General features: G+C 41.2%; 5 protein-coding genes across 30 annotated transcripts in view; 3 read left to right on the top strand and 2 right to left on the bottom strand.

Annotated features, from left to right (window-relative positions):
* The window catches only part of LOC123505560 (cytosolic endo-beta-N-acetylglucosaminidase-like), a 49,447-nt gene extending 42,232 nt beyond the window's left edge, over positions 1–7,215 (bottom strand). For 8 of the 9 annotated variants that reach the window (XR_006675203.1, XR_006675201.1, XR_006675204.1 and 5 more), the window contains exons 1-2: positions 7,063–7,215; positions 6,000–6,284 (exon numbers count right to left, since the gene is read on the bottom strand). Coding sequence is in view for 4 of the 9 variants with exons in the window: in XM_045257023.1 (XP_045112958.1) it covers positions 6,000–6,163 (164 nt within the window). In the remaining 5 variants the exon portion in view is untranslated. Of the gene's footprint in view, positions 1–5,999; positions 6,285–6,902 lie in introns of all 9 variants that reach the window. The other variant, XM_045257024.1, reaches the window with a different exon arrangement.
* A 14,578-nt stretch (positions 7,216–21,793) lies between these two features.
* On the top strand, positions 21,794–62,963 carry LOC123505426 (acyl-coenzyme A thioesterase 1-like). Of its 11 annotated transcripts, none has more exons than XM_045256685.1 (10): positions 21,930–21,945; positions 22,277–22,428; positions 43,808–43,924; positions 44,328–44,482; positions 44,944–45,103; positions 45,425–45,593; positions 49,055–49,257; positions 60,370–60,558; positions 60,687–60,881; positions 62,561–62,963. In XM_045256685.1, exons 2-10 carry the CDS (start codon positions 22,381–22,383, stop codon positions 62,768–62,770), a joined length of 1,446 nt encoding a protein of 481 aa, XP_045112620.1. In that variant the 5' UTR covers positions 21,930–21,945; positions 22,277–22,380; the 3' UTR covers positions 62,771–62,963. The 11 variants fall into 11 exon arrangements, with proteins under 11 accessions (XP_045112617.1, XP_045112616.1, XP_045112621.1 ...); XM_045256684.1 differs by lacking the exon at positions 21,930–21,945 and adding an exon at positions 21,952–22,119; XM_045256682.1 differs by lacking the exons at positions 21,930–21,945; positions 22,277–22,428 and adding an exon at positions 21,794–21,877 and having other exon boundaries at positions 43,808–43,918.
* A 3,044-nt stretch (positions 62,964–66,007) lies between these two features.
* Positions 66,008–79,532, top strand: LOC123505425 (acyl-coenzyme A thioesterase 1-like). 4 transcript variants are annotated; one of them, XM_045256678.1, is made up of 7 exons: positions 66,008–66,338; positions 74,002–74,112; positions 74,527–74,681; positions 75,143–75,302; positions 75,641–75,809; positions 77,171–77,373; positions 78,869–79,532. In XM_045256678.1, the coding sequence occupies exons 1-7, from the start codon at positions 66,285–66,287 to the stop codon at positions 79,505–79,507; spliced, it is 1,491 nt and encodes a 496-aa protein (XP_045112613.1). In that variant the 5' UTR covers positions 66,008–66,284; the 3' UTR covers positions 79,508–79,532. The 4 variants fall into 4 exon arrangements, with proteins under 4 accessions (XP_045112613.1, XP_045112612.1, XP_045112615.1 ...); XM_045256677.1 differs by having other exon boundaries at positions 74,002–74,118; XM_045256680.1 differs by lacking the exon at positions 66,008–66,338 and adding an exon at positions 72,524–72,587 and having other exon boundaries at positions 74,002–74,118.
* A 13,325-nt stretch (positions 79,533–92,857) lies between these two features.
* Positions 92,858–107,968, top strand: LOC123505408 (male-specific lethal 1 homolog). 3 transcript variants are annotated; one of them, XM_045256646.1, is made up of 7 exons: positions 92,858–93,340; positions 94,862–96,053; positions 98,814–98,852; positions 99,520–99,656; positions 100,009–100,133; positions 100,602–100,805; positions 106,460–107,968. In XM_045256646.1, exons 1-7 carry the CDS (start codon positions 92,999–93,001, stop codon positions 106,461–106,463), a joined length of 2,043 nt encoding a protein of 680 aa, XP_045112581.1. In that variant the 5' UTR covers positions 92,858–92,998; the 3' UTR covers positions 106,464–107,968. The 3 variants fall into 3 exon arrangements, with proteins under 3 accessions (XP_045112581.1, XP_045112579.1, XP_045112580.1); XM_045256644.1 differs by lacking the exon at positions 106,460–107,968 and adding an exon at positions 101,035–101,783; XM_045256645.1 differs by lacking the exons at positions 98,814–98,852; positions 106,460–107,968 and adding an exon at positions 101,035–101,783.
* Positions 107,969–114,123, bottom strand: LOC123505410 (cyclin-dependent kinase 1-like). 3 transcript variants are annotated; one of them, XM_045256647.1, is made up of 7 exons: positions 113,992–114,123; positions 111,502–111,702; positions 110,919–111,057; positions 110,563–110,718; positions 110,150–110,313; positions 109,741–109,882; positions 107,969–109,492 (listed from the first exon to the last, which is right to left on the bottom strand). In XM_045256647.1, exons 2-7 carry the CDS (start codon positions 111,693–111,695, stop codon positions 109,388–109,390), a joined length of 900 nt encoding a protein of 299 aa, XP_045112582.1. In that variant the 5' UTR covers positions 111,696–111,702; positions 113,992–114,123; the 3' UTR covers positions 107,969–109,387. The 3 variants fall into 3 exon arrangements, with proteins under 3 accessions (XP_045112582.1, XP_045112583.1, XP_045112584.1); XM_045256648.1 differs by having other exon boundaries at positions 111,502–111,699; XM_045256649.1 differs by having other exon boundaries at positions 114,003–114,024.
* Positions 114,124–114,978: the final 855 nt, after the last annotated feature.

Genomic DNA, 114,978 nt, shown 5'->3' with positions numbered 1-114,978 from the left:
GGGAGGAAGGGAGGGTAATTGTTTTTGTATGAAAAACAGGTAAGTGAAGAAATTCATTTTATTTCTAAAAATTACATTTCTATCAGAGATCTGTTTTTCAAACATAAAAACAGCAGACTGCAACACTGAGGGAGTCAAAATGATATGCCAGGCGTAGAGGGTGAGATGACTGTCCATTGTGGAGACACTAACCTTTGACTGAGGTGAAGTAGAGTGCATACACAGGAGTTCTCCGTGACCCTCGTGTCTCAAAAACCAAAGACCCCTTGCTGACCAATGTTGAGTGCCTTAAGGGTGCTCTCACACCCCAGTCTGACAGGGTGAGCCTGAGAAAGGTCCTCAGACTCGGCTACTGACCCCTTATCCTAGCCCAAAAGTGGCAAGCTGATCCTAGAGTGTCCTCATGAAAGGCAGCCTGGGTAGTTTTCCTGTGGGGTGTGGACCACGGGTAGTCGTCATACTATGTGGCCAGCCATGACAACTGGGGACAAGGTGAAGATATCTCCCTCCTTTCTCACTATGTCACGAAGGTAATGATCAGCAAAGACTGAATGTGTCCTCCAGTGGGCTGCTCTCAGGATGGAGGAGAGAGTTCTTTCACATAAGCATGGAGGTAGCAATACCAAACATGTTGTGCACCTGAACCCTAAACTTGAGACAGGTAGAGTCAGGGATGGAAGCATGAGCTTCTTTGATAATATCCCGGAGGAAGAAGGAGATCGCTGCTTTTGGCATGGGTCTGGACAAACACACACTTACCAGTAAAGAACAGGTTCCTAGGTCTCACAACTTACGCTGTCTGGTGTAGGTAGTGACTTAGCGCCCGAACAAGGTATAAGAATCGCTCCTCGTCCTCTGGACCCACTACAGACAAAAAGGCTCTTAATACAAAATTCCCATGGAGTAGTGTGGACTTCTGTATCCGTCTTGGCAATAAATTCCTGGAGATAAAAGGCTAAAGATCTTGCCCTCGCCAGCTTGTCCTGTGTGAGATAGCTTGGATCTCTACCACCCTCTGTGTTGTTTCAAGAGCAAGAAGGAAGAGGGTCTTTCTTGTAAGGTCTCTGATGGACGAGAGTCTAAAAGGCTCAAAAGGAGCCCTGGGCAAGTGGCGAAGGACCAAATCTAAATTCTAGGAGTGGGCAGGGTCCCTAGCAGGCCTGTGTGGCCGGGAGGAGCAAACCCTGATAATGTGCCTCAAAACCAGGTCATTTGGCTTAAAAAACGCTGTACCCCTTGATAGAAGAGGCGGAAAGACAACAGACATGTCAGAAATAAACAAGAAAATCGGCAACTTTCTAGACCATGGGGTTGGAAATGGTGTGCCCATTGTCTTGGCACCATCTCCTGTACTTCTTCCACTTGGGTTGATAGTTTAACTTCTTCACTCCGGGCAATAAAAAATGGCTCCTGGTGCTGTATCTGGGCTGGGTGGTGTGGGGAGGTACCTGACTCAGGACAGCTCTCTCTCTCTCTCTCTCTCTCTCTCTCTCTCTCTCTCTCTCTTCTATGGAAGTTACGATGATAGTAAGTGATTTTTCATAATAGGTACTTACATTAAGGAATTAACTCATGCAAATTTTAGAGAAAAAATTATAGTTTGCCTTCTCTTGACCATTTTTCTTAAGATGGCAAACGAGAAAACACATTAATTTTTTTAGTACACTAATCTATTTGTACTACAAAAAACAAAATAAAATGATTTCCATCTGAGTGTTCTGTCCTGGTATAAGTAAATCATACACCTTTGCAATAATGATAGAAGTTCAGTGAGCCATTGTATCATATATGACCTACATTTTGAAAGATCGCATACAATATATGAGACAGAAAACACACCATCTTAGCAGAAAGCAGCCATGATGCAATATGGGTGTCAATGGATATGTCACAAGCGCTCTGATGACGCAAAATACACGTCATCATGTTGAAGGAGTTAAAGCAGAGGGTCTTTTAGCATGAGCCAAGAAACTTGCAACCTTAGCCCCTGTGTCTCAAAAATCACTTGACAGTCTTGTCAATTGAAGTGCGTGGAGACCAAGGTGGAACCAGTGAGAGTGAGGTTGTCTCAGATCCCGTCTGAGGGGAAGGCGTCTGGGTGGCTCGATCGACGCCCCCAACAGGTCTGGAAACCATTCCTTCTGGGGCCAGTACGATGCTACCAGGATAAGTCTTGTGTTCCTGAATGCCTGAAGCCTGATGAGTACTTTCCTGATGAGAGGAAGAGGAGGGAAGGCATACAGAACCTGGTTCCCCCAGTTGTAGAAGAAGGCATCTGTGGCTATGGCTGCAGGATCCTGAAAAGGGGGATACAAAGTTCAGGATCCTGTAGTTGAGCTATGTGGCAAAGAGATCCACTGTTGGATAGCCCCACACCTGCCACAATTGGCAGCACACATCCATGTGTAGGGCCCATTCTGTAGACAAGACCTGGTGTTGCCTGCTTAGGCAGTCTGTCACCACATTGTTCAAACCTCTGACAAACTGAGTCAGTATCTGCACTGAGTAGGCATCTGCCCAGTCTAGGATCTCTCGTGCCTCGTTGTTGAGAATGCTGGAGTGAGTACCCCCTTCCCTATTCAAATAAGCCAGAGCTGTGCTTTTGTTTGAAAAGACAGCAACCACACCCTGCAGAGTGAAGGAACCCATGGTGTATCGTCTTAAGTTACAAAATGCTGATGTGAAGGAGCCTCTCTTGGCTGTCTCTGAGGCCACTCACTGAGTCCTGGAGGAGGGATGCGCCCCACCCATTGTTTCAGGCATCTGTGTAAAAAAGATCTGGAGGGATTGACCCTGCTCCAAGTTCCGAGCCTCTAGCCATCACTCCATGTCTCTCCAGCAGCTGGTGTTCCAGCTGACAAGATGGTTGTCAGCCACTGAATGTCTGTCCCACAGCTGGTTGAGTTGGATTTGTAGAATGCTCATTCTCCTTCTCAACCCCGGAACCAGATGAGTAAGCGAAGACAAGTGTCCAAGAAATCTCATCCAGTCCCTTGCAGGGAGGGTCTGGCAGCTGAGGAAGGAGATGATTGTGTCTTGCAGGTTCTGTATCCTCTCCTGTGTCAGGAAAACCTTCAAAAGGGAGAAGCAAATCACTATCCTAAGGAAGGTCTTCTCTTCTGATATCAGGGAGGACTTTTCCCAATTTATGCAAATCCCCAAGGAAGAGCACATGTTGGTGAGACAAACTGTGGCTCTATGAGCCTCATCTGCTGACAAAGACAGGACCAATCAATAGTCCAGATAAGGGAGGATGTGGAAGCCCTGGCAATGGAACTCTGCAGAGATGGGAGCCATGAAATGAATAGAAAGGCCAAAGCAAAGCACTCAAAGCTGAAAGTGGATGCCCTTCCAGGTAGAGTGCAGGAAGCGCTGGCTGTCCGGGTTGATAGGGACCTGCAGGTTGGCATCTTTCAGATCCAGAGACACCATCCAGCTATCCTGATGTATTGCAGACATGACTGTCCTGACTGTCTCCATACTGAACTTGGTGGTGATGATACAGGTGTTGAGGATGGAGAGGTACATGATGGACATGACCTCCCCCATTCCCTGTGGCCTTTTGGAACCATGAACATGTGCTTGTAGAAACCAAGGGGTAGGAGGTGCCTCCTCTATGGCACCTTTGTCCCTCGGTCATAGAGCTCCAAGTGAATGACTTGTCCTTTGAGAGATCCAAGGTATAGCCTCTGAAGTTCTGAAGTGGCTTGTAAGGGATGGAGGGGTACAGAAGGGGATTCTGTAGCCTTCCCTCAGGATAATGAGGACCTACTTCTCTGCCTCTATCTAGAGCCATGCCTCCCACCTCTGGGCCACACAGCCTGCAACTGTCCTCTGGTGGGAAAGGTTGTCACTTGTGAATGGGCTTACCTGTCAGCCCTCCTCATGCTCAACTGAGACGAAAGGAAAGGGACCGGACGACCCACCTCAGAAGTCCTTCAGGTGAGAAGACAGGATCGGTCTTTGGGTGATCAAGGCATTGGGCCTTGTGGAAGGAGTGGAAGAAGGCTGTGAACCACCAACGGTGTGCCAGTAGCAGGACGTTGCCATGCTAAGGCCCTGATTGTGGCCTCATGGAGAGCCATATCAGTGTTGTTCTTACAGGAATAAAGAGCCTCCTGAAGTTTGTCCTCATCAAAAAGGAGGGGAGAGAAAATAGGGGACCTCTGAAGGATGCCCTTCTTCATCTGTGAGAAGGTGGGTCTGAGGCAGCTCAGGTATCCCTCCCTCCTCCAAGCCTGCAGGTTGGCGACAGTGTAAGTAGAGTCTCTACAGGCATTGTTTAGGGCCATACAAATGGTTTTAAATAGCTGTACCTCCAGGTCTAAGAGGGGAGAAGGGAGGTTGTGTGCAGCAAGAAGGTGGAGAGGCCCCAAGCACCAAAAGACCTGGCAACCACTCCCTCCATCCTGGCCACTCCCAGGTGTTCACAAGTGATGCGTAGCTCTCGGGCACCAGGATATAAAGTGTTGTGGAGGTCAGGGTTAGCAAGGGCAGCTTTTCCAAACACCTCCTGACCTACCATGTTGTAGATCTTGGCATATCTGACTGAAGGATAGCCAACCGAACAGGAATTCTTCTCATTGGCCTTTAATTACAGTGTCAGCGATTGAAGTTGCGACTCACACTGATGTCAACAAATGAGGTGGAGCAGGACTTCTTGATCCTCCTAAGTGTCATCCTTTGGTGGGCAAGGACACTTAGGAGGCATCTCTAGTCCAAGGATAGTCCCCCCCCTGGTCCCCTGATTTGGTGTGACTGCACACACCTTTTTACGTCAGGACTCTGGAGGGTACAGGATACTGAACTGCATTAGGTCCGGATTTGAAAATAAGGGCAGGGCTGGAAAAGGGGGTCAGTAGCAGATGGCATAGAACTACATAAACCTCCTAACTAGGAAGCAATAAAATCATTAACAAAAGCAAGTACATCCTCATGTCAAGATTTTAAAAACAAAGAAAGATCAGGAGCAACTGGAGGCTTAGAGCCCTGCTGTGATGCTGAATCATCACCTGTGACTCCATCCTGGGACAGGACACTACCATCCATGGCCAAAACCTGAGTCCCCAGGGGTGTCAGGAAGAACAGAGGAGACTCAAGATCACGAATCCCCAGCCTCCAGAACAGGATGAGGTGCTGCGGTCAGCTGCTGTAACAGTAAGTCAGCACACTTGCGCCTCTACTTGGCCTTGGCAACTCTCTTGCGACCTAAACTGCACTGTTACTTATGTGCAGCAACCACTTTCTCACTACTCCAGTTAGCACATTCACCCACTTCTTACTCAGGCAACAGATATCCCTACATTTAACACAAACTGAATCAGGGTTATGGAGGAAACTACCCAAGATCTGTGTGCATGCTATTCTTGAACAAAATCTCATGGACCTCGTACTAGCCTGGGACCCAAAGGAGCCAGGAGCACCAGGTGAATCACCATGAAGCAGCAAAACATCCTCCTGAGCAGAGGAAGGAAGTTCAGCCTGATGGTCATGGGTGTCCTCTTCCATGACAAAGGAAGGAGGAAGGAGAAGCACCAGAAGCAGAAGGAAGTCAAAACTTGGACGAAAATGCTACGTGTGTAACCACAATGCAAGCCAACAATTAACTGAGGTGGCCCACAACTCCTCAATGAATAAATAAATAAATAACAAAAACATAGTATAGCTGGTGAGCCAATCTGTGGTAAATTTATACTTTAATACAATATCCCCTATCTCTAACCTAACCTAACCTAACCCAACCCACATACCAAGTGTATTGCTCATTTCCGAGTACAATGGAACTCCATAGCTCACCACAGCTCACTGGACTTAGAGAAAACTTGACAGACACAGCACATTCCTGGACCTATTGCAGCGTTATTATTCATTTGCAGCAGGTAGTGCACTTGTTGGAGATGTTGTAAATAGTAAGAACAACAACCTAAGGGTGGCCAAAACCATCTAGAGTTTATTGTACGAAACTGTAGTAGAACCCAATTTGCTACCAACCCCCTCACCTGTCATCCAGGTAGCCGCCCTTCATGTCATGGCACACCAGTGTCCTCAGGTGTGAGGAGGGTGGTCGGGCCCTCAGCCTCTCTCTATGAATATTACTTGTTAGACATGGCATCGACCACTCCATCAACTCCTTCAAGCTTGACAGTGGCTGCACCTCCTCCATTAGCTCAGTGTACGGTGCAGTAAGGAGAGGACACCTTTCTTGATTCCTTATCAACGGCTGGGTCACGTGTGGCTAATATGGAGATAACCTTAGCCTCTTCTCCTGAGGTTAATACTTGTGTCTGAAAGAATTAAGATTATAGAACATCACAAAGAAAAAAATAAATACATAAATAAAATAAAAATATATATATATATATATATATATATATATATATATATATATATATATATATATATATATATATATATATATATATATATATATATATATATATATATATATATATATCAATTTCCAGAAGCTTGTTAAAGTTAAAGCAATATAAAACAAGGTAAAAAGTTATGTTTTGTTAGCTTAGGATAGGGTATGTTATTTAGTTAAATTAGTGTGCTTGCAGCAAAATCAAAATTTATGATATAACCGCTATCTCCAGAAGGGGGGGCGCATTCTATCATAATATTTACAAAACTTTTATCTTCTTTAATTCAGCTTCAAGTTTTCAGAAGTTGACACATACTGCACGATAATCAGCAACCTTAATTGTCTGACATGCATTAGTCTCAGGAGACGTGGCTAAGCTTATCTCCGTAATCTCCCTTCGTCTTCTCATCTTTGCCTCCACTCTTAATAACCTAAAGTGATGCACTTCTTGTTTTCTCAATACATTAGTTTTCAAACAGGTACATGTGTCCTCTTCTCTCTCCAATTTTGGAGACGTTACTTCATCTGTCCTCACCTTACGTTCCTAGTCCTGTGTCTCTCAGCTTCTCTAGTATCTCTACTTTCTAGGTTCTTTACTTCACACTGTCGTCAGAGTTTCTTCTTTCTCTTCCACACGCTTCAAGGAAAGAAAGTGACATGGATACAGATAGCATAAACATCAGCATGTCACCTACCTCTCAGCTGGCGCGGTTTTCAGCTGCCAGCAGTCAGAGATGTACACTGAAAGAACTATCACCCCATCCCTTTGGATTGTAAAGAAAATATTGAGAGAGAGAGAGAGAGAGAGAGAGAGGGAGGGAGGGAGGGAGAGAGAGAAAGAGAGAGATTGTTTCATTAAAATGATTTGAATTGTAAAGAAAATATTAAGAACAGAGAGAAAGAGATTGGGAAGGTGGGTCTGACTGATGGCTGATTTTATTTATTTATTTATTTGCCATCATCCTGACATAGGTATTGGGTTATTTGATTTTTTAAAATTATTATTATTCTTTTTAGGCAATGTTTTGATATCTGGGTCCCTCACAGAGAGTACTGTTTCTCCTCTAAATATTACAAAAAGGAATACATTCTGTAATAATCTTGGTAGAGCAACATTTTTGCGGCCGAAGGCATATCAAACCGAAAAGACTAAAGCGGCCCATACACGATCAATTATATTACGCAAGTCTGGTTGCACAATATAATTGACAATTTAAAGTTGCCCACACACAGGTCAATATAATTGACACTTTAATTGCGCAAACCAGGCTCAGTTTGGTCTTGCAATCCGCTGAGAAAGGATGGAGGATTTTGACCCAGCAATCGCCGTGGCCGTTGCTCTTGCTGTAGAAGAGGAAACCGATGTTCCAAAAAGGAAACGTGCAAAATGGTCAAAAGAATGGTTTCTGCAGCGTTCAACGTTTGGACACACCAAATTACTACGTGAACTGAGCCATAATGAGCCAAGTGATCTTAAAAACTTTCTGCGCATGGATGCTGAGTCCTATAATGAGCTATTGCAAATGGTCGAGCCCCTGATTGAAAAACAAACTACAAATATGCGTCAGCCCATCTCTCCTACGGAGCGTTTATCAATTACACTGCGTTGGTTCTATACGAATTGATCTTTTTTTTTTTACATCTTCCCTTGTGTAGTTTGGGTACTTTTCCTGGAAATTTTCAACCAACACAGCGTAAGCTGCATCTTTCTTTTGTCTGTTGCTGTAATCATCACTTTTTACTTTCCATAGGGCTGGTAAACCTTTATAAACTTCGATGCACTCCAATTGGAATGTCCTGTCTTCTTCTTTGTCAGACATGTTGACGGTACGAAATCTGGAAGACAAATGATTTTGTTCCACAATTTAATTGACGGTCACCACAGACGGTCAATTAATTGTGCAATCAAATAGACTTGCGCAATAAAATATCAAGCACAAATTGATTCACTCAATACAATTGTGCAAGTCATCAATATCGCCCATACACGGTCATTGACAATGAAATTGCGCAATATAATTGATCGTGTATGGGCCGCTTAACTGAACTCGGGAACACCGAGTCCTCTCAAAACACCAAAACAACTCCGCGGCCCGCGGTGGCGCAGTTGTTTGGAAGCTCGTGTGGAGGGACAGAAAGACACCACGGCTCGGGAGTGTCTCTGCGGTCGGTGGAAACACGTGGACACGGAGAGGACGTGTGATCGCTGCTCGTACTCTCTTCACCTCTCCCACGGAACTCTACTTACCTGCTTGTGTGACACACATTCCAGACTATCCTGTATTCCATCAGCGCCTATTTTAGTGCCTTTACGCTTCGGGGCCATGCCACCCGGCCCTACCGGCCCCGTGGCCATGGACCATGACCCGGCCTCCCAGAAGCGGGGACTGTCCCCCTCCCCATCTATAGAAGATTCTGGCAAGACCCCTCGCACCCTTCCCGACCAGGACCCTCCTCACACTACGTCAACCACAGCCTCCTTCCTTCTGAGAGCGACCAATGGCACCCGGGTTTTCTCCAATCCCAGCAAGGTGTCCCAGGCCCTCCACTCTTCCACCTTGGGCAAGTACATCTTGGAGGGGGAAACTCGCTCACTGGGTAATGGCTCTGCTCTCATCGTCGCCATCGGGGAATCCAACATCTCTAAGGTTCCCGAACTCCAGCTATCCACCTTCCAACTAGGAGACTGGACAGTCACCAGCCGCCGGGCAGACAAAGGAGGTGACACCTTCAGGTACGCCAGGGTGGGACCGCTGGCAGATGATGTTGACCTGGAGGCCGTGAGGAGGGGCTTCAATACCTTTGATGGAGGTGAGGTGGTAGAGATCACCTGGCTCCCTCCCCACTGTCTGCCCCGGACCACCACAGGGAGGTGGCTGCGCCTTAAGGTAAGCGGAACCCTTCCCACTCGTGTAGCCATACATCAGGGCTGCGTTCCGTTGGAAGTTAGCACGCTGCCCCCCCCCCCCCAACCAACAAGTACTGATGACGAGGTCGCTGTGCGACAGATACAGGATAACCTAGATGGGCCCTGGTGGCCCTTTGTTATCCTATTATTTATGTTATGTTATGTTATATGTTAACAAAGGAACGCAAGGGAACGCGTAAGTCATACGGGTATGGTTGACAAAGATGGCCGTCCAAGCTGCTCTCCTCCTCCTCGCTCAAGAGCTCGCAGAAGACCCTCTGTTGGACGCTGCAGAGCTCCTCTTAGCACGAGAGGAGGAAATATTGCTGAGGCAAGAGGAAGAGGGAGAAGAGAGGCTGCCAAGGCAAGGAGAAGAGGGAGATGATAGGCCGCCAAGTCCTGTGAGGGTCAAGGACTATGCAGAGACGATAGTGCCTCTTTACTCCGGGAAAGACTTCAAGAAACACTTTCGAATGCAAAGGGAAACTGTCCCTGCAGCCACAGGTGCTGGAGGGGCCTCTGTAACAGCTACCATGGCGGTAGAGGCTGTCTCTTCTGCCTCAGAGGCTGTGGGAAGAAATGCGACACATATAACACCGTCTTTTATTGTTATAAATACTAATATTTTCGTCATATTGCCTTATTCCAGCATTCTACAAGGGATAACAGACTTACCTCATTGTTTTTGATGTTCTGTGACGTCGCATAAGCTGTCAAAATAGCATTTACATCCCCACACTGAAAATATAGTGGTGAAGCGGCGGACGTCTGCGGTTTGTTGATAAATAATAGTTGCCAGACACCGCCAAGCATTCACCTCCGAGGAGCGCAAGGTCCCGCAAGCTTCCGCAAGGCGAGCTGTATGCTGGTCCCCCCCGATTCGGGGGAAGTATGCCATACTGTACGCCTTACGGTCCCCAACGGAACGCAGCCCAGCTGGTATACAGGCCCATACCTTACCTCCTGCCTCCGCTTCGCTGTCCTGGGTACTTAAAGATTGGCCACTCCATCAACACCTGCAGGTCAAATGTCCGCTGCTCCAGGTGCAGTGGCCCTCATTCCTCCCGGACAGACGACGTCACATGCACCCGACCATTCCACTGTTTTCAGTGTGGTGGACCACACGGACCCAGGTCAGTCTACTGCCCCCTCAACCGCCAGGCCCAACAGACTTACATCAATCTGACTCAGGAAGGACACTCTCACTGACATCAACAGGCACCTGAGGTCCTTACAGCTCCCCAAGCAGCAGGCCACCCACAAGCCTGCCCTTCCTAATGCTACACTGCCACCATCACACCCTCAGCCTCCACCACAAGTTCAGTCAGGTGTACCCTACTCCACAGTAGTCACCACAGGAAACAGGTTCGCACTTCTGCAGGACCTCGAAGATGGAAATGCCCCAGACATTGCTCCGGGCCCTGCACCTAACAGTACAGCCACCCACTCCTCCAGCAGCCGCAGCTGCTCACGACGTCCTTCCCCCAGGTGGCAGTGACATCCACCAGCCCCGCCACCTCCCACTCCACAAATCCTGGACTGTGACCTCGTGCACTCTCTCACAGTGGCTAACGTCCATCTACCTCCTGCCAGCCCCACTCACCTAATTGAGGAGATTGCTCCCCCATCCCAACCACCCCACCTACCTACACCAACCGGTCCTGCACCTCTCCCAAGTCATACTGCTGCTCCTGTTCACCTACCTCAGTCACCTGAAGGTATGTCCTCTGCATCCCCCAAGGAAGACACCATCTCCCAACTGCTCACCCTCTTCTGGAAAGGGCTTCACCTTTACCAGAATGGCACTCCTATTCCCACCATACTCACCTCTCTGTGGCCCACTCTCTCCAGACTCCTGACCTCTCTCTTCCAATAATGGCCTTCACAGTTATGTTCTGGAATGCTAGATCTCTCCGCAAGTCCCATGAGCTCCAGACATACCTAAAGGACATCCTTCCATCCGTCATCGGAATATGTGAGACGTGGCTGCCCCCTCACATCTCTCTTACCATTCCCGGATACACCATCATCCGTAGGGACCGCCCTCAAGGACGCGGTGGAGGTGTCCTCGCTTTTCACAACAGCCTCATCCACACCCAGCTTACCCTTCCTCAGTGGCAGGGCGGCAGCATGGAGGTGGTTGCTGCCCAGGTTGGCCTCCACTCGGACTGGCTCACTGTGGTGGTGTGCTACAACTCTGCCAGTAATGCCACCCAACAGGAGTATGATCACTACTTTTCCACCCTTCCACAGCCAGTACTCATCATGGGGGATTTCAACGCACACCACCAACGCTGGAATCCTTCCTTACTGCCACGCAACCACAACCCCACAGGAACTGCTCTCTTCCAAACCCTTCTGGACTCTCCTCACCTCTCCCTCCTCAGTCCACCTGGCCTAGCTACATACCTCCACCCTCACACAGGAGCCCCTTCTGTCCTTGACCTATTCCTGGGTGACTCAACTTTCCAGTCCTCACAGTTTTCCACAGGACCCTACATGGGCTGCGACCATCTCCTGCTACTGGCCACTTTACCACACACCCGTCCCAGACCCCACCCTGGCCGTCTACCTCGTTGGACCCTGACACCATCAGCCTGGCCTCGGTTCCAAAAAACCTTATCTAATCCCGATGTCACCACACTCCAACTTGACCAAGCAGTTCTAGCCCTCAGCCAGTCATTAGAAGCAGCTGGACGAGCAGCCTTTTCCCTTTCCACCAGACAGTCTCCTCGTCGTCCTGGGAAACCGTGGTGGGACGAGGCATGTGCCAAGGCTGTCCAAGACCGCCAACATGCTTGGTCTCAATGGAGGCGAACCCCAACACCACAGGCAGGGAAAGAATATCGCCGCCTCGATGCCATCTGTGCCAAGACCATCCTCAAGGCCAAGAGATGTGCTTGGAGGGCACACTGCTCCTCTCTCTCCTTCTCCTCCTCCTCAAAACAAACCTGGGACTTCCTGCACATCATGGAAGGTAAACAGGTTTGCCAAGCCATCCCCCTAACTGGTCACTCCCAGACACCACTGGACAATCAGCAGAAGGCTGAGCTGCTGGCATGCCATTACCACCACAAAATTGGTATTCCTCCAACTCTCCAACCTCCACAAGACTTGGACTCCGTCATCACCACAGCTGTCACCACTCCTGGCATCCCAGACCTTATCCAGCCCTTCACCACACAAGAACTGGCAGCAGCCACCTCCACTCTCAAGACTGGCAAGGCTCCGGGCCCAGACCTGCTCCCATCAGAGTTCCTCACCCACCTCACTCCTCCCTTACAAGTTAGCCTCCTTCACATCTTCAACACCAGTTGGCTGTCAGGACAGGACACTTCCCTACAAGTTGGAAGTCCTTCATTCTCATCCCTATCCCCAAACCAGGGAAGGACCCAACACGACCATCTTCCTACAGACCCATCGCCCTCCTCTCCAACATAGGCAAGCTATTGGAGCGCCTGGCAACCACCCATCTCACCTGGTGGCTGGAGATGAAACACCTACTGAGTGATCAGCAGTGTGGTTTCCGATCCCACAGGGGTACCCTGGACATGCTGGGTCAGATGGAGTATCACATTTGTGACACTTACCGCAAGCGGCAGGTCATGACATCCCTCTTCGTCGACCTCGAGGGAGCATTTGACTCAGCACCACACACGGGAATCCTCTACAAGCTGGCCAACATGGGCATTACAGGCACCACTCTTTCCTGGGTGAAGGACTTCCTTTCTGGTCGCTCTTTCCAGGTAGCAGTGGGTGCCTCCAAGTCTGCCCTGCACTCCATACAGCGAGGTGTCCCCAGGGTCTGTACTCAGCCCACTCCTCTTCAACATCATTCTGGCAGACCTCCACCTCCCTCCCCATACTCACCTACTTATTTATGCAGATGACATCACCATCGTCAGCAGGGCAGCAACACTAGACCAGTCCTCCACCCATCTCCAGGAAGCTGCCACATCACTGGGAAGCTGGCTGACCACCTGGGGACTCACAGTCAGCGCCCAGAAGAGCACACTCATGTGCTTCACGCTCAAAAAACTCCGCACCCACCCCACAGTCACCATCCGGGGGGAGGCTGTCCCCTACTCCACCACCCACACCTTCCTCGGGCTTCGTCTGGAGGGTCCACGCCTGTCATGGCATGCCCATGTCGATTACCTCCGGTTTACCTGCTCCAAACGTGTAGATGTCATGAAGAGGCTCTCTGGTATAGGCTGGGGTGCCAACAGGGACCTCCTCATCAAATACTACCTGGCTGCCATCCGATCTAAGCTGATGTATGGGTGCTGTTTTTATGGGTCAGCTGCACCATCCACCCTTGCAAAGCTTGACCCCATTCAGAATGCTGCTCTGAGGATCTCTTTGGGTGCCATGAGCTCCTCACCAACAGTCTCCATCCATGCAGAGAGTGGCATTCTCCCCTAAGTGCCTACAGGAGACAAGCTCTTTGCCACCAATACCACCGCATCATGAGCCTACCTCCCTCACATCCTCTCATCACTCTATACACCACCTCTGGAGTGGATCAGCACTCACCTGTATGGTTTCCTGGTGCCAGGCAACCACTGCTTGTGAGAGCTCTCCTAGCTCATGCCATCCTAGGCTTGCCTCCACCACCTCCACAACCCATCAGCCCACACTCACCACTACCACCCTGGCTGGACATCTCAGACAAGATTAACCTGCACCTTCCTGGCCTCCCTCCCACTCATGGTTCTGCTGGTGTCCTAGCTCCCACCCTCTTTCTACAGCTGGACAGAACCTTATACCACCACCACCTCAGAATATATACTGATAGCTCCCATTCCCCTTAACCCCCCTCCACAGCTGCAGCCATCTATTTACCTGCATCCTCTACCTGCATGACATGGAGGTTCCCACCAGACACCGATGCTTCAGCAAGCCCTCAACCACCTCACCACACTCTCCTCTACAGGCTCAGCAGTTATTTACACTGACTCCCTCTCCTCCCTGCACCTCCTTCAATCCCGCCATCCAACCTCATCCACCTTCCTCATTCACTCCATCCAGCAGACGCTGCTACAGCTTCCCACTATGGGTTGGGGTAACCCTACAGTGAGTTCCATCCCACTCAGGCATCCGAGGAAACGAGGTCGCCAATGCTGTGGCCAAGATGGGCTTGTCGGAGGTAAACATCACTCTGCTCCGTCTCCCTCTCTCCACCGCCAAGCGCATTATCTCCAGAAAATGTCACTCCACCAGGGACACCTCCCTCAACACTGCTCTCCTCACCACTTCTCTGGGCCAGTACAGGTGTAATTCCTCCCCACAACCCTGGATGCGACAGCAGTCCCGTGTACTAGACGTCGCCCTCACCCGTCTCCGCCTGGGCCACACCAGACTCACTGCTCACCTGCATCGCCTGCATCTGTCCCCTGACCCATACTGCCCCTGGTGCAGGACTGTACCTGAAACCATCAAATACTTCCTTCTCCACTGCCCACGCTTTCACTCTCACTGTGTTGTGCTACGTTCCCAACTCCTTGCCCTGGACGTGGCAACATTCTACCTGCCCACCCTGCTGGCAGCAGCAGGCGTTCACCCGTCATGGCAAACCACTGTCATCCGCCTCACCTGTGCCTTTCTCAGGAAGACTGATCAGCTGTCACGCCTGTGATAACATCACGGGCCTCCTCCAGGGCTCATAGGATCCAGCGGATCTTCACGGCCCTCAACACGAAGAAAAAAAAGTTTCCGTGAAGACGGTGAAGTGTATAGTGGACACATTTTAACAGCTAATGGGTGTTCATGATCTCAGATATTTCATCAGGTAGAGATTTTTTTTTTCTCTGCAACTTGGGTAAATAAGCAAGAGAAACTTTTGATTGCTGGTTTAGAAATGGTACAGATAGTGTCCCCGTTTTAGTTTTTCCAGTGCAAAAACACTACATATTTTTACCTCCCTGAACTGAAAATGTCCCCGGAATTTGTCTCAGAAATCTGGTCACCCTAGTGTGGAGTGTTCTTAGAGCTGGAACAGAATGCCGGTTTATACAGTTGCTGTAATTGACTGCAATTCTATAAAAACAAAACAAAAAAAAACAAGACGTGAAAGGATGGACTGTGTTTCCCAGAAAGAAAGACGCGGCTCGAAGAAAATTATGGGAGACACGATGTAAACGAGGCCCAACGTGGAGAGCTACCAAGGACCATGCTATCTGCTCAAAGCACTTCATAGATTGGTGCAAAGGACCGTCAGCATCGCATCCAGACCCTGAACTGTTTGCCTATAACCGGTGCAGAGCAGGTAGAAACCTGCAATAGATTTACAAATTGACTAAATAAAGTTAAAGGCAACGTTAATGATGGAACTGTTATTAAGAGTTAGTTAAGTAGAATTGATATTAGCATGAATGATAATGATAAAAGGTTTATATTAGTATTATTGATTCTTTTAAAAGTTATCATCAGTATTGCTCACCTTGGTGTTGCTGCTGTTTACATACGGAACGGACAATCTTTCACTGAAATCATACAAGGATTTTGCATCAAAACATCGTGTTTATTTGATATTCATCACATTTTCTGGATTTAATTGCTAATTAATTAACTTGAACCAATGAAATGTGCTTGCTTACTGAAAATAATGTAATTCAGTCAAGGTGATGAAGTGTGCCAAAATTGAGACCATGAACCAAGTATTTTTGGCTGTTTTTGCCATAATACGTTCTCTGTGCTTGGTGAAGCTGATTAGAGATGTTCCTTATAATTTATTACTTAGTTTGATAGCACATATATGATGTAAATTTTTTTCTTCCAGCATACCGAGTTGAATGTGCTAAATTAAGTTATCTGCCGAATCTGGGAGCTTTTCAGCACTTTCCGACGTCGGGATAGAAAGAGAGTGGGTGACAGGACAGAACCCTGAGCAACACCACTATTAATATATTTAGGAGAAAAACAGTAGCTGTCTACCATGGCTACAATAGAACGATCGGAAAGGAAGCTTGCGATAAAGTTGCAGAGAGAAGGATAGAAACCGTAGAAGGGCAGTTTTTAAATCAAAGTTTTGTGCCAGACTCTATCAAAAGCTTTTCATATGTCTAACGCGACAGCAAAAGTTTCACCGAAATCTCTAAAAGAGGATGACCAAGATCAGTTCAGAGGAATGCTAGAAGATTACTATTTGAGCGACCTTGACGGAAGTCATACTGGTGATCAGATTAAAGATTTTGAAGTGACAGATGTTTAAGAATCTTCATATTGAGAATAAATTTTAAAAAAACTTTAGACAAGCAATAGATTTACAAATTGACTAAATAAAGTATTTATTATTATTATTATTATTATTATTATTATTATTATTATTATAATAAAGGCAACGTTAATGATGGAACTGTTATTAAGAGTTAGTTAAGTAGAATTGATATTAGCATGAATGATAATGATAAAAGGTTTATATTAGTATTATTGATTCTTTTAAAAGTTATCATCAGTATTGCTCACCTTGGTGTTGCTGCTGTTCTTTATTATCTGTCGTTACTACTACTACTACTACTACTACTACTACTACAGCTATTATTATCATTATTATTATTATTATTATTATTATTATTATTATTATTATTATCATTATTATCATTATTGTTATTATTATAATTATTATTATTGTTATCATCATTATTATTATTATTATTATTATTATTATTATTATTATTATTATTATTATTATCATCATATTATTGTTGTTGATGTTGGTGTTGGTGTTGGTAATGGTGATGGTGGTGTTGGTGTTTGTGTTTGTGTTTTTGGTGTTGGTGTTGGGCGCACCTAAAGCGTCCACGTCGCTCCGTGGAGCGAATGATTCGTGCGTCTGGCAGGGCAGGTCTTTACTTCCCATCTCGTCATGGTGGGACCAAAGACTATATAAATAAACAAGACTGGAAAGCATCAATTTACCGTGTAGCCTAGGCAAACTGGCAACTTCTTGTTTGCGGTTCACTCACGCGATGGCGCTGCTGTTGCAGCTTAAGATCAAGATCAGCACCGTTGATCCGTCTGCATGTTTACATGTGTCAACACTCAAACCAAAGACTATATAAATAAACAAGACTGGAAAGCATCACTTTACCATGTAGCCTAGGCAAACTGGTAATTCTTCTTGTTTGCGGTTCACTCACGCGATGGTGCTGCTGTTGCAGCTTAAGATCAAGATCAGCACCGTTGATTCGTCTGCATGTTTACATATGTCAACACTCAAACAAGTAAGCCCACAGCAGTGACAGGTTACACGCCGCATGTTCTCAAGAAATCCGCAAAAATGAACACTAGAGTGGGGCATCCATGTGTTAATTTTGTCGCAGGACAAAGGGCACCCACCACACGTCTTGGTCTTCTATCGCTTTCCTAAAGATCATGACAGGTAAGTACTGGTGTTTAACATGTGGATCGTAGTATACTTGATTTGGTTGAGACCTGTACAAATCAGTATAAACCTGCGTTATATTTGTTTGCTTATGCTTGCCTGCTTCTGCTATATTTGTAACATAGCTTCCATTCTAAAATCTAGGCCTGTTGTTTCGGTAATTGTTTGTTTATAATTTCCAATGAACTTATTAAACTTGCTTAGATATGTGTTTTTCCTTTCATGAGAATTCCAGATTTCTGGATAACACTTGAAAAAAAATAATAAAATAAAATCATTGCTCTCAAAATTGGCAAATAAATAAAAAATATGATTTACACAAACATTGTGTTTGTATTTACCATTAACATGCAGAAGTAATCCATGTGTAGAGCACCAAACAGGTACAGTACATACGCATATTACTTTCTTACTGTGCCGTACCCAACGCCAACAAAAAACACCAAACACAACAGTTACAAAACACAGGAATATTACATATTTTCAGCATACTGTTTTATTCAGTACATAAATTATGCATATCAAACACTGTTCTGTATTTCCATATAAATGAAAGAAAATAAAGAATTCAACTGCAAAAAACATATTCCGTGAAACTTTAATTATTTTTTTCCTGATTTTAATTTAATTTAATTTATTTATTTATTTATTTTTTTTTTTTGCCTTAAAAATATGGATTTCTGGCCTTTTGAGAGTATTAAGAGCTGAATTAATGGAGTTTGTATGTATGTATATATATATATATATATATATATATATATATATATATATATATATATATATATATATATATATATATATAATCTGTAATTTGGCTTATTTGAACCAATTTGAAAATATTTAACTAAGTAGGTGACATGTAATTTACCAAAGTACATTATAAATAGAAAAAGTACACACACACACACACACACACACACACACACAGATCGCTGCGATCTGTCAGACACTCCCTCCCCTTCACTCTACTACTCTCCCAGCCTACCTCCCTGCCTCCTCCCCTCCACCCCCTGTCCAGGAGGTTGATGTTTACAGGAAGCTTCTTAAATTTAAACCAAACAGATCCACCACTCCCACTGACCTCCCCATCAAAATTTACAGAGAATTTGCCCCAGAACTTGCCACACCCCTTTGCTCTATCATCAACGCCTCCCTTTCTCAACATTCCTGCCCCGATGACTGGAAGACATCTTACGTCACCCCCCTCCCCAAAATTTCTAATCCACAGTCACTGAATGATCTAAGACCAGTCGCCATCACCCCTATACTCAGCCTTATCTGTGAAGATTTTGTGTTCGACTGGGCCTATAACAAAATTTGTAACTCTATTGACACACAACAATTTGGCAATATTAAATCCACCTCCACATCTCACTACCTTGTCAGCTTCCTGGAATTCGTTCACAGCCACCTGGACAAACGAAACACTTCTCTAGCTATTGCTTTTGTGGACTTCAGAAAGGCCTTTGATCTTGTTGATCACACTGTTGTGATAAATAAAGCCATCACTCTGGGTCTCTCTCCCTACCTGATAGCGTGGCTGGCAGACTTCCTCACGGGAAGGCGTCAGGCCGTTCGTTATCAGGGCTCTGTCTCCTCTTTCCAACAGCTCACATGCGGGGTCCCTCAGGGGACCAAGATGGGTCCACTGTGCTTCCTCATCCTCATCAATGATGCTCTCGTCCACACCCCCCACCGCTGGAAGTATGTGGACGACTGCACCGTGGGCGTACCCGTAAACAACACCAACCCAGACTTCTCAGCACTGCAGTCCACTCTAAACCAACTACAGACGTGGACGGAGGACAACAAAATGACCATCAACCACACCAAGACCGTGGTGATGCACATTTGTACCTCCACAGCAGCAGTCCCCTCCCAGCTATCTGTGGGCCCTCACTCCCTCCAGGTGGTCCGCAGCACCAAGCTTCTAGGTGTCTTGGTGGATGATCAATTATCATGGAAGCAGCATGTTTCCAACATCATCAGGTCAGCCTCATACAAAATCTATTTACTGCGCCGACTCAGGTCCCTGGGAGCACTGGCAGATGAGCTGAGGGGAGTGTACCTCACCTTTATACTCCCTAAGCTCATGTACGCCGCCCCAGCGTGGTCCTCCTCCTGAACCTCACACAACGACAACAGCTGGAGAGGGTTCAGAGGAGGGCGTTCAGGGTCATCCTTGGGCCTGCCTACAGGTCCTACGAGGACGCCCTGACCTGCCTGAGTCTGCCGAGGCTGGCCACAAGACACCAGGAAGCATTGGAAAAATTTGGGGAAGGACTGCTGCGTCATCCACGTCTCCGCCACCTGCTACCCCCCGACGTGCCTCCCCCTGCTCGCGCCACCCGACCAGAATCGCGTGGCGCCCTTAAGAGCACCGCGCACTGATCGGTATCGACTGAGCGCGGTGCCCACTATTGTGCGAGCCTTAAATAAATAAGTAAATTAATAAGTGAATTCTAGGTTAAGTTATATCCATAGTTAGGTTAAAAATTTCAGTTCATTGTCTTAGTGTCCCCCCCCCCTGTACATTTTCAGTGTAATTTTTTACATTGCCAAAGTAATAAACCGTATATTATTATTATTATTATTATTACTAACAGTGGACATCTGGAATAGCTTAAGTGAAATAAGTGAAAGGGTGGTTACTGCAGCCACCATACACATATTTAAAGACAAGCTAGATGCATAGCTATAGATATGGAGACAGGATAATGTGCCATGCTCTACAGCACAACTATAGGTAAATAAACACACACACACACACACACACACACACTACCAATAATGTACTCTAGTACAGTACATATTTACTTCATCCACCTGTGACCCCGTTCAAGCTCCCTTGTATCCAACTTGAGTTGTAAGTATATCATAGAGATAGATGTATATTGTACATGTGCGATAACTATTTATAATTAGTGAGGCAACACACACACGTGTGTGTGTGTGTGTTCACTGTTTGATCTGCTGCAGTCTCTGACGAGACAGCCAGACGTTGCCCATTACGGTGCGATCTGAGAGCTCATTATGTGTAATTTTTTTCACATCGGTCGCCTGCTGGTCACCCAGCCAGTCTTCCCCATTACGGAGCGAGCTCAGAGCTCATAGACCGATCTTCGGGGTAGGACTGAGACCACAACACACTCCACACACCGGGAAAGCGAGGCCACAACCCCTCGAGTTACATCCCGTACCTATTTACTGCTAGGTGAACAGGGGCCACACATTAAGAGGCTTGCCCATTTGCCTCGCCGTGTTTCACTGTTTGATCTGCTGCAGTCTCTGACGAGACAGCCAGACGTTACCCTACGGAACGAGCTCAGAGCTCATTATTTCCGATCTTCGGATAGGCCTGAGACCAGGCACACACCACACACCGAGACAACAAGGTCACAACTCCTCGATTTACATCCCGTACCTACTCACTGCTAGGTGAACAGGGGCTACACGTGAAAAGAGACACACCCAAATATCTCCATCCGGCCGGGGAATCGAACCCCGGTCCTCTAGCTTGTGAAGCCAGTGCTCTAACCACTGAGCTACCGGGTGTGTGTGTGTGTGTGTGTGTGTGTGTGTGTGTGTGTGGCCTCCCTAATTATAAATAGTTATCGCACATGTACAATATACATATATCTCTATGATATAACTCAAGTTGGATACAAGGGAGCTAGAACGGGGTCACAGGTAGATGAAGTAAATATGTACTGTACTAGAGTACATTATTGATAGTGTGTGTGTGTGTGTGTAATTCACTGTTTGATCTGCTGCAGTCTCTGACGAGACAGCCAGACGTTACCCTACGGAACGAGCTCAGAGCTCATTATTTCCGATCTTGGGATAGGCCTGAGACCAGGCACACACCACACACCGGGACAACAAGGTCACAACTCCTCGATTTACATCCCGTACCTACTCACTGCTAGGTGAACAGGGGCTACACGTGAAAAGAGACACACCCAAATATCTCCACCCGGCCGGGGAATCGAACCCCGGTCATCTGGCTTGTGAAGCCAGCGCTCTAACCACTGTGTGTGTGTGTGTGTGTGTGAGTGTGTGTGTGTGTGTGGAGGAAGGAACTTAAAGCGATTATTCAAATCGTGGCGCTGTTTGTTTACCGAGGCGTTAGTTTGCGGTTCACTCAATGGATAGCGCTGTTATCCACTATTCTAGCGGTATCTGGCATTTTTACTGGCGACACGAATTTCTTATGGTGAATGGCAATCTTTCCAGTCTTGTTTTATCTATAGTCTTTGGTGGGACACTTCTTCATACCACACCGTACATGTTTGCCGCCTCCTATAGGACCTATACGTACATCGCTTGAAGCATAGACACTAGCGAAGTGTATTTGCCGGATGTTCCCAGTAATCTGGATTCTGAAAATTTAGCTTGCCGATTTTTTCAGTATTTAAAAAAAAAATCATTTATTTACTTATTTCTAATATCGTAAAGGTACGACGAACACCACACACAATTTTTTATTATGTAGCACGTTTTGCTGAAAAAATAGCACGTTTCTAGTAACTTTGCTGCGCGTTTTGAACATGGTAACTAATCACCTCCACCGCATATAATTTGAAAATACAATCACAGCATACTACACTTTTGGGGTACTAGAGGCTGTGACGCCCAGCCTGCACGGCCCCAACAAATCACCAAGAAGACAATCGTGGACTTTTTGTGAACCTACTCTGCACGGCACAATAGGCAGGGATGTGGCGCAACATTGCTCAGGGACGGCCTTGTCTCAGTCGCCTAGTAGTGAGTGTCCACCCATGAATGCACAAACCAAACACCCCACTCCTCTTGTACCCATCCTACATTTTTAAGTTTTTACTTTCATTAGTCTGATCCTGACAACTTTTTTCTGATTGTTTTTGGAATGCTACAATTTATTGGTATTGTTTATTTGGCACTGTCCCTGAGAAACCGTCCCGCGCGCTCGCCTCGATACCCGGCTCCCATTTCACAGCTCCTCCCAGCTGATTTGACGTCAAATATATATGGCCACGCTATTGGTCTGAGAGAGAGAGAGAGAGAGAGAGAGATGAAAACGAATAAGGAGAGAGAGAGAGAGAGAAATATGGTAACGAATAAGGCAGCGTTTCTCAATCTTTTTACCCTTGCATAACCTTAAAATACATGACGTCTCAAGGAACCCCTGCGTAAAAAAACAAAATGATATACCATATATTTCTCATTTTTTGCGACGTCAAATCAGCTGGGTGGAAGAACTACTTTAAGCAATATTGATCCTGATTTAAATTACCTACAATTATTAAGACAACAAAATTTTGTTAGTAATTATATTACAGAAACTCAACTCAACAATGTAGTCTTAAACAATAAAGTAAATCATAATGCATTTTCTATGTACCATATGAATATTCGAAGTGTTCCAAGACACATTCAAGAATTAAATTGCTATCTTAATAATATTGATCTCAGATTTTCTATTATAGGGTTGTCCGAAACCTGGATAAGTAACCATACCTCGGGTTTATATAATTTGGAAGGATATGATCTGGTAGAAAAATACAGAATTAATCGTAATGGTGGTGGAGTTTCTCTGTATATAAGAGATGATTTGAAATATATCGAGAGAAATGATCTTGATATAAATGATGAGCATTTTGAGTCTGTATTTATCGAACTAGATAAACAATGTGTAAACAACAAGAAAAATGTTATAGTGGGTGTAATTTATCGCCCACCCAGAACTGACTTGGAACATTTTTTCTCTCACTTGAACAGTTTGCTAGAGAAACTTGACGACCATGAAAATAAAACTGTGTATTTAATGGGTGACTTTAATCTAAATTTACTAAACGCTGATTGTCACAAACCAACAGCCGATTTTATAGAAACGCTCTTCTCTCATTATTATATGCCATTGATAAACAAAGCCACCAGAATTACCCAAAACTCCTCTACATTGATTGATAATATATTTTGTAATGATGTGTATAATGTGACTCTCCTTAATGGAATCTTATATAATGATATTTCTGACCATTTTCCAATTTTAGCCTTAACTTGACCGAGAGTGTTAATGTAGGTCAAGTTAGAGCTAAAAAAAGTAGGAATTTTTGTCAAGCCAATATTATAAAATTTAAAAATATGCTACAAGAAATTGATTGGCATGAAGTAACACTGGTAAATGACTGTCAAGAAGCCTTTTCTAAATTTTATCATATATATCTAGAATGCTTTAACAAATGTTTCCCAATTACATCATTTAAAAATAACTATAGAAATAGAAAGCCCTGGTTAACAACTGGTTTGAAAAATTCTATCAAGACTAAAAATAAATTATATGTTAATTCCTCAAGAGACCCTCAGTATATAACATTAATAAGTACAAGGATTATAAAAGAAACCTGCAAAGGTTACTTAGAGCTGCCGAAAGAAATCATTATGATAAATTATTCAAAGAAAGCACCAGCAACATTAGGAAATCATGGAAAATTCTTAAAGGCATAATAAATAGAAATAAGCCGCCAAACATCAAACCTAATAAATTTGTAGTAGATGGAGTGGAGTTAACTGGAAACGAAGCCATTGCAAACACTTTTAATAACTATTTTGCTAATATTGGATCTAAGTTGAATGAAATTATTCCTCCGAGTAATAACAGTTATGAATCATATATGCCAAATGATACCATGGCTTCTCTCTATTTATCTCCCTCTAATGCTGATGAAATTTCAAAAGTCATTATGAACCTTCAGAATAAAAGCCCAGGCTGGGATGGCATAACCACAAAGATTCTAAAGGAGACTCGCATATATATATGCCAACCCTTATTACATATTGTAAACCTATCATTCAGGCAAGGTGTTTTTCCTAAAGAATTGAAATTAGCTAAAGTCATACCAATATACAAAGGTAAAAACTGTGAACTCATGTCTAACTATAGACCAATCTCTGTCTTATCTGCATTCTCCAAGATCTTTGAGCGACTGTATCACTGTAGATTGTATTCTTTTATTAGTAAGCATAACATCTTGTATAAATATCAGTTTGGCTTTAGAAAGGGGTATGGCACTAACTTATCATTAATTACATTAGTTGATAAAATTGTTAATGCGTTAGAAAATGGTAAATACATGTTAGGGATCTTCTTAGACTTTAGCAAAGCCTTTGATACCATTAATCATGCAATTTTGTTAAAGAAAATGTATAAAATTGGAATCAGGGAGTTGCTCACGACTGGATTGCAAGCTACCTCACTAGTAGATCTCAATATGTTTCATATAATGATGTTAGCTCCTCTACCATTAGTGTTACCTGTGGTGTACCCCAGGGATCAATATTAGGCCCCCTATTGTTTCTACTGTATGTAAACGACATTGCCAATGTTTCAACCTCGCTCACCCCTATACTTTTTGCCGACGATACCAACATTTTCTTAGAGGGTAACCACATTAATGATATGATCATTAAAATAAATAGGGAAATGCTAAGAATAATGGATTGGATAAATGCAAATAAACTGTCACTAAACATAGATAAAACCAAATACATTATATTCCATACTAAGGGTAGAAAATTTTCATTAAATCATAATGTAAACCTAAACAATAAAGTAATTGAAAGGGTTAATTCCATAAAATTCTTAGGTGTTATAGTCGACTCCACATTGTCTTGGTCTGAACATACTAAATTAGTAAAAAACAAAATTGCTAAAGGTGTAGGAATACTTACAAAAGTAAAGAAACTTTTAGATAAATCAACACTTGTCACAATCTATAATAGTTTTATCTATCCCTATTTGTTATATGGAATTGAAGTATGGGGAACAGTTAGCAGATGTCACTTTGATACTGTCTTTAAGTTGCAAAAAAAAGCCATCAGAATTATTGCTTCTGCTAGTTACAGAGAGCACACCAAACCATTATTCTTATCTCACCAAATATTACCCCTTGAAAAGATTTATGTATTTGCTATAAGTAAATTAATGTATAAATTTAGTAACAACAGTTTACCCTTAATATTTAATGATATGATTATTAGAAACACACAGGTTCATTCTCATTCAACAAGGCATAACCAAGAAATACATGTACCACAATGTAGAACAACTTTATTTCAAAATACTTTCAGATATAAAGGAGCAATTATATGGAACCATGTGTCCAAATCTATCCCTTATGATTGTAAATTATCAACTTTCAAGCATAAACTTAAGACTTTTCTATTGGACAGATATAACAGTGATTCTTAGTCAAATACAATCTGGATTGTTGTTGTTATAGTTATTACTATATCTAGTATTTTTCCTTATTATCATCATTAGTATTATTCTGTATTATTGCAATTATTATTATTATTATTACTATTCTTATTACCTTTATCATTAACTTTATTATTATTATTATTATTATTATTATTATTATTATCACTTCTTTTGTTATTATTATTATATACTATTATTATTATTATTATTATTATCATTGTAATTGTTACTATTATTCACTATTATTATCATTATTATTAATTATTTATTCATTCATTAATACCAATATGTTTCTTTTCCGTTTCTTCCCCCCTGTCTGTTTTGAGTCTGTTCTGAGATTATTTACAATCTCAGTAAGAGTATATTAGGACACATATACCTTCGGGTATCTAGTCCTCTTTGTCATATTATCGACGTGTTTGGGCAGTTGCCTAATTGTAACTGTTTTGTATGTGTATGTGTAATATGACAATAAACAAACAAACAAACAAAAAGTTAAATTACAAACCTAACCAACCCGACTTAATTAATTCAGGCTTAATAAATTTTTAAAATGGCTGTCAGCATTATAAACAATTTGCGGTAAATTTGCAGTTTGAGCCAATACACCTTATGTTAAATTTCTTTTTCCCTAAGTCTAACAAGCTTGGGGACCTCCTGGGAAAGCGGGTTTTTTGGGTGGGGAAAGCAAAAATGTGGGAATTTTGGGGGTCCGAAAAAATTCTAAGGAAAAATACCCATTTTAAGAGAAAAAAGGGGAAAATCACAAAATTCATGAGTACTTTTCACTGAAATTATCCTAACCTAACATAGTAACCTCTCCCGTCCCCCTACTCCACCCCAACAAGCTTGGGGGACTGTAGGGAATCGGGGGTTTTGGGGGGGAGCCAAAAGAGGCGAGATATGGCGATCCAAAAAATCTAAGGACAAAACCCTAACGTAACGTAACCTAACCTAACCGGGGGTGCTGTGCCCCGCCGGACCTCCCCTACAACACTAACCTAACATAACCTAACCCAGCCTGGGGGCTGCACTCCCCCGGAGCCCCCCTACACCCCTACAACACTAACCTAACCCTAACATAAACCTAACCTAACTGAGGGGGCTGCACCCCCCGGATCCCCCTGCAACACTAACCTAACCCTAACATAAATCTAACCTACCATATCCTTGCTTTGGGGCAGCTTCCCTCCCCCCACACCAGTTCTCTTATACCTCTACCAATACCCCTCCTCACAATACCTTAACGAAAGGATGAAGGTCCTGGCTGGTCCTCTTCTCGATTGTACACTGACTTGCATCACAGGAGCGATGATTTCCCAATAATCAAATTCGCAACCTTTACAACTAGTGTCACTGGTGGCCATGGCTGAACTGCGCACACAGTTGTATCTGTGCACCTGTCTGCCCAGCTGTGCCCCGACTACAAATGAGGCCGCGCGTACTGTAGTATACCCATCCACCATTTTTAAAAAGTCTCAGAAATCGAGCTCAAAGTTTTTTTTCTTTAAAGATCGATATCATGAAGAGTATTACACCTAGGGTAATGGGGTTTGCATCATCTTAAAGCCTATCATCTCTACTTTGCTCCATCAACTTTTTGTTAAGATGCACTCCCCCTCCCCCCCATCATTAACCAAAAAAGACGAGGAATTGGCAAAAAAGTTTTCATTTTATGCAAGAACCATTACACCTGGCAGAGGTTAGCGTGTTCTTTTATGTTGTACAATGATGGTGAGTGTCAGTAGAGTGTTTGATAATGATTTTGTTAAGCTATTGCCATAAAATATTTTCCTCAATTATGATCACTAAAAACACTGATATGTTAAGAGCAACACATGCTGCATGGCAAGCTTGTAAGCAAAAACTCAAGCTCGGGACGAGAGCGGGAGTAATACTATAGCTTGCACTAGAGGCTGGGGACGAGACTATTCACGCCGCTTATGTCGCATGGGTACACTTTAGCATGCGCGAAAAGCAGGCTGCTTTGTCTATTGTCACGGGAATGGCGCTTGTGTATACTTTACTTTGCGCACTGCATAAAAATACGTGTGCCAAGTGCTAAGGACGTAAACCCAAGAAATTCCTATTGGGTTTTTTGCGTATATTATCTTGTATTTCTTCACATCCACCACGTCCACATGAAAGTATATGGTCTGATTGACCGTGTGATAGCATTATCTCAAATTTGAGCAGGATGGCGCTTGGGTATACTATAGCACGCAGGGCCTCAAATACATATAGCAAATTCCCATTGGCGCAGGTCGTGGTGTTAAGAGGTGGTGGCACGTCATTGGACAAAAGAACTATAGACACAATAAGAATCCTATTCAGCAGTTACCCACAAACCCCAGCTATAAACAAATGCAAGTCAGTGTGCTGCTCATATCCGAGTGTGATGGAGCTCCGTGGCTCGCTGCAGCTTGCTGGAATTAGAGAAAACTCGCCGAGCACCGCACATTTAAAGGCTTCTGCTGAAGTTATTACTAATTTCCGATAGGGTAAAATGGGGTTAGAAATGCTCGTACAAGTGTGATGTAGACCGTGAGAATGTGGTGTATTGGTTGAAACTGCAATAATACCCAATTTGCAATGGGTACATGTGCCTGTGATGCACCACCGCTCAACACAACCTAATGAAACTAACTGAACCTAGTGGCGGCACCATGGGGGAGTGGGGGAGTTTGAGCTCCTGTTAACTATGTACGTACTTATACGTGTTGGTAAATGTATAGAACAAGTCCTTCCTCTCTATCATCACCAATTCATTTTTTTTTTTTTTTTTTTTTTTTTTTTTTTTTACGGTAAGGCCTATAGCGCCTGTAGGCACGCTGTTCAGCTTCCGCCCATTAGTGGCGCAAGCAATTTTATTTATTGTGGTACTCGTTACTCTCAAGATGAGCTTGGGTGGTGATATGGGCCCTAATATGGGTGGGTACCACTATAAATAAAATTGCCTGTGCCACTAATGGGCGGAAGCTGAACAGCAATTCCCATACACTCTTCAAGTGTGCCTACAGGCGCTATAGGCCTTACCGTAAAAAAAAAAAAAAAAAAAAAAAATTCCCTTCCCAAAAGCAGCAAGCTTGGGGACCTTGAGGGGTGGGGAATGCTAAAATAACAATGTTTGCAATAAAAGAAATATAGAAAAAATGCCAGTATTTCACTAAAAAGCCAAAACTTATTTTTTTAAAAATGTTTGCCAATGATTCACTCTAGACTAGCTGAGCAGGCTTCTCCCTACTGGGACACCTCTCTCCCATGCCAGGGAGCTCTGCATCCGTATGGACACCCCTTTCTAGACTAGCCGAGGGGCTGTGCCCTCCCAGACCCCTCCCCCCTATTATTGACCACAACCTTAGCCCAAACCTAACCTAATTTTATCGTATAAACAAAATGTAGCAAAGCATTGGCAATACTGCTCACTAATATCAGCAATGCTCACTGCAGCCACTCCCCCATAATTAGTTAACATGGTGCTGCCACCCTATACCCCCTTCAGGGAATTCACAAAAATGTCTGGTATTTGATATTACTCACAATTTTGGATGCAAAATCAACTTGTGATACACACACAGTCAGACATGTCCCTTGTGTTTCCCATGTAACAGTAATAAAAAAAAAAAGATTCTTGTAAGACTCCTGACACAATAAGGAGTCTTACAAGAATCATTAAAGAAAGGAGAAAAGTGATATTGTTAGGAGATTTCAACTGTAAGGAGGTGGACTGGGAAAATTATGAAAGTGGTATGGGGGAAGATGCCTGGGGAGATAGATTCCTGAACCTAATGATAGATAATTTGATGGTCCAAAGAGTTCATCAATAGAAAATGTCAAAGTCTTTCCAATTCTAACTCCTCTCGAGATTTCTGGCATCTAGCCAATAATATCTCTAACAACTTTACTTCTTCGTCTTTCCCTCCTTTACTTCATCCAGATGGCTCTACAGCTGTCTCTTCTTTTTCTAAAGCTGAACTCTTCGCTCAAACCTTTGCTACCAACTCAACTTTGGATGATTCTGGGCATATTCCTCCTACTCCTCCACCCTCTGACTACTTCATCCCTAAAATTAAAATTCTTTATAAAGACGTTTTCCTGGCCCTCTCTGGCCTTGATTCTCGGAAGGCTTACGGTCCGGATGGAGTCCCTCCTGTTGTTCTCAAAACTGTGCTTCCGAACTCGCTCACTGCCTGGTCAAACTCTTTCATCTGTGTCTCTACTTCTATTTATCCTTCTTGCTGGAAGTTTGCTCACATTCAACCTGTCCCTAAAAAAGGTGACCACTCCAATCCTTCTAACTACCGCCCTATAGCTTTGATTTCCTGCCTTTCTAAAGCCTTTGAGTCTATCCTTAATAGGAAGATAATGAGGCATCTATCAGCTCACAACCTTCTCTCTGATTGCCAGTATGGTTTCCGTAAAGGCAGATCTACTGGTGATCTTCTTACTTTCCTAACTGAATCTTGGTCATCCTCTTTAGGGACTTCGGTGAAACCTTTGCTGTCGGCCTTGACATATCGAAAGCCTTCGATAGAGTCTGGCACAAATCTTTAATTTCTAAACTACCCTCCTACGGATTCTATCCTTCTCTCTGTACCTTCATCTCCAGTTTCCTTTCCGATCGTTCTATTGCTGCTGTAGTAGACGGTCACTGTTCTTCCCTAAAACTATCAACAGTGGTGTTCCACAGGGTTCTGTCCTATCACCCACTCTCTTTCTATTATTCATCAATGATCTCCTAAATCTGACTCAATGCCCTATCCACTCCTATGCTGATGATACCACCCTGCATTATTCAACAGCGTTCAACAGACGCCCAACCCAACAACAATTAAATGACTCAAGGCGAGATGCTATAGGACGCCTAACTTCTGATCTTTCACTTGTTTCTGATTGGGGCAGAGAAAACCTGGTTTTGTTCAATGCCTCAAAAACTCAATTTCTACAACTATCTACTCGACATAACCTTCCAGACAACTATCCTCTCTTCTTCAATAACACTCAACTTCCCTCTCCTCTACATTAAACACACTCGGTCTATCCTTCACTAAAAATCTAAACTGGAAATTTCACATCTCTACTCTTGCTAAATCAGCTTCCAAGAAGTTAGGTGTCCTATGGCGTCTTCGTCCATTTTTCTCTCCTCCCAGCTGCTTGCTCTGTACAAGGGCCTTATCCGCCCGTGTATGGAGTATGGCTCTCATGTCTGGGGGATCCACACACAGCTTTACTAAACAAGGTGGAATCTAAAGCTTTTCGTCTTATCAACTCTTCTCCTCTAACTGACTGTCTTGATTCTTTAAGTCACCGCCGCAATGTTGCATCTTTATCTGTCTTCTACCGCTGTTTTCATGCTGTCTGCTCTTCTGAACTTGCTAACTGCATGCCTTCCCCTCCTGCGGCCTCGCTGCACAAGACTCTCTACTTCTTCTCATCCCTATTCTGTCCATCTTCCTAATGCAAGAGTTAACCAGTATCTTCACTCCTTCATTCCCTACACTGGTAAACTCTGGAACTCTCTACCTGTGTCTGTATTTCCACCTGCCTATGACTTAAACTCTTTCAAAAAAAGGAAAACACAAGATTCAGAGGAAACGATGAGCCGGCGAGATTGGACCTAGTTTTTACAAGGGATATACAAATTAACAATGATATAAGATATAAGTGCCCATTGGGAAAGATTGACCATATAATATTAGAAATGGATATAGAAGAACGAAAGGAAGATAGAGATGAATCATACAAAGGAGACCGATTAAATTACAGAAAGGCTGATATTGAGAACCTCAAGAGCTATTTTAAAAACATGAACTGGGAGGAGATGGAAAACTCAGAAACGGTTCAAGAGAAATATAACTTATTTTTGGAAATATACAAAACAGGAGTCAGGGAATATGTCCCGAAATATAGACCTAAAGAAGAAGGAAAGAAAGATTGGTTTAATGCAAGATGTGCTAGGGCAAAGGAGAAAAGAGATGGAGCATGGAAAAGGTGGAGAAGAAACAGAAATCCAGAAAATAAGGAAAACTTCAAAACAGCAAGAAATGAATATGCTAAGGTGAGAAAGGAAGAAGAAAGGAACTATGAAAAGGACATTGTTGAAAAATGTAAGGAACAACCAAAATTGTTCTACAGATTCATAAATGGAAAAATAAGACAAAAAGAAACAATAGAAAGGTTAAAAGGAGAGAACGGAATGGTGGAAGACCCAAATAGTATTGCAGAACTGTTAAATAGTAAATTTCATGAGGTCTTTACTAAGGAATCCAAATTTGAAAGACCACAGGGTAATAGAGACTGTCCATATGAAAGAGATTAAAGTAACCAAGCTTGAAATAAAAAAGTTGATGACGGAACTAGATGAGGAAAAGGCAATGGGACCGGATGAAGTCTCAGGCAGAATACTGAAAGAATGTAGGGAAGAACTAGCAAGTCCAATATACATCATAAAATGCTCAATTGAAAATGGAACAGTGCCAGTGGAGTGGAAAAGAGCTGAGGTGGTTCCCATATATAAGAGCAGAAGGAAGGAAGAACCTTTAAATTACAGACCGGTATCACTAACTAGTGTAATATGCAAGATGTGTGAAAAGTAATAAAGAAACAATGGATTGAGTTTCTTGAAGACAACAAATTATTATCAAATAGCCAATTTGGTTTTAGAAAAGGTCGGTCATGTGTAACAAATTTATTGAGTTTCTACTCTAGAATAGTTGATAAAGTACAAGAGAGAGAGGGATGGATTGACTGTATTTATTTAGATTTAAAAAAGGCGTTTGATAAAGTGCCACATGAAATATTATTATGGAAATTAGAGGAGAAGGGTGGCTTAAAAGGAAGCACATTGAGATGGATGAAAAATTACTTGAGGGGGAGAGAAATAAGGACGATAGTTAAAGATATGAAGTCCAAGTGGAGAACAGTAGACAGCGGAGTGCCACAGGGGTCAGTATTGGCGCCAATACTTTTTCTTGTGTATATAAACGACATGCCAATGGGAGTGAACAGCTACATAAATCTGTTTGCGGACGATGCGAAACTGTGCAGAATCATTAAACAAAAAGAGGATTGTGAAATACTACAGGAAGACTTAAACAAGATCTGGAAATGGAGTAAAAAATGGGAGATGGAATTCAATGTGGACAAAAGCCATGTCATGGAAATGGGAAAAAGTGAAAGACGACCAGTGGGAATCTATAAGATGGGAGATGGAGTAGAACTAGAAAAAGTAAAAAAGGAAAAAGACTTGGGAGTGATAATGGAAGAAAACAATCAACCGGTAAGCCATATTGATAGAATTTTCAGAGACGTATAATTTGCTAAGAAATATTGGATTAACATTTCACTATATGGACAAAGAAATGATGAAGAAATTGATAAGTACTAAAATAAGACCTAGATTGGAATATGCAGGAGTTGTGTGGACCCCCCATAAAAAGAAACACATAAGGAAATTAGAGAGAGACTACAAAAAATGGTTACAAGAATGGTTCCAGAATTTAAAGGGATGACATATGAGGAAAGACTAAAAGCTATGGATCTACCAACCATGGAACAGAGAAGGGAGAGAGGGGATCTGATACAAGTTTATAAATTGATTAACAGAATGGATCAAGTGGATAATGAGAAACTAATCCTTAGAGAAGAATATGACATTAGAAGCACAAGATCGCATAGTAAGAAACTGAGGAAGGGAAGATGTCTGAGAGATGTTAAAAAATTTAGTTTCCCGTAAAGATGTGTTGAGACTTGGAACAGTTTGAGTGAGGAAGTGGTGTCAGCAAAGAGTGTACATAGTTTTAAAGAAAAATTGGATAAGTGTAGATATGGAGACGGGGCCACACGAGCATAAAGCCCAGGCCCTGTAAAACTACAACTAGGTAAATACACAGTCAGACATGTCCCTTGTGTTTCCCATGTAACAGTAATGAAAAAAAAAAAAAAAAGCTTGAAATCACAGTCTGATCACTGGGCATCCATTGCAGCTTAGCAATTGGTTGAAAGTGACATGGTTCATTCTCTCTCAAGAGAAATGGATGCAATACTATAAGTACCTCCTAGCCTGGCGAGTTCACAGTGGATGTCCTATAGTCAAAGGTCTGTGATTAGTTTTGTCCTGATATGTCATTTAACTAAGTACCAGCATGGCAGGCTCTCATTGGATATCTGTGACATGTGATATAGACTCCACAAATCCCACAGGACTCACAGAGCTCTAATAATGTAAACAACCACAAGAAGAGGAAGAGTGCAGAATACTATTTTCTGTGAAGCAATTCTGAGTTTTCCAAAGCATCACTACAAGCCAATAAAAGGCTTGTGCCAGAAAAAAGAACTCCATAAATGTGAAGTAAATTGAGTACTTTAACAAAATATGTTGTCATTTTATGTGTTACTGAGAAAGACCAATTCTAGACATTAACCCATATGTCTATATGTTTATTTTCTTTTGATGTAGTGGCTTTTACTTTTACCTTAATGGTAATAAATGTTGAATATATGTTATTCTGGATTTCCTTGATTTGATGTTTTACCTTGGGCAGAATTTTAGATAACAAAAAAAAAAAATAATAATAATAAATAAATAAATATAAATAGATAAATAAATTTAGAAAAACTGCATTTTCAAAGAGTTCAGGTGTCTGAAATGTACCTTAGTATTTATACATAATAATTTACCATCAATACTTCCCTTTGATAACATTTTCAATCAACAGCATTGCCACTAATTGAACCTAACCAAATAAACCTATTGTAATGTAAGCAAACTAACAACCTAATTAACCTAACCTAACCAAGCTAACTTAACCTAACTAGACAAAGAATTGCTATCAGCATTGCATGGGGTAAATATATTCCAAATGGTATATATGTGCACCCCAAGTTAATCATAATGGGAAGCTCCATCTGATGAGAAGGTAAGAAAAGTTTTATTGAAACTGATCAAAGATTAAAATAAATTAAAGTAAAAACACATAAGAATGATAATCTTTGAATGGCTCCCAGAGATGTGCTGCCCATACTATGAATAGATAGTGTAACACAGCAGATAAGAAAATGGAACAGTGTGTGCCAGACAGCCTGCAGTGAGCCTGTGGTCACTGTTGAAGTCTGAGAAGTTTTGTTGGTTAGATGAGATTAATCCCAAGGCATTCATCTCCTTTTACATTGCCTTTAGAACTGTTACCAGAAACTGCCAAGACTTTCATTAAGATGATGGACACTTTTAACATAATCTAATAGTGTTAATGGAAATGTCGACAAGTGGACATGTATTGGATCTCATGAACTTGTCTGTGATGCGAGTATTGATGTGTGTGGTATTTCTCCAGTCCATAAATTGGAAACTTGCTTTTCGATTTAAGGATGAGACTGAACAGAAGAAAATTAGTTTTAGACTTAAAAGAAACTAAATGTTTGAACACAATACTGTTATTCTGAGCATGTGTGGGTGACCTCCTCACAGAGTCTGTGTACTGCAGTATTCTCGCCAACAGACTGGTAACAATCTGTGGAGAAGGATACTCTGGGCAGAACTTTTGAAGTTTAATTCCTTGTGCAAGAGAACACTATCTATGCTTTTACCTCTCTTCTCACTAATAACTCACTGCTCTTACTGGCTAAAGCATCTTCTAGCTCACTGTTCCTTTACTTACTTCATACTCTTACTAGCTCACATTCTTTCTTAATACTGACTCATGTTGACTCAAAACCTCTTTTTATTAAATATCTTTTAACATCTAGATGATTCTAGTACATTACAGAACCTCCTGATCATTTTTGTTACTTAACATAAGAGCCACAACTTCAAAATAGGCAAACAAAAGATTAGCCATTCTGACATTGTAAGAGGCAATATGCTCATCATTGGATGTGTCATGTGTGCCCCGATGACGCAAAATATGCGTTATCGTGTTGGAGAGGTTAAAATAGGAAAATGGTGACTACAAATCTAGCCTTGGAGTCCCCTTGTAGGGAGGGAATCATAAATATCCCCAGGTTGGACTGCTCTCTTGGTAGTGACATGAATATATTTTCACACCTCCCTCAATTTTTTCTTCATTTAATTTCTGTAATATTTGCATCTGGGATCTAATTTTCAATCTGTAGAACACTGCCTCTCCTCCAGTAAACCTCATCTTTTTTCCCTCACCAAAACACAGCTGTCTGAGGCAACTGACAGTAATCCCTTCTCTGTTCCCTCCTACTTTCTCTATCATCATTTTCACTCCAAAGCTGGATGTTGCATCTATGTGTGCAACGATTTGACTTGCTCTCATGCCCATGCTCTTGAATCAATAGTCATTCTCTAACTAAATTTATCTGTGCTGTCAATCTCTCCCATAACTCCTCTGACTATAGTAAATTCTTTTGACTATTTAACTTCTAAAGTGGAGCACATTCTGTCTCTCTATCCTTTTGCGGAGATCTCCATTCTTGGAGATTTCAATGTTCACCACCAGCTTTGGCTTTCCTCTCCCTTCACTGACCATCTTAGCAAATTAGCCTTCAACTTTGCTATCCTCCATGACCTAGAGCAACTGGTGCAACACCTTTCTTGTGTTCCTGACTGTCTTGGAGATACGCCGAACATTCTTGACCTTTTCCTTACCTCTAATCCTGCTTATGCTGTTAACCTATTTTCTTTGGGCTCCTCTGATCACAATCTCATTTCTGTATCTTGTCCTATTTCTACAAATCTTTCTCAGTATTCCCAAAGTGGAGGTGCCTCTGGCATTTTGCCTCTCCCAGTTATGGGGACCTGAGGAGGTATTATGCTGATTTTTCCTGGAATGATTACTGATTCTGTGTCAGAGATCAATTTTTGTATGCTGAATATGTAACAGAGGTGATGATATCTGGCATGGAGGCATACATTCCTCACTCTTTTTCTCAATCTAAGCCTTCTAAACCTTGGTTTAACAGAGCCTGTTGATAGAGAGGTTGCATGCAAAAAATACTTGAGCCTTCCATCACCTAAATCTCATGCGCTTTATATTTCTGTCTGGAATCATGCCAAGTCTGTTCTTCAACTTGCCAAACACTCCTTCATAAGTAGAAAATGTCAAAATCTTTCAAACTCCAACTCCCCATGACTTCATGACTTATGGCATCTGGCCAAAAACATCTCCAATAACTTCACTTCTTCATCTTTCCCTCCTTTATTTGATTCTGATGGCATCACTGTCATCACATCTGTCTCTAAAGCTGAACCCTTCTCTCAAACCTTTGCTAACAACTCCACCTTGGATGATTCTGGGTTTGTCCCTCCCTCTCTTCCTCCCTCTGACTATTTCATGTCTATGATCAAAATTCTTCGTAATGATGTTTACCATGCCCTCTCTGGCCTAAACCCTTGTTAGGCTTATAGGCCTGATGGGGTCCCTCCTATTGCTCTGTGCTTCCGTGCTTGCACCTTGCATGGCCAAACTTTTAACTATGCATATCAACTTCTATCTTTCTTTCTTGTTGGAAGTTTGCCTACATTCAGCCTGTTCCTAAGAAGGATGACCATTCTAATCCCTCAAACTATCACCTTATGGCTTTGACATCATGCTTGTCTAAAGTTTTTGAATCTATTCTCAATAGGAAGGTTCTCAAATATATATCACTTCACAATCTTCTATTTGATTGCCAGTATGGCTTTTGTCAAGGTTGCTCTACTGGTGATCTTCTGAATTTCCTTACTGAGTCTTGGTCATCCTCTTTTAGAGATTTTGGTTAAACTCTTGCTGTTCTGTTAAACATATCAAAAGCTTTTTATAGAATCTGGCACAAAGCTTTGATCTCAAAACTATCCTCCTATGGTTTCTATCCATCTCTCTGCAACTTTATCTCAAGTTTCCTTTCCGACCGTTCTATTGCTGCCATGGTAGACTGGCTGACTGTCTTTAACCTCTTTCTCGCTGCTGTAGTGTTGCATCTCTTGCTATCTTCTGCTGCTATTTTCATGCTAACTGCTCTTCTGATCTTGCTAACTGCATGCCTTCCCTCCTCCTGTGGCCTTGCTGCATAAGGCTTTCTTCTTCCTCTCACCCCTATTCTGTCCAACTCCCTAATGCAAGAGTTAACCAGTGCTCTCAATCATTCATTCCTTTCTCTGGTAAACTCTGGAACTCCCTGCCTGTTTCTTTATTTCCAACTTCGTATGACTTGACTTCATTTAACCCTTAATGTACAGTGATCGTTTTGGGACGATTGTAACGTCTCATGCGGAGAGGCGGAGATCGTTCCGGGAATGATGATTTTTCCACGCTAAACGTTTCAATCTCTTCCACTCACTATTGGTCCTGGGGCAAGTGGATGTATCTGGCATCTTTTCTCGCTCGCCTCCTTGAGCCTTGAGACATATGTTCTCTCACGATAGGTCATCTTTTCCCATTTTGAGGCGACATCTGGCATCCCCCGTGACCTGGAGGGAGGAAATGGTACTCTGAGTGATGTTATGTCAGTGTTACTCGGTAATGACATTGAGGACAGTGATGAAAATGAAGACAGTGGTTTTTTTTATTGAGACAGAAGAAAGTGAAGGCTCCAGTAGTGATTCTGATAGTGATCTGGGAGACAGAGACCAACTCTCACAGCAACGTTCATAAACCTCCTCACGTACTCCCCACGAGCAATGTGCTAGTGTGTGTCACCCCTGGTTGCCTCTACAGGACTGTGCTTGTCGGCCAAGTCACGTGAATCCCATTGCTAATAAGAGTTGCCAGATTCCAATTATACAAATCCACAATACTTGTAATATGTGGTTTATTTTTCTTTTCCTGTTTTACACATTATTTCATATATCTGAGTTCGCATTTTCTTGACAAGAAAGTGCAAAAGTTTCTACTTTTACATCAAATTTAAATGCCCGAAAGAGAGAGAGAGAGAGAGAGAGAGAGAGAGAGAGAGAGCACTCGGGAGGTGTTATCAGAGCTTGGGGGGTATTTCTTAGCGGTGGGTTCTGCCATGAATTTTTTTATATGCAATAACTTTGTTCTCAGAGGTCATAACATGTTGAAAACTACATCGTTGTACTCAGAATAACACAAAGAAATATGCTTTTGTAAGGAAAAAATATTTTTAGCATTTTTGACAGGTGTGATTTTTCCTCAGCGTAACAGACAGAAAGTAAATCAATCCCTCGTACTTTAAGGGTTAAGAGGAAGGTTTCATGACATTTATCTGTGTCTTTTGGCTAACTCTTTTGGGACTGTGAGAGGACTGGCAACTATGTCTTATTTGCACAATCTTGTTGCGTTCATAATTTTCAAGACTGCTTTTGTGGGTTTAAGGGAACCCATCTGAGTTTTTTACAAACCTTACTTAATTATATTATTTACAGACATTTACACCTTACGACCCTACAACAACGAAAAACCACGAAAAGATTCTGCCACATTATATCTTGAACTCAAATTCATTACACACACAAATAACCTCATTGATAATAACAACTCTCTTTTCACTCAAACTTCTTCAAATATTCCAGATTCTTCACAGTATTCACGTTATTCAACTCAAATCACAATGATAAGATACATCCTAAACACACTCTACAATTAACCTTCCAATAAAAACACCACCCTTCACATCCTACACATAACCATTTTCCCTCTATCCAAACATGACACCAACATTTTCTCTAACTGTATTGCAACTGTCTGGCTACACTTATTTGTCTTGAGATAAGCAATGCACCCATTTTGACCCTTCTTTGGTCTGACAGCTCTGTCTTGCCGTTTTCTCTCGCCCTCTCGGCTCTCAGCTGCTCTCTCTTTTCTCTGCCTCTTACACCTCATAAAATACATGCGTTATCTGATTTCTGGTCCCCCAACAACTTTTGGTTCTACAATGTTTATTTCCAATATGATATCATCTTATATCAGGAACAAGGCCTTCCCCATAGCTCGTCGCTATCCACCTTGTTCATATCATTTGCTTCTGGTGACCTCTGACACCACCATATTATAAAAAAAAAAAAAAAAAAAAAAAGACCAAATCATTAAAGGAAAGAAGGGTGAGTCAGGGAAGAGTTAGTGAGAAAAGTAGTAAGAGCACAGAGACAGTGTTGGACTCACTGCTGTTGTATCCAGTTCTTTTGCACAAGGAATTAAACTTCACAAGTTCTGCCCAGCTTATCCTTCTCCACGGATTGTTATGTCTCTTGGTAATGACACTACAGTACATGAACCCTGTGAGGAGGACAGACGCTTCCGAAGTAACACTATTGTTCCCTATGAATGACATTTTCCACAGCAGTAACTTTGATGAGATGTTAAACCTGTGGATGGAGATTAATTACACTAGGGAGCCATTTCATCATGAGAAACTACATTTGGAGATAACTTATTGAACTTCTCTGAATTATATTACTAGAAGTGTGCAAGACATGAATGGTTATTGTATGCTATGTTACCAATACTTCAGTCTACCTCATGCCACACTCAGTTTTGTTTATTTGTTTTGATTTAGATTTTATATATGTTTTCAAAAGTTACGTGAGAAACATTACTGCAATGGTACCTCGTCTCCGACTTTGCCTTTTGTAATTTCACAATCTCTGTGATGTAAGTGGATCAGTTAAGGAGTGCTTCATATCAGTAAGATATGAATAGATAAACAATCTACTATAGCCATAAGATTGGATTATTCCTAATAATTATTGTGCTATGAATGGAAATGTAACTGTCATACATGTTACTGGAAAAGTGAGACTCGTTACTTGTGTTCTTTGTATTGAAACAAAAAGTACTGTTACTATTATAATATTATGGTTAAATGAACATTGTGTATTTTCCTAACAACTAGATTATTGGAGAGGGAAATGTTATTCTTATAAATATAGATACCATCTTAACACTTCAGGAGCTGGTAAGGACTGAATAATCCTATCCTCTGGTATTTCCTCTTTGTCGTGAATGTCAGGGAAACTAAACCGAGTATGACCATATCTGTTGTGCCCTTCTTTCTTAAGTAATTTACGTTAAACATCCCCTCTTCTGACACTGACTTATTGACTGCAACATAATGTCTTAATGTCTTCTTAATTGTATACTGAACCAGTACATAACTTTCTGGTATTGGTTTTGGAGCAGGTTAAATTTTTAATACTTCTGCTTATGCTATTATCCTATCTTCTCCATTGGACTCCTCCAGTCACAATCTCATTTTTGTATCTTTTCCTATTTCACCAATCCCTCATCATGATCCACCCAAAGCAGAGGTGCCTCTGGCATTTGGACTCTACCAGTTCTGGGTGACCTGAGGAGGTACTATGCTGATTTTACCTGAAATGATTACTGTTTCTGTGTTTGAGACCTGTCTCTGTGTGCTGAACATACAACAGAGGTGATAGTATCTGGCATGGAGGCACACACATTCCTCGCTCTTTTTCTCAACCTAAACCTTCCAGTCCTTGGTTTAACATGCATAGCCTGTTCTCACACTATATGTGATTGAGAGGTTGCCCACAAAAGGTACTTGAGCCTTCCATCACCTGAATCTCATGCACTTTATTTTACAACCTAGAATCATGCCAAGTCTGTTCTTCATCTTGCCAAACACCCCGTCATTAATAGAAAAAGTCAAAATCTTTGGAAATCCAACTACCCTAGAGACTTTTGACATCTGGCCAAAAACATCTCCAATAACTTTATTTCTTCATCTTTCCTTCCTTTATTTCATCCTGATGGCACCAATACCATCTCATCTCTCTCTAAAGCCAAAGTCTTCTTTCAAACTTTTACTAAAAACTCCACCTTGTATGATTCTGGGCTTGTCCCTCCCTCTCCTCCTCTCTCTGGCTATTTCATGCCTTCAATTAAAATTCTTGATGTTTTCCAGGCCGTTGCTGGCCTAAACCTTCGGAAGGCTGTGCTTTCCTGCTTGCACCTCACTGGCCAAACTCTTTCAATTATGTCTATCAACTTCTACCTTTACTTCTTGCTAGGAGTTTGCCTACATTCAGCCTGTTCCTAAACAGGATGACTGGTCTAATCCCTCAAGTTACCATCCTATAGCTCTAATCTCTTTCTTGTCTAAAGTTTTTTAATCTATCCTCAGCAAGAAGATTCTTAAACATCTGTCACTTCACAATCTTCTATCTGATTGCCAGTATGGCTTTCGTCAAGACCACCCTACTGGTGATCTGGGTTTCCTTACTGAGTCTTGGTCATTCTCTTTTAGAAATTTTAGTGAAATTTTTGTTGTTGCCTTAGACATGTTAAAAACTTTTAATAGGATCTGGTACGAGGTTTTGATATCAAAACTACCCTCTTACGGTTTTCATCCATGTCTGCAACTTCATCTCAAGTTTCCTCTCTGACCCTTCCATTGCTACTGTGGTAGACAGCCACTGTTGTTCTTCTAAATCTATTAAGAGTGGTGTTCCTCAGGGTTCTGTCCAGTCATCCCCACTCTTCCTATTATTCATTAATGATCTAAACCAAGCTTCTTACTCTATCCACTCTTACACTGATGATACCAACCAACATTTATTCATGTCTTTTCAGAGAAGACCAACCTGTCAGGAAGCTAATAGATCCTGCAGGGATGCTGCAGAACATGCAGAACACATGACTTCTGATCTTTCTAAGATTTCTCTTTTGGGCAGAGAAAACTTGGTAGTGTTCAATTCCTCCATCTATCAACTCAACACAACCTTCTTGATAGTTATCCCCTCTTCTTCAATGACACTCAACTGTCTCCCTCTGCTACATTGAACATCTTTGGTCTGTCCTTTACTTATTATCTAAATTGGAAACTTCACATCTCATCTCATGCTGAAACAGTTTCTATGAAGTTAGGCATTCTGAAGCATCTCCACCAGATTTTCTCACCCCTCCAAACTGCTAACTCTCTACAAAGTACTTATCCATCCTTGTATTGAGTACTCTTTTCATGTTTTTGTGGTTCATCTCGCAGTTTTGTCAGAAAGAGTGGAATCAAAAGCTTTTTGTCTCTTCAATTCCTCTCCTCAGACTTTTCACAATGTTCCATCTCTTGCTATCCTCTATCACTATTTTCATGCCAACTGGTCTTCTGATCTTGCTAACTGCATACCTTTCCTCCTCCTGTGGCCTCACTGTACAAGACTTTCTTCTTCCTCTCACTCATGTTCTGTCCACCTCTCTAATGCAAGAGTTAACCACTACTCTCGATCAGTCTTACCTTTCTCTGGTAAATTCTGGAAGCCCCTACTTGCTTCTGTATTTGCATCTTCTTATGACTTGATCTCATGTAAGAGGAAGGTTTCAGGACATTTATCCATTTCTTTTGGCTAACTCTCAGACCTGTACAGGGACTGGCATTCCTAGTGGGCCTTTTTTATTCTTTCTTTTGCCTTTGACCAACTTTCCTCTGCTACATAAAAAAAATAAAAATCTGTGTAGGAATCCATGATTTGCAGAAAATTCCAGTGTCTCATATTTGAATCCAACATCAATGTAAGATCTTGCCCTGGCATTCCACCAGAGCTTTAGGTGCTATTATACAGTTCTTGTTGGCTTACTTGGTGTGAACCCAGACTGTTCAGGTCTGAGGCACTTTATCAGGTGGTTGGAGGTCTGCATCAGTGGAAGATGGTCAGTCACTGCCCACCATACTGACCACTGGAATACTATATTGCTGTCCTGATGGTATTTTTTCTCTTTCTAGAGAGGAATAACCAGCACATTTCGTGAATCAGAAGGAATAGTACCTTGGTGCTGAAGATTAACACAAGAAATATTATAATGAGTTACCTGGGGTTATGAGGGTATTTCAATCTAGCAAGATTTTAAAACTGATTTATGAATACTCAGCTATCAAATTATTACAAGTTTCATTACACATTAGAACCAACTGAGATGCTTTTGAAAAGAACTTTATATTTATTAAAAGGAATGTTATGATAAAATTATAAATACTTTTCAGAATGGAGTCAAGAACACAAATCCTTTAAGACCAGTCATCAGCAGTCATCATAGCCATAGTAAGCATCCAGTCCCAATAAGGTGCTCCACCATAACCACTTCTACAATGCCAGTGAGTGTAAGTGTCCTGTTACAACTAATTTACAAGTGAGTGCTTGACTCGCCTGGTTGGCTACCCTGTAATGCTGGAGATCGCTGAATAAAGAGAGAGAATGGGCAGAATTCACAGCAAGGGCTTCCCAGCTCTGCAGGCATGCTAGTTCTGAATTAGAGGAATAACAATGAGAAATAATAGTGACTTACAGAAATTGAGTTGTACACCTTGTGCAGAATTTTGTATTGTAATGATGGCAAAATCAGTCCAAATGATAAAAAAAAAAAAAAAAGTGACTCAAGACAGGTGTGAACTGTGCAGAGCTACTTTTTAAAGTATGTGTCATGATAAGGGGACAATTGTCACAATTTATTTGTGATCCTCCAAGATGCCGTCTAGACTAATTTCTTGTGTTTTTGTCTTGCAGCAAGTAACCAGGGTAGTAGTGCAGCCTCCATCTTGCCTCCATGATGAGAGTGTGAGTCTCAGCGTGGACGGCCTGGCACCCGGAGAGGAAGTAACGCTGGAGGCCTCGATGACAGACACCCGAGGGGTCCTCTTCATGTCTCTTGCCCATTACAGGTGAAGCTGTTGCTGTAAAGGAAGCTGATCATGTGATGTTTGGTGAGGCATCTGTGTGAATGTATGACAAGCAACTGTTTCTTCCACTGACACAAGCTACATCGTTAACTTAGCAAGACCAACTCAGTTCTTTCCCTAGTATTGTGGCCTGCCTTCCTCAGGATAATTGTACATTCAAACAGGCACCCATTCAGTTTGGCTAGCACAACCATCTCTCATGGACTGGCCACCTCCAGGCAGGAGTATCAAGGCTGTTGTGTCATTGTAAAGGCACTGAAGTTTGATGTCTCTCATATTGTCCATGAGGGACTGCCTGTGTATATTTTCATTTTATATGGAAGTGTTTGCCATTTTTTATAGCAATAGATCTGTTATAGTTGTTTCATCTCTCTTTGCTTGGGTGGGAGACTTTTTTGTGTGTGTATGTGTGTGATGGCAATAATGTTACTCTTCCTGAGCAGAGCAGACAGCAATGGACAGGTAGATGTGAGCACCATGGAATCCCTAGGTGGTTCCTACAGGGGAGTGTTCTCAATGGGTCTCCTGAGCAGCCTGTCACCAGCACTGAAGAAACACAAATTTACCAGGTTTTTCAAAAGAGACGTGGAAAATCCAAACATTGTAAGTAATCAGAGCATTTTGTGTATGATGGATAATGTCTTCTTATCTCATCTTGTGACTACTTACTGTCAACACACACATGGAAATATTAAGTAAACTACGATGTTTGTAAATACTAACACTTGTTTGGTGGTCTGTTGGATCCATGATGGAGCACTCATGATTTCTCTCTCTCTCTCTCTCTCTCTCTCTCTCTCTCTCTCTCTCTCTCTCTCTCTCTCTCTCTCTCTCTCTCTCTCTCTCTCTCTCTCTCTCTCTCTCTCTCTCTCTCTCTCTCTCTCTCTCTCTCTCTCTCTCTCTCTCTCTCTCTCTCTCTCTCAGGTGACAATATCAGTGTTCCGAGGCCATCTAAGCAATGAGGAATTGGTGGGTGAGGGCAGAAGTGAACCACTGTCCACGGCCACCCACCTCAGACACTATGTTGCTCCAGGAGTTCAGAGAATTCCTGTTCGCTATGGAAAAGTGCGTGGATGTCTCTTTTTGCCGCCAGGTAATGACTTGTTTGTTAAGATCATTTGTCTTTCTTTGTAGTCTTCAGATGTCTCTTGAAGAGCTTTCTTGTAACGGATGGTAAGAGAAGTCTTCTCCTATGCCAATCCATTCACTTTATCCTTGCAGACTTCAGACCTCTCATTCATTCTTTATGTTCCATGGTTAGTGAACCTTCACCAAGATGCAGTTATTGGGGAATGTGTGGGACTTGCTTTTTGAAAAATCAAGCTTACAAAGGGTACCATTGAATGGCCTAGCTGGGAGGGGGTGTTGAGGGGCTGGTCCGCCCTGGCCAGCACTTTTTGGGAGCGGCACTTTGGTCCATTGTATAATTGACATAAATACAATAGACAATTGACATTACTTCCTGTTACCACCTTTTCCATTACAGTTACTCATTTTTTGAATTTTTTACATTTATTTGATAACAAGTACTCACATTATTGGAAATGTATCACAAAAAAACTGATACGTTAAAAAAACAAAGTACAGGCAACCCCTGCTTAACGAAGGGGTTACGATCCTAAAAAACACTTCGTTAAGCGAAACTTCGTTAAGCGAACCGATTATAACAAGTTTAACCCCTGATTTGAACTTCCATTGAGAGTAAGCAAAGCGAGAGTGCATCATAGTACAGTGAAAGGTTTAATGAAAGTAAAAATTATGAAGTTAAACATTTAGGTAGTTTAATTTAAGTCATTATAATGTACACTAATGTATGTATGTACGCAACTTTATAATGTTGATCTTAACTTTATGAAGGGAGGGAGAGTGAAACGGGAAAGACACTAACCGGCAACCTGTGGAATGTAAACAAAGTGCGCATCATGGTACCGCATACAAAACTTAAGTACCACATTTCCACAAGGCTTTCCATTTTATCCATTGTAGAGTCACGAGTTCAGGTGGTTCTTTTAGCTTTCAAGGAAGATACGGTCTCACCAGCCTTCTTAATAGAGTCTGCTGACTTGAAAATAGTAGACAGTAGATGGAGTCAAGATGGTGGCAAGCAATGTTATTAGTTTTCTGGCCTCTCTCTTGTCAGTGAATAATACCCAGCTTCAATTCGAGAGTAAGACACTTCCTGGTCTTCTTAGGAACGTTAGGCCACATTGCAGGGCGTTTTGGTGGTAAATTGAACTAGGGAAGATGAGCTGCTGGTGACGCTGTTATGTTTTGAATGGGGAGTCTTGATCTTGATCTTAATACTACAGGCGACTCGGGATCACTCCTGAGCCGGGCCTTTGGATCGGCAGCTCCTGTAGACGACAAAAAAAGGCACACAGAAAAAGAAAAAAGAAAAAAGTGGTGAGTGGTGAGTGAGTGGTGTGCATGATCTTGATGCTACAGGTGACACAGAATTTCTTCTGAGTCAGGCCTTTGTATTGGCAGCGCCTGTGTTGTCCACGAGAGGTGTGATCTTGATCTTTATTCTACAGGTGTCTCAGGATTTCTCCTGAGGCAGGCCTTAGTACCAGCAGCTCCTGGTGTATTCAAAAGCCTGTCAGCTTGCATGATACGGTGGGGCTTTCAAATTTGGAAAAAATTACCTGGATAAAACTTCCTTAAAGCGAGTTTGGTGTTCGTTAAACGAGCAGATGGTAGTAAAACGAAACCTTCGTTGTAGCGAAATTTCGTTGTGTGAACCTTCGTTAAAGGGTGTTTGCCTGTATACATTTAGGCGTAGACTGCTCTACACTGACTGCACTCCAGCTCAGCTTGCTTGGCTGTGCTCTCACACTCAGTGGAGGCCCAAACTGTGAAACTCAGGGAATCAATAAAAAACATTAGCTAATTATGTCTGAATATATATATATATATATATATATATATATATATATATATATATATATATATATATATATATATATATATAAGATATATGTGCATTGTATTATTGTATTTCTTCTTGGGGGAAGGGTAGGAAATTGATTGAAGGCTGTGGGCAGCCCCGGGCGTTAAAAACACTATCTATGCCACTGGTACCATTACATACCACTTTCCTCTTTTTCTTGTCCTTACTATTGCCTTTCTTACACTCCCTTCCCATATTCTCTCTCTCTCTCTCTCTCTCTCTCTCTCTCTCTCTCTCTCTCTCTCTCTCTCTCTCTCTCTCTCTCTCTCTCTCTCTTTTGTCTGGCTCAAATAGTTTTGGTTTGTCCATCTGTATTTCCTTAATTAAGTTTCTTCTTTTCTGAGTTTACATATGTTTCTTCCATTACCTAAATTTTAAACACAGTGTTGACACATGGCATTGGGAGAAGTGTAGAGGTTTCTTGGTCAAAAATACATAGTACAGTGTAGTACACTTCATTGAGAAACAAAGGGGATAGAAAAAATTCTAAGTGTATGGCCTAGTTATTGTTAAAACTTGTAATGCCATTCACTGATGTGGCATTTCAGAAAGGTGGAAAGGTTAACAAAATTGAAATAATAGAAGTGATGACTCTAGCATAGGTGTGGGAAAACTATGGCACATGGGCCACATATGGCATGACAAATGTTAGTAAATTTGAAAGAGAAAGTTAATAAACAGTGCCAGTAATATTGTGGGCATTTTATTTTCTTCCCGCAGGTGTGCATATGCATGGTGGAGTGGCTTTTCTGTAAGTCTTTTATTTTTTGTTTTATATATTGATCATTTGGATTAATATAGTATGTGGCCCTGTAAGATTATGATTGTTTTTCAGTGTGGCCCTAACACTGAAAAGTTTGCCCACCCCTTCTGTAAGTGATGGGAGACCTACTATGGCTGCTCTCACTGGTAGCTCACAGTTCAGCCTTTGTTAGTACATGCCACCACTCACTTTACTCCAGGATGGCTAGAGGCTGATGGGAAGCTCTACAGGGACACCAAACATTGGTTAATATTGATCAACCTCCCATGCATTACTGTCTTCCTTTAATCCATTAGATGTTTACCAACCTTAGATCGACCTTTCATTAATTTACAAACCACTTACATGGCGCCATTAATATTTGAGGAGTAAGTAAGAGACACTTAAGACTCCTGATGTAGATAAAAATTGTTCTAATTTAATTCCAGTACTTTCTTCTCAGTGAAAGAGTGGATCAGTGCCACCACTCTTTCTCCATCTTTACTGCTCTTTGTCTTACAAGTTACAAGTTATCATAACTAAAACTTTCATGAAATTCAGTATTCTTTGCTAACGGAATTATCTTTACCTAGTGGACAATCTTAACTCTTTCCTCTTAATATTTAGATGGAGCAAAGTGCAACTTTTTTTCTTTTCTTTGGATTTATTAAGCAGCTCTGAATGATCTTTCTATGAATGGCTATGATCAAGAAAATAGTCTACCCTAAACAGAGTCCATCCTTCTCTTTCTATGCCCGGCCTTCATCTACGTAACATTATATTGTTATATGAATGCATGTGTTGACCAGATAGTTCTGAGCTGTTATTGCTTGTACTCCTATGATGAATTACTATCTTGTAGGTGACGGGCCGTTCCCTGGCGTGGTGGACATGTTTGGCAGTGCTGGGGGCTTGCTGGAGTACCGGTCTGCTCAATTGGCTTCCCGTGGCATTGCTTCCCTTGCTTTGGCCTACTTTGCCTATGATGACTTGCCCAAATCTCTTGAAGAATTTAATATGTCATACTTTGAAGAAGCAGTGGAGTTTCTTCTAAAACATGACAAGGTATTTACTTTTGAATACTGTCTATTACTATTTTCTTCTCAACCACAAGTTTAGCAACAGTGAAATTTGCATAACCAACCAGTTCACCAAAGTGTTTTAAGGCTCCAGTCCTCTTCTAAACTGAACTCAGCATCTCTCAGACTTCCACTCTTATGCGTGGTGGGATTCGTAACCAGCGATAGCTGTAAACGTGATAACAGAAGTGAAGAATAAATAGGAAATAAATAAATTGGTGCTGTTACCCTAAATTTACTACCATTGATACTGGAGTCGCTTATTAACTGCCTGATCACCAGTGCTGTTCGCGCCCATTAGTGGCACAGACAGTTCCCTTATTCAAATCACGTGACGTGAATACACAGCGATGATTGGCTGCTGGCTCCTCCTCCTCCACCTCTTCCTTCTCCACCTCCCATCTTAACATTTGTCAGTGTATGGCTGCGATATGGGTATTACTACTACTACTACTACTATTACTACTACGGGTGCATGATAACGACTTTCCAGATGCACTCAAACTGAATTTTGCAGGTTTTCATAAATGTGCAATAATGCCTAAACGCGATAACAAAAGGCCGCGGTAACGTAGGGTTAGGTGTATATACAATACTATACAAGTACAGTACAGTACAGTGTACAGTGCTTTATGTGACTAATAGGTGATTGGATGTGTTACAGTATTTACCTAGTTCTACATAACAGGGTTTGAGTGGGGCTCATAGTGACGTGTCTTCATATCTAATTTTATCCAATTTTTCCTTGAATTTATGCACACTCTACTGTTACAATCTCTTCACTTAAGCTCTCCCAGATGTCCACAGTCCTATATGGAAAGCTAAACATTTTACTGTTCCTCAAACCTTTCATGATCTTAGAGTGTCCTCTTGTTTGTTTATCTCCATCTTCAGTCAGTGAAAACCAGATCTTGTTTTCTCTATCATTTCCACATGGTTCACTATCTTATACTCGTTATGAGATCTCCTCTCTCCTGTTTATCCTTCAAAGTTGGTAGTTTCATTTCCTTCAGTCTTTATTCATAGGGAAGATCTTTTATCTTGGTCACCATCTTTATAACTGTCCTTTGCATCCTTTCTTTATCTCCATTTGCATGTGCAATGACCACACCACTGCTCCGTATTCAAGTCTAGGTCTTATCATAGTGGTTATGATCTTTTCATCATACTCATATCCATGTAATTGCATACCACCCTGATATTTGTTAGTGTCTTGTATGTTGAAGCAAATAATCCATTTACCTGTCTTTCTGTGGTCAGGGTGTCTTGTATAACCACTTCAGGTCTTTCTCTTCCTTGCTTTTCATCATAACCTCTTCTCCCATTTTGTATTCCCCTGGAGGTCTTCTATTACTCTTACCCATTTCCATCACATGGTATTTCTTGTTATTAAATTCCAATTTCCATTTTTGGCTCCATTTCCAGATCTTGTCAATATCTCTGCAATTCCATACAGTCCTCATCCTTCCTTATTACTCTCAAGTTTTGCATTGCTGTAAACACATTTATGTAGCTTCTCAAGAACTCTTGTATATCATTAATATATATTTGGAACATTATTGGTGCCAGCAATGAACCCTGTGGTATGCCACTAGTTACTGTGCTCCAACTTGATGGGGTGTCTCTTATCACTGTCCTCATTTCTCTTTCTGTTACATAGTCTGTCATCCAATTTCAAATGCATCCCTGTATTCCTCCTATGTGCCCTATTTTCCATAAGAGTCTTCTATGTGATACTCTGTTAAAAGCCCTTTTAATATCTAAGTACACCGTGTTATCCCATCCATCTCCCCTTTTGACGTCATCTATTACCTATGTATAGAAGCTTAGTAAATTTGTTATACTTGATCTTCCTTTTCTAAATGCAAATTGGGAGTTATGATTTAATTTTCCGAGATATTCCAGCCATTTTTATTTAATCACAATTTTTCAGATCTTCCCACAACACTAGTCAGTGACACTGGTGTATAATTTAGGGGCCTCATCTTTTTCCCTCCTTGGTGTATGGGGACTTTATTTGCTCTTTTCCATTCTCTTGGCACTTTCCCTTCTATTAGAGAGCTGATGATCACATCTCAGATTGGTTCCACCAGTTGTTCTCTACATTCTCTCAGTGTCCATCCTGACACTATCTGGCTCCATTGCATTTCTTACATCTCCCTTTTTTTATTAATTTGCTAATTTCCTGTTTATGCACCATAAAGCTTCATAACTTCCTGCATCACTTCATTGTTTGGTTCTTTGAAATCTCTTTCTACATTAGATAGTGATATAAAGCTCTCATTAGTTCACTCATTTCTTTAATTGTCTCTTATAACCTATTACCCTTAATTAACTTAGTGATAGTCTCTGTTTGTCATCTTTCCATTTATATAATTACAAAAAAAAAAGCTTGGGTTCCTCTTCACATCTCTTTACTATATCCCTTTTAAAATTCCCCTTCTCCCTTTTTATTCTAATATATTAATTTGTCTTTATGCTACTTCAGATTTTTTTTCATTTTGCTGCTTCCTTAATTTCTTCCAAGCTGCATCGTTACTCTTCTTAGCTTTTGTACATGTACCATTATACCATGTGTGGTTGCTTTCTTTTATCCTGTATTCAGGAACTTAACCCCCCCCCGCTCTCTCTCTCTCTCTCTCTCTCTCTCTCTCTCTCTCTCTCTCTCTCTCTCTCTCTCTCTCTCTCTCAGACTGTGTTGTTTCTCATGGGTTCTTTTGAAAGTAATTACTTAATCTTTCAAAATTTGTCTTGGTGTGGTTTATTTATTTATTTATTTTATTTATTATTATTATTATTTATTTATTTATTTTATTTATTTTTTTTTTTTTTACTTTACATTTCAGTTTTCCTGATCCTCTAATTCAACTTCTAGAATCACATGATAATATTTTTTCCCATTGAACTATGATATTTGATGGTTGGACAAGGCTCTGGTCTTTTCATGAATACCAAATAGAGCACATATGGTTCTTCTTCCCCTCTATATCTTTATAGTCCTTCACCCACTGACCCATTGTGTTTACCATTGCCAATTGTAACACTTCTTCCCCCCATTGTCCAGCATAACTCTTTATCTCCATTTCTTCCCAATTTACACGTTTGCAGTTTAGATGCCTGAGAAGTAGCACTTATCTGTCTTATCTTAACATATTTTCCAAGCACTAATGCACTTCATTTTGCATTTCCTTGTGTTCGTCCAGCCTTTATGTATTAGTCTTTGGTGGCATATATTATGTTACTATGATCCTCCTCTCACTCCCACTGGTCCCAATTGTTATACCTAACCCCTTCAATGCAATGACGCATATTTTGCGTCATCAGGGCGCTCGTGACATTTCCGATGGCATGCATATTGCGTCATGGCTGCATTCTGCTAAGATGGTGTGTTTTCTTTCTTGGATACTGTATGAGATCTTTCACAGTGCAGGTTGTATATGATACAATGGCATACTTGACTTTCATCATTATTACAATGGTGTATAATTTGCTTTTACCAGGATAAGTACTGATGTGTCATGCTGGAAATAATTCTATATTTTTTTTTTTTTTTTTTTTTTTTTCCATTTTTCATGGTACCAATAGATTAGTTTACCATGAAAATGGACATTTTCTCTCATTTGTCTCTTCAGAAAATGGCCTTCAGAAGCAAATGATAATTTTTCTCAAAAATTTGTGTGGTTTTTTTTTCGCTGGGCACTTGAAGATGTGCAGGGAGGTGGAGCGGTGCAGGTCCGTGCTGAGCACCATCTGGTTCCACAGGCGACTGTACCACGGCAGGAAGGAGCGTATATTATGCTCAGTCCTGCTGAACGGTACAGCCACCGTGTGTGGGTGCTCAGAGTTTCCTGCCGACCGCGTAGCTTGAGTAGGGGGCAGCGGTCCAGGGAGGCGTAGAGTAGCGAGGTGAGGGGTGTGCAGTGCCTGAGCTTTGAACATAACACAAAGCCCCGCCACATCCCGCCTGTGCTGCAATGACTGGAAGGTGTCTGGTGTGGCCCCAGTGCAGACCCTCACCAACCTCTGGGCTCTGGTCTGAACCCTTTCTAGGCTGGTGAGGTACGAGGGGGGGCAGGAGGACCAGGTGAGGGGTGCGTACTCCATAACGGGACGCACCTGTGCCTTGTAGAGTGAGGACACCCCTTGGGCATCCAGCACGTCCCCCAAGCGTCTGATGCAGCCCAGCTTGTAAGACGCGTCCCTGGTAACTTTCTTGATGTGGTTGGTGAAGGTAAGGCCGCCGTCAAATTCCACACCCAGGATGTTGATGGAGTCCTGGGGAGTCAGCCTTCTGCCCTCAAGGAAGATGGCCGGTAGTGGGCGAGGCTGACCGTCTACCTGCTGTGTCCTGGAGATGTGGAGGAGCTGGGTCTTCTCCGTGGCCAGTGTGACCTGCCAACGCCGCCCCCAGGAGACGATGGTGTCCAGGGCCCGGTTTATTTTGGTGATGGTGGCCTGGATGTCGGTCCTGTTGCAGACAAATGTGAGTGTGCAGTCGTCTGCATAGGTATATGCCTCAGGGATGAGCTGCAGGATGTCGTTGAAGTAGACATTCCACAGCAGGGGTCCGAGGACGCTACCCTGAGGCACACCAGCCCTGACAGGGTGCGGGACGGAGGTGTGGCCACTCACCACCGTGCTGGAGGTCCTTGCACCGAGGTAGTCCTGCAGGAGCAGAAGGAGGCATCCCCTTGGAAGAGAAATTGTACACTTCCAATGAGAGAGAGAGAGAGAGTATTCTTTCACCCCTTTTCATATCAAGTTACAAGCAAATAACATGTAGGTATCATCTCTCTCTCTCTCTCTCTCTCTCTCTCTCTCTCTCTCTCTCTCTCTCTCTCTCTCTCTCTCTCTCTCTCTCTCTCTCTCTCTCTCTCTCTCTCTCACACACACACACACACACACACACACACACACACACAGAAATTCTTTCAAGAGACAAATTGGATGAAATTCAAGAGTGCTAAGGAGCAAATGAAAAGTGGAAGGAATTTATAAAAATATACAAAGAAGGTGAGAAAAATTTGTACCAATAAGACAACATAGAGAAGTTGGAAAGCAGGACTGGTTTAACGATAGATGTGAAAAGGCTAGAACAAGAAAAGAGGATGCATGGAAGAGGTGGAGAAGGAAAAGACGGATTAAGCAGTGGGAAAGTTACAAAAGAGCAAGAAATGAATATGTGTTGATTAGAAGAGAAGAAAGAAAGAAACAAGAAAAGGATATAATTGATAAATGTAAAGACCAACCAAGGCTTTTTACAGACATGTGAACAACAACATCAAAAATAGAGAAAGTATTGAAAGTTTAGAAGTAAATGGAGTATGCAGTGAAGATCCCAGGAAATGGCAGAGGCTATGAATGGATGCTTTCGGAAGGTATTCACAAAGGAGACTGCTTTTGACAAACCACTGGTAATGGAACAGAAAGGGATTATGAAGGAGTTTCAAGTAACTGTGGAGGAGATCAAGAACATGATGGGGAGTTTAGAAGTGAGAAAAGCTGTGGGACCTGATGGGGTATCAGGATGGATTTTAAGAGAATGCAGGAGCAACTGGCAGAAAAAGTTTGTGAAGTAATTGATGCCTCATTAAGGGAAGGTGTAGTGCCCCAAGACTGGAAAAGAGCTAACATTGTCCCAATCTATAAATCAGGTAACAAGAGAGACCCATTGAACTATAGACCAGTGTCACTTACAAGTGTGGTAGCTAAGATGTGTGAGAGGGTGGTGAAGAATAGATGGACAGACTTCTTGGAGAAAATGACATACTTTGTGAGTGTCAATTTGGTTTTAGAAAAGGGCGTTCATGCACGACAAACCTGATATGTTACTATTCGAGGGTGATAGATGTAATACAGGAAAGAGATGGTTGGGCTGATGGAATATATCTGGATTTAAAAAGGCCTTTGATAAGGTACCACACCAGAGACTGATCTGGAAACTTGAAATGGTAGGAGGAGTGCATGGCAGTTTACTAAAATGGATGGAAGACTTTTGGTAGGAAGAGAAATGAGAACAATAATTAAGGACAGACCATCAGAATGGGGATTGGTGGAGAGTGGAGTTCCACAGGGATCAGTGTTGGCACCAGTAATGTTCGGTCTACATAAATGACATGGTGGATGGGGTGTCCAGTTATGTGAGCCTATTTGCAGACGATGCAAAATTGTTAAGAAAAGTGAGATGTGACAAAGATTGCGAACTACTCCAGGAAGACTTGGACAGAATATGGAAATGGAGCTGTACATGGCAAATGGAGTTCAACACGACAAAATGCAAGAAAATAGAGTTTGGCAAGAGTGAAAGAAGAATCAGGAGTATGTACAAGATAGGAAATGAAGACATAAAACCAGTCATGAAGAAAAAGACCTTGGGGTGACAATTACCAATGACCTATCGCCAGAGAGACATATAAACAAAATAATTGGAGAAGTATTGAACTTATTGAGGAACATAAGAGTGGCGTTCGTATATTTAGATGAAGAAATGATGAAGAAAATAATTACTGCAATGATAAGACCGAGGCTTGAATATGCAACAATACAGTGGGCTCCGAACTTAAAGAAACACATAAGGAAACTAGAGAAAGTACAGAGGGCTGCAACAAAATGGTGCCTGACTTAAGAGATTTGACTTATGAAGACAGACTGAAAAGAATGCAACTTCCAACCCTGGAAAACAGAAGAGAAAGGGGAGACCTGATAGCAATATACAGAGTGATGATTGGCATGGAAAAATGGATAGGGAAGATCTGTGTATGTGGAATGAAAGAATGTCGAGAGGGCATGGGAAAAACTAAAATGGCCACTTATAGGAGAGATGTGAAAAATATAGCTTCCTCATAGAAGGGTGGAAGCATGGAATAGTTTAGACGTGGAAGTGGTCAACGCAAGGAATATTCATGATTTTAAGAAAAAGCTGGACATTAATAGATATGGAGACGGGACAACACGAGCATAGCTCTTTTCCCGTATGTTACAATTAGGTAAATACAATTAGGTAAATACACACACACACACACACACACAAAAGAGCTGACATTGTGCCTATATATAAGAATGGTAGTAGAATGGAACCGCTAAATTATAGACCAGTATCGTTGACTAGTATATTGTGCAAGGTATGTGAAGAAGTAATTAAAGCTAAGTGGAGTGAGTATCTAGAAAGTGAAAACATTCTGAGTGAAAGACAGTTTGGTTTCAGAAAAGGAAGATCGTGTGTATCTAATTTATTATGTTTTTATTCAAGAGTGACTGACATACTACAACATAGAGAGGGATGGGTGGATGCTATCTACCTGGACTTGAGAAAGGCCTTTGATAAAGTACCACACAATAGACTGATGTGGAAACTAAAGAAGATTGGAGGAGTAAATGATAAACTAGCAAAATGGATGGAAAATTACTTAATGGGAAGAGAAATGAGAACAGTGGTGAGAGGAAGGAAGTCCGAGTGGAAGAAGGTAACCAGTGGAGTTCCACAAGGGTCAGTGCTTGGTCCCATCATGTTTTTTATTTATGTTAATGATATGCCAGTAGGAATTGACAGTTACATGAACATGTTTGTGGACGATACTAAAATTATGAGGAGAGTAAAGAATGTGGAAGATTGTAACAAGTTACAGGAAGATCTTGATAAAATATATGAGTGGAGTAAGGAGTGGCAGATGGAATTTAATATAGACAAGACCCATGTTATGAAAATGGGAAGAAGTAGATACAGACCAAACTGGGATTACAGGCTGGGTGATGAGAAAATTAAAGAGACCAATGAGGAGAAAGACTTAGGAGTAACCGTGCAAAACACTTTGTCACCGGAGAAACATATTAACAAGATTTTTGAAAATATACAACATGCTTCAAAATATTGGCCTTGTGTTCCACTACCTAGATGAAGGAATGATGAAGAAGATATTATGTACCTTAATAAGACCCCAGTTAGAATATGCAGCTTGTGTCTGGTCACCGCATATGAAGAAAAATGTGAAGAAGGTAGAAAGGGTACAGAGGCTGGCAACAAGGATGGTACCAGGACTCAGGGAGTTAGACTATGAGGAAAGACTGAGGAAGCTGGGGCTGACCACATTAGAAGAGAGAAGAACAAGAGGAGACATGATAACTATGTATAAATTGGTGAACAAGATTGACATACTGGACAGAAAGTTGATAAAGGTGACCACAAGTAATCATCTCCGAGGACATGGAAAAAAGCTAATAAAAGATATCTGTCTAAATGACATGAGAAAATAGTTTCCCGCATCGTAGCATTGATAAGTGGAATAAACTGAGCAGTGATGTCGTTGATGCGGTGTGTGTCAATCAGATGAAAGAGAGGAATGGACAAGGAGACAGGACACAAAGAGCTTAGCTCGGGCCCTGTAATACACAAATAGGTAAATACACACACACACACACACACCTGCATGCCCCAACCTGTTCAGTGTGATATCTCTCTCTCTCTCTCTCTCTCTCTCTCTCTCTCTCTCTCTCTCTCTCTCTCTCTCTCTCTCTCTCTCTCTCTCAGAAGAGTTACCTTCTACCATTTTATTATAATCGAAGATAATGAAAAAATGAACATGAAAGAATGGTAATATTTTATTCACTTTGCTGAACAAATTTAGCGTATGTGACCCTTCACTCTTATCAGGGTGCTTTCGATACGGCAGGTCGCTGGGGTTGGCAAGTGTCACCCTCAGAATGGGAGAATAGCTTAGTTACCCCTAAATCTACAGAGCTAGTGGCAGCACTATGGGTGGAAAAAGAAGCCAGATACTTCCACTCGCCATCTGACTCAAGAAACCGCACATGGAGCTCAAACATGAGGCAAGAAAATTCTTGATTACGGGAACGATCGCCGTCGCTACGGACACACAGATGCAATCGTTCATATACGATTGCCGGAATATAAGGGTTAAATGAGCAGATGGTAGTAAAAGGAAACCTTCGTTGTAGCGAAAGTTTGCACCACTCACTCTCCCTGTTCAAAACAATAACAGCATCACCAGCAGCTCATCTTCCCTCGTTCAACTTACCACCAAAATGCCCTGCAATGTCGTCTAGCGTTGCTAAGAAGACCAGGAAGTCTCTTACTCTCGAAGTGAAGCTGGATATTATTCACAGACACGAGAGGCGAGAAAACTAATAGCATTGCTCGCCACCATCTTGACTCCATCTACTGTCTCTACTATTTTCAAGTCAGCAGACTCTATAAGAAGGCTGGTGAGACCGTATCTTCCTTGCAAGCTAAAAGAACCACCTGAACGCTTGACTCTACAATGGATAAAATGGAAAGCCTTGTGGAAATGTAGTATATAAGTTTTGTATGCGATACAATGATGCGCCCTTTATTTACATTCCACAGGTTGCCGGTTAGTGTCTTTCCCGTTTCACTCTCCTCCTTCATAAATTTAAGATCATCAACATTATAAAGTTACGTACATACATACATTAGTGTACATTATTATGACTTAAATTAAATTCCCTAAATGTTTGATTTCATAATTTTTACTTTCATTAAACCTTTCACCATACTATGATGCACTCTCGGTTTGTGTACTCTTAATGGAAGTTCAAGTCAGGGGTTAAACTTGTTATAATCGGTTCGCTTATCGAACTTTGGCTTAACGAATTTTTTTTTTAGGAACGTAACCCCTTCATTAAGCGGAGGTTGCCTGTGTGTGTGTGTGTGTGTGTGTGTGTGTGTGTGTGTGTGTGTGTGTGTGTGTGTGTGTGTGTGTGTGTGTGTGTGTGTGTGTGTATGCTTGTACTCGTATGTATATCTCAGGGAGTCCTTGTTATAATATAAAATTTTAGGAGGTGAGTTTTGGGTTATCCTAAGCATGCTTTATGAAATTCTGAAATTAACACGTATCCCTTGCTACCATATAATGTGAGAGGCCTTTTGCTCAATCCTTAGAGCTAGTGCTGTCACTCATGGTGCTGCACCAGGGAGGTGGCTTGCCCACTGACTGTAGAGTGGAGAGTAGGGATTTGCTAGGGCCATCTGAATTAATGAGAAGTACCTGTAGATGGTAAGAGCATTACAGATGAAAGGCAGTTCCACTCACATTATAGTAAGGGCAAGGAAGACTGATTCATTTTCAAATGGAAGCCTAATGTACAAATCTTCAAAGTTATGTAACATAGATATGATATAAGACTATAAGTCATTACATGATCAGATTTGTTAGTTACAAAATTTTACTTTTTTTTTTTTTTTTTTTTTTTTTTTTTTTTTTTTTTCCCTCTCCTTTTTCTTCCATGCACTGCACAGCACAGTTTTATAATTTGTAAGAAAATAAGAGGTGCACTTTTGTGCTTTTGTTCCTTGTTGTGCTTCATACCATTGTAACAACATTTTTTCTATGTTGACTTGTTTCCCAGATTTACATCCACCTTGATTGGGAGGTGTACAAAAGCTGTAAAGAATACAATGGTATGAAAGTTTTGGTGAGATGCTGTAGAAAACTCCTTCATTCAAAATAACTAGCAGCTAAGCAGTGAAAGAATATTGATTATTGTACTCGTAAGGCTTGACTTCTGCAGCTGCTACATGGGAGGTTGTTTCCTCTACAGTCATTAACTTCTTCCCGACAAGAGCCCAATCCTTCCCATTGAGTGGTAATCTGTAGTACTATGTGAGTGTCAGCAACACCTTCAAGTTGATTTATATCTTCTGCTAATTGCTGTCATGTACCAGTACTGCCATTTAGATATATTATATAACAAACATAATGAATTTATCTTTCCCTTAAAAATCAATAGGAAAAATTTGAGTAGGTGGGAATCCTGGAATGTATCAGTATTTCAAAGTACTATTTGTGTAGGAAACTCAAACTTGCTAGTGGGTGTTATGTGTTCCATATTTATTTTGATTTCTCTCTCTCTCTCTCTCTCTCTCTCTCTCTCTCTCTCTCTCTCTCTCTCTCTCTCTCTCTGTAAAAGGTAGACAAAGATAATTTTTTTTTTTAACAAATTTTAGATGTTTCTCTCTTGAAATTAATTTTAATTTAGAGACAAGTAGATGTAGAAATAGGAAGACAGTTTCACAGGTATATGATACTTTTCTTTTTATTCATTGTTCTTATTTCTTATTCAGGTTGAGAAACCAAATGTTGGTGTTATTGGAGTGAGTAAAGGGGGTGACTTGGCTCTGTCCATGTCCACGTTCATCCCGGAAGTCACAGCTGGTGTCTGCATCAACGGCAGTATCAGCAACATCCAGTCAAGGCTTAATCTACACAATGGCTCAATACCACCATTAAATTTTGATATCGGAAAAATAGAGGTACTATATAAATCTTTAATAATTGTTAAAATTACAAAATGAATTACACTATATCATAATAATTTCAATCATAATTTTTCTTAAAACAAAAAGCATAGTACAATACTTAACATATAGTTTATAAACAGATGGTTGATGGTGTTATGGACTGCTATGAATCGGTGGATGACCCAAAGGAATACCCTGAGACAATCATTCCTATTGAAAGGGCTGATGCAAATTTCCTCTTCCTGGTTTCATGTGATGACAGAAACTGGAAGTCTGAAATGTTTGCAGACCTTGCTGTGGAGCGCCTCAGACTGGCTGGCAAAACAAACTACACAGTGAGTGCATTAACCCGTAAGAGGTCAACCACGTACATGTACGTGGAGTCTTTGCTTACTTTACTATCTGTGGTCAATCACGTACAAGTACGTTCGCCCCTTTCTTGGTTACCATGCGTTTGAAATTCCCTCCAGCTTCAATATTTATGTTCTTTGAAGTGTCTAGCATATATCAGCACAGTTTCCCGCCATTCTGACATAGGTTAGTCATCCCCCTCCCCCACCCCTCCCTGCCACCTTAGTGTGACCCAAAAAAAACGGAGCGATATTTGGTATTACTGTCATGAATGTGGTGTAGCTCTATGCATTGAGCCTTGTTTTGAAGAATATCACACCCTGCTGCAATACTAAAAAGCTTAGATACTGAAAGAAAAAATAATAAACAATATTTTGTGGTAAACTGAGCAAATTATTTTTTACATTATATTATTACAGTATTTACAAATATTTTTTTGTATTTTTCATTTCATAAAACATGGGTTAATTTATGAATATGTAACCATTATACACATGTCTCGTAGGAGAAAAATATCGATAAAACGATTAAAAAAGCCTCATTCAGAAGTTGTACGTCTGGCAGCATCACTGAGCGAGGTAAATTTAAAGCTCCAGCTGGACATTAAAAAAATGGCAATTTCGAACTTTAACTCTTATTTTTACTTTTCCATGCCCATTTTGAGTTATATGGAATAAAAAAAGAAAGTGAAATTTTTGGTGACCTGGATGAGTATTCAGAGGTAAATCAGTGCTGACCTCTTATGAGTTAAAGAACATGTTGGAAATGCACTGAAAATATTTTTCGAGCATTAGAGATAAAGATAGTGATATTGTAGAAGACACTGGAAATGCTTAGAATAGTGAAACAATTGAGGAAAGAGACAAAGAATGTTCTTGGACATGTCAGGCACAAAAACAGGAAAATCCTAATAAAAGAATAGGACATGATGAAGAGATAGAAATATTTTCATAAACAGCTAAATGATGATTTGTCTGGCCCACCTGATATGGGACTACTGGCTTGGTATAGAGATAGATGAACTAAATGAAGAGAACAGACATGAAGGAGGTGATAAAGGTAAAATAGAAAGACTATTGGAGGATGTTGCAGAGAAGGAGGAAGTCAAGAATTCTCTGGAGATGATGAAAAGGAGGGCAATGGTCATTGCGGTTGTGGAGTGATATGCTGAAGAGATGATGAAAGGGAAGGCACTGACCATTGGGGTTGTGGAGTGATATGCTGAAGGCACCCGGAAAGACTAGTATTGCAGGGATAGTGAATACAGGGCAGGAGATGCCAGTTGAGTAGGATTGGTAATCTTAGGATCAACAGCAAATAAGATTATGTATCCATTCAGTCCTACTCGGATAAATTGAAAATGTAATTGGGAAAATCTTGAACCCTACTTAGTAACATTCCCTTCCATGTTTAAAGTCTCTCTTATATTGGTTTTCACTTATCTTAATTCCCACCAAATACTTTTCTTTAGACTCCAGTCACTTCACATCATTAAAAAGAAATTATCCATCTTCAGAATAGTCTTACTGAAAGTTTGTATCAATCATTGGTTAATGCAGTCTGCCTATCATTCTCCTGCGAATATTAACCACTACCCTGATTAAAAAAGTAATAATATATAGATGAAATAAAATAATGATAATTTTCATTGTTTGTGCTGCAGGTTAACAAGTATCCTGGGGCTGGCCATCTCCTGGAGCCTCCTTACTCCACTTTCTGCTGGGCCTCCTACCACAAATTGATCAGAGCGGGCATGCTATTGGGTGGCTCCATAAGGCCTCATGCAGATGCCCAAGTGCACGCATGGGATGCATTATTGACCTTCATTTGCAAGCATCTGAAGAACCAAACTGTCTTTAAAGGAAAGCTCTAGGTCTTATAATCAGTGGTGGGTTGTCGTTAAGATTAGTCGGGGTGCTACATCAGAGAATTATTAGCCAGTTTTAATGTGTAAAAAGCAAAACAGACAGAAAAGAAATTGTACTCTTAACTCTTGTCTACTCAGGTACAGCTGTACAACCTCATTTTCTGTGATTTATTTAATAAAAAACATTATTTAAGGGTAATTTTTTCTTATTGTTCATACAAAAATTATGCATGCATGTGAAGGATGAAGGCCTTAACACTTTTTTTTGCCAAGGTATTCAAATCTTGATTTTCACTCAATACATAGTCATGATAAATGGATATTTGTCAACTCCTCGTATTATTCAATGGTAAATATATAAACAAAAAGGATATTCAACAGAAAGGTACCAGTTTTTGTGTTGCCTTTCTCAGAAAGGGGACCTTTTTAGCAGATATGGCCTTGAGTGTGTGTGTGTGTGCCTTTTTTTTTGTCGTCTACAGGAGCTGCCGATCCAAAGGCCCGGCTCAGGAGTGATCCCGAGTCGCCTGTAGTATCAAGATCAAGATCAAGGTCAAGAATACAGACTAGGAGATAGAGACAGATTGGGTGAAGAGTGAGAGAGGAGTTAGGCAAGGATGTATTCTGTCACCAACCCTTTTCAGTTTGTATACAGAGGAGTTAGCAGCCAGATTGAGAAGAATGAATGCAGGAGTAAGAGTGGGCAATGAGAAGATAGGTGTGCTCCTTTATGCAGATGATGTGGTGGTCATGAGTGAGTCAGCAGTTGAGCAGTGTTGCCACTCGAGATTTTCGGAAATCACTAGATACACACTTGATTTTTCACAAGAATGAAAACAAATTCACAAGCTTCAGGTATTTGATGCTAATTTGCCTAATTAATATACAAAATCAGTGTTTTACTCACCGATGATGATACTATTGACGGAAAAATTGCATGGAGAGGTCATCATCATCATCACTCAACATTCCTTGAATGTAGAGTTGCTAGATTCATCTTTTCTCTCATCTCCTTCCGCCGACTCACGTATCGCTGGTGGCATTTCCCGCTTTTTACGTCATTAATTAGTGATTTTGACGGCTCCCAGTTATAGCACGGGACGTCTTGCCTTGAAATGGATTGTTTTGCTAGGATGCGATAAGCAGTTGTAGCAACATGCAGTCTGTTAGTCTGGTTTGTTTTAATCATATTGAGCTGGGAAAATATTCTTTCTACTGAGGCTGATGAATGGGGCAATGCGAGAAGATTGCACATGAATTATGATAAGAGGCCAAATTTACACATATATATCATTACCATCTTTCACTTTTTTTTTATTTCACTCCAAAATGTTTTTGTTTGCTTAGTATTTTTTTCTAAGGCTGATCTTGTGTATAGCAAGTTCCTCCACTGATCTTGTAGTTGATCTACAGTAGATCTTCCACTTTCACCAGCATTGGAAAGTGCACTGCCAGCTTTGATAGATTACTTCTAATATGATATTAAGATGTAATTATTACTAATTGTAGTAGTGGTAGATGTAAAAGTATGTTACTGTCTTGACTGTCTGATTTGTACTGTGGAAATTAGCAAAATTCACAAGATTTCCGAATTTCTCAAAAAAAATTCACAAGTTCACAAGGTTTTACCAATCGCTATCTGTGTAGTTTTCATTATTCGCCAGCTGGTTTAATTCACAAGTTGGTCCTGCCTATCGCGCCGAACTGTCGCTCTTGTGGAAGCCCTATTAAAAATATATATATACAGATATTCATGCCTACATACCTCATAATATAAACGTTTGGTTATTTATCTATGTGTCTGATTGAAAATGACATAAAAATATGTAAATATATGTTCCTAATGGTGCAAAGTATGGATGTACCAGTGTCCCATCAAAATATTTTTTGTAAGTCTAATAGTACATATATACCTTATCACAAAATTGTCAGAGTTTCTGCATAGGATAATGCTCCACTCAAAAGCGTAGAGCAAATATCACTGAGTAGCATTTATATATATAAAAAAAAAAAACAATTTTTGGAGTCTGTGCCGAAATAACCTGGCCAACATTACCGAAACCGAATTTTCCTAACTGAATCACAACAAGCGAACTTGGTATGCCTTTTGATCTCAGAAAGTTTCTCAGAGTTTGCACTGTCCATTTTCTAAGTTCATCCTCACTAATATCCATAGTGTTATCCATAGTGAAGTGGTTGTGTAGCGAGTGTGGCGATGGCTCTTAACACGCTAGATTTGTTTACGTTTCGATAGAACAATCTCGGTGCATGTCAGACAATATCCTCTAAACTGTTATTTTTTTAAGACTATTAATTGTTGTAATTTTCTGTATGAATATAATTTATACTATTTTTTTCTGGAAAGAAAAAGGCATTAAAACTACGCTTTACGTATTAATGATCTTTTCTATTTTTTGTCCCAGGAATGGAGATGAGAAAGAAGAGCGCTCGACTTATATATAAACATTTCCACTTTTTTAGCTTATATGCCACGAGTACATTCTTAGAAAGATTATAACTATTTTATTAAACTATTTAATATTTACAAAACGTGCAGAAAAGTACGTTCCAGTTGACCAACTTGCTGTGAACTAATTAACCCATCTAGCGGTTGAAGGCACCTACTAGCAGATCGCGATCGGTTCCACACAATTTTCACAAGATCTTGTGAAAATTCACAAGGAGTGGCAACACTGCAGTTGAGTTGCAGAGAATGCTAGATGTTGTGGATGGATATGGGAGAGACTTTGGAGTTAGGTTTAGTAGTGAGAAAAGTAAGGGGATGATAGTGAATTTATCTTGATATTAATGGTCTGCAGGATAACTTCAATTTATTGTAGATAACAATATAATATAATAAGTGTATCTCTAAGTACTGATGACGAGGTCGCTGTGCGACTGATACAGGATAACCTAGATGGGCCCTGGTGGCCCTTTGTTATCCTATTATTTATGTTATATAATAAAATACAGAAGTAACTTCATGACACGTAGATCGCATACTAGTCTTTCGATTCATGACACGTTGTACAGGTACAGTACATATACCGAGCCAAAGTAGCACCTGGCATGATGAGAGAAAAGTGAGGAATGTAAGCAAACAATATATATATATATATATATATATATATATATATATATATATATATATATATATATATATATATATATATATATATATATATATATAATAGTATTTGGATGTAAGTACGCCTCTTGTGATCCCAACAGCCAATCACTGTAAAGAGAAGGCGGAGTCAAAATCCCAGGCGGGGTACAGTGGGTATTGGGAATGGGTAGTAGGTCCGAGGTCGTAGGTACCAAGATGTATTAGACTTCTAATACATCTTGGTAGGTACCGCTGGTAACACTCGGAACTTTAGAGAAGTCGTCGCTCTATAGGACGAGCAATCGAGCACGCGACGCGACTGTAACAGTACGTCGTATAGCGCTGTAAGCTACTTAACACGGCCTTTGCGGCAGCGGCAGTGGCGCCCAACCGCACAATAGGCAGCCAAGGATGTGGCGCAACTGCAACTCTGCTCAGGGACGGCCTTGCTTCAGCCGCCTAATAGTGAGTGTCACCCAAAGGCACTGACCTAACCCCACCTCTTCAGTATCCATCTGACGTTGGTTAACTTTTACCGTCACCAGCCCCAGAGGATCTGTGATGTGGCTTTTTATGGTGAGAAATGTAGTGAAATCATTAAGTTGATAGTATATGTAATTTCTGTTGCAAAATAATATATTTAGAGTTATGAATTGTTTTTTTTTTTTTAACTGCAATGATGCCTACCTCTCATTCCCAACAATCTTGAGGAACCTGTGGGAAATCTGCGTTTTTGGGTGGTGGAGCATTAAATCAAGTGCATTGCAAAAGAAGTCGAAAACCAACTATACTCGATAAGTATTCATTTGCGACGGAAATGGCATATACCATCAATCATTTTACTACATTTCTCATCAGAAAAACATAAACTCCATACCAGATTCCATGACGGTGAAATTTCAAATTGACCCTACTTATTTGTTCTGGCAAATCATTAGTTTTTTTTTTTTTTTTTTCGACCTCCGCTTGCCCCAGAAACAAATTATTTGTGATAAGAAATAAATATATTACTAACCTAACTCCTAACTAGATTAATTCAACCTAACTAAACAGTTAAAATTTTGTCAGCATTATAAACAATTTGCAGTGGGTACATGTGCCTGTGATGCACCACCACCCAACCTAACGTAACGAAACTAATTGAACCCAGTGGCAGTGCCAATGGGGGACTTGGAGGGGCTTCAGCCCCTCAATAATTAGCCAAGCCCCCTCAGCAGTCCCATTCCCAGAGTATTGTTAATCTTGCTATAGTATCAATTAACTCTAGGAGAAATCTGAACATTGATGCTAATATTGCTGCGAGTCACCATAACAGGTGGACAATTTTAAAGCAACATCTTGATATAAAGTTCTTCAGCTGTTTGCCATGTTCTAACTTCTACTATTCTTCCTCAGATTATAATAACTTCACATAGAAACATTTTATCACATTAGGCAGAACTCTAAATGACAGTAAAAAAAAAAAAAGTTATACATTAACAGCACATTCTCAGCACCCTCAATGAAAATTTCCTGACATCATCATTGAATGAACCTATCCTAATATAAAGTAAGCAAACTAACAACCAAACTAACTTGACCTAACAAAATCAACCAATCCTAATATAGTGTAAGCAAACTTAACTTAACCAAGCTAACTTAATCTAACTAGACAAAAAATCACCATCAGCATTGTAAATAAATTTTGAAGGATATATGTGTGCCACAAGTTACTCATAATGAAAAAGCTCTATCTAATGGGAAGGTAAGAAAAGCTGTGTCAAAATTTATCAAAGATAAGAATGAATTAAAGTAAAAACATATAAGAATGATAATCTTTGAGAAGCTCTTGGAGATATGCCACTACTAGTATGAATAGATAGTGTAACACAGGGCAGATAAAAAAAATAGGAGCAATGTGTGTCAGACAGCCTGAGTGAACTTGTGAATTTTTCATTGATATTGATGTGTATAGTATTTCTCCAGTACATAAATTGGAAACTTTTGCTATTCTGTTTTAGAAAGAGACTGAACAGAAGAAAATTAGAGATGAATATACATGACATGATAAGCAAGCCAGATACTTGTCTTGTTTGTCTATGACTTACAAAACTTGTAATAAGGTGGAGAGTAGTGACTGCTTGCCTATAGGGATCACCAGAGTGACACCCATGGTGATTTGGGGCCCCAGGCTGGTTGGACCCATGGCCTACTGAAGTGAAATGCTAGTTATGCATTTCTGTTTGAATGTTGTTGGGCAAGCGAGGATAATGACACTGCCACACTGAGAGAGAGAGAGAGTACTGCAGCTGACAAAAGTGCAGGTGACAGATACAAATTAAAACCATCAAATCACTTGATTTTTTTATCTTTATTTACTGGTCTTTGGAGGTCTGCAATTTCATTTCTTTCTTCTTTTGACTGGGCGTAATTTAGCATGAAGTGGACTAGGTTTTCTTTTTAACATAACATAACATAAATAATAGGATAACAAAGGGCCACCAGGGCCCATCTAGGTTATCCTGTATCAGTCGCACAGCGACCTTGTCATCAGTACTTAAAGATACACTTACAAGTACACAATACATTATATACTAATTCTAAATATTTGGCCCATTAACAGGGCTAAGTCCTGCAGCAAATTCCTCTACAATCTGTGATCCCCATACATGGGGATCATGTCTTGTTTAACTATAGTAAATTTCTTATAAAAACTATCATGCAGCGCTATACATAATTATAAATCTAATAAATTTAAGTGCTTATCTAATCTGTTTTAAACATTGTCAAACTAGTGCTATTTACAACCCTCTCTGGCAATGCATTCCAGAAGTCTACCACCCTATGACTAAAGAAATATTTTCTTATATCTAACCTGCAGCCTTACTTTCTAATCTTCCTGCCATGATTTCTAGTCCTACTTCCTCCTCTAAGGTAAAGAAAGATCTCACATCTATGTAGCTTGTATCTGAGAACATTTTAAATAACTCTATCATATCCCCTCTTATACATCTCCTCTCAAATGAAAACATGTTTAATTCCTTTAATCTATCTCTATACTCCAGGCACTTTAATGCTGGTATCATCCTAGTTGCTCTTCTCTGAACTGCTTCTAACAGGTTGATATCCTGCCTATAATGGGGTGACCAGGCCTGTATGTAATACTCTAAATGGGGCCTAACATAGGAATTATATAAGCTACTCACCACTTCCTTACTTTTATAACTAACATTTCTATTTATAAAACCCAGGATCCTATTTACCCTATTTCTTGCTTCTAAACATTGCTTTGAAAATTTCATAGTCCTGTCTATCACTACTCCTAAATCCTTTCCCTCCTCTACTGCCTCTAGCCAACATCCCTCCATCTCATAGCTAAAGTTTGTGTTGTCTTTACCTAAATGCATAACCTGACACTTTTAGAATTAAACTCCATCTGCCACCTGTCTGCCCATGCTATCAGCCTGTCCAGGTCTCGTTGTATTCTGTAATTGTCCTTTTCACCCTGTACTGCACATGCTATCTTAGTATCATCTGCAAACTTTGATACTTTGCTACTAATTCCTATATCTAAATCGTTAATGTACACCAAGAAAAGAAGAGGTCCTAGCACTGATCCTTGGGGTACCCCACTAACCACTTCCTTCCACTCAGACATTGCCCCATTTAATACTACTCTCTGTTTCCTATCAGAAAGCCATTCACTAATCCAATCAACTAACCTACCCCCTATCCCATGTAGTCTCAATTTGTACACTAGCCTCCTATGCGGTACCTTATCAAATGCCTTGCTAAAATCTAGATATATAACATCTATGCTATTTCCATCATCTAACTCCTTGGTAATATATTCTAAGATATCGAGCAAATTTGTAAGACAGGACCTCCCTGATCTAAAGCCATGTTGGGTATCTCTAATTAATCTATTCTCATTTAAATGCTCCCAAATACTACCCTTAATGATTTTCTCTAGTATCTTACATACTATACTAGTTAAACTGATCGGTCTATAATTATTCGCATCATCCTTCCTACCTTTTTTAAATATTGGTGTAACATTAGCTAACTTCCAGTCCTGAGGTATCTCAGCAAACCTAAGTGATCTTTCAAAGATTAACTTAAGTGCTTCAGAAATACTGTCTACACCCTCCCTAAGTACTCTGGCATGTAGCTCATCAGGACCACTAGCTTTCCTATTGTCTAGTTCAAGAATAAATTTCCTAATAATTCCCGGTTTTATATCAATATTTTCTAAAGCTCTTAAACTACTCGTCGCACTGTTTGTAACAGGATTTCCTATTCTTTCCCTAGTAAATACTGAAGAAAATTGTTCATTCAACAATTCTACTATGTCTTCATTTTGATCCACTACACCATCTTTTCTGAGTGGTCCAATCCTATCCTTATTTCTTTTATCACTGACCTTGTAATAACTATATAATTTTTGGGATCTTTACTCCCAGCTCTAGCTAGTTTTATCTCTGCCTGCCTTTTACTTTTTTTTTTTATAACCTTACTCAAATCATCCCTGACCTGTCTGTACCTAATCAAATCTACATCTTCCCCACTTTTCTGCAACTCTCTATATGCCCTCTTCTTCTCTCTGATCTGTCTACCTATCTCGTGAGTCCACCATAATGGCTTCCTGTTTCTCTGCCTTATATCTTTGTAAGGGATACACTGCATCACTATACCCTTTACTACAACCTTAAAAATATCCCACATCTCCTGTGCAGTTTTATTTCCAAAACTATCTTCCCAGTTTACCTCTCCTAATAACTGACGTAACCTACCATAATTGCCTTTCTGATAGTTTGGGACTCTAGTCTTATTCACTATATTATCCCTACTGGAATTAATGATAAATCTAATTATATGATGGTCACTGTTTGCTAAAGTCTCTCCTACCTCAACTTCCTTTAAACAATGCTCAATATTTGTTAGTACTTTGTCTAAAACCTTCCTCCCTTAGTAGGTTTATCTACCATCTGCACTAAATAGTTATCCTGAAAACTTTCCATAAACTTATTTTCACTAGCATCTCCTACCATCCTCTCCGAGTTTACTGACTTAAGATTAAAATCCCCTAAGATTGTAGATGACATAATGAGCAAATTGTTTCATCACTGCGATGGCAGAAAGTGATAACACAGCTGCCTGATGTCTCTCTCTCTCTTTCTCTCTTTTCAAGAAGTACTTGTTTATGTTGCAGATTACTGTCTTAGATTAGCTGTGAGGGTGGCCATTTTACAGGAAGGCTGCATAAGACATGAGCCTGTAAGGCAGGGATGAGCAAACTTTTTATTTTTTATTTATTTATTTATTTATTTTTTATTTATTTATTTTTTTTTTTTGTAAGAGGCAGAACTACCAAAGGCAAAAGAATTAATATTAGAAAAAAAGGCCCATTTGAATTGTAGTCTTAAAAGAGCCAAAATAATTCATCAAAATTCAAGGACAAATGTCTTGACACCTCTCTCTTAAAAGAAGTAAAGGTCATAGGAAGATGGAAATACAGAGACAGGCAGGGAGTTCCAGAGTTTACCAGTGAAAGGTATGAATGATTGAGAATACTACTTAATTCTTGTATTATAGTGTTGGACAGAATAGGGATGAGAAGAAGAAGAAAGCCTTGTGGAGCGAGGCCACAGGAGGAGGGGAGGCATACAGTTTGCAAGGTCAATAGATGAATAGAGCAGTTAGCATGAAAATAGTGATCAAAGATAGAAGGAGATGCAACATTTCAACAGTGAGAAAGAGGCTGAAGACATTCAGTCAGAGGAGGGAGTTGATGAGACGAAAAGCTTTTGATTCCACCCTGTCTAATAAAGCTGTATGAACAGAACCTCCCGAACATGCAAAAAGTACTCCATACAAGGATGGATAAAGCCCTTGTACAGAGTTAGTGCTTGAGCCTTATTATAAAAAAAATCACAATCTTATAGGGCCACATACTATATTAACCCCAAATCATTAATATTTAAAATACAAAATTACAGGCTTCTAAAGAAAAAGCCATTCTCACATGCATGTGCACACTTGCGAGAAGAAAATGCAATGCTCACAATAGTATTTGGCATTGTTTATTAACTTGCTCTTCAAATTCACTAACATTTGTCGGGCTGCAGGAATTTCTTTGGTGGGCCGCATGTGGCCAATAGACCATAGTTTGCCCACACCTGCTGTAAGGTATAGGCGTTCAGCAGGGTTGCACTCCCCTGGTTCCCTTCCCTTAACAAGAATAGATGAATTGAAGATATTGCTTCCTGTTTAGTGTAATGGCCAATTACAATGTGGTGCAGTGGCATCCTTAGCAAGCATTTAATGACTGGCTGAATGACCCTGCTGAGGTGACAAAGGAGGGAAGGAAGACAAGGGATCGTCAGGGTCAGGGTAGACTACCTCCACACTATTGCCACCTCTCCATATATCATAGGCTTGCCTTCTTTCTCCAATGATTCTCAACCTCCTTACCTTCTGTCTTTCTTTCTCTTCCTCTGTTTTCTATATAACTATGTGTACTTCCAAAATCCATCTAATTTTATTCTACATCACAGTTGATGTAAACATTATGCGTGTTCTGTATAGAAAAGTGTTTCCTCATCCTAAACGTAGCATCTAAGCAGGGAAGTGCAACCCTGCCTAATGCCTATACTACCTTACAGCAAGTGTGGGCAAACTACTGCCAGTTGGCCGCATGTGGCTCACCAAAGAAATTCATGCGGCCCAACAAATGTTAGTAGATTTGATGAGCAAGTCAATAAACAATGCCAAATACTAATGTGAGCATTTCATTTTCCTCTCGCAAGTGTGCAATGCCTCAAAAACTCAATTCCTCCATCTATCACCTCAACACAACCTTCCAGACAGCTATCCCCTCTTCTTCAATGACAGTTAACTGTTGCCCTCTTCTACATTGAATATCTTCAGTCTGTTCTTTACTTGTAATCTAAACTTGAAACTTCACATCTCATCTCTTGCTAAAACAGCTTCTATGAAGTTGGGCATTTCGAGGCATGTCCCCCAGTTTATCTCACCCCATAAACTGCTAACTTTGTACAAGTAACTTATTTACCCATGTGTGGAGTATTCTTCACATGTATGTGGGGTGGGGGTGCTTGCACTCACACAGTTTCATTAGATAGAATGGAATAAAAAACTTTTAATCAAAAACTTTTCATCTCATCAATTCTTTCCTTTAACTGACTGTCTTCAGCCTCTTTTCACTGCCTCAGTGTTGCATCTCTTGCTATCTTCTGTTATTTTCATGCCTTGTGCTCTTCTGATTTTACTAACTGGATGCCTCCCATCCTCTTGTGGCCTCACCACACAATACTTCCTCTAATCCCTGTGCTGTCCAAATATCTAATGCAAGAGTTAGCCAGTACTCTCAATCAGTCATACCTTTCTATGGTAAACTCTAGAACTCCCTACCTGCTTCTGTATTTCCATCTTCCTATGACTTAACTTTATTGAAGAGGGAGGTTTCAAGACATTTATCCCTTTCCTTTGGCTAACTTTTGGACCTGTACAGGACTGGCATTCCAGGTGGGCCTTTTTTTTACTCATTCTTTTGTTTGCCTTTGACCAACTTTCTCCTCTTACATAAAAAAAAATCTGTGTAGGAATCCATGATTTGCAGAAAATTCCAGTGTCTCATATTTGAATCAGACATCAGTGTAAGATCTTGCCCTGGCATTCAACCAGAGCTTTAGGTGCTATTATACAGTTCTTGTTGGCTTACTTGGTGTGAATCCAGACTGTTCAGGTCTGAGGCACTTTATCAAGTGGTTGGAGGTCTGCATCAGTGGAAGATGGTCAGTCACTGCTCACCATGCTGACCACTGGAATACTATATTGCTGTCCTGATGGTATTTTTTCTCTTTCTAGAGAGGAATAACCAGCACATTTCGTGAATCAGAAGGAATAGTACCTTGGTGCTGAAGATTAACACAAGAAATATTATAATGAGTTACCTGGGGTTATGAGGGTATTTCAATCTAGCAAGATTTTAAAACTGATTTATGAATACTCAGCTATCAAATTATTACAAGTTTCATTACACATTAGAACCAACTGAGATGCTTTTGAAAAGAACTTTATATTTATTAAAAAGGAATGTTATGATAAAATTATAAATACTTTTCAGAATGGAGTCAAGAACACAAATCCTTTAAGACCAGTCATCAGCAGTCATCATAGCCATAGTAAGCATCCAGTCCCAATAAAGTGCTCCACCATAACCACTTCTACAATGCCAGTGAGTGTAAGTGTCCTGTTACAACTAATTTACAAGTGAGTGCTTGACTCACCTGGTTGGCTACCCTGTAATGCTGGAGATCGCTGAATAAAGAGAGAGAATGGGCAGAATTCACAGCAAGGGCTTCCCAGCTCTGCAGGCATGCTAGTTCTGAATTAGAGGAATAACAATGAGAAATAATAGTGACTTACAGAAATTGAGTTGTACACCTTGTGCAGAATTTTGTATTGTAATGATGGCAAAATCAGTCCAAATGATAAAAAAAAAAAAAAAAAGAAAGTGACTCAAGACAGGTGTGAACTGTGCAGAGCTACTTTTTAAAGTATGTGTCATGATAAGGGGACAATTGTCACAATTTATTTGTGATCCTCCAAGATGCCATCTAGACTAATTTCTTGTGTTATTGTCTTGCAGCAAGTAACCAGGGTAGTAGTGCAGCCTCCATCTTGCCTCCATGATGAGAGTGTGAGTCTCAGCGTGGACGGCCTGGCACCCGGAGAGGAAGTAACGCTGGAGGCCTCGATGACAGATACCCGAGGGGTCCTCTTCATGTCTCTTGCCCATTACAGGTGAAGCTGTTGCTGTAAAGGAAGCTAATCATGTGATGTTTGGTGAGGCATCTGTGTGAATGTATGACAAGCAACTGTTTCTTCCACTGACACAAGCTACATCGTTAACTTAGCAAGACCAACTCAGTTCTTTCCCTAGTATTGTGGCCTGCCTTCCTCAGGATAATTGTACATTCAAGCAGGCACCCATTCAGTTTGGCTAGCACAACCATCTCTCATGGACTGGCCACCTCCAGGCAGGAGTATCAAGGCTGTTGTGTCATTGTAAAGGCACTGAAGTTTGATGTCTCTCATATTGTCCATGAGGGACTGCCTGTGTATATTTTCATTTTATATGGAAGTGTTTGCCATTTTTTATAGCAATAGATCTGTTATAGTTGTTTCATCTCTCTTTGCTTGGGTGGGAGACTTTTTTGTGTGTGTATGTGTGTGATGGCAATAATGTTACTCTTCCTGAGCAGAGCAGACAGCAATGGACAGGTAGATGTGAGCACCATGGAATCCCTAGGTGGTTCCTACAGGGGAGTGTTCTCAATGGGTCTCCTGAGCAGCCTGTCACCAGCACTGAAGAAACACAAATTTACCAGGTTTTTCAAAAGAGATGTGGAAAATCCAAACATTGTAAGTAATCAGAGCATTTTGTGTATGATGGATAATGTCTTCTTATCTCATCTTGTGACTACTTACTGTCAACATACACATGGAAATATTAAATAAACTACGATGTTTGTAAATACTAACACTTGTTTGGTGGTCTGTTGGATCCATGATGGAGCACTCATGATTTACCTCTCTCTCTCTCTCTCTCTCTCTCTCTCTCTCTCTCTCTCTCTCTCTCTCTCTCTCTCTCTCTCTCTCTCTCTCTCTCTCTCTCTCTCCTCTCTCTCTCTCTCTCTCTCTCTCTCTCTCTCTCTCTCTCTCTCTCTCTCTCTCTCTCTCTCTCTCTCTCTCTCTCTCAGGTGACAATATCAGTGTTCCGAGGCCATCTAAGCAATGAGGAATTGGTGGGTGAGGGCAGAAGTGAACCACTGTCCACGGCCACCCACCTCAGACACTATGTTGCTCCAGGAGTTCAGAGAATTCCTGTTCGCTATGGAAAAGTGCGTGGATGTCTCTTTTTGCCGCCAGGTAATGACTTGTTTGTTAAGATCATTTGTCTTTCTTTGTAGTCTTCAGATGTCTCTTGAAGAGCTTTCTTGTAACGGATGGTAAGAGAAGTCTTCTCCTATGCCAATCCATTCACTTTATCCTTGCAGACTTCAGACCTCTCATTCATTCTTTATGTTCCATGGTTAGTGAACCTTCACCAAGATGCAGTTATAGGGAAAAGATGGAACTTGCTTTTTGAAAAATCAAGCTTACAAAGGGTACCATTGCATACCATTTTTCTTTTTTCTTGTTTTTACCAAAGTCTCTCTCTCTCTCTCTCTCTCTCTCTCTCTCTCTCTCTCTCTCTCTCTCTCTCTCTCTCTCTCTCTCTCTCTCTCTCTCTCTCTCTCTCTCTCTCTCTCTCTCTCTCTCTCTCTCTGGCTCAAATAGTTTTGGTTTGTCCATCTGTATTTCCTTAATAATAATATTGTGGGCATTTTATTTTTTTCCCGCAGGTGTGTGTATGCATGGGAGAGTGGGTTTTCTTTAAAAGCCTTTTATTTTTTTGTTTTATATATTGATCATTTGGATTAATATAGTATGTGGCCCTGTAACATTGTGATTGTTTTTCAGTGTGGCCCTAACACTGAAAAGTTTGCCCACCCCTTCTGTAAGTGATGGGAGACCTACTATGGCTGCTCTCACTGGTAGCTCACAGTTCAGCCTTTGTTAGCACATGCCACCACTCACCTTACTCCAGGATGGCTAGAGGCTGATGGGAAGCTCTACAGGGCCACCAAACATTGGTTAATATTGATCAACCTGCCATGCATTACTGACTTTCTTTAGTTTATCAGATGTTTACCAACCTTAGATCGATCTTTCATCAATTTACGAACCATTTACATGGTGCCATTAATCCTGGAGGAGTAAGAAAGATACTTAGAATTCCTGATGTAGATAAAAATTGTTCTAATTTAATTCCAGTACTTTCTTCTCAGTGAAAGAGTGGATCAGTGCCACCACTCTTTCTCCATCTTTACTGCTCTTTGTCTTACAAGTTACAAGTTATCATAACTAAAACTTTCATGAAATTCAGTATTCTTTGCTAACGGAATTATCTTTACCTAGTGGACAATCTTAACTCTTTCCTCTTAATATTTAGATGGAGCAAAGTGCAACTTTTTTTCTTTTCTTTGGATTTATTAAGCAGCTCTGAATGATCTTTCTATGAATGGCTATGATCAAGAAAATAGTCTACCCTAAACAGAGTCCATCCTTCTCTTTCTATGCCCGGCCTTCATCTACGTAACATTATATTGTTATATGAATGCATGTGTTGACCAGATAGTTCTGAGCTGTTATTGCTTGTACTCCTATGATGAATTACTATCTTGTAGGTGACGGGCCGTTCCCTGGCGTGGTGGACATGTTTGGCAGTGCTGGGGGCTTGCTGGAGTACCGGTCTGCTCAATTGGCTTCCCGTGGCATTGCTTCCCTTGCTTTGGCCTTCTTTGCCTATGATGACTTGCCCAAATCTCTTGAAGAATTTAATATGTCATACTTTGAAGAAGCAGTGGAGTTTCTTCTAAAACATGACAAGGTATTTACTTTTGAATACTGTCATTACTATTTTCTTCTCAACCACAAGTTTAGCAACAGTGAAATTTGCATAACCACCCAGTTCACTAAGTTTGGGATCAGATTCTTATATTCACAGACCTCAGGGGATTATTGATAAGCCAACCTCACCAGTGGCTATGTGCATAAAATTTGATTATATGAGCTTCAGTCTGAGAGAACTAAAATTACACAGTTTAAAAATGTGCACCTTCCTGCACTCTTTTGCTAACACATCTGGGGACTGTATGGTGAAGTTTGATGACTTTGATATGCAAGATGACTTTGTGAGCACTGGAAGATAGCCACATACCCTTCCAGTCCTCTTCTAAACTGAACTCAACATCTATCAGACTTCCACTCTCATGGCCTTACTGATTGTTTTACTTTTATTCTGTCACTGTTTTGCTTGCAAGCATATAATAACAATACAGCACAAGTACAGTACAGTGTACAGTGCTTTATATGACTGATAGGTGCTTGGGTGTATTACTGTGTTACTGCTAGTATGTTTCTTTATTTGTTGTGTTTGGTGTGTTTTGTGACTGACCATGTGGTGTATAGATTATACCTTATTGTGTCTCATGTGCTAACTGTGCCTCCCAAACTCTCAATGAGTCTGATGCAGTTCCTAGCAGGAAGGGTAGGTAAGCTAGAGTGCCAGTAACACTCTTCAAGAAGGTAAAAATTATTAAGAGACACAACAGTGGTCAGCGAGTTACCCTCCCTCAGGTATCAGTTACTCATTGGTGAGTGTTCTGCACATTTTATATGTTTATTTGACATTGGATGTTCTTTTGTATGCTGTTTTCTCTTTCATTGTCTCAACAGATTTGTTATACTGTTGAACCTCTGTCAACTCAGACCCTGATAAGTTGGTTTTCGTGATAGTCAGACTCTGACCGACCCAGGGACTAAAATCATAGTTGAACTACCTGCCCTTTTTTTTTTTTTTTTTTTTTTTTTTTTTTCCACAAATTATGTATTTTGTAACATGAAAATTTACTCTGGCCAACTCAGATGGAACCTGTCTGCTCATATTATTGGGACATCTCAGTAGATGAATAAAAGACACAACTACAGAATTCATTGCTGGCTTGACAAGACACCACACTGGTCACCAAGCCTCAACAAGTGCAGGTTTCTAGTTTGTGCTGCACAGGGCATGGTATGTCTAGGGAGGTTTTCAGATATTTCCAATAAACAACAACAAAAATTTTTTTAGTGTTAAAGTGATTATGGTGAAGGGGTTGCCCCTAATGTAGGATGGTGAATGAAGCTTACAGGACAGTGACAACACTGTGTAGCCTTTACAGCATGGTAAAACACAAGGTATGTTATGGTCTTTTTTTTCTATCAGTGTATCATTTGTACCAAATCGTGCATTTTTGGTGCTCTAAATGAACACTTAATGAACTGGAAAAAGTGGAAGAAAGCAATAAGCAATGAGTGCTATAATAATTGACTTTTTTTTGCAGGTGATAAGCCGAGGTGTTGGAGTAATTGGAACAAGTAAGGGTGGGGAGATAGCTCTGGAAATGGCAGCATTTATTCCATCGGTTATTGCATGTGTTGCTATCAATGCTCCTTGTGTTCCTGTTCTGGTTGGGATGCGAGTGGGAGAACACTTGTACCCTGGAATACCTTTCAGCAACATACATAATGCTCATATTAAGGATGATGGCAGTGTGTGTATGCGACCTCTCAGTGCTGATATAGCTAAGCAATTTGAAAAGTTTATTGTTCCAGTAGAAAGAAGCAATGCAGCTTTTCTTTTCATAGTTGGTATTGATGATCAAAACGTAAATTCAGAATATACTACACAATTGTTGTGTCAGAGATTATCCAAACATTCATACTCAAAACCTTACAAAGTCTTGTCATACCCTGGCAGTGGCCATCTGTTGGAGCCTCCATATTCTCCACACTGTTATGCTTCCTTTCAGCACAGTTCTATGATAGCTTTGGTCTGGGGAGGGACAGTCAAGCACCATACATGTGGGCAAGTCAATGCCTGGAACAAGACTATAGAATTTTTTAAGCACCATATTGCACAAACAGGAAACCTTGAAGATCTTGGAAAAAACAGCTTTGTTCATCTTAAAAGCAGTTTATGAAAATATTAAACCTTAACTCCTCAAATTCTCTTTTATTTATTTTCACATGCAGTTTGTTTTATTTTATTTATTTATCTAATTTTATTTACTTATTTTTTTAAAGGACACTTCATTCTGTAGACATAAGTTGCTGACAAATTAGTTTAATTAGGCTTGAGAGAGAATAGCCCAGTGACATTGCCTTTCCAGCAGAGCTGGTCACTTCTGTACCTCTGTCCACGCCTCCGCTCCTCCGTACCTGCGGACCACCAAACGAGGTGCAGAGGTCCAAAGTGCGGGAACATTTTCTAAAGTGCAAATGTAACAGGTACAGAAAGGCGACATTTTAAGTCCGTACCTCCGCATCTGAGACATGTGGGAAAGACTAAATTTTAAGTCTGTACCTCCTCACCTGAGACAGGTGCAGAAAAGCAAAATATTGAATCCGTACTTCTGCACCTGAGATTTTCAAGGTAAAAAATTAAATAAAGACGACAGTCCGCACTCCGTAGCATTACTTTAAGCTGTTTTTGGCGATCTGTGCTACCAGGCATATTATTCCACCATTTGAGTGACGTGTCATTCAGATCTAAGCATTCTCTCTCTCTCTCTCTCTCTCTGATGATAATAATAATAATGAGTTTCAATGACTTCCAGTTACTGCTAACCATATATACACTACAATGATGCAGTATGTCTCCCATAGGTGTATGCATAGCTCTGGGAGACACGTACAGACGGTGACGGTACAGTACATAGTGAAGACTACTGCCAGTGCCCCTATGGTAATAAAGCTCTAACACAGCCCTGTGCAACCTGCGGCCCGCAAAGGCTTTCATTGCAGCCCTTTCTCCTAAAAATAAATACACTATAGTGCGGCCCTCAGAGAGAGAGAGAGAGAGAGAGAGTTACCAAGTAGAGCCCACCGAAAGTTTGACAAAATCCATATTCTCGTGTACCAGTATCACCATATTTTTTTTTTTTTCTATTTCGTTCATTAAGGTACATATTTTAATTATATTAGAACAGAAAATAATATATTACTTGACATTTTTAATTATTAGATTGAGTGATCATTGGCTGTCTGTCTATGAGTCTGACACGTATGGTTCACGTACTGTAGTATGGTACGTGTGTTCCTGCCTGTCAGTACCGACTGTACCGCTGCCTCACCAGTCTCCATTGTGACTTCATTTGTTGTGGTTGAATTGTAATTACCAGTACGTACTGTAAGTTGTTAATGTTGCAGTTTTGTAATTGACTTTAGAAAATTTGCAAGCAAAACTTTTGTGTGGTTTGATGTGTGTTAAAAAAAAAAAAAAGGCGTTTTCAGTAGCACTTTGCAAAAGGTGAACGGTCCAGGAGTGTTCGCTTTTACACGCGAACACTGCACTGAAAACGATAGTAACACTGCCAGACGAATCTCCCTCGTCGCTCGCCGTTAAAACTATTGTACTCTTCCGTCGCAGGATCACGCCAAGCTGAGACATACAGCCTCATTCCACTGTAATATAGCGCTGCATGGTAGTTTTTATAAGAAATTTACTATAGTTAAACAAGTCATGATCCCCATGCATGGGGATCACAGATTGCAGAGGAATTCGCTACAGGACTTAGCCCTTTTAATGGGCCAAATATTTAGAATTAGTATATAATGTATTGTGTACTTGTAAGTGTATCTTTAAGTACTGATGACGAGGTCGCAGTGCGACTGATACAGGATAACCTAGATGGGCCCTGGTGGCCCTTTGTTATCCTATTATTTATGTTATGTTAAAGATATTATTATGGGAATGGGATAATTGAAGGCAAGGCTCAAATAAAACACTACACTTAATTTCTGCAGGGAATGTTTTCTGACGACCCTGGTACACACGGCAGAGTCTGGATGCACATGTCCAAATGATTTTTGTAGCACAGATCTGCGTCTACCTTGTTCAAAAACATCTTGTCACAGACGTCACAGTTAAATCTGTTAAGTGTAAAAAAAACTTGGTAATTCTTTATAACAAGTCTGTCCCTCCCTTCCCCTCCCTTTCCCTCCATCCCCCCCAAACAAGCTTGGGGGCCTGTGGGGAAACGTGGGTATTGGTGGGGAAAATAAACGCAATATGAGCGTTAAAAAAAAAAAAAAAAAAAAAAATTTTCCATATTTCAAGATTTTCCAACCTAATCTAACCAAGCATAATCTAATCTAACCTAACATAACCTAATTTCTAATGTAACCTAACTGGACCCCGCCTGCTAGGGCATTAAACTAACCTAATGTAACTTAGCCCCCCCCCCCGGGACCCCTCCGCTAGGGCATTAACCTAATTTAACCTAACCTAACCTAATGTAACCTAATTGTGAGGGCTGCGTCTCCCCTGGACCCCCCACACTAGGGCATTAACCTAACCTAAGCTAACCTATACGGAGGGGGGGCACAGCCCCCAGTGAACCCCCTGTTAGGGTGTTAACCTAGTGCTAACAAGGAACCTAAAAAATGATAACGTTATGCCTCTCGAGTGGCAGCGCGTGATTGGAGGGATTAGCTCTATAGATACCATGAAATCCTTATTTGCCGCTACCCACAAATCCGTTTATACCCACAAATCTGTTATAAACAATTGAAAATCATTTCAGTGTTTACTCTTGACTGGTGCAGAGCTCGCTGGACTTAGAAACTGACGGCCAAACTAGACGCTTGCGGCTCAATTATTTTTCTTGTTTACGGCAAGGTCACCAAGCCTTCTACATATGAGAGTTTCGTGTTCGTACGTGAAACGGACCTTTAAAAAGATTAACTAAATTGTTTTATAATACGTGAGCGCCTATGGCGGTGTTGAGACCAATTAATAGAGGTGAATAGAGCCCTTAAGATCCCAGGTATCACTTCCCCTGTCACATTTTCATATTTATTAAGGTAGTACAGGTAATATCCCCAGTATCCATTAATACACAATATGCCAGATAAGCCGTTACACCACTAGTGACTGCTTGTCATTCAGTAGTTACATTGGCAGAGACATTTTTGCTGTGGATTCCCTCAAATTGTTGCACTGTCAAAGAGGCCATGATGTTGTGTGTTCGTTCGCCCAAAGTTTTCAGAGCACCACCATTAAAAAATATACCCAAATCTTCCGCAATATTGCTATAACCTTATGTCATTATCAAGCAACAGTGCAAATATCCTATCATATTTATATTTTACAATTAATATGCTTAGATAATGCGTAACCTACGAGACTCTCACGTAATTGAAAATCAAAGTCGGAGTCACAAGCTTTGAAATGAGTAGCGTGAACAAGTGTGAACCGTGGTCCATCCAGAGTGCCTAGTCCCAGATGTCTCGAGAGTGCAAGACTCTGTTTTCATTTAATTCTAACTGGAAGGAGAATTCTTATGAATTTTAATATCAGCAAACAGTTACTAAATGTATTTCCTTTACATGATAATACTTATCATATCTTCATGCTCCACATAATAGTATTTTTTTATTGATTTATAACTTACAAAGTTGGCAGCTCGTCTCACAGCCAATCAGCGTAAGTGTTCGCTATCAAGGTGCCATTCCACCAAAACCGTGTTCTGCACAAATTGTTACGCACTTTTTGTGCAGAACTTTTGCTGTGCACATACAAAAGAACACCCCTTGTTGACCATGTGTCCACCGACTAAATGTACACAACTTTTGTACGCGAACATTGCAGCACTTGTGCTGAACTGTGCGCATACAAAAGTTAAGCACAGTTTGCCCTCAGATAAGGCCCTTATACAGAGTAAGCAGTTGGAGGGGCGACAAATACTGGCGGAGACGCCTCAGAACACCTAACTTCATAGAAGCTGTTTTACCAAGAGATGAGATGTGAAGTTTCCATTTAAGATTATGAGCAAAGGACAGACCGAGGATATTTATTGTGGAAGAGGGAGACAGTTGAGTGTCATTGAAGAAGAGGGGATAGTTGTCTGGAAGATTGTGTCGAGTTGATAGATGGAGGAATTGAGTTTTTGAGGCATTGAAAACTACTAGATTTTCTCTATCCTAATCGGAAATCTTAGAAAGATCGGAAGTCAGGCGTTCTGTGGCGTCCCTGCGTGATCTGTTGACTTCCTGAAGGGTTGGTCGTCTCCGAAAGGACGTGGAAAGATGTAGGGTGATATCATCAGCTTAGGAGTGGATAGGGCAAGAAGTTTGGTTAAGAAGGTCATTAATGAATAATAGAAAGAGAGTGGGTGACAGGACAGAACCCTGAGGAACACCACCAGTGACGGAGAGCAGTGAACCATATATTTTCTCAGCCTACCGTGTTGTGAGAAGCAAGGGAAGATAAAGCAGAACAAGTGCATATGTGATATTATGCATCTATGTAATGTGCTTATGGAGATATTTGCAAATTTGTTTTGAGACTACAAGCTTCGTGGACCGTTTCCCCTGATGGAAGAGGCACCTGGTTCTTGAGTGTTTTGGCGTCTTTTAAGGTGTTTGGTGTGTTTTAAGAATATTTACCGGGTTTTCACTTGGTTTTCTGGTGATTTAGTGTGTTTTGTTAGTGTTTGTTGGTTAGTGTTGTGATTCTGTCGTTTAGATTTTCTTCATGACCTGCTTATCCCTCTCTCCGTGGCGTCCAGTCCACTCGATTGTGAACAAGTGGGGCCACACTCTTGCCTGTGCCCTGTGGTGGTAGTGTGAGGGAGTAATGGTTGGAGCAGTTATGATGGCAGTACAGGTGTGACTTTCAATAAATGTGTGTGCAGTAAACGTTTGTTTTTGTAGCCTATATTCACCCATGTCTATGTCTATGATATTTATATGTCTATACATATAAATATCATACAAATGTTATGTATGTGTTAATTATCTTTTGATGTAATTCACTGTTTGATCTGCTGCAGTCTATGACGAGACAGCCAGACGTTACCCTACGGAACGAGCTCAGAGCTCATTATTTCCGATCTTGGGATAGGTCTGAGACCAGGCACACACCACACACCGGGACAACAAGGTCACAACTCCTCGATTTACATCCCGTACCTACTCACTGCTAGGTGAACAGCACCTACACGTGAAAGGAGACACACCCAAATATCTCTACCCGGCCGGGGAATCGAACCTCGGTCATCTGGCTTGTGAAGCCAGCGCTCTAACCACTGAGCTACCGGGCCGTGTGTGTGTGTGTGTGTGCACGCGAAAAGGAAAATGATGAAAATAGCAGTTGCAGCAGAATAAGTATATAACTACCATAAATTAGTAAGATGTTCTTCTTCCTTATAGAGTCTTTATTATTTACGTTATATAGATGAGAGTTAAACATTACCGTGACACTTAAAAGAAGTGTGAGAAGAAGAGGAATGAATCGGTGAGTGAGATGTTGTGAGGGGAGTCTGGGTTGGGACCTACGGCTATTGTCACGCTAATTGCCCTTCGCATCTTGCTAACTGTATGCCGAGCTCCCCTCTCACGGCCGCACTGCGCATCACTTCCTCTCATCTCTATTATTTTCACTTCTTTAAAGCAAGAGGTAAATCTCTCTCTCTCTCTCTCTCTCTCTCTCTCTCTCTCTCTCTCTCTCTCTCTTATAGGAGATAGAGTGTGAGGAGTTAGGCAAAGTATGTGTATTAACACCAACCCTTTTTAGCTTGTTCATAGATGAGTTAGCATTCAGAAGAAGCGTTGGGAGTAATATGATGTGAGTACGTGCTACTTTATGCATATGATATAGTGATCATAGGTAAATCAGCAGATGAGTTGCAAAGTTCGCTGGATGTTGTGAATTAATAGGTATGGAAGAGACTTTGGAGCTCGACTTAGCACTAATGAGAGTATATAGGGTAATGATTTTGAATAGGCCAGAGGATGAAAGTATATAGTTTAATGCGGTATTGAGAATTGGAAACAATGAGTTGAGACTGACACAAGAAAATAATTACTTGAGGATGTGCGCGAGTCCAAATGAATGTGAAAAAGCACATAAAGAAAAAAGCAAAATTAGTGAACTATATTTAGTGGGTAAGTCGATTGAGAAGTGCAACAAGCTAGGATGAAAGCAAGTATGTGCTAAGAGACATGTAGAGTGATTGCATGTGGAACGAAAGTGAAATTGACATTTGTTAGAAGTGGAGCAGAATAGAGTAGCTTGGATGGCAATGAATGCTCACAACAGTGGAAACTTTGAGAAGTGACATGAGATGGAGCATATTTAGGGATAGACTTACAAAACCGACAATTATACAAGATTTGGCTTGAAAGAATTAACAGATGATGCAAGAACAGCGAGAAAGATGTATCGATCTTTGCAATGAAAGTGGAATCAATGGAGGAAAAGATGCATGGGAATGACAGACAGGAGCGGATGGATGGATGGATTTTGTTTAGGCGCCGCAACAACTAGGGTCATATGGCGCCGCAAACTATAGTTTATGAAAACTAAAAGCAGTTAAAAACAATAAAAGTAAAGGTAACTAAAAACTAAAACTACAATAAAATTAAATAAAACATTAAAATACATAATAAAAGAAATAAAATTCACAAATTGGGGAGGAGGCCCGCTTCTCCCTGAAATCTAAAAACGTCATGGCCAGGGGCCAGAGAAGCTGGTCCAAGGACCTTAGATAGGTAGAAGACACCGCTATCTCTACCGCGACAACGGTAGAGGTAGCGGTGTCGTAACTCAATTAAACTAAGGCACTCTACGAGCAGGTGCCGTACAGTGAGCGGCACCAAGCAGTCATCACAGTAAGGTTGAGGGTCCCTGGTCAGGTATTTTGTGTAAGGTACGTGTGACCTATACGAGTCGCGCCAATAAAGTCTGTGCACGGCGATCCCGGACATGGGTGTATGTCCACTGAGGAGAGGAAGTAGTGATCTCTCCCATTTTCGAGGTTGCGACCCCGTTAGCCATCTCCTCTGCCATCTGCAACAATTGCCACACGAATGGATGAAATACATCTCGAAACGGAACAGGGCAGGAGATGGAGCGCGACTTGCTGCCTCTTTAGCGAGGCGATCTGCGTGTTCATTCCCTGGAACACCTACGTGACCAGGGTCCCAACAGAACCCAACACGATATCCTCGTTTGGTAAGAAGATATAGCCACTCCAGGGCTGATAAAACCAAAGGGTTAAGGGAAATAAAAGGAGAGAGAGAGCAGTAAGAGCACTGCGACAGTCACAAAATTGTAAAAGACGAAACCGGGAGAGTAAAAATGATCTGTAAAGCTAGGACTATTGCAGACAGCTCCGCAGTAAAGACGGATGCCACTGAAGGAAGACTGCCAGACCGATAAAAAGAGGGGGAAACCACGTTAAACCCAACGCCTGCGTCGGATTTGGAACCATCAGTAAAAACAGGGATGTCATCAGAAAAGTGTTCTAAAACCGTGTGTGGGACAGAGCTGGTAGAAAATCCTTCTTGCCATCCATGGCAGGAGGGCATAATGAGACAACCGGAAGCTGCCAATAACCAACTTGTGGAAGCCGGAAAGAGTAGACAGGAGTGGGGTCGATGGACAAATCCATCATGAGGTTTGCCACTCGAAGGCCAAAAGGTTTAGGTAGACTCGGTCGAGTGACATACGCCTGCGAACGCGAGTCCCGCAATATTGACAGACAAGGGACAGAATCAGGAAGACGGTGGGTGCGAAACCAACACCGGAGCATCGAAGACTGGCGCCGGAGGTCGAGCGGCCAGAAACCAGCATCCACTAGAAGGCTAGGTATTGGAGATGTCCGAAATGCACCCGTAGCCAAGCGGACCCCAGCATGATGCACGGAGTCAAGCGTGCGTAGTCGTGCATCCGTTGCGGATGAGTAGATCTCACAGCCGTATTCCAGCTTGGGAAGTATAAGTGTACGGTGAAGAAGCAGCAAAGTGTCCCTGTCCGCACCCCAAGAGGTGTGACTTAAAACCCGAAGAAGGGATAGTGCCGTCCTGCAAGACGCTTTAAGAGAACGGAAATGGGGAACCCAAGTAAGACGGTTGTCAAACAATAGGCCAAGATATCGAGTCGCCTCCACACATGAGAGGCGTCTATTGGCTAAATATAAATCGGGATCTGGATGGACGCCACGATTACGACAAAAATGCATGGATACGGTCTTTGAGGTGGAGAAACGAAAACCATTTATGTTGGCCCAACTGGACACCCTATTGATTGCCAGTTGGAGCTTGCGCTCAATCAGTGACATCCTAGCAGCACCAAAAGAAATACATAAATCATCAACATATAAGGAGCTGTGAACGCCATCTGGTAGAGTATCTATAACACCATTTATGGCGATTGCGAATAGTGTAACACTAAGAATACTTCCCTGTGGGACACCATCATTTAGAGCAGTAGCCTCGGAGAGAACACTTCCAACTCGAACCCGTAAAAGACGTCTGGATAAAAATAGGAAGGTGGCCACGGAGACCAAAATTAAACAAGGAACGTAAAATCCCATGACACCAAGCTGTGTCGTAGGCCTTCTCCAGGTCAAAAAATACAGTAACCTGGTGGTGGTGATTAGCGAAGGCCTCACAAATAGAAGACTCCAGGGATAAAAGAGCATCAGTAGTAGACCTCATCTTTCGGAAGCCATACTGTACCGATGACAAGTACTTCCCCCTCTCCAAGTACCACATGAGTCTTACATTTACCATCTTTTCTAACACTTTACAAATACAAGATGTCAAAGATATAGGACGGTAGTTCGTAGCCTGGAGATTATCTTTCCCAGGCTTCGGAAATGGGAGAACCACTGCCACAGCCCAAGAAGATGGAAAGTCACCGGTATGCCAAATCATATTATAAAGATTTAATAAAAAGTTAAAAGCACTGTCAGACATGTGGCGCAAGAAGGCATAAGGAATATCATCTGGGCCAGGAGAAGAGTCCTGACACTGGGACAAAGCGGTCTGCAACTCAGAGGCAGAGAAGGGACATTATAAGACTCCTCCAGTGGAAGAAAAATTTATGCCGAGAGATTCCATTCTCTGGCGGTGACGTGCGCCTGGGGCTGCAGGATGCCTCCGGGAAACACTGGCAAAGTGCTCCGCGAAGAGGTCGGCGACAGTCCTAGGGTCTGCCACCGTTCGCCCAGCAGACAACAAAACTGGTGGGGAAGGAGCAGAATACTTCCCAGCAATTCGGCGGACTTTGTTGAAAGACATCCGTAAGAGGGTGTGCATTAATGGAAGATACATAAGCTTTCCAAGAGGCTCTTTGTGCCTCTTTCAAAACGCGGCGGGCCCGAGCTCGGCAGCGTCGAAAAGCTTCCAGACACTGCGGGTCCCCACGATGTCGCCGGAGACGAGAGAAAGCTGCCCGTTTCTCTTTCACAGCGTTTGTGCATGCTGCGTTCCACCAAGTAACGGGACGCTTAGTAAACCGACCTGACGTCCTAGGGATTGTCTGAAGCGCTACTGACTGTAAAAAATCGGTAAAATAATCAACAGCCTCAGCACAAGTAGAAAAGTCAGCCAACGGACGGATAAAAGAGCTAAGGTCTGTGAATCGAGGCCAATCTGCCTTGTCTAAAACCCAGCGTTGGGGCCGGGACTGTGGCTCAGAGTTCACAGATTCTAATAAAATCGGAAAGTGGTCACTACCGTGTAAATCCGGTAGGACCCGCCAATTAAAATCAAGGAAAGAATTAGATGTACACAGAGAAAGATCGATAGCTGTAAAAGTCCCAGTAGGACTGTGGAAATGTGTAACATCCCCAGAATTTAAAATCTCCAATCCCTCATCCTCAATAAAAGAACCGATTAAAACCCACGAGGATTACTAGCACCTTCATCCCACAATGGGTGACGGCCGTTAAAATCTCCCAACAAGAGGAAAGGTGGAGTCAGCTGACGCACCAGGCCGTCAAGCTCACCCCTGGAAACAGGAAGCCGAGGAGGAGATATAAACTGCAAATAGTGTAGGATCGTCCCATAAAGACCTTAACAGCAACCACCTGAAGGGAGAGTTAAGTTGTAAGGGATAACAGGTATATCCTGACGGACTAGAATAGCTGTGCCACCGTGGTGGCCCTGGTCAGGGAAAGGAGTACTAAAAAAGGCACGATAGCCAGGAGGACTAGAATAAGTACTATCACAGAGCATAGTCTCTTGTAGAGCAACATAGGCAGGAGAGAAATCCGACAGTAAAGCTCGGAGTTTCCCCCACGAGGCGCGAAGGCCTCTACAGTTCCACTGTAGAAGCTTGAAGAAGACTATTTAGGTGCAGTGGACGGGCGAGCCTTTTGAAGGGGCTGCCCGTGACTCACCTGACTAGAAATAATCAACCGACGGGAAGACACCGGGAGTTGTGATGTGCCGGGTCGTTGGAACGCAGCCTTTCGGCCTACCGGTGAGTGATGCTAACCATCATCACTCTACCGGTCATCGGAGGACGAGGGTCAGGCTGGACTGCACTTTTCGACACAGTGGGTCCACGAGGGACGGCTGTGACAATATCATCGGACGTCTCCATGCTAAGACCATCCTCATCACAAGAACCCCGATCTGAGACGGAGGGCGTCACAGAAGGCTGGACAGAAACTACTGGAGCTACCATTGCAGAGCGGTCCCTGGAGGACTCACGATCATGTGCACAGGGAGAAAACTTAGATTACTTAGGCTGAGCTAAATCTATCGACTCCGCAGAGCCGCGGTGCCGTTTGGTCAGGCCCTTCAAAGGCTTAGGCGATACAGGAGGGAAATGAACTTCAACTACATGGGTCACGTTGGTCAAGTATTCTAGTTACTTACACACACAACTGCATAAAAGAAAGTCTCTCTCTCTCTCTCTCTCTGACGATGATGATAATAACACACACACACACACACACACACACACACACACACACACAATGCGGGCCATAAGACGGCAGAATCATTCCTACAGCACAGCAGTAACTGTTTTAATTTTCTTCTCTGTATTCTAGTATTTCCTCTGTTTCATATATTTTTCAGTTATGGGAAAACGGTCTTCTTTCTCTATCTCAATGGGAAAACTGTATTTCTTCTCTGTCTTCATGAGTAACACTATTTCTTCTCATATTCGATGGAAACCAGATTTTTCTAGTATATATATGTATATATATATATATATATATATATATATATATATATATATATATATATATATATATATATATATATATATATATATATATATATATATATATATATATATATATATATATATATATATATATATATATATATATATATATATATATATATATATATATATATATATATATATATATATATATATATATATATATATATATATATATATATATATATATATATATATATATATATATATATATATATATATATATATATATATATATATATATATATATATATATATATATATATATATATATATATATATATATATATATATATATATATATATATATACTAGAAAAAATCTAGTTTCCCCCATCGAATATAGAGAAGAAATAGTGTTACTCATAGAAGACAGAGAAGAAATACAGTTTTCCCCATTGGAGATAGAGAAAGAAGACCGTTTTCCCCATAGAAAACATAGAAGAAATATATAGAAAACAGAGGAAATACTAGAATACAGAGAAGAAAATTAAAACAGTTACTTACTCTGCTGTGCTTTGTAGGAATGAAGTTCTGCCGTCTTATGGCCCGCAGTTGTATTATTATTATTATTATTATTATTATTATTATTATTATTATTATTATTATTATTATTATTATTATTATGATTATCATTATTATTATCATCATCATCGTCAGAGAGAGAGAGAGAGAGAGAGAGAGAGAGAGAGAGAGAGAGAGAGAGAGACTTTCTTTTATGCAGTTGTGTGTGTAAGTAACTATTAGTACAAAAAAAATGTTTCTTACACCTACAGTATTATTCTCTAAATATATAATTAGATAAATAAAATGGCAACAAGGACAGAGAGTATGGGAGGAGGACGAGAAAGGAAAGGAATTCAGGGTCGGACCTCACACACCCAGGTATACTTAGGCCTTGACCGCTAGCTAGTGTGCCCTCCCCTACCTACTTTTTTGACGTCGTCTACCCCACTGGAGCGGCCGTCTCTTCAGGGGGCCGTGCCTAAGCCCCCTCTAGCCTAGCTCGCCAGGTCACAGGGGCACGCAAGCCCCCCCACCACGACAAGGCGGTTCCCATCTGGGTGGGCAGACAGAAGCGGATCACAAATCATGTGTGTGTGGGGGGGGGGGGATGAGAGTCATGAGACTGGCTGGGAGGAATCAAAATGAGCGTGAATGAATCGTGACAAGAGGACGCTGAGTGGGAACTAAATAGGATGTGAGGAAATTTAAGAGTGATCGAGATAGACAGGGAAGTGAAGTGTGTGGGACTGATTGTATGAAAGAATGAGATGAAACGAAAAAAAAAAATGTATATACTCTGGAGTGTGAGAGGTATCATTGAGGCATGAGGGAGATCATGCAAATGATTCTGATTGAATTAAGACATAGAGAGAATGAAAGAATGGAGACAACAGGAAGGGAATGAATGGTGTTACTGCTGGGACTATGTAGTTTCTAGAGACTAATGAAAGGATGAACGAAGCTGTGAAAGAGTGTATGGAGATAATGTGGCGTGCTAGATATAGGGACAATTAGTGTTCAGGAGACTTTTTTTTTTATCCTGCTTGTCTTTTATGTGTCCTCGACCGACAGGATCGAGTTGCCCATGGTACAATAACGAATAACGAAAGTTATTGTACCATGGAGTTGCCGATCCAAGCCCACGAGCGATCCTGAGTCACCTGGATTTCCATTATCCCACTGACTCACTCACTCGGCGGGGTTCGGCTGGCGCTGGGAGGGCGGGTGGGGTGGAGGGAGAGGGATATGGAGCGCCGGGAGCTACCGTATCAGTGAGAGATTATGTGAACCTTCTTAATTGACCGTGGAAACCACTGTGAGTGGAAAAGAAAGCATGCAAATATTACTAAATTCATACGGGATATCAAAATAAATTATCCATATCGCTGATATTTAGATTTAACGTATAACCGTCACTCATTGATATTTTTTTATCTGTGATCTCAGAGTTAAGACAATTATCAATAGGACTGAAAAAAACAGATAGATGTAAGTATTAAGTAAATATATTACTTCTGAAATAATATTGGCAGGCTTATATGAGCCAATTATAATTAGATACTAAAAATGGTAAAGAATAATATCACGGAACCTGTTGTTTCCGAATACCTTTGGGGTCTGTTGTATCTCGGCCCCACCCTTTAAGCATAACACCATTACTTTGGACCACAAACAAAAAATTTATTTTACTACTTAAGCAAATTCAATAAGTATAAAGGGTGTGCTTAGGCTTAACTGACAACAAACTTTGAATATGGCGTCGAAGTAGGAAGAGCACCGAACTTGCAACACTCGGCCGAAGAGGCTGTGAGGAGGTGCTGCGTATATCACCAATTCTTCCCATATACCGCCGTCTCCGAGAAGCAGCGGCCCCGAGACTTGGTAGGATGCAAGACTTACGTCCCTTCTGGCTTCCCAAGTGACTGGAGAACGACATGCCCAGGAGAGTGGCTGTGTACAACGGAGATAACAATGCACTAGAGGAGGTGGTGGTCGCGGCGAGGAGGGGGAAGGAGGGGTCCGTAGAAGGACGTGTAGGGAGGGGCCTGTCTCCTATGACGACTTCGGAATCGAGTGAAAATAAGTTGGCAATGGCCGTGGAACTCGACCACATGTACATAGGATGTTCAGATTCAAAGGCGTCCATTGAAAAGGACATCGAAGTGCAGCACCTCAAGAACATCATCCTGCTACACCTGGACCTCATACAGCAGCAGGCAGACGAACTCTTGGCCAAGGAGAAGCAGATTAAGAACTTACGGGACGAAAATGACAACGTTAGTAACCCTCTTTGCATGTAATCGGTGTATTTTTTAAGTGTATCCTAGTATCTTCCCGGCTCATGGCTCCTCATTTCCTCTTATTTAGACTCGTCATGTGCCTCTTTTAGCTCTTATTAGGCTTGTGGGTGGCCTCTGATTCGTGCCTGGCAGTGGGAATGGCCTTGGGTGGTGTAGTGAAGGTGACAGGCGATAAATAGCAAAGTTGTTTTGGTTCAGTCCATCATGGCGTAGTACTTATAGTAGTAATTGTAGTAGTCAAATGAGCGTCTGGCAGCCGATAAAACACCTCGCTATAATTACTAGTGCGGCTTTTTCACCTGTCACGGTCCAAATTAGTGACATTTGAAAGTGTATAGAGCAAGTTGGGTGCCTGTCAAGGATGGGATTTGGTGAGAAGTGAGCGCGAGGCGAGGGATGAATGGCGGGAAGGGTTCGGTCAGCTGATTGCCCGCCCCGCTCTCCGCTCTTATGCTCTAACCTTACTCATAACCGCCCACCGGCCCCCACGCCTCCACCCTTGGACTCCAAACCATAACACGATTTTAATTACACCACTATCTGGGAATGTCATCACGCCCAGTGCTTAATAGAGGAAGATAACGTAATGGTAGCGTAACATGATGCAAGGACCTGGTGGTGGTGGTCTCACTCCAGCCATCCTTTGCTCTGACGTTCCGTGACGTTTTGACCCGGCATCAGATATATTTTGTCTGACAGGTCCTCATACTGTACGGGAGTTCTTCATTAGCATGTCATTTAAGCCCACACTGCTTGAATAAATGCATGATATGTGAAGCTTACCAAGTATTCAAACCTTTACTGGCCTATAGCTTAGGTAGTGTGCATGACTTGCCCACACGTGAACGGTAAAGGTGGATTCTAATGTTTTCTTCCCCAAACGTTCCCATTATTCCCTTGTTAATGTTGTAAGAGAAGGATGTGAAGGCAAAAACACATTGTGGGAAGGGTCCAACACTCCCTTAACCCAACCTAGTCATATTCCCTTCACCTAATGTTCTGAGGGCTTGTGTATTTTAATTTAACTTTGAGAAGATGGATTGATTTATGTTCTTTTAGACCTAGATTAACACATTATTATTTTCTCAGGTTATAAGTCTCCAGTGTTTCTACAAATTGATTATTAAGTGTAAAGACTTTGCAGTGTCATTAAAGATTAAAAATTGTGAATTGCTTGTTGATGTATCTTGTAGGATGAGTGTTGTTTTAATATATGAAAGTGATACTTCAGATTCTTAGCAAGCATGGAAGTATACATTCCCCCAAAAACACAACCCAAATGAAATGGTCAGTGATGCATCCATGGTGTGATGTTGCTTACGTCTTTGTTGACTATTCTTCCTTTTAAGTGTATTCTCTGGGTTCAATTCACTGAGATAGAACTCAGTGCTCTTGTAGTAAGGTCAGGTCTAGGAGTTTTTTAGCTGTTTGGTGAGGCTCAGTAGAATGGATGCCTGTTGTCATGTACTTATTGTCATTCTGTTGTTTGTTTTTCAGCTACGGGCAAAGTTGGAGCGTCTTGACCGCCGTCTGTCCCTCAGTCTGCAGAAGAAGGCAAGTGAGGCATATACCAACACTGAGAGTCAAGTGGAAGTGTTGGTCTCCCCAAAGCCAGACAATGATGTAGAGGCCACTCCCTATGAGGATGGGGAACTCTCCAACACGCCTGGCTCTCCCCATGGCCGGGCTCCTGTCACACCCACCACAAACAAAGCTGTCTCTCAGGCAGCCATCACGTGCTCCCCACCAGGTAAACCAGTGTCTCCAGGCACTAATTCTCTCTCACCCTCCCTCAAGGTTCCTTCCCCTGCTAGTACTAAGTCACTGTCACCTGCAAACAAGAGTGTCTCACCTGGTGGGAAGACTCGGTCCCCTGCCAGCAAGTCAGGGTCGCCGGCCAGTAAGCCCAGCTCTCCCTCCAGCCACAATGAGCTGCCAGGCAGAATTGGAGAGGCATCCAATAAGTGTACGTTGCCAAACAGCCTCTTGGAGCCATTGGAAATAAAAGCAGATTCTTGCTTCCTTGGCAAACCAGGATCACCTTCACATAGAATCTTGTCTCCCAAGCAGTTATCACCTACAAGTAAGGCAGTTTCTCCAGCTAATAGGGGGAGTTATCTGTCAAATAGAGTCAGCTCGCCGCCAAACAAGCCAGGTTCCCCTGCCAACAGGCCTCCTGGAGAGCCTGCATCGCCCCCACACAAAGTAATCTCCCCAGTTAGCAGGTTAACGCCTGGACAAAACAAAATGGGCAATATCACTTCGCCTGGAAGATTAGAGTCACTACGGAGAACCTCACCAAAGATCACGTCACCCAAAACTTCCCCAAGAGAGAGGTACCCGCGGGGCGAAGCCAATGAGTGCAGCCTGACAGATAGTGAGGGCCTCAGTGAGTCGGTGCCAGATCCACTGAGGAAGGAGTCACCCCGGAGCGGCGAGAGGCGGTACGGTCCCAAGCGGCGGCTGGAGAGCGAGGGCGAGGGTGAGACAGTTGCCAAGAGGACTCGAAGTGATGACTCTGTGGACTCCACCAACCACAACCTGCGCTCCAGGGACCGGCCCAAGGAGAGAGCAAAGGAGCCAACCAGCCAGAGTTCTCCGGTCTCAGCTTTGGAGCGCCCGTGCACCCCCACCTCCCGTGCAGCGGCCCTGGAGACAAAAAAGCTACGCCAAAAGTTGCTCCTCAAAGGTGAGTGTCTTGTGTGCCTGCCTTGAGTAGCTGGCCCCACTTGGGGAGGCATGGGAGAGGAAGTGGGAGGCACTTGAGGACTGTCAGATATGTCAGAGGTGTGTGTGTGTGTGTGTGTGTGTGTGTGTGTGTGTGTGTGTGTGTGTGTGTGTGTGTGTGTGTGTGGAAAGACACTAACCCATTAGTACTTTATGGATATTAATGCTTTTCTTTTAGTTGGTGACTTACCTGCATGAACAGATCTGCTTCAGCTTTCATCTTCTCGATCATTGTTAGTAATTAGAGTACAACCCCTAAAGAGACCTTAACTGTAGCTGGAACTTGTAAATACTAAACTGCTGCTAATCTTGATTTCCTCTTGGGTAATAGGTGTTATAAATTGACGCAGTTCTTCAACTTTTTGCATGGCTGAGTGTAATGGCAAGATTTCAATCCAATACAGCAAAAAATCATCCTGGCTTGCCATTCTGCCATGCTTATGTATGTCACATGCTAACATGGCTACTAATGCACCACTCCTCTGGTGAGCAGTAGGACACTTTTGGATTCCATATCACGCCTGGGTGTGGCATTGCTGCCTTCCAGGTGTGCTGTGCTGCTGGTGTGTGCGGGCACTGTACTTTACACTGCTTGCCAGTTTATAAGTCACCATGAACACTAGTGTTGTCAACACTAAGAAAAAACAAAGAATATAGTGATACCAACCTCCTTTTTGCTACACGTACCTACCAGTTAGTTGTGTTTAACCTGGGAGACCTGAACACAGCTCTTGGCCACTGCCATGTTATCTGAAGTATTTTTGTGGAAATGTATAGTTTCTCTATCCTACTGACTTTGCAACTACAATCCTCAGTAAAATGCTGAAGTATTCATCAATTGTCAGTGATGCAAGTCACATGTTTTGCAGTATTTAGTGTGGAGGTGAAGACAATGATGTATGGTTTGTGTGTGCAGTAAGTCAGTGATGGTGTGGCTGCATGCAGCTGCAGGTGTGAATGGCTGTGTACTTAATGTACCTACATCCCTTGTTACCACACTTAGTGCACCACCACCTTTGTATGTGTGGTTTGGTGACTGACCTGCAAGAGTGGCTTCTTGCATGGGTAGAGGAGAAAAGGTAACAATCCAGACTTGACGTGGCCTGTTTTTATCTTGGCCTGCATTGATGTATCAGATGCCTTGTCTTGTCAGGTAGCAGAACCAAGCTTGGTTGTGGCAGATATTGGGGTTCAGTGGTGTATGGCTTTGTTTAACCTCTAGAAATACTTTTTTTATATACTTGATGGAAAGAGAGAGATTTGGTTAAATTCATGAGCATTTCAAATTTATGAATAATATAAATATTCTTTTGCATAAACCACATCAATTTTCACTTGATCCTTTGTGTGGGATATGAATCAGTAGATATTGCAGCCCATTCTCTGTGAATGTTACTAGTGTAAGTTTGAAGTAATTCTGTTATAGATTTTGCCAAGTGATAGGAAGTTTCATTGTGATTAAAAGCATCAATCTTGCATATTTTTAAAAAGTGGGCAAAAAAAAAATTATAAATCTTGTAAGATTATAACTGTTAAATATTTCTTGATAGTAAACAAAACCTTGTGATTTTACTGTTATCTTTTTGTTATGTGGCAACCACTATCACTTCTGTGTTTGAGAAGAATTAGTGTGTGATGGCATCTTGTGCACCTGGCTTTATTGTCCATGTCAGCTCCTTACCGGCATCACACTCCTCTACTTACATTGCTTTAAATTTCTCTTACTTGTCCTCTGTACCTCATGCTGATTGATGATAGATACAGTCCAAAGTTTCATCAAATCTGCTGAAAAGCCTCAAAAATACAATTACATATTATGCAACAATTTTTTAAAGAAATGAGTCATCATTCCAGAGAATTTTCTTTATTTGTGCCAAGTTACATTTGATGTTATATCATTAGACACTTGGACATGCTGGGATGTCATGTGTCATTGTCACAGTGAGCTTACAATCTCCCAGCCACTCGTTGGCTTCAGTGGGACAACTCGGTAATGTTTTGCTTGATCGCCACAGGCAGTTGTGGTGCACATGGTGGCTGATAAGAGACAGGCAATGCAGGACTGTTAGTGTGTATAGCTTGCTGCTGCTCGGGAGGAGGGAATTGTGCTTTGGTTTCTCTTAGTGATTAGTTGTAGAAGCTCAAGTGTTCAAAGGCAAGCATTGTTTGGTCTCGGTGTTGTGAGGGACAGCAGTAGGGCAGGTACTGATGTTGGGAACAGGAAAGGTTGCATTTTACTGGTAATTGATAGTCATACTTAATGAACAAGAGGACAGGATGTAGATTTTGTCTTTGTTTAGTGTAAGACTAAGTATTTTCCTGAATTTTATTTTCATTTGTTTTATTTATTTATTTACTCATTTTTACTTTACATGTTTGTTTAGTTGCATTAGTGATGGGTGGTGTGAGGGATCTGAGAAGGCTTGAGGGCACCGAGAGCCTGAGCAGCTTCCAGCCAGCTGGTTGAGGGACCATAAAAGGTTCTGTGCTTGTAGGGTGTGATTGGACCATCAGTTGTTCCTAAAAGTACATGTCCTTACAGTCTTTTGATTTGGTTCATCATCTCCTTCAGAGGCCAAAAGGAAATAATATAATTGTCAGTAATTTTGATATGTCCATGAAATCAAAATATGAGAAGAAAAGTCTTATATAGCTGTTAATGTAGATTTACAACAAAAACATAAACTGTACTGAACCTAAAATATCCTTTTCCACGACCTAGAGCGTTGGTGCAGAGGACACCCCTGTGATGATAAACAAGGTAATAAGACAGCACTGTGTCTAGGATGAGTGGCCTGCTTCACTACCTATTACTGTGTGACTCTCAGTTAATGTTAGAGCCTTGCACACTGAATAGGCCGGCATGGGGGCCGAGGGGTGGACTGCCTCACCCATTGTGTGTCTGACCTGTATGTGCATTTCTTCCTCCTCATATTCTCTTAGCTGGTTACTGAGGCTTACTTGAATGTCATGTATGCATATTTGCCTCTATCAGTTCAAAGTATAAAGTGTGTATGCAGTATTTCTATTATTTGGGTGCATGTGAGGAGGCCCCAGGTAAGGTGCTGGGCTGGAGGTGAACCAGTGTGGACTTTCCTTAAGAAGATTTACCAGTACACCAGCTGAGTACATAAATCACTGAGTATTGTAATTAGAAACTACAGTCAAGAAGTGTATATATATATCTTTGTGTAATCTCTGTTATTCAAGGTCTTCCTATAACACTGCTCTACCTCATTGGCTGATTCAGTGTCATCTCTACCAATGGAAATAAATATTAAAGTAAGAAAGTTGGCATTAAATCATAGCTTCACTCCAGCCTCTGAGGTGTCAAAGGGTGAGAGTTAATAGGAGTTCCAGTTATTCATTGATATTTTTGTACCACATGACTCAGCAGTGGTGTGTGTGTGTGTGTGTGTGTGTTGCAGGCCAGCCACCCACAGGCCGAGCAGTGCGGGGTGAAGGGATTCTCAATACCAGTGTGGCCTACTACCTTCCCTATGGCTCCCTCAGGCATGACCCTAACCCAGAGGAGGAATGCTTACAGTCACAGTCGCAGGTGGAGGTGAGCACCAGCACAGCACTGTACCGTCAACACTCACAAGTCGTGGTTCAGGAAGCAATGATAACTGACACTGCTTTGCCAAGTCAAATCAAGTTATTTTTAACAAGAAATTTTCTTGAATGCACTTATGAATACATCCATAACACATTCATATTTGTATTCTAATTAAGTTTTTCAGTGTATTTGTAACTTCTGAGATCTCAAGGATTTACATTCTTATTCAGGCTTTTTACTTTTTATTGATTTCACCCTTCCCACTGACAGACCGTCACCCTTTATGAAACACCACATTTGACCTTGAGAGTCTAACAGATCGGTGCATAAACAGCTGCCTTCCATGCCCCTGCCACAGATCCCTCAGTGGGGCACGCGGGTCCTGACTAGCTTGTACGTGATGGAGGGCACGGAAAACCTGGAGGATGAGGTGTTTCTGAAGAGGCACTCCAAGCCCGAGCAGGACGAGAAGAGGCGCAAGAGGTAATGAGAGGCAGGGATGCTGGAACTGTAAGGCAGCAGTTGTACTTTAACATCTGCTGGGTAATGTGACCAGATTTATTTATTTTATGTACACATTCTTATCTATCTTAAGGTTTGGTGGTTCACAGCTATGTTCTTGGTGCACTTAACTCACAACTGAGATTCTTAGGTTTAAATTTCCTGGTACCAAGGGTAGGCTAGTCTAACCTCATGTTGCAGCCCTTCTTGATTAAGCAGATTGCAGTACTTGTAACCATGGTAGTGTGCTCATTTTTACTCGTCACTGGAATATTGATATGAGACTCACACTTTACCAGCATCATACAGACACAGAGAGAGCCCAGACAGCACACCTGATTCAGCAGCACACCACACCCACACTTCTATTTTCAACTGCGCTTTGATCCTCCATGATAGCTTCACACCTCCCTTAGCTTCCCCCGAGCCTCACTACCCCTTACCTTCCAGATGGGATCTTCAGAGGATGAGGGAGCAGCGGCACTATGAGCGTCTGCGGGAGCGCTATGAGGGTCGGCAAAACACCAGTGAGCCGGAGGTGTCTACGGGGAATCGCTCCCTCTGGCCTAACCCAGAGTCTGCTCTCTACCTATTGGTGGATGATTATCTCCCTGTCTGTGCCTTCGGTCAGCCCATGGCCAGGATACCCCCCCAGTGAGTGCTGCAGCATCTCTCTCTCTCTCTCCTCTTGTCTTGATACTGTTTATCTTATTTGTAACTTGAAAATGTTCCTGGTCATCATTTCTTTCTCTGTCTGTGTCATCTTCTAGCTACCAATCTTCCGTAGCCTTTGAAGTAGTCATGATGAGAGAACAAAGCAGTGAAAGATACAGGTTTTATTGTGACGAGGAGAGGACACTTTTAATGGTGGTGTGTGTTTCAGGGAGTTTTCATTACCGTGGCTGTCGGGTCGCTGCCAGGAGGGGATATCCACCAGGCGCAGGAAGAGGCCGTAGAGGGCGGCTGGTTTCACGGTACAGAGTGTGATAATTGTAGGAGGTTCTTATTCAGGAGTTTTATTTTTTTCTCTCATTGTTACACTTCTTTTGGGATTTTACAGTCTGTCTCTAGGAGTAAGGCTTTCCTTCTCCCTTTTATTGCTTTACTTGATAGACCAAGATACAGATTAGTTTCTGTTTGATATTTTGAATGTCCTATATCTTGGTTCAAAACAGCCTCTCTACTTTTTAAGTGTTGCATCTTTACCAGAATGCAAACTTTCCATACGTCAGTGACTCACCACTGACAGACAAAGGAAGTAGCAGATGTCTGGCATGTTGTACAGTTGTTGCCAGCGTTGTGTTTCAGTAGTATACATTTACTTCAGCACTTCTTTTGATGTTCAAATTAATGCAGAATTTTGAGCCTCTTACAAATTTTTCTGTAAATGTTGCAAGCAATAAGGTTCATCATATTAGTTTATCCTCAGATGACGGGAATTGCATTTTTTTCTATTGTTGCTGGTGCACTTCAGGGAGGTGTTGGCAGCGTCATGTCTTCAGTTGTAGTGTTTAGCCACCAGTTACTAACAAAAATGAAATGAATGAATAGTTTTAGTGGGTTCTGAATAAGAAATATTTTGAATGAAGTTTTTAACAGTTTATTTATTCTTTATTTATTTATTTTATTTTGTTTGATTTGATTTGATTTATTTATTTATTTTTTTATTTATTTATTTTCATTTTTGTTTATTTATTTTTTATTTATTCTATTTTATTTCATATTATTATTATTATTATTATTATTTATTTATTTTTATTTTATTTAATTTATTTTTTTTTATTTATTTTATTTTTTTATTATTATTTTTTTTTTTTTTCATTATAGGTCTGCTTTGATCTGTGAACATTCCATTTGTGATTATTGTTTGTTGTGAAGGTGTTTAGTACAGGGCATGGCAGCGCTGCGTGGTGCTGAGGCACACTTGGCTTCTAGGAGAGATATTCAGTGTGATTAGTGCAGTCCCAACTGACCAGGGTGTACTGCAATGTTGAACTGCTGTGGCTGGTGCTCACTGACTAGTTCTAGAGCAATAACACAAAGTTTTGAGTACAACCAGCTGTCGTGTCCACTGACAAAGCCTCACCTGGGGCCGTGGCCACCAGGGGCAGGGGTAGGTGTTGCTGTCCACAACAGGCTGTTCAAGTCTCCTGGTGGCCCGTCCAATGAAGGGATGGATACGTTAATGGAATCTTGTTCTAATATGTATGGAAATTTTTTCAACTTTCATGAAAATTGAAGAGAACATGTTGCTAGTTGACGAGAGAGGTATGAGGACACTCAGAAACATACAATGGCAACATAGTGGATGTTGTTATATGCATCTCAAACTTTCTTTTAGTGTAGAAAACAAAGAAAAACTTTAATACGTGGTGGATAGTGTTTCAAAGTGTGATGTTGCACAAGTCTTCTCATCATGCTGTCTCGCAGTTTGATCCAACTCGATGTGGCTTTGAATATGATGTTAATGTAAACATACATGCCAAGTGTGAACAGACCTTGTAAATAACATAAAGCATCTTCCATCTGTCTTTAAGTACAATGAAATGTACCATCACAGGCAGCAAGCAGTGGGAGCAAGGAAAGTGTAGATACTATACAATGTAAACTGTGCAATATGATGCATGTCATTCCTCTCTTAAGTGGCATTACTACCTTCCACACAGATGCTCAGACAGTGGCACGCACACACACACACACACACACACACACACACACACACACACACACACACACACACACACACACACATCGGTGTGTGGTCTCAGGCCTATCCGAAGATCGGAAATAATGAGCTCTGAGCTTGTTCCGTAGGGTAACGTCTGGCTATCTCGTCAGAGACTGCAGCAGATCAAACAGTGAAACACACACACACACACACATTGGTCTATGAGCTCTGAGCTCGCTCCGTAATGGGGAAGACTGGCTGGGTGACCAGCAGACGACCGAGGTGAGGTGAATTACACACACACACACACCACGTAGTGTAGTGGTTAGCACGCTCGACTCACAATCGAGAGGCCCGGGTTCGAGTCCTGGTAAGCGGCGAGGCAAATGGGCAAGCCTTTTAATGTGTGGCCCCTGTTCACCTAGCAGTAAATAGGTACGGGATGTAACTCGAGGGGTTGTGGCCTCGCTTTCCTGATGTGTATTGTGTGTTGATGTGGGCTCAGTCCTACCCGAAGATCGGTCTATGAGCTCTGAGCTCGCTCCGTAATGGGGAAGACTGGCTGGGTGACCAGCAGACGACCGAGGTGAATTACACACACACACACACACACACACACACACACACACACACACACACACACACACACACACACACACCAGAGATGTACTGATACCAGAATTTTGACAGATACCAACACCACAAAATTGGGCCGATACTGATACTACTACTGATACAGATAACATTGCACTGGAAACTAATCTGTAACATTGTTGCCCACAGTCATATGTTATTTTTTTTATTTTTTTTTTTTTTTTTTTTTTTTTTTTTATTTATTTATTTTTTTTTTTTCTCCACATTCCCTGCAATGTGGGTGGGTCGTTCAACAGTTTTCACATATATTACATTTTAATCTTACTATTAATAGAAATTGGATTATATAGTAAAATTTCACTAAACAGTATGTTTAGGAGGGCATAATAAACACTGATGGATAAATAATATGAAGCTTATTTAGTTTTTAGTGTTATAAAAATGATATGAAAATTAGTCTTCTTGTATTAGCTTGCATTTTTCCTTCAGAAAAACATTAAACTTTTCTGTAACAAATAATTCAAACTGAGATCACAATTGGACTTTCCTTGATAAGCTTCAATAATTTTCCTTATTGATCTGTTCATAATTTCATGATTTTCCTGATATCATCTTTATTATCTTATTTTATCTCTCTCATCTGTTGAACTAAGTTGACTATAAAACTGTGCAGCATTAATTTTCTAAATATGTAAAACAGAGACAAAAATATATAAACAAATTTAGGAGAGGAAAAGTATAATACTGTATAGAGACACTGAATATTGACAAATAAAGTATGTCCACCGGTGGATTGTATCACAGAGAAGTCATAGATTTTTCACAGTATGTGATGAGACTCACCAGTGGGCAAACATTTTGAGGTTGCCAGTTCATTTGAATGTTCTCTCAGATAACACTGCTCTTCTCACTTCACTGGTTTGACGTGATGACAATATATTTGTTTGTATTATAGTGCGGGCGAGTTCGCCGCGTTGGCAGTTGCAGGGTATGTGTTAAGTTTAACATTATTAAACTTAAACATTTTGACACCTGGCTAAAACAATAATAGCTGTTTTAATGAAACTGCATTTTTAACTGTTTCTTTTTAACAGAGTACGACATCTTGACAGCACTAGAATATTTTGTCTTAACAAAAACTACTGTTGCATTTTTACCTTAAATCAAGTCAAGTTTAGTCTGGCACTAGAACATTTTGCCTTACCTAAAACTGCACTGTTTCATTTTACCTTAAATTTTTTTTTTTTTTTTTTTTTTTTTTCTCATATATAGCTTAATGTTCCTGAGTGCTTAGCCTGGGAGCCAATGGGTGATGATTCTGTTAGTCTATCATCTGAATCATTTGAAGTATTCTTTACAGAATAATGGGTTACAGATGGCAGAGCAAAAGTTGAGAAGAAACACCTGCAACAGTATTTTAATAGTGTCTTTGTTTACTTACACATATATACTGCTGTCTTATAACTAGAATTGTTATTTATAGTGTACCTGTCAAGAGTTAAAATCCTTTAGATAACAAGAAAAAGAAATTCATAAAATTGGCAAGCCTGAAGTCACATACACATAGCAGCAGATTGCAGTCTATGTGCTGACTCTGAAGTGAGGGGACGTAGCAGAGCCTCAAGTCCACTACTGACCGTCTCAAACACATCGGTAGCAGTAGTGACTTTACCAGAGTATATTCTATTACTGTGCACCATAGACTCAATGCGCTGTATTATACTAAATAATTTGGCATTCTCATTAATTTATTTTTATCGCTATAAAACATCCAAATTCTGCTAAACAGAACAGCTTGCAGAGTAAGATACATAATATAATAAATTCTTTTTTAAGTATTGATAGTATTGGCAGGAAGTCAGCCAATACCGATACTGATACTCGTTAAATAGACCAATACCACTGATACCAGTACATTGGTGCATCTCTAACACACACACACACACACACAGTGCTTGTGGCACCACCTGTTCAAAGCTGATGCTGCTGCCTCCTGCTTGTTGTACACAAAACACCTTATTGAAATATTTAATGTGCATGACATGAGTCTGCTTGGCCAGAGTGCAAATCAAGGGTGCTGTTGGAGATTTAGTAATTGTGGCTAGACAGTTTCTCCACTTTTTTTTTTTTTTTTTTTTTTTTTTTTTTTTTTTTTTTTTTTTCCCGTATTATCAGTGTAAGATTACATAGAATAAGGAAATTGATAGGAAAGGCAATTCAAATAATATATTTTTGATAATGGAAATGCAACAAATGGAACTCCATAGCTCAAAGCAGACCTGTGTCGTGCCAGTCCTTCAGACTCACCATGGCCACCTGCCCTTCACCCTCCCCCTCGCGCCCCACCCACACAGTGGTGGCGGTGGGCTTACTGCCACTCATGGAGTCACTTTGTGGGTGGGGGGCAGTGGTGGTGGTGGTGGTGGTGGTGGTGCATTAGTAGCAATAGTGTTAGGATTGGTGTGTTGGGATTGACATCTATTCATGAGGATCCTTCCTTGTCCTACACAAGACGTACAGTAGGGCTTCAACACGCATCACTAAAACGGCTCACATCAAACATCCAGTTCAAGATCTTTTTACTCCCCATCTTTGTATTATACTTCAGTATTTTCTTTCCTTCATTCTTGTCCAGGTTAAAATTTGCAGTTGATATTACTTTTAGTGTGTGATCAGTAATCATAGTGATGGTAATGAGGAGTTACCAAGGCTAGAACATCATGTGGTGTTCCTGTTGTTTTATTTTAGATTTCTATTATTGTCTTCTCCCCTCAGTATATTGCAATCTTTTCTTCCAAAGTGCATTCATTTAACTAAGTGTGTTTGCATTGTGAACTTAAGTTTTCTGCATTTTTGAGTTGTATGAAGGAGGCAAAAAGTCCTCAGTGTGTGTTTCTTCGGGTTATCCATAACCAACTTTTTTTTCTTTTTTTATACTACACTTCTGCATGGCAGTAAGGTAGTAAAAATGAGAGACAATATGCTTGTGTTAGCTGTTGTATTAACCATGCATTTTTTCCTTCCTTTTTTTCTATTTTGTTCTGAGGTGAGCTGAGTGCATCTGATTGGCAATGAAATGTAGCAGACAAATCTGGAGGCTTTACTGAAGACAATCCTGTGAAGTGTAATAATAATAGTTCCCCCCAAGCTAGTCATGCCCCTCCCCCACACACCTAATCCTGGCTACCACCTCAGAGCCTCCTCTGCACATTTCATGCCTAGTTTTGAGCACTGTGGCTCCTCACATTGTGTCCATTCAGAATGTTATTTTTTTTTTTTTTTTTTCCATAAAAAAAAAAAATGCTGATGGAAAAGGAAAAACAGAGGAGGAAGTTTTGGTTATCTCCTTTGTTTCATGCTGTTTGACTGTGGTCTTAAATACTGCAAGAATGAACAGCATTGTGGATGCTGATACATATTGACCTTGGTTGATTGGAAGGCTGCTGCTGTCCCTTCCTGGCACTCACAGAGAGGGCACCACAGCCCCCAACTCTTTAGTTATGCAGAACATTGAAGTGAAAGAGTAGCAAGTCTCTTTTTATTTGATGAAATGTTAAGGTAAAGCTGAAATGGCAAAATTTTCTATGTATTGTAAAAAGTTCTAAAATGAGGGTCTTCCAAGTGAATTTTAGCTGTTGAACTAATATTTTTAACTTTTCACTACCTAATTCAGGGGTGGGTAAGATGCAGCCCATCATATATTATTGTGGCCCACAAATCCATCATGACAATATTCTTACTTAATTTGTTTGACATGTCTTAGGCACTTATTATGTGGGAGTTGACAAACCATACCAGCTTAACCACCTCCTTGGCTGTTGACTATGATATTTCTAGAGTAAGACATTTAGGAAAATTTAGCTTTATCTTGTGTGAATATTTTTGTATTTTCATCTCAACTGAACCTGTGGCCATCAAACTGCACCACCATGCAAGGAGTGAGTCTTGTTAAGCCCATCCCTGACTTTACCCATGGCTGTGTTCCAATATTAAGGTCATTATGCAGTCTACTAACATTATGGAATGATATTCAGTTTGTTTGAAGTAGGTGTAAAGGCCAGGCACTTGCCATTGCATGACAGTGTCATTGACTTTGTGTGTAGAGATGGAACTGAAAGATGTGGGCCTCTCCTTAGCAATGCCTTTTTTTATTTTAACCATTTAGCCCAAGCTCTTTTAATTAGTTTGATGCAGAGTACAATGTTTTGATATATAGAAAAGGTTGCATATATTTTTTTTTCAAACTGGTGCAGCTTGTCAGAGGAATCCTCAGAATTACCCTTATTCTCAGTTTTACCTTAAGAGATCAATTATATAAAGGAACCTGCTGTGTATTTTGTTTTAAAATCAGAGTACAAATACAATTAGTTGTATTACATAAATGTTGATAAGTCTTTGTTTAATATGTATACTTTTTAAAATTAAATATGAAATGGAAGTATATATTAATAATGTACATAGATATTTTTGTGAACTCTTCCAAAATTTGGGAGATGGTATAAAGACACATTAGGATATTAGAAATAAATAAAAAAAAAAAAAAAAAACTATCAAATATCTGTATGATTTACTGTGATCATGTTTGCATGTACAGAATTTATCCAAAAACCCAGTGCATAATACAACCACCAGCACGTGTAGCATATAAATAGCTTCCAGAAAACTGTTCATTAGTAAAAGGGATACAGTGAGATGCCTCTGGATGAGCAGCTCCCTCAGCTATCAATGATACAGCAGAGCACAGCAGATGACACACATGTATTGCCTCATCAGTAACAAGTTATTTGCCTACAATGACAACTAAAAATATAGAAACCATAATAGCAGCTTCCCATTACATTTGAGAGTATTTTTCACCTTCATTGTTGGAATGTCAGTGCAGCAAGTAAGCAACTTGATAGCGTATCACATTCCACTGATCAAGAATGTTGTTCTCTCAAAGTATACTGTAGCTCTATCAGCACAGTAAAAGCTGCAAAACACAAGTGGAAAATACAGCAAATGCTTACTGCTGGTCAACAACTTAAGGAAAGACAAACCAGTGAAATCAGTCTACAGTGGTGTGTGGATGAGAGGTGTATGCACCGTACAAGTGAAGTACACAGATGAGCTCTAATGAAGATGCAGGGAGAGCTCAAAGGCAGGATAGACAGACAGCCAGCAAGGTACAGCAGTGTTTGAGAGCCATCAGACCTCACTCACCAAAGCAGGACAGGTAGTGGAAGTCATAAATACTACTTAATGTTAAAGAGTTAGCGGTGCAAATTTCAAGTATCCAGCTGGATGCTGATGTAAACAAGAATGTAACTAGGTACATTTTTCTGAATAATTTTCTGAACCTGGAAAGATATCTTTATAAACAGTAAAGACTAAGAAACACAAATGTGTATATTTCATGCATGTAAAAAAGAGAGAGACTAAGAATCACAAGTAGAAGATTCAAACACAATAGAGCTGCATTTTATCCTAAACAAAAATACCTGACTTCAATGGGCTGCTTTACACCATTTGTATCCATCACAAGCAATAAAACCAAAGGAACTCCAACTGCCGTGGAGACTACAAGAAGGATGATTGATGAATTCAGTAGTTGCTGTGGGTATGAAGGAAGATTCCCTGTAGGAGAACACACCATATTGGAGAGAAAAGAGGAAATGTGAGGTCTTGAATTTGCAAAGGCTAAAACGTATGAACAGAAACAATTCTGAGGAGTTCTGAGGATGAGACATCAGAATAAATATACACAGAAAGAAACAGGTGGACAGACAGATAGAAGAAAATCATCAAACCCTTCCACAAACTTGAGATACACCAGTCACCAAAGAACATCCACGCACAGGACACACAGGAAACGCTACCGATCCTCAGCATGTCTAGCACATCTAGGGTGAATGCAGGCAGGGCAGGACACTTGCAGGCCTCAGAAGTGAAGCCCCTGTGTGACCTCCCTTTCAGACAACAAGCACCGGAGGCCTCAGATGTTGGCTGGCAGGGAGGAGCGGTCCAGGTCGTCAAAGTAAGGGTGCTTCAATGCCTCCTTGGCCGATATCCTCTTTGTTGGGTCATAGATGAGGGTTTTCTGGAAGTGGAAAACAATACAGTAGTAATTCACCAAGAAAATCATTAAAGGTTTTGGCTGAGGTGGATTTGTTTGTAGTCATGATTTTTTCAAGGAATCATGCTGAATGAGTCAGTGTGGCTGAATATTACAAATGTACTCTGCCCATTCCTTGATAGCTGACAAGCAACCAACAGCCTCTCATCTGCAGGAAACACAGAATTATTAGAAAAAAAATAACTGATGGAAGTGGAGAAAAGAATACTCACTGATAGCAAGTCAAGGCCATCACTGTCCATCTGCTTGACGGAGTTGGCCAGATTGTAGTCTGTCCACTTGGGAAAGTTTGTCTTGTAGTCCTGAAGCTGTGTTACGCCAGGCCAGTTCTCCTCAGTGGGAGTGGTTAGTGTTCTGCAAACAGTCAGTGCTTAGGTTAGTGTCTTAATGCTCACCTTTACTCACTTGGACTTTAAATAATGCTATTCAAGAGGGAAGTGAATAATTAAATCTACTTTTGTGTATTTCATTATCATAGTCTGTTGAGAGGAGACATGTTTCACTGATTCAGACAAAAATATCGCTTGGCTCTATGTACTGGAAGACTTGTGATGTGTAAGAGGAAGAAAAGCTACTTTGTTCCCAAGCAGTGAAGGAAGACCATACTCAACTGCCACTCACCTGAATATCCGGAAAAGTTGATCAATCTCAGAGTCGCCGTGGAAGAGTGGGCGTTTTGTTACCATCTCGGCAAAGATGCACCCAAGGGACCACACGTCAACAGGACAGGAGTAACGAGCAGATCCCAGGAGGACCTCAGGGGCACGGTACCATAGTGTCACTACCTGCATGCCACAAATACATTCTTAAACTTCTCATGAAAAAATTACAGCTCTCACAATGAAGTGTTATTGGGAAGCATGTAACATTGATTCAATCTGTAAAAGAATACAAATACACCTCTGCACTGCTACAACATAATCATTCATAATATCCAAGTAAATTAAATAAAAACATGCTGTGATCATGAAACACAGCAGGGCATCACCAGTACCGAGACTGCCTTAGGGACCGCCATTCCCACTCGGACACACCTCATGAGTGTACACCCGCACAGGGATGCCAAACGCCCGAGCCAGACCAAAGTCGGCAATCTTGATGACGCCTTGTTCATTGATGAGCAGGTTCTGGGGCTTGAGATCCCTGTGGAGGACACGCCGCTGGTGGCAGAACAAGATGCCCTGGAACAGCTGCAAGAAATTATGTAGAAAATAATGTTAATGAAGGATCTTTCACTAAGACATCACTTATAAAAAGATACAAACCACTTGCTCACTCTTGCAGTCAATGTAATGTCCACATGACTTTCACACATCTACAATTCAGTGTATTTACCAAGTTGAGATCCTGTTCAATGGGAGGTTAGTAAAGGCAAGACATGACTACTGACCTGGTAGCAGTATGACTTGACCAGCTTCTTGTCAATGTATTTCCCAGATGGCAGTGAGTCCATGTATTTCTTGAGGTCCATGTTAAGGAACTCAAACACAAGGAAAAGCTTGCTCTCCTCCATCAGGACGTCCTCAAGCCTACACAACATAATAACTATTACAAGACATGAACTAAACTGGACTGAAGCATAAACACGTCATTGCTTTCTCAGTTCAACTTTTCTAATAAACAAAGTTTGGTTTAGGCAATTAATTTGCCTTAGTGTGTATATACTGTGTTCTCAAGGTACTATTAGTACTTACTACGGTATGTGCTGTATTACTTCAGTGTAATTAAAAAAAAAAACAGCAAGGAGAAACAGCAGTCTACTGGTAAACTCTAGACTCTCTAGAGCCTCCTGCCTACTTCTGTGTTTCTCCATACCTGACTTCAATCCTTTCAAGAGGGTGTCACTGCACTTTTCCTTATAATTTTAAATCAATTCCCTTCATTAACTCTTTGGAGACTTGTACTTGCAGTGGGCCTTTAGTTGGCCTTAGCCTGACTGTCTTACATACAAAAGTGGTGGCTTGGAGGCTCACATGACAATGTTTGGGTGCTGCAGCTCCTTCAAGAGAGAGATCTCTCTGATGGCAGTGGACGGCACTCCCTCCTCCTCATTCTCCAAGCGAATCTTCTTCATGGCAACGAAGCGGCCAGTCTTGCGGTTCTTGGCCTTGTACACCACCCCGTAGGTTCCCTCCCCAAGCTTCTCAATGCGCAGGTAATCATCCATTGTGCTGCTGTCAACGTCAGGAGGGTGTGTTAAGCGAGAGATGGGAAAGCTGCGTACACATGGCGAAGGATTCAGGTGTGAGTGAATCAGTGAAGTGATTACATGATGAAGTGTAGTGCTTCAAGATGGTCTGGATTTGTGGTGAGAATGCAATAGAATGAGTTTGTGAAGCGTGAAATGGGGGAAGGAAATATGAGTGACAGTAAAACAGATGAAAAGAATGGCCAAGTGTGGAAGGAAGAGAGATGACAAGTAGAGTTTAGACTACACTTGAGGAATTCTGTATTATGGCCATCTAACAAGGCAGAGGAGATTCATATAACTAACAGGATGGCAAACCCTTACTAATTATCTTACTGGTTTTATCAGTTTTATCCTGAAAAATGAAAAAGTGAACAGAACAAACTTTTAAAAATAATCAATAACACATTAGCCTTACTTAAGGAGATAATGTAGGACCAACATTCAAACTCTTACCCAGATAATTTGGTATACTTAGATCAAACAGATAGGAAAGAGATAAGATACTGACATAATGGGATAAGGAGTTTTGTAGTGAGAATAAGTAGATAGCAAAGAGAGAAGGATATTAGCAAGTGCATACATCAAATATTATCTCATACCCAGATAACTCCTTCATATATTCACCTCAAACAGATAGAAGAGAGATAATATACTGACATTATGGGATAAGGTGGTTTTGTACAGAGAGATTAAGTAAGATAGCTAAGTGAGAGTGAGCATTAGCTAGTTCATACACTGAAGATTGACTCAAAACAACACTGGTGTCAGCTGATAGGAGAATGAAAGGCAGAGAAGAACATGAAGAGAAGGAGGGAGGAAAGGAGAGAGGGAAAGTGTCAGCTAATAGGAGAATGAAAGGTGAAGAAAATGAAAGAGGAGGAAAGGAAAGAGGGAGAAGAGAAAGTGTCAGCTGATAAGAGAATGAAAGACGGAGAGGAGAGAATGTGTCATCTGACAGGAGAATGAAAGGTGAAGAAAATGAAAAGGAGAGAGGGAGAGGAGGGAAAGTGTCAGCTGACAGGAGAATCAGAGACGGAGAAGAAAGTGAGAGAGGGAAAGGCAGGAAAGTGTCAGCTGATAAGAGAATGAAAGGCGAAGAAGAAAATGAAGAGAAGAGAGGAAAGGAGCCGGGAAAGTGTCATTTGATAGGAGAATAAAAGACGGATAAGAAAATGAATAGGAGGGAAGAGGAAAAGAGAGGAGAAGGAAGTGTCATCTGATAAGAGAATGAAAGGCGAAGAAAATGAAGAGGAGGAAGTGTTGCTGATATGAGAAAGAAAGGCGGAGAGGAACATGAAATGAAGGAGGGAGGAAAGGAGAGAGGGAAAGAAGGAAAAGTGTCAGCTGATAAGAGAATGAAAGACGGAGAAAATTAAAAAGAGGGAGGGAGAGAGGAGGAAGTGCCAGCTGATATGAGAATGAAAGGCGGAGAACATAAAGAAGAGGGAGAAAGCGAGGGAGAGAGGGAGAAAGTGTCATCTGATGAGAGAGAGAGAGAGAGAGAGAGAGAGAGAGAGAGAGAAAATCTGTTACTTAGTAAACCTAAAAGACCAACAATAAACACGAGCAAACAGTTTCATAATTCCAAGCCACGCATTAGACACAGTACTTGTGGCGGGGGTGGAGTCAAGGTCACACACACCACCCCTGCCGTCACAATCTCCAGGTATTTCACTCTCCCGGATGCTTCACTACTTATCCTCACCAAGATCTCGTGGCTGGTAACAATGAGAAACATCATTGAGTATTTCATTTTTTTTTATCATTATTTTTGTTGTTTAACTGACCGGTCATTTTGAAAAGTTGCAATATCATAATCCCCACAGCATTTCAACGTGTCCACTCACTACAAGGATACAAACACACAAACAAACAACGATCCCGATAAGAAAGACAAGGAGTAAACCATAACAAAGAAAATGAAATAAAAAAAAAATAGATAAACGCATGAATAAGAAATACACACAAAAAAAACCAGTCTCGATCACAAAACCACAAGCCATTAATTACCCACAACACCAATAACACCCAGCACCTACAACACCATAAAGAAAATAATAATAATAACACACTTCACTCCCACACACACACAAATAATTAATTCACAAACGGCCCAAGGAAGGAAGGAAGGGGGTGAGGGGGGCAATGGCCGGCTGTATAAATAACCAACCTTTTTACTGATGCCTTTACACCTTTAGCCCTCGATCCAGCCCTTCCCCTTCCCTGCCCGCCCTTGCACACCTGAGTTACAGCTTGATGGTAGAATACATACCTGAATTTCACCTTTTTGGGACTCGTGGGGCGCCGTGCTTCCCTCCTTCACTTCAGCCTGCCACTCTGCACTCATCCAAACCCGCCAATCAGCTGCCGCGCCTCTACCAGCCAATCTTTGCCTTTGTTTTCTTTCTCCCAGCCAATCATAGACGTTCATAATTTGTCTCTTCTTGTAACTGTGTATTTCGAAATTTCTATTATGTATTATTATTTCCTTATTTTTTGCGTGTAATTAATGTTTAGTTTGGATTCGACGTTATTTTTGATGGGGGGGTTAGTGTAAACTGTTCGATTCCTCTTTCATGGCTTTTGTTTCTTCTTGTAATTGTGTATTTCGAAATTCTATATTATGTATTTCTATTCCCTTCGTTTTTTTTTTTTTTACGAGTAATTAATGTTTGGTTTGGATTCGACGTTATTTTTGATGGGAGGTGTATAAAATGTTCGATTCCTCTCTCATGGCTTCGTCTCTTCTTTTAACTATGTATTTCGAAATTTTTTTTTTTTATCATGTACTATTATTATTCCCTTGTTTTCTGTGTGTAATTAATGTGTAGCTTGAGTTATAAGTTATTTTCAGTGTCCGGTATAACTTTTATTGTTCGATTACTTTCTCATGGCTTTTGTCTCTTCTTGTAACTGTTTATATAGAAATTTCTTATTATGTATTGTTATCCCCTAATTTTGAATACATAATTAGTGTGTGGTTTGAATTTTAGGTTATTTTTAATGTCCGATAGAGGAGTTCCCCTGGGTATAATGTCCGAATCCTCTCTCATGGCTTTAGACAGTATTTTCTGATTTATTTATTTATCTATTTTTTACTACCACGTGTAGGACTGTGTATTGGTCATGTTCCCCCTTATAAATCCATCAGTGGTATAAAATTAAGCGTATCTCGGTGAAATCTCCAAATAAACAGAGGTATATACCATGAAACCCACACAAAAAGAGAACTAACAGAGAAATCTTATTCATTTTACCA

This window comes from Portunus trituberculatus, chromosome 18, assembly GCF_017591435.1.
Source record: "Portunus trituberculatus isolate SZX2019 chromosome 18, ASM1759143v1, whole genome shotgun sequence".
NCBI classification, from domain to species: Eukaryota; Metazoa; Arthropoda; class Malacostraca; order Decapoda; family Portunidae; genus Portunus; species Portunus trituberculatus.
The sequence above is the reverse complement of the archived record's forward strand: the minus strand, read 5'-3'. Positions and strand labels throughout refer to the sequence as shown.

Excerpts from the sequence above, each read along its gene's own strand:
- LOC123505410 (XM_045256647.1), bottom strand. The coding sequence starts at position 111,695 with ATGGATGATTACCTGCGCATTGAGAAGCTTGGGGAGGGAACCTACGGG. Across the intron at positions 111,058-111,501 it reads CAGCACCCAAACATTGTCAT|GCTTGAGGACGTCCTGATGG; the intron begins GTGAGCCTCCAA and ends TATGTTGTGTAG. Across the intron at positions 109,493-109,740 it reads ATGGCCTTGACTTGCTATCA|AAAACCCTCATCTATGACCC; the intron begins GTGAGTATTCTT and ends TTCCACTTCCAG.
- LOC123505408 (XM_045256644.1), top strand. The coding sequence starts at position 92,999 with ATGCCCAGGAGAGTGGCTGTGTACAACGGAGATAACAATGCACTAGAG. Across the intron at positions 98,853-99,519 it reads CCCCTGTGATGATAAACAAG|GCCAGCCACCCACAGGCCGA; the intron begins GTAATAAGACAG and ends TGTGTGTTGCAG. Across the intron at positions 100,134-100,601 it reads GACGAGAAGAGGCGCAAGAG|ATGGGATCTTCAGAGGATGA; the intron begins GTAATGAGAGGC and ends CTTACCTTCCAG.
- LOC123505426 (XM_045256681.1), top strand. The coding sequence starts at position 21,809 with ATGGATAGCGCTGTTATCCACTATTCTAGCGGTATCTGGCATTTTTAC. Across the intron at positions 49,258-60,369 it reads TTCTTCTAAAACATGACAAG|GTTGAGAAACCAAATGTTGG; the intron begins GTATTTACTTTT and ends TTTCTTATTCAG. Across the intron at positions 60,559-60,686 it reads TTGATATCGGAAAAATAGAG|ATGGTTGATGGTGTTATGGA; the intron begins GTACTATATAAA and ends GTTTATAAACAG.
- LOC123505425 (XM_045256677.1), top strand. The coding sequence starts at position 66,285 with ATGTGGCGCAACTGCAACTCTGCTCAGGGACGGCCTTGCTTCAGCCGC. Across the intron at positions 75,303-75,640 it reads ATGTGGAAAATCCAAACATT|GTGACAATATCAGTGTTCCG; the intron begins GTAAGTAATCAG and ends TCTCTCTCTCAG. Across the intron at positions 75,810-77,170 it reads ATGTCTCTTTTTGCCGCCAG|GTGACGGGCCGTTCCCTGGC; the intron begins GTAATGACTTGT and ends ACTATCTTGTAG.